Below are 128,263 nucleotides of genomic sequence, written 5' to 3'. Positions count from 1 at the left end.
GTGTGTCCGTGTGTGTGTGTGTGTGTGTGTGTGTGTGTGTGTGTGTGTGTGTGTGTGTGTGTGTGTGTGTCCAGCCTACCTGTGTCCCGAGCCTTTGTCCCGAGCCTCCGTCCCGTGCCTTGCCTCCTTGCCTCCGTCCCGTGCCGTGCCTTGCCTCCGTCCCGTGTCGTGCCTTGCCTCCGTCCCGTCCCGTCCCGTGCCGTGCCGTGCCGTGCCGTGCCTTGCCTCCGTCCCGTGCCCTCTTCGTCGGCGCCTCGGCGGCCATTGTAAAATTCAAAAGCCGCGCCTCCGCCTTCGCCTGTGATAGGCGGAACACTGAATTTCCCAGCAGCCTGTGTTCCGCCTATCACGGACATCGTCTCATCCTCGTCCGTAGTACGAGGATGAGACGATGTCCGTGATAGGCGGAACACAGGCTGCTGGGAAATTCAGTGTTCCGCCTATCACAGGCGAAGGCGGAGCCGGAGGCGCGGCTTTTGATTTATAGAATGGCCGCTGTCTGTCTGCTCGACACGCTGATCGAGCGGGCAGACAGCGATGACTCGAGTATAAGCCGAGGGGGGCACTTTCAGCCTCAAAAAAGAGGCTGAAAATCTCGGCTTATACTCGAGTATATACGGTATATGCATTTTGAGCATCACATTGATTTCAATGGGTAGGAGCGGTGAATAAACCACTCCATAGATGTGGCTAGCAGGACTTTTTTCACTGCCCTGCTAGCGCACCACTCCAGTGTGAAAGCCCTCCGGCTTTCACACTGGAGTGAAAGGGGCTGTTTTTTTCAGGCGCTACATAAGCGCTATTTTTAGCGATGTAGCGCCTGAAAACCACCCCAGTGTGAAGGGGGCCTTAGGCTCGATTCACATCTATGCATGTTGCTTTTGAGCGTTTTTGCAGTGCTTGTTGCGTTTTTGGACATGCGTTTTTGCCGCGTTTTTCTTTTTTTTTCTTCACTGTGGTTGCTTGACAACCAGCTATGTACAGTGAAAAAAAAAACAAAAAAAACAAAAAACTGCACATTGCAGTAAAAATGCAGTGCTTGCGTTTTTTGATGCAGCTCCATTGACTTCTATTACATGAATAAACACTGCATTTTGCATGAAAAAAATGCCCCGCCCTTTCCAAAAATGCAGAGGCACAAAAATGCATTGATGCGAACATGTTCCATAGGAACACATGTAAAAAAAAAATGTCCCTGCATTTCTGCAAAATGCATCAAAAAACGCGTTAGTGTGAATCCAGCCTTAAAATCCATTATATTTTATTTAGAAATTTCCTCTAAATGACTATAGATGCAGCCTTGACAGTGCCAGTGTAAATGAGGCCTAATAGTCAATAGTCTGGAGTAAAATGCATAAAAAAGCACACCTATGCTTTTTTTTTTTTTGTGCATTTTCAGTTTTGCATAAACACCCTACAGTCCATTTAACATGGTTTGCTATGGATGTAGTTCACATCTGTGCATTTTTTGGAAAGGGCCAGGGATTTTCGTTTTTTTTTGGTTACATTAGATGGTTTAAATGGTCTAAAGATGCGCATCGAAAAATATTAAATACACCTGCAATATGCAAACTGCAACCTGCACAAGTGTGAATCAGACCTTGGACAGATTTAGAAGCTGCAGTGTGCATGGGCACTTAGGCTGGATTCACGCCTGTGCATTTTGGAGATTTGTACTACAGAACGTGTTCCATATGAAAACATGTTAAAGCGGTTCTGCACACATAATAACAGAAAATTGTACCATACTTACCGTAATTTTCTTTTCCTGGTGCCTATCCATGGCAGCATACCTGTGACAAGCTCCGCCTTGGCTCCTCCCTCAGGACTAGTGAATATTATAAAAGAAAAGGTTAGTACAGCCCCCGCATTCTCCGTAATATAGAATACCGAGGGTGGGATTGTATGCTGCCATGGATAGGCACCAGGAAAAGAAAATTACGGTAAGTATGGTACAATTTTCTGTTTTCCTGGTGCCTCCATGGCAGCATACCTGTGACAAATAACTAGCTGAGATGGGTGGGATGCTTAGAAGTCTATTTTAAAGAAATTATTATTTAGAAGAAGCGAGGGCTGATGTGACTGCCTGTCTGCCAAACTCCACCGATGCAAGAGCTCCTGGGTCCACCCTGCAATGTTTCAGAAATGTATGTCGGGACGACCAAGTCGCTGCCCCACAAATAGTTTCAATTAACACATTCGCTCTTGCCGCCCAAAAGGCAGAAACTGCTCTGGTGGAGAGCGCCCTGACCGCCAAAGGGGGTTCCAGCCCCTTTGTCCTGTACACCTTGTGGATGAGTCTAACGATCCATGAGGCAATCGTTCTTGCTGACGCCTCCTTGCCTTGGTGTTTGCCCCAGGGAATTATAAACAGCCTGATCGAATCCCTGAATGATGCTGTGGCCTGCAGATAGCATTTCAAAGTGGAGGCAATGTCTAGCTCATGAAGAGAACCAGAGTCCTGTTCTGAAAATGTTGGGAGTGCCCAAGGCTCTGACATGTTTAAGGATGATGTGACTTTGGGAATAAATCCTCGCACTGTTCTGAGTTCTACTCTGTCCAGATAGAATATGATATGATTATGATCTGCTCCTAAAGCTTGGAGCTCTGAAACCCGTCTGCCAGAGGTTATAGCTATCAGGAAGGCTAGCTTCTAGGCTAGATTCCAAAGCGATGCTGACTCCGAAGGGGCAAAAAGGTGGACTGGCTAAGGACTCTAGGATAATAGCAAGGTCCCAAGTGGGAAAAGATTGTTTAGTTGGCGGTCGGATCTTTTTGACAGCTTTGAAGAACTGTATTATTAATGAGTCCTCGGCCCATCTTCTACTGGTTTGCCAATGAAATTGCTGATACCTGTACTTTTAGTGTACCTAGTGCAAGACCTAGGTCTAGGCCTGCCTGCAAAAACTCAAGAATTTGAGAGGATGATGGGGAATCTGGATCACAGCTTCTGCCAATCATGAAGGCCCTGAACTTTTGTTTGTGGATGGTTTTCTTGCCTTGAGCGGGGTTGCGATCACTTTGTTGGAACACCCTAGAGATTGGAACCTTTCCCTTTCAGCTGCCAGATGTGAAGATCCAGCCTGCGGGGATCTGGAAGGGTGTGACATCCTTGCGAGAGGCGAAGAGATATTATTGGAACCTTGACTGGAAGTCGGGTACTTAGATACATTGCTGTGGGGAACCAAGGATGTGTTGGCCAGTACGGTAGGACCGTTATCACTGTCGAGGTTTCTATCATAAGCCTTGACAGGAATCTTGGAATGAAAGGCCGTGGAGGGAAGGCATAGGCCCGATTGCATGCCCAGGGGGCTGAGAGGGCATCTAATGCCTCCGCTTGGGGTTGAGGAAGCCTTGAGATGCACCTTGGAAGCTTGGTATTGAATGCTGTTGCAAATAGGTCTAGCTCGAGGGGACCTTACTGGTTCACTATCCAGTCGAAAATCTCCGGGTGTAGAGACCATTCGTTGGCATCCGCAAACTTGCGGGAAAGGCGGTCGGCCCTCAAGTTGAGATGGCCGGGCAGATAAACTGCCCTCAGGTCCTTTAGATTCCTTTCTGCCCAGAGTATTATGGGTTCCACCTCCTTCAGGAGGGACCTGCTGCGTGTCCCCCCTTGCCGGTGTACATAGGATACCGCAGCCCTGTTGTCCATTCGGAGGAGAACAGGTTTCCCTGTAACCTCGAACCTTAGGGCTAGTAACGCAAGGTAGGCCGCTCTGACCTGCAGGACATTCGACACCAGGCCTGTTGTATGGAAGGACCATCTACGCTGCACTGAGATCCGGTTGCAGTGTGCTCCCCAACCTGCTGCACTGGCATTGGTAGTAATTGTGATCCAGTCGACATGCCCTAACAGCGTGATTTCAGAAGTGTCTGTTTCTTCGTCCACCAATGCAGACTCCTGAGCATCAAGGTCGTCAAGTGTATGGGTTGGGATAGATACCACCTGTTCCACAGTCTTTTGCCAGGAGTAGAAGGTCGTCCAAGTAGTGGCATACCCGAAGCCCCAATTCTCTCAGAGGGGCTATGATGGCAATCGGGGTCTTTGTGAAGACTCTTGGCGATGTGCAGAGGCCCAATGGAAGACTCTGGAATTAGAGATGTACCTGCCCCACCGCCAATCTCAGATACTTCTGGAAAGGAGGGAGTATGGGTATATGCAGGTAAGCGTCCTGCAAGTCTATTGACAACATCCAGCCCCCTGGTTGGTCTACACAAATAATCGTTCGTAGTGACTCCATTTTGAATCTTACTAGGAAGAAATAACGATTTAGACTTTTTAGGTCTATCACGGGTCTCCACCCTCCATTTCTCTTGGGGACTAGAAACAGGGTTGAGTAAAAACCCAAAAATCTCTCTGATGGAGGCACTGGAACTACCGCTTGCTGTTACTGCAAGGAGAGAAGAAATTGCTGTAGCACTTCCGTTTTTTAGGGGGGAACCTTGACACCCTTGTCAGGGAGAAGAAGACCTTGGGAGGTTTGTCTAGGAATGACCAAAAATGGCCGTATTTGACTGTGGAGACTACCCAAGAATCCCTGCACTTTTGTTCCCAGATCTTTGAGAAGTGTCTTAGCTTGGCCCACACAGGAATCGCTTGGGCTGGCCAGGCGTCAAAAGGATTTAGTAGAATCCTGTGGGGTAGGTATTGGTCTCTGTCTTCGGGTTTTGAGGAACGTGGACTGTGTGCTTTCCCAATTATGCCTGAAGCCTTTTCCCTGCCTGGACTATCGGTAATCCTTATTCTTGGAGTATTGGAATCTGGGTGTGATTGTCCTGGAGCGCCTAGATCACCTGTCTTGGGGTAGCAGGCCTGATTTTCCACCAGTGACTCGAGAGATGTCCTTGTCCAGTTTTTCCCTCAAACAAGGCTTCACCATCAAATGGTATCTTGCACCAGTTCTGTTTGGAGGCGATATCTGCTGCCCACGGTTTCAGCCACAAGGCCCATTTGGCCATAACTGTGTGGAGCATTGCCCTTGCGGAGCAAGGAATTGAATCGATGGCGGCTTCACCAATAAAGTCTGCTGAGAACTTCAGCTCATCCAAGGCCTTGATTATATCCTCCTCTGGGATGTCCTGTTGGATTGCCGACTCTATATTATCTGTCCAGACGCGTAGCGCATTGGACACTGATGTCAGGGCTATGACAGGTTTACAGGCGTTGTCTGCCATCTGGTACGCTTTCTTGAGATCGAGATCCATCCTTCTGTCCAGTGGAGCCTTAAAAGAAGTTGAGTCTTCCAGGGGCAATGTGACATTCTTTGCCAACCTTACCACTGCTGCATCGACCACTGGAGAACCCTCCAGCATTGCGGAATCAGCCTATGAGAGAGGGAATAACTTTCCCAACCGATTTAATAGAGAACATTTCCTCTGTCTTTTCCCACTCTTCCTCAATCACATCCCTGATCTCCTCCATGAGAGGAAAAACTGAGATCTGGCGTTTGAGAAAGGGGAAGTACGATTTAGACTTCTTAAACCTCGGTGTTGGTCTCTCCCAGCCGATCGCTTGTTTAGCTGCCTGTACATAAGGCTGGACCATGGCAAAAGCAAAGCCAGAGGCATCTAGGTCATCAGATGATTCCTCTGAGATGGCATTCTCTTCCTGATGTTTAGAGGAGGATGCCGACATCAGACGAAAAATTCCACTTGTGGACAGCCCCGGGATGGAAGCCTCAGCCGTTTGCTCCTGAGGAGGAGACGCTGGTTGTTGCGTCGTCATTGCGGCTACCAATTCCGCAAGGGAGTCCTTTACTGCTTTCTTAAGTAGGTCCGCCATTTGCAGACCTTCAGATTCTCTGTCCGCTGCATCGTCCCTGAGGCAATCTCAAACAGATCAGTTTGTCTGAAAGTGGGGCAACTCCACACGCCTGACATCTTGGAGATCTAGGTCTCGGGGAGCATGAGTGATGGCGCCTTTTTGGCCGATGCTTTCTGCCACTTCTATAATCCCCATGCCAGGACGACCTGTCTCTGCTGTGACTAGAGTCATCATCGTCTTCATGTCGCCTTGAGGTCCTCTTAGACATCTTCTGGCGTACAGGGCTGAAATACATAAAGTACCAGCCTGAGTGCACTCTTTTGTTTTTTTTAAAGTGTATCAACTTACCTGGACGTAGGTCCTTACCTCAGGTGTAGAGTAGGATCTTGTGCGGGTGGCGAATGGCTCATACTAGACGGATTAGCAGAAGCAGCAGCTAAGAAAAGAGTTTTAGAGGAGAAAAATCAACCAACCGTGTCCTTGACTGGAAAAAGGGACTTCGATAAATACATCTAAAATACGTCTAAATCTACATTTTGTCTTCTTGTCCCTTTTTTTTTTTGGGGGGGGGTTAAATTATATATATATTTTAATTTTTTATTTTTTGTAAATAAAATATAATTTATTTAATTATTTTTTATTAATTTTATTTGATAATTTAATATGTTTATGTCATTTTATACTATTTAATTAATTAATTAACCCATCTTCTCTTTTTTTTTTTTTTTTATTATATTAAAGCTCAGAGTAGCAGTTCTCCCTGCAGCCACAGGCGTCCCACTGAGGCCATCAGGGAGATAAACAGTAGAACAGGAGAGGCAGGGCACGCCTCTATCCTGTCTTTGACATTTTGAGGGCATAAACGTCACTGTGCCCTTATCAAAGATGGCCGCCGCGGCCTCCGAATCCACTGCGCATGCGCTGATCGGCGGAACAGTAAGCTAGAAGCCTCACACCGCCGGCGCATGCGCAGAGCACGGCGGGGAACGCCGAAAGTTAAATAAAACGCCGGCGCTGAGCGCGCACGGCTCCTATGGAGCCGGGAATGGCGGCAGGGGCTAAGAGGGAGGTTTTTTTCTCTGAGAGAAACAAACAAATGGGAGGTCAAAAGAAAAGAAAGAAAGAAAGAAAGAAATGGAAGGTTGGGGAGGGGAAGAGAGCAAAAGAGAGAGGGAAGAGAAAAGATAAAAGATATAAAACCTAAAAGGGAAAGGAAAGGAAGGAAGAAAAGAGAGAAGGAGGAAAAAAAAAAGAAATGTAGAAATAGCTGCTGCCTCCGTTACCATGAATGAGCTGGTGCCTGATCAACTTGCAGATAAAGCTCTTAGGCCGCGTACACACGGGCGGACTGTTCGCCCAACTTTGTCTGCTGAACAGTGTTTGGGCGGACAGTCCGCTCGTGTGTGGGCTTTCAGCGGACAGTTTCAGCGGACAGTTTGACGGACAAGGTTTTTCGGAAATTCCGTAAAACTGTCCGCTGAAACCTTGTTTCAGCGAACAGTCCGCTCGTGTGTAGGCTTGTTCGTCAAACAAAGTTGCGCGCATGCTCAGAAAGGATTTTCATGCCGAAAGTTATAATGCAGTGTATAGGACGTCGTATTTTTCGTCCCGTCGTACGTGCCGTTCACGTCATCGCGCACGGTTTCAGCAAACTGTTCGTCCGTCGTGTGTGGCCATGTCCGTCCATGCTAAGTTTGAGCGGACTGTTTGCCGAAACTGTTGGACTGACAAAGTTGGGCGAACAGTCCGCGCGTGTGTACGCGGCCTTACTTAAGAGACAAACTGCTTGTCCCAAAAGATCCTACAGAAGGGACTTCCAACCTTATAAGCGCGTTTAGCTGCCCAAGAGAAGGAACTGCGTCTGGGAGAGGCTTGAACCCGGACGGAAGCTGCCGACTGCAGAAGGTAAGGACGCCGACCAGGATTCACTGCCATGAGGTATGAGGAAAAAAAGGAGAATGCGGGGGCTGTACTAACCTTTTATTTTATAATATTCACTAGTCCTGAGGGAGGAGCCAAGGCGGAGCTTGTCACAGGTATGCTGCCATGGAGGCACCAGGAAAATAAATTTTCCCATTCTGTTGCCTCTAGACCGTACATTTGATAATGCCACATTTTTTTTTTTTTTTATTAATCTACCTTTTGTAATTTGTAGTATTTGATTTTCCTCCCCTGCGGCGATGGGCGGTCTCTTGCGGGGATCAGCATCACTTCCTGCTGAACCCCGCACTGTCTCCTGGGATCTCGTCCAAGTAATCCCAGGAGACATTGCGGCTAATGCAGCCGAAATCTCGCGAGATTTCGGCTAATACAGCTGTAATAGCCGAAACTTGTTACAATGTTGTATCCTCCTTTCAGGACAGGTTTTGGACTTTTAAACCCAGGTGACTCTGTGCTGTTTCTTACTTTCCATTTTGGATTTTATCTAGAGTGGATTGAATTTATCAGAGTCTGTGACCAGATCATCCAGTGCGTTGGAAGAAGTGAATATCAAGTCACATTCCGGTATGTACACCACTTTCATGTTGTGAAGTTTGTCAGTCACTAGAGAGGTGACGTGGGCTTATTTTTGAAGTGCAGTTTGCCGCTTTTGTAAACCTGCGTGATGCTGTCTATTGGTGAATGAGAGATTTATCTAGAAAGTTGGTTTGCAGGGTTTCTTCTTCCTTTTTTATTTTTAAATGTTATATACTTAGAATGCAAGGGTAGAGCATACTGCTGTCAGTGGCGGAATTATAGGGGTCGCCAAGATCGCCATGGCGACCGGGCCCCTTGCTGCAGGGGGCCCTCAGGCCCCCTGTAAACTTCCGTAGGAGGGGAGGCTGAGAGGAGCTCCTCTATCATCAGCCGAACTGAAATCGGCTCTGTGCGGGAGCTCCTCACATTAGGGTAAAGTGTGTGCTCTTTGTCTCCCCCTACAGTGCAGTACCCAGCAGGAAGAGCCAAGGTACTGTAAACGTCTGCCGTTTTTTTTATAAGACTAGCTACTGCATTTGTGTTTATATGCGTGTGTGTGAGCATGCTTGTATGTGTGAGAGCATGCTTGTATGTATGTGTGTGTGTGAGCATGCTTGTATGTGTGTGTGTGTGTGTGAGAGCATGCTTGTATGTGCGTGTGTGAGCATGCTTGTATGTGTGTGTGAGCATGCTTGTATGTATGTGTGTGTGTGTGTGTGTGTGTGTGTGAGCATGCTTGTATGTGCGTGTGTGTGTGTGAGCATGCTTGTATGTGTGTGTGAGCATGCTTGTATGTGTGTGTGAGCATGCTTGTATGTGCGTGTGTGTGTGTGTGAGCATGCTTGTATGTGCGTGTGTGTGACCATGCTTGTATGTATGTGCGTGTGAGCAAGCATGCTTGTATGTATGTGTGTGTGTGTGAGCATGCATGTATGTGTGTGTGTGTGAGCATGCTTGTATGTGTGTGTGAGCATGCGTGTGTGTGAGCATGCATGTATGTGTGTGAGCATGCGTGTGTGTGTGTGTGTGTGAGCATGTGTGTGTGTGTGTGTGTGAGCATGTGTGTGTGTGTAAGCATGTATATGTGTGTGTGTTCATATAAGTATGTGTATGTATGCATGTGTGTGTGCGCATGTATGTCCGTGTGCATGTATGCATATGTATGTATGTGAATGTGCATGTGTTTATCAGTGGCGGTGCATCCAAAAGGGTGCACAGGTGCCACCCCCCTCTCTCCAGCCACACACTCTATGACCAATGGATAGATTCATGCATAGCATAGCATGAATCTATCCATAGCCACCGCTGGCACCCTCATATTTAGGTGCCTGGTCCCTTTTGGGGTGTCGGGCGCCTGAATTACAGCGGCGGGGGTGTTTTTGCAGCACCTGATTAGAGCCATGGGCTCTAATAGGCTTCAAAATAGGTGAACTGTGAGCGCCATGCTTGACGCTCAGAGTCTACCCAGGTGTGTTAGAAAAGTGAATTAATATTCACTTTCCTAACACTGAACCGCCTCTCCACCAATCAGGTGTGCGAGTCTGTTACCCATCACCTGATTGGCTGAAACGATAGGCGCAGCTATTGGACGCCTATCAGGAGAGGACAGGAGATGAGGATGGCAGGAGATGCATGGAGGACCCCGCTCATGGCCGTTACCCGCTGCCCCACCCAGACAGACTAAGTGGCGGGCAGACAGCGAACGGGTGGTGGGGATTCACAGTGGCAGCATTTGATGGGCACACCAACAGCATTTGATGTGCACAGTGGCGGCATTTGATGGGCACAGTGTGTGAGAGCATGTTTGTTTGTGTGTGTGTGAGCATGCTTGTATGTGTGTGTGAGCATGCTTGTATGTGTGTGTGTGTGTGTGTGTGTGTGAGCATGCTTGTATGTATGTGTGTGTGAGCATGCTTGTATGTGCGTGTGTGAGCATGCTTGTATGTGCGTGTGTGAGCATGCTTGTATGTGCGTGTGTGAGCATGCTTGTATGTGCGTGTGTGAGCATGCTTGTATGTGCGTGTGTGAGCATGCATGTATGTGTGTGTGTGAGCATGCATGTATGTGTGTGTGTGTGTGAGCATGCTTGTATGTGTGCGTGTGTGTGTGTGTGAGCATGCTTGTATGTGTGTGTGTGTGTGTGTGTGTGTGAGCATGCTTGTATGTGCGTGTGTGTGTGTGTGTGTGTGACCATGAATGCTTGTATGTATGCATGTGTGTGAGCATGCTTGTATGTGTGTGTGTGTGAGCATGCTTGTATGTGCGTGTGTGAGCATGCATGTATGTGTGTGTGTGAGCATGCGTGTGTGTGAGCATGCGTGTATGTGTGTGTGTGTGTGTGTGTAAGCATGTATGTGTGTGTGTGTGTTCATATATGTATGTGTATGTATGCATGTGTGTGTGCGCATGTATGTGAGTGTGCATGTATGCATATGTATGTATGTGAATGTGCATGTGTTTATCAGTGGCGGTGCATCCAAAAGGGTGCACAGGTGCCACCCCCTCTCTCCAGCCACACCCTCTATGACCAATGGATAGATTCATGCATAGCATAGCATGAATCTATCCATAGCCACCGCTGGCACCCTCATATTTAGGTGCCTGGTCCCTTTTGGGGTGTCGGGCGCCTGAATTACAGCGGCGGGGGGTGTTTTTGCAGCACCTGATTAGAGCCATGGGCTCTAATAGGCTTCAAAATAGGTGAACTGCGAGTGCCATGCTTGACGCTCACAGTCTACCCAGGTGTGTTATAAAAGTGAATTAATATTCACTTTCCTAACACTGAACCGCCTCTCCACCAATCAGGTGTGCGGGTCTGTTACCCATCACCTGATTGGCTGAAACGATAGGCGCAGCTATTGGATGCCTATCAGGAGGAGAGGACAGGAGATGAGGATGGCAGGAGATGCATGGAGGACCCCGCTCATGGCCGTTACCCGCTGCCCCACCCAGACAGGGTAAGTGGCGGGCAGACAGCGAGCGGGTGGTGGGGATTCACAGTGGCAGCATTTGATGGGCACACCAACAGCATTTGATGTGCACAGTGGCGGCATTTGATGGGCACACCAACAGCATTTGATGGGCACAGTGGCAGCATTTGTTGGGTACACTGGCAGCATTTGATGGGCACAGCGGTGGCATTTGATGATGGGCACAGCGGCAGAGTTTGTTGGGCACAGCGGCAGAGTTTGATGGGCACAGTGGTGACATTTGATGGTACAGTGGTGGCGCTTGATGGTACAGTGGTAGCGTTTGATGGGCACAGTGGCTTTAATTGATGTTTTTTAAATCGGTTCCCACTTGGGACTGGGCCCTGGTGTTCCACCATCGGGCTCGGAGAAAAGAGCCCTGTCCGGAGGTCGGGGGGGGGGGGGGGGGGTGGCCCTCCACCAAGGTTTCCTGCATCGGGGCCCTGAAGTTTCTAGTTACGCCACTGACTGCTGTATACTCTATATTGTGCAGTATGTGATATTTAATGCAAACATCTTGCATTCTGTAGTTTTTCTGTATTGTAAGCACATTTAAGCTTGCCATACACTGTACAATGTGATTTTACAACCTTCTTTAGAACTACCAGAAACTATACGGTGCAAGTGACTGTCCATTTGTGTTCTTTCGCATAGTTTTATTCAAGCCATACACATGGTGTTTTTTTTATTTTACTTTAACATGCAGGTTGAAGGAGGGAAAAGTGGACCCCCCCCCCACTCACACATTTCTCTTTGGATGGGGTAATCTTTCGCACTGTGGCATTGCAGTATGACAGTGGGCTGTTTTCAAATTACTAGTGTTGTCAGCTATAGCCACACTGATCATTGGGGAAAATTGTCTGGTTGTACACAAGTCATCCAATAGATCAACTTCTGTACAACCAGCCAGCCTATACATGGATCAAAATTCAGCCATTCCTGCTAAACAAGCAGAATTTTTTGACTCCATGTACAGCCAGGCTAACTCTAAAGCACAACCTCTGTACAATCAGATTGTCTTTTGTATGGCCAGCTGAAAATGCAAAAGATTTTAGTGTCTCTTGTCAATAACATTCCAGGTGATAGAGGGGCTTATTTTGAAGTGCAGATACTCAAGTGTATCTTTCAGTTTACTGTAAGTTGGCGATTATGTTCTATTTGTGAATGAAGCATGAGGGAAATTGATTTGCTGTGTTCCTTATGTTTACTGTATTAAGACACTACAGATTAGGGAATATGCCAGGGACTTGTATCCTATTTGAGATCTTGACTTCAACCATAACAAAAACGCATTGCATAGACCTAGTTTTTCTGTCTTGTTATGCACATTTAGGGTGGTCATACACTATACAATCTCCTTAAGACCCCTTTCACACTGAGGCGGTTTTCAGACATTTTAGCACTAAAAATGGCCTCTAAAAAGTGCCTGGAAACTGCCTCCCATTCTGTGCATTGTGTGCTTTCACACTGGGGCAGTGCACTTGCGGGATGTTAGAAAAATTCCTCCAAGCAGCATTTTTGAGCGGCTTGGAAGCACTGTATTTAGCGCTTTCAAAATGCCCCTGCCCATTGAGTAGGTGGGGCTTTTTACTTTTTCTACCTTTCAATTTTTAAATGCAACGCATAAACAGAGTGATCCTCACTGAGCTAGCAGTCTATCAAAATAGACATGCCATGTGTGAAAGGCACCTAACATTAATAAGGTACAATCAGCCTTAAACAAAACTTCATTAAATAGGTATGATGGTTTTAAAAAAGTGAGCCACCATTACCATGTGCAATGCTGCTGGAAATGACAAAGGGCCATGTAACTTTGTTTAAAAAATAAAAATAGCCCACATTCACATTGAGTCGATTTGACTATTGCCGGCAATGGTGCCGTCCAAATTGGTGCAATGCCGACTTTGTGGCAATGCACTGATTACCAAAAGTAATGCCTATACTACTTTTGGCGACTTCAAGGGTGATTTGAAGGGATTTATTTGTATGAACCCTCATAAATGTCTGTAAAATTACCCCAAAGTCTGACTGCATGCAGTTCCGTGCGCTTTTTTATGCATTATATGCATACACAGTGTTTTCCATGTATTCCAATGGCTCTAGTTCACACCAGTGCAGTCAGTTCCAGTCAGTTTACCATGCAGAAACTGACGAACTGACTGCATTGGTGTGAACTAGAGCCATTGGAATACATGGAAAATGTATTCGATAAATATGCTTTTTTAGCGCAGAGAAAATCACACGGAACGGCATCTGGTGTGAACTGGCCCTAAGCCTAGGTTCACACTGCTGCAATGTAGGAACAAGTGCAATTCCAGCATTTGTTCCCACATCGCTCCTCTCCCACAGGCAGTTCACACTGGCTTCTGCAAACCATGGCAGATGCATTACATTGTTATTAACACCACCAGATTGGTTCATAGATCGCAGTGTAAACTGTGAACTTGCATAGGTAAGAACACCTATGCCATCCGATTTTCAGTGTGGGAGGGGGGTCCCATTACTTTTGTTTTTCCCTGTGAATTTAACCACTTGCTTACTGGGCACTTAAACACCCTTCCTGCCCAGACCAATTTTCAGCTTTCGGTGCTCTCACAATTTGAATGACAATTACTCAGTCATGCAACACTGTACCCAAATGAATTTTTTGTCCTTTTTTTCCCCACAAATAGAGCTTTCTTTTGGTGGTATTTGATCACCTCTGGGGTTTTTATTTTTTGCGCTATAAATGAAAAAAGTCCAAAAAATTTTAAAAACGCATATTTCTTTGTTTCTGTGACAGAATTATGCAAATTATAAATTTTTCTTCATAAATTTTGGCCACAATTTATACTGCTACATATCTTTGGTAAAAATAACCCAAATTAGTGGATATTATTTGGTCATTGTGAAAGTTAGAGAGTCTACAAGGTGTGGTGCGAATCGCACAAAATTGATCACATCTGATGTACTGGTGGCCTATCTCGCTTCTTGTGACCCGAACAAGCCAGGAAAGTACAAATACCCCCCAAATGACCCCTTTTTGGAAAGTAGACATTCCAAGGTATTTAGTAAGAGGCATAGTGAGCTTTTTGATGTTGTCATTTTTTTCCCACAATTCTTTGCAAAATTAAGATTTTTCTTCTTTTTTTTTTTTTCTCCACAAAATTGTCGTTGTAATAGGTTATTTCTCTCACGTGGCATATGTATACCACAAATGACACCCCCCCCCCAAAAAATTCTGCTACTCCTCCTGAGTATTACAATACCACATGTGTGGGACTTTTTCACAGCCTGGCCACATAGAGAGGCCCAACATGCAGGTAGTGCCATCATGTGTTCTAGGAACATAAATTACACATCTAACTTGTTGACTATTTATTACACTTTTGAAGCACCAGGACAATGACACGTGACACTGATGACAGATGGCACTGATACGTGGCAATGATGACAGGTGGCACTGATGACAGATGGCACTAATATGTGGCACTGATGACAGATGGCACTAATATGTGGCACTGATGACACGTGGCACTTATACGTGGCACTGATGACACGTGGCACTAATATGTGGCACTGAAGACATGTGGCACTAATACGTGGCACTGATGACAGATGGCACTAATACATGGCACCGATGACGCGTGACACTGATGACAGATGGCACTGATAAGTGGCATTGATGACACGTGACACTGACAGGTGGCACTAATGACAGATGGCACTGATACGTGGCACTGATGACAGATGGCACTATGGCACTGATGACAGATGGCACTTATACGTGGCACTGATGACAGATGGCACTGACGACAGGTGGCACTGACAACAGGTGGCACTGGGGGCAGGTAGCACTGGGGGCAGGTAGCACTGGGGTGGATGGCACTGGGGGCAGGTAGCACTGGGGCAGGTGGCACTGGGGCAGATGGCACTGCTGGGGGAGGATGGCACTGCTGGGGGAGGATGGCACTGCTGGGGGAGGATGGCACTTTTTATTTTATTTTTTTACTTTTTTTTTTTCACTAGAGGCAGAACGGCTGCCGCTGCAGCCGTTCATCTCTCCCCTCTCACACTGTCTGTGCGAGGAGGGAGAGCGGCGCTGAGAGATGATCTCATATGTTTACATATGAGATCATCTCCCATTGGACACACCGATCACGCTGTAAACGGCCGCTGTGATTGGCCGTTTACAGCGATCTGTGTTTGCCTGTCCCCGGGGGACACGGCGAACACCGAACTTCCGCGATGCGTGCCCGCGGCAGCGCGCATTGCGTAAGTAAACATCAGGACGCCAAGGGACGACCACCCGGATGAACGCGCCTGCTCTCCGGCCGTCATTCGGCTATAGGGCGGGCGCGAGATGGTTAATGTGAGTTCAGACATACAACTGTGTGCCTGTACTGGCATTACATAGAAATCGCATGTGATCGACACCTGCGGTGCGGGTGCGAATCACATGCTATGTCTGAGATCGCAGCAGTGTGAAACTGGGCTAAAACTTAAAATTACAGGTACTAAGGCAGAAAACTAAAACGACATCTATTAAAATGAGTTCTATGATTTGCATATTTGGGGAGAATTGTTTTTGCGCGTAAAGAGATTAGACTTTTATAACGTGACAATTATGAAGCAATTTGAGACTCAGATGTCTGTTTCAGTAGAACGTATACATCAACATTGAAGAGCAATACTGAACAGGTGTGATTTTTTTTTTTTAATGCTAATGAGGCATGATGTCCCAGACTTGTCACAGACAAAGGTGGAGATGAGAAATCAAAAAAAGATAGACTCAGACCTTAAAGTGGAGGGCCACTCTGAAAAAAAAAAAATATTAAAAATTACAAAAAAATCAAAAAAAAAAAAAATGAAGAAAATTTTTTCTTCTTACTTACCAGAAATGCCTGTTGCTAGGCACATAATCCTAATCTTCTTCCTCCTCCGCGGAGATCTTCTTTCTTCTCCCTCGTCGCGTTGTCTTTTGGGTAATGGGTCGCGCTGTGTTCTGGGGACTGTGTGTCCCAGAACACAGCGCGTCCCATTCACAAAGCGCTGCGCGACTCGCGCATGTGCAGTAGGAAACGGGCAGTGAAGCCTCAAGGCTCCACTGCCTGTTTCCCTTAGAAGGAACGGCGGCGCCGGGACCCAAGAGCCGAGGGACGGGTCGGCCTCGGGCGGCCGACATCGCGGGCGCCCTGGACAGGTAAGTTGGCTTATTAAGTCAGCAGCTGCAGTGTTTTCAGCTGCTGACTTTTAATTTTTTTTTTTTTTAAACGGCCCTCCTCTTTAAGGCTCCTAATTTTCAGATATCAGTGTAAAAAGGGCTTAGCCAATCATTGGTAGTATATAAAAAAAAGAAAAAGTCCTATTGGTTGTCCGCAATTCCAAACCTCTATAAATTCTACAAACACAGCCATTTCAAGCAGAACTCCTGATCCTGAGATCGCTTGCGATATTGGATTGCCATTTTGAAGATTGCCTCCCTTTTTATAGATATTGTGTAGATTATTATTATTGTTTATTATTGCCAGTTACTGTGCACTGCATTAATACTGGTTAATATTTTTTATTTCCATTTGAACTTCTGTTTGTACTATAACCTGTTTTTGTATTTTAGGATTTCTAAAAAATCTACCATGGCATCAGAGGGGTAAGTGCATTTGATTTTATACTGTTCTTTGAATCTTCATTTAAGCGATTTATCTTCTATGCTAGCCATCATTGTTTTGTCCATGACATTTGATTGAGGAACATTCTCTGCACTATTGAGCTGCAGCCACACATACATGGACATGATTTGCAGGTCCCATAATTAAATTTTTTTATATATATTTTGTTTCATGTGTATTTTATATTGGGTTAGATACACTTATGCGCTGGTGGGTATTTGTATTTTATATTTGGTATATTTTTAATTGGGCCATATTTACATATTGAGCAACTTGTGGATTATGTGTTTTTTTTTCCCCTTTCCTTGTTCCCCCATAGACATATCTGTATTGATGGGGAATTCCATCCACAGCGCTATTGCGGTCTGCCGGCTGGAAAGGATCCCTGCCAACAGAGCACAATTGGGTTGATTTATTAAAACTGGAGAGTGCAAAATACAGTAGACAATCTGCTTTATAACTTTCGCTTGTTCAATCAAACTGACAAACCTAGAAGCAGATTGGTTTCTGTACAGAGCTCCACCAGATAGTTAAAATCTTTAATATCTGCAAACAAATTTAAAGGTGTTGTAAACACCTTTAAATGACCGGCTGATCTGATCAGTCCCGATCGCGGCCAGCAATACAGCTGACCACCTGCCCCCTGCCAGTGCCCACCTGCCCACCGCAGTGCCATCCTGAATAAAAGTAAGTGCCACCCAGCAGTGCCCACAGTGCCACCCACAGTGCCATCCAGCAGTGCCACCAACAGTGCCACCCACAGTGCCCACAATGTGCCTCAAAGGTGCTGCACCCCAGTGCCGCCCATCAGTGCCCAGCAGTGCCGCCCATCAGTGCCCAGCAGTGCCGCCCATCAGTGCCCAGCAGTGCCACCTATCAGTGCCACCTATCAGTGCCCATCAGTCCCATCTATCAGTGGTACCTATCAGTGCCCATCCGTGCCACCTATCCGTGCCACTTATCCGTGCCACCCATCCATGCCATCTTATCTGTGCCCATCTTTGCCCATCAGTGCCGCCTTATCTGTGCCCATCGGTGCCGCCTTATCTGTGCCTATTAGTGCCGCCTTAACTATGCCTATCAGTGCCCACCAATGCAGCCCATCAGTGCCCACCAATGCAGCCCATCAGTGCCCACCAATGCAGCCCATCAGTGCCCACCAATGCAGCCATCAGTGCCGCCTAATCAGCGCACTTCAATGAAGGAGAAAAATGACCCGTTTGCAAAATTTTATAACAAACTATTAAAACATGATTTTTTTTTTTTTTTGCATCTTTTTTTGTTTGTTTAGCAAAAAATAAAACTCTGAGCTGTAACTAAATACCACCAAAAGAAAGCTCTATTTGTGGGAAAAAAATGATAAAAATTTCATTTGGGTACAGTGTTGTATGCCCGCGCAATTGTCATTCAAAGTGCATCAGCGCTGAAAGCTGAAAATTGGTCTGGGACTGAGGGGGGTTTAAGTGCCCAGTAAGCAAGTGGTTAAAGGAATTACTATAAAAAAAAGCACAAAGTTACCCTCCTAACACAGGATAATGACAGGTTACAGGTCCACAGGTGCCTAACAACATCCACTACAGTGTGAGGAGCCGCTTCTTCAGAGCGCTTTGCAAGTGCTATTTTTAGCGCCTCAGTGAGAAAGTAGCCTAAAACGCATGGATTTTTCTTGCATGCTGATGCTTCAAAGTTGGGTAAATGCAAAAGGGTCTTAAAATTCTTAAATATATACTGTAATGTGCCAAATTCTTCCATCTGCCCTGGGAACCCCTCATAATGGCACAACAGGTGTACAGACCTGGAAACTCAGCACAGGGATGGTGGGAAGCCTACATAATGGGCATAGCAGTTGTAAGTTGTATAGACGTGGGAACACATCACCAGGATGTTGGGAACCCCTCATAATCACATCAGGTGTAAAGACCTGGGAAATCATCACAGGGTTAGTGCCAGCAGGTTTACAGAACTGGGAGCACAGCACAGGGATGGTGAGAACCCCTCATGGGTCTGTACACCTGTGCCCAAGCGCTCAGCACAGGGATGGTGGGAACCACTCACAACTGGCACAGCAGCCAGCAGGTGTACAAACATGGGAGCCCCTCATAATGGGGAAAAAGTTATACAGACCTGGGAACACAGCACAGGGATGGTGAGAACCATTCAGAATGGGCACAGCAGGTGTACATAACTGGGAACTCAGCACAGACTGTGCCCACTCTTAATGGGCACAGCAGCCAGCAGATGTACAGACCCAGGAGCTCAGCACAGCAACGGTAAGAACTCCTCAATGTGCACATGTCTACAGATGCGGGAACTCTGCACAGGGATGGTGAGAACCCTCTCATAATGGGGCCAGCGGGTGTACAGACGAGGGAACAACCAGTGTACAGAGCCAGGAACAAAACACAGATCCCATGCCATTCTATATATCGCTGGGGATGCCCTTCAAAGCTAACTATTTCAAGAGATGATCACACTGAAGTAGTGACTACGTTAGAAGAAGGGCTGGCTCTATTAAGGACGTGACATCATTCCAGAATCTTCAACAGTTACCCCAGCTTCCACTGCTACACCGATAACTCCTGGCCAAACAGTTTCTCGCAAGCACAAAGCTAAGAAATGAAAATACACTGGTTGAACACCCTACGCTACCACTTTAACGCAACGTTTTAGTTCTCATGGCCACTTAGATGGCTAAGACATTATACTTCACCCCAAATATTGTTGGGCAGTCCTACTGCCTCAGAATTCAATTCGTAATCCCTCTTTTTACTCCTACTGTTTGGGATACAGACCTTTACCTGTTTCTACTATGTTTATTTTTGCTAGTTTTGGTTTGCTTTTTTGTTTTTACTCCTCTACTCTCTCCAGGATGGACCTCAGTACCAAGCATGTTTACTTCTTGTCACTCTGTGGAACTGAACCCTCGAATATGGACTCGTGGATCTTTTATAGACGTAATCACGTCCAATACGAACGCAACTACCTATCATCCGATAGTAAGGTAAAATGTTGAACATAATCTCTTTTAACACTTACGGCTTAAATCACCCTGTGGAAAGAACTGCTCTATGGAAGGAAGCTCTGAAACTGCAGGCTGATATTTTATGCATCCAGGAGTCCCATCTGCTACCATCTGATCAGTTTCGATTAAAACATCCCAGATATCCCCAAATCTTTTTTGCTTCTGCTGCACAAAAAACCAGAGGAGTTGCCATCGCCATTAGAGATACTGTTTCTTTTAAAGAACTGGAGACAATCCCGGATAAGGAAGGGAGGTATTTGATCTTAATAGGAGATATAAATAACAAAACCTACACGATCGTTTGTCTCTATGCTCCAAACTCCCACCAGATGAGTTTCCTAAAATGGCTATTAAAGAGCATATCCACTGTTAAGAAAGGGGCCTTGGTGGTTTTTGGAGATTTCAATCTTACCGCAGACTATGCAATCGACACTACCACTAAGTCCAGACGCCCTTTGTCTTCCCTACAAACGCTCTTTCATTCGGAAGAGCTCTACGACGCCTGGAGGTGTCAGCACCCAGGAGAAAGGGACTTTTCATTCCACATAATGCCAGACATAATTCCTACTCTCGTATTGACATGATTTTAGTAGATAGAGTTGTGTTGCAACAGCTGTCCTCCTCCGCCATCCACGACATCTCATGGTCTGACCATGCTACAGTGTCAGTCGCGGTGGCGGAGGGGAACGCTTATTTGGGAGATTTTGTGTGGAGGGACAATTCTAATCTGCTCAGTGTACCCGAACATGCGACCTTCATATCAAACAAATTAAAGGAATATTTTGAAATTAATTCATCCTCAGTCTCTGACCCGTCAGTTCTGTGGTGTGCCCATAAGGCATACATAAGGGGCATAATGATACAACTAAATTCGAGAATTAATAAACAAAAAAATAAACAACTAGATCTCCTATTACAAGAGATTAAATCACTTGAAATCCAGAATAAGGTCGCACCCATGGTTTCTCTGGCAGATAAATTGACCAAACTCCGTTGTGATCTTAGACGTATGCTTTTAGAACGCTATGATAAATATATCGCAGCTATTAAGGTTTAATCATTATGCTCTGGGCAATAGAGCAAGTAAATTACTGGCCTATATTTTAAAAGAACACAGAGCCCGTACCAGAATCCCTTATATTAAATGCTCTGTGGGCAACGGCAGGATCATTGATCCTAAGGGTATTGCTGATGCCTTCGCTAATTATTATTCTACCCTGTACAACCTCCAGCAGGATGGAAACACCTATCAACCCTCAGAATCAGACATATAAGGTTTTTTGGAGGAGATAGCTCTCCCGGCCCTTTCCCGGGAACAACTACAATCTTTAAATGCACCAATCTCACCACTAGAAATACAGAAAGCAATCCACTCTCAACCGATTGGCAAATCCCCAGGCCCAGATGGGCTACCCAATGATTATTACAAAACATTTGCCTCCACTCTAGTGTCTCCTCTAAAAGATACATTTACTCATGCAATACAGACATTTTCGTTCCCCCCCTGAAATGCTTAAAGCATACATTGTCACTATACCCAAACCGGGGAAAAGCCCTGATGAACCCACCAATTTCCGTCCGATTTCTCTTTTAAATACAGATGTTAAATTATACGCTAAAATAATTGCCCAGAGACTAGCCCAGCTTATTCCTCTTTTGATTAATCCTGACCAATCGGGTTTCACACCTGGTAGGCAGCCATCGGACGCAACTCGCAGGGTGGTGGATATCCTCCACTGTAAAAATTCCTGTCGGACGCCTTCTCTGCTCCTATCTTTGGATGTGGAGAAGGCGTTTGACAGGATACACTGGGAATACATGGTCCATACCCTTAAAAAGTTTGGCCTTGGGGGACCTATATTGTCAGCCATATTAGCCTTATACTCCTCACCTTCCGCACAAGTATACACATCCAATACACTATCGCGATCCTTTACAATCTCCAACGGGACTAGACAGGGGTGCCCCCTCTCCCCTTTTATTTCCAACCTTCTTATGGAGCCCCTAGCGGAAAAAATTAGATCCCACCCAAATATCACAGGTTTCTCTTTCCCCAATCATACTCATAAAATAAACGTATTTGCCGACGATGTTATTTTATTCCTAACCTCCCCGTCACATTCCTTAATCAATGCCCACATAGTCCTTAACGAATTTCGTAAAATCTCCTATTATAAAGTTAATTTCACCAAATCACTAACTCTCCCTATACATGTCCCACCTGCTCTTCAAAATCGACTACAACTCCAATTCCCCTACTCATGGACTGCAGAACAAATAACTTATCTTGGCCTCCAAATTACCAAAGACCCCTCTAAATTAGCAGATACTAACTATCATGCCCTTATAAAGAAATTAACCTTACAAACCGCTCGACTTGCCAAATCCGAATTAACATGGTCTGGACGCCTAGCGTCTTTTAATATGTTACTTCTTCCCCAAATCTTATACATCTTCCGCACCCTCCCAATACCCCTCAAGACCACCCATTTAAAAGCACTAGATTCCATACTGACAAAATATATCTAACTAAAAAAAAAACTGAGATGTACCACAGTCATATTAGCTAAACAAAGAGGGGCAGGGGGTATGGGGTTCCCAGTCCTGCTGGACTACTACCGTGCATCTCTGCTCACTCAACTTAGAACATGGTTCCTATGTGGAGCGGACATTCCGTGGTGCAAACTAGAACAGACCCTAAGCCCCACCAGAGATCTTTCTCACCTTCTTTTACTTGATAGTTGGAGCCATGTTCCTTTACAAAACTTACCCATGACCCTCCGGGCCTCATGAAAAGCTTGGAGGGATCTATGTGGTGCCTTAACCCCGTCGGATAAACAAATAGAAATACCAATACCCCTGGTTACAATTGAAGGTGCTATTCCAAACAGACTTATTAATTGGACGTCCAGGGGGATTACCCAGTTAAGTGATATGTTCCATAACGACTTCCTAAAAACATTCCCACAGCGGCAAGAACAATACGGTCTTCCAAGTAATGAAACGTTACACATATGATCAGATCTCCCATCTCTTAAAACCGTTAGGGGTTCATCATTTATATATTCAAGAAGCTGCTTGGAAATTTTTCACAGTCTCTGCTGCTACCCCAAAAGGGATCTCCATTTTTTTACACGCTTTTTCAACGCAAAACCACCTTTATTAAATCAGTACCATTTCAGAAATGGGAGACAGAAATGCAGACCACATTCACATCTCAACAATGGCAAAAAGCCCTAAACACTGTGTATAAATCATCAAAGTGTGTGAATCACTGGGAATTGACTCACAAAATCACGTTGAGATGGTACTTGACTCCATACCGTCTTCATACGTTTTTTCCAGGTCATTCCTCTTTATGCTGGAGGGGATGTGGAGAGGTGAGTAACGTTATGCACATCATGTGGACCTGTAAACATATATCTAGTTTTTGGAATGCTGTGTTTCGATTAATTTCCTCTATTACCGGGTTGATTACATATCCAAAGAACAGCTTGGCTCTATTTAATCTGGGAATTGAGGTATTTCCGCCAGATTTTCGCACGGTGGTTACACATATACTGATTGCGGCTAGATTACTTATTACTAGGAAGTGGAAAAGTGATGTTCCCAAAAACATTTCGGACATATATCCTATCATACAAACACACTACAAATGGGGAAGCCTTATGGGCTGTAAAATCAGGTTCCAAGAGACAGATTGATGGTAGGTGGAAATGCTGGCTGGAAAAATTTCCACAGTAGTCGTGAGATTATACTAGTAAATACTGAAGTTTGCCCAAAAGGGTGAGTCCATTACTTTCAAGAGATAAGGCAGGAAGTTATTTATGCTGTACCATAGCGGATATATACCTATAGGTCCATACTGGAGGTCCAAATTGGTAATATAATACTCTTCAGATTATATTTTGTTAGAGGATTTATTGCCAGACCACTTAAATCCCGGTCTTGGTTTTTCTCAGTTCTCTTTTTCTTTTTCTATGGTCTTCTTTTTCTTTCACCTTTTCTATATATCTGCTTTCCTAACTTAGAGGCGTATATATCCTTTTACGTGTAAAGGAAAGTCTGCAACTGTTAAGTACTACATTAATCACCTGTAAAAAATTTTAATCAATGCTGTTGACTATTGATCCAAATGTTCCATGTGTGATATATGTATACTGGCTCAAGATTTACTGCTGATTATTGATACTATCATGACATTATGGAATTTTATACACCTATAACGACCTCTTGTAACAAATATGTATGGAAATTTATACTTCTGTTATGTTCTGAAAATATTTCTAATAAAAACTAAACTGAAAAAAAAAAAAGAGGGTTGAAGGTGCCCAAAGAGATTGCCTATGGCCACATCACCCTGAAAGCGCACCATGTCATCTGATCTCGGAGACTAAGCAGTGGCGGTCCTGGTTAGTACTTGGATGGGAGACCGCCTGGGAATACCAGGTGCTCTAGGAATTTTTTTTTTTTTGCCGTTGACTTGTTTTTACTTTGTTTTCCATGGTGGCAGTCTTGGCGTTTGTCAAGAGGGTTGAGGGTGCCCAAAGAGATTGTCTATGGACTCATCACCCTGAAAGCGTCTGATCTCAGAGGCTAAGCAGATTCAGGACTTGTTAGTACCTGGATGGCAGACCGCCTGGGAATACCAGGTGCCATAGGCTTCTTTTTTTTTTTGGCATTAGTTTGTTTTTTTCCCTTGTTTACCAAGGTGACCATCTTGACGTTTTTCAAGAGAGTTCAGGGTGCCCAAAGCTATTGCCTAAGGCCACATCTCCCTTAAAGCAACCGATCTTGTCTGATCTCGGAGGCTTAGCAGGGTCAGGCCTGGTTAGAACCTGGGTGGGAGACCCCCAGGAATACCATGTGCAGTAGGTTTCTTTTTTTTTTTTGGCGTTGACTTGTTTTTTTCCTTTGTTTCCCAAGGTGACCATCTTGGCGTTTGTCAAGAGGGTTGAGGGTGCAGAAAGAGATTTCTTACAGCCACATCACCCTGAAAGTGCTCGATCTTGTCTGATCTCTGAGGCTGAGCAGCGTCTGAAATGGTTAGTAACAAACGGGAGACCTCCTGGGAATACCCAGTGCCACGGGCTTCTTTTTGTTTTTTGTTTTTTTTTTGGCGTTGACTTGGCGTTGAGGTGACCATCTTGGCGCTTGTCAAGAGGGTTGAGGGTGCCCAAAGAGATTGCCTATGGCCACGACACCCTGAAATCAACCGATCTTGTTTGATCTCAGAGGCTAAGCAGGGTCGGGCCTGGTTAGATCTGGATAGGAGACCCCCAGGAATACCATGTGCCGTAGGTTTGGCATCAACTTGTTTTTTTCCCTGGTTTCCCAAGGTGACCACTGTAGCGTTTGTCAAGAGGGCTGAGGCTGCCCAAAAAGATTGCCTATGGGCACATGACCCTGAAAGCACCTGATCTCAAAGGCTAAGCAGGGTTGGGCCTGGTTAGTAGCTGGATGGGAGACTGCCTGGGAATACCCATTGCCACATGCTTCTTTTTTTTTTTCTTTTTTTTGGCGTTGACTTGTTATTTCCCTTGTTTCCCAAGGTGACCATCTTGGCATTTTGTCAAGAGGGTTGAGCATGCGCAAAGTGGTTGCCTAAGACCACATCACCCTGAAAGCGACAAATCTCGTCTTATCTCAGAGGCTAAGCAGCATCGGGCCTGATTTATACCTAGTTGGGAGACCGCCTGGGAATACCAGGTGCCGTAAATATTATTATTATTTTTTTTTGGTGTTGACTTGTTTTTTTCTCTTGTTTCCCAAGGTGACAATCTTGGTGTTTGTCAAGAGGGTTGAGGGTGCCCAAAGCAATTGCCTATGGGCACATCACCCTGAAAACACCCCATCTCATCCGATCTCGGAGGTTATGCAGGGTCGAGCCTGGTTAGTACCTGGATGGGAGACCGCCTGGGAATACCAGGTGCCGTAGGTTTATTTTTTTATTTTTTTGGTGTTGACTTGTTTTTTTCCCTTGTTTCCCAAGGTGACAATCTTGGCATTTGTCAAGAGGGTTGAGGGTGCCCAAAGAGATTGTCTACGGGCACATCACCCTAAAAGCGCCCCATCTCACCGCATATCTGAGGAGACGTAGGGGCGGGCCGGGTTAGTACGCAGATGGGAGAGCGCCTGGGAATACTAGGTGATGTAGGTTTCTTTTCTTTTTTTCTCTTTTTACCCATGGATACCATCTTGGCATTTGTCAAGAGGGTTGAAGTTGCACAAAGATTGCCTACGGCCACATCACCCTGAAAGCGCACCATCTCATCTGATCTCGGAGACTAAGCAGTGGTGGGCCTGGTTAGTACTTGGATGGGAGACCGCCTGGGAATATCAGGTGCTATAGGCTTCTTTTTTTTTTCTTTTTGGCATTGACTTGTTTTTTTCCCTTGTTTCTCAAGGTGACCAGCTTGGCGTTTGTCAAAAAGGGTTGAGGATACCCAAAGAGATTGCATACAGCCATATCACTGTGAAAGCGCCCAATCTCATCTGATCTCGGAGGCTAAGCATGGTCGAGCCTAGTGACCATCTTTGTGTTTGTCAAGAGGGATGAGGTTGCCTATAGAGATTGCCCATGGGTAGGGTCGGGCCTGGTAAGTACCTGGATGGGAGATCACCTAGGAATACAAGGTGCTGTAGGCTTCCTTTTTTTTTCATTTGGGCGTTGACTTGTTTTTTCCCTTGTTTCCCCAAAGTGCATTTTGGCATTTGTCAAGGGGGTTGACGGTGCCCAAAAAGATTGGCTACGGCCACATCACCTTGAAAGCGCCCCATCTTGTCTCACCTCAGAGGCTAAGCAGGGGCTGAGCCTGGTTAATACCTGGATGGCAGACCGCCTGGGAATACCAGGTGCCGTAGGCTTATTTTTTTTTGCGTTTACTTGTTTTTTTCCCTTGTTTCCCAAGGTGACTATATTGGCGTTTGTCAAGATGGTTGAGGGTGTCTGAAGAAATTGACTATGGCCACATCACCCTCAAAGTGACTAATCTCGGAGGCTAAGCATGGTCAGGCCTGGTTAGTACCCGGATGAGAGACTGCCTGGGAATACCAGGTGCCATAGGCTTCTCTTTTTTTTCTTTTTTTGGCTTTTTTTTCAAGAGGGTTCAGGGTGCCCAAAGCGATTGCCCATGGCCACATCTCCCTGAAAGCAACTAATCTCATCTGATCTCGGATGCTTAGCAGGGTTGGGCCTGGTTAGAACCTGGATGGGAGACCCCCTAGGAATACCAAGTGCTGTAGGTTTCTTTTTTTTTGTTGTTGACTTGTTTTTTTCCCTAGTTTCCTAAGGTGACCATCTTGGCGTTTGTCAAGAGGGTTGAGGGTGCCGAAAGACATTGCCTATGGGAACATGACCCTGAAAGCGCCTGATCTCGGAGGCTTAGCAGGGTCGGGCTTGGCTAGAACCTGGATGGGGAGACCCCCTGGGATTATCAAGTGCCGTAGGTTTCTTTTTTTTTTTCTTTGGCGACGATTCGTTTTTTTCACTTGTTTCCCAAGGTGACCATCTTGGAGTTTCTCAAGAGGGTTGAGGGTGCCGAAAGAGATTTAATACGGCCACATCACCCTGAAAGTGCCTGATCTTGTCTGATCTCGGAGGCTGAGCAGCGTCTGCCCTGGTTAGTAGACATGGACGCCGTCGATAAATTCATTTCGTTCTGTTCCGTTTTGATTCGTAATAAAATTAATTCGTACTTCGTATTTCGTGCCCGAAATTCCGTTCTGTTTCGTACGAAATACGAATTGTCGTTAACGTGTACGAACGTTCTTTACGATAAATTTAAAGGCAAAAACATTGCTCATTATGCTTATTATGACTTGCAGAAGACTTCTGTGATAGAAGTCAATGTAAGTTGCCTGAAGACATCAGTGAAGGACGTTCATCCTCTCTGGGCAGGCTGCCAAGAAAAGAACAAAATGATACAATGTTTCTTCTTCAATGGGCTGAACTCCATGTGTAGAAGTTCTCAGTTTAACCATTTAAAGACTAAATCTTTTCTGACACTTGTTGCTTACAAGTAAAAATCCAGTAGGTCTTTCAAACGCAAGTTAGCCCTTTTTTTTTCAGTCGACCTCTAGGGAGCAGTGACATTAGTAGCGTGACATACAGCAATGACACCTGCACCGTGATAGAGTGATCTGACAACAGCACCGTGATAGAGAGCACTGACATCAGCAGCGTGACATACAGAAATGACACCTGCACCGTGATAGAGAGCACTGACAGCAGTGTGACATACAGCAATGACACCTGCACCATGATAAAGGGCTAATTTGCATTTGAAAGACCTCTGCGCAAATACCACGTCACAAAATATTGCAACAACCGCTATTTTATTACCTAGGGTCTCTGCTAAAAAAAAATATATAATTTTTGGGGCTTCTGAGTGATTTTCTAGCAGAAAATACTGGATTTTTACTTGTAAGCAACAAGTGTCAGAAAAGATTTAGTCTTTAAATGGTTAAACTGAAAACTTCTACACACGGAGTTCAGCCCATTGAAGAAGAAACATTGTATCATTTTGTTCTTTTCTTGGCAGCCTGCCCAGAGAGGTTGAAAGTCCTTCACTGATGTCTTCAGGCAATTTACATTGACTTCTATCACAGAAGTCTTCTGCAAGTCATAATAAGCATAATGATTGAGATCCGGAATTCGTAAACAAAAGTTCGTATTCCGTACAGAATTCGGACGCACGGCAATTTGTATTTCGGATCCTCCCGAACGTACAAATTTTGAGAAATTCGTACGAATTTGCGATTCGTACGAAACGAAGCGCACATGTCTACTAGTTAGTAACAAATGTGAGACATCCTGGCAATAACCAGTCCCATTTGCTTCTTTTTTTTTTTTGGGCGTTGACTTGTTTTTTCCCCTACTTTCCCTAGGTGACCATCTTGGTGCTTGTCAAGAGGGTTGAGAGTGCCCAAAGGTATTGCTTATGGCCACGACACCCTGAAAGCAACCAATCTCGTTTAATCTCAGAGGCTAAGCAGGGTCGGGCCTGGTTAGTACCTGAGTGGGAGACCGCCTGGGAATACAAGGTGCCGTAATTTTTTATTTTTTTGCCGTTGACTTGTTTTTTTCCCTTGTTTCTCAAGGTGACCATCTTGGCGCTTGTCAAAGAGGGTTGGGGATACCCAAAGAGATTGCCTACGGCCATATCACCGTGAAAGCGCCCGATCTCGTCTGATCTCGAAGGCTAAGCAGGGTCGGGCCTAGTGACCATCTTTGCATTTGTCAAGAGGGATGAGGGTGCCCAAAGAGATTGCCTATGGGCTGGGTAGGGCCTGGTTAGTACCTGGATGGGAGACCGTCTGGGAATACCAGGTGCTGTAGGCTTTTTTTTTTTTTGGAGTTGACCTGTTTTTTATTTCTGGTTTCCCAAGATGACCTTCTTGGCATTTCTCAAGAGGGTTTTGGGTGCCAGAAGAGATTGCCTCTGGCCATTCCACTCTGAAAGCACCCAAGCTCATCTGGCCTTGAAGGCTAAGCAGAGATGGGCCTGTTTAGTACCTAGATGGGAGACCGCCTTTTTTTGTGGTTCCCCAAGGTGACCATCTTGGCATTTCTCAAGAGGGTATTCCCAGGCGGTCTCCCATCTAGGTACTAATCAGGCCCGTCCCTGCTTAGTATCAGATGCTTTCAGGGTGATGTTGCCATAGGCACTCACTTTTGGCACCCTCAACCCTCTTAACACCAAGATGGTCACCTTGGGAAACAAGGGAAAAAAAGAAGTCAACTATGCCATATTAGCACCTAAAGAAATGAGATAGGCAGTCATAAACTAAAAGATGCGTAAATTCCAGAAAATGTACCATCGTTTTCAGATGCTATAACATTTGCGCAAACCAATAAATATACGCTTATTAACATTACCAAAGACATGTGGCTGAATAAATTTTGACCTTAAAGTATGAATAAAATTGAGTTTATTGGATTTTTCTTTTAACAAAAAGCAGAAAATATAAATTTCTTTCAATATTTTAGATTTTTCCGTTTATATCGCAAAAAAAATAAAAAATTGCAGAGGCAATCAAATACCTTCAAAATAAAGCTCTATTTGTGGGAAAAAAGGATGACCTACGTGACCCACACTGACCTACCCGACACACGCTGACCTACCCGACACACGCTGACCTACCTGACATACATACACTGACCTACCTGACATACATACACTGACCTACGTGACCCACACTGACCTACCCGACATACATACACTGACCTACCTGACCCACACTGACGTACACGACACACTCTGACCTACCTGACATACATATACTGACCTACATGACACACACTGACATACACTGACCTACCTGACACACACTGACCTGGTACCTGACATACAAACTTGATTGACCTACCTGACCAGGAGGAGATAGACTTCATTTGTTCAGGTACTACAGCAGCAGCTCATCCGTGGTGCTGGTGTGCAAGGCAGCCAGAGGAGAGCCGCCCACCCAAGTGGGTATTGATGTGGTGCGGCTGCCGCATTGTCATTTCTGCCGCCTTCTTCCTGCTCCAGGACAGCGAGCTGGGAGAGGACTAAGATTGGAGGAGTGTAGGCTAAGGGAGCCGCTGCGAATGCTGCTCAGGGTGGCGACGTCATCCCTTTCTCTCCCTCCTGGGCTCTACACTCCACGCTACCATAACAGCTGCGGGACAATCCAGACCAGAAGTCGTAGGCCAGGCCCCATGAGCACTAGCGCGGAGGAGGAGGAAGTGCAATCCTCCTCTGCTTTGAATGTTGGGCAGTGTGGGCACAGTGGGCAGTGATGTTAATGGTTGCTAGCCGCCAGGCGGCTATAGCAATCAGTGACCAAGAGTAAAGTCGGGTGGAAGCGGGGCAGAGCTAAAGCTGGAGCCAACCATGGCTCAGTCTGCCCCTGTTCCCTGCATTCTGGACCGAGACTCAAGACTCTGGGCTATTGGTCCCAGACTATGGCCACCCCCTAAAGACGCCTCTGTTTGTCCCCAAAGTAGGGACGTACATCAGAATGCAATGGTCGGCAAGTGGTTAAAGCGAAGCAGTGCCGAATTGCAAAAAGTGCTCTGGTCTTTGGCCAGCCAAATGGTCCGGCGCTGAAGTGATTAAATGCCCAAAATGGTCCTTGGTGACTAAAAAAGGCACACTCCTGACCTTTGAATGCCAAAAAGGTCCTCGGTGACCAGGGGCGGACTGACAACTAATGGGGCCCCCAGGCAATAGAAGCTCATGGGGCCCCCTTGGGCGCCACACCTGCACAGGGAGACACGGGGGGAGCACACAGGGGGAAACTGGAGGAAGAATGCACACGCTCACACAGGGACACACACACACAGGGGGACACACTCGCACACACACACAGGGGGAACCACTTACACACACACGGGGACACACACAGGGGAAGACACACACACACACACACACACACACAGGGGGAGACACTCACACACAGGGGGAGAGACACAGGGCAAGAAACACACACACACACACAGGGGGAGACACACACACACACACACAGGGGGACACACACACACACACAGGGGGACACACACACACACCACACACTCACACGGGGGGCACGCACACTCACACGGGGGGGACACACAATCACATGGTGGGACACACACACACTCACACAGACACACACATTTATACAGGGGGAAACACACACACAGGGGGGAAGACTCTCTCACACACACACACACAGGGGGAGACACACAAGGGGAGGCACACACACACACACAGGGGGACACATTCTCTCAAACAGGGGGACACACACACGGGGACACACACACACACCACACACAGGGACACACACACACACACACAGAGGGGGGATACACTCACACACACACAGGGGAATACACTCTCACACACACACACACACAGGGGGACACGCACACTCACACAGGGGGAGACACACACAGGTGGACAGGGACACACACACGGGGACACAAACACAGGGGGACACACACACACACGGGGGACACTGTGGGTTGGGGGGGATCCGGGGCCCCATGCATTCTGTACCGCCGCCTCCCATCACTTGTGGCAGGCCCAGGCTTCACTTACCGAATGCCGATAATAACGGCGCAGCTCCCCGCCGGCCCCTCCACTCTTCTGCTGTGCCCGTATCACATGCCGCGATCATACCAATTACAATACTGCTAACGGCGCACTGCTCCCCGCTGGCCCCTCCTCCCCTCCCGTCCGTCCCAGGTGCTTGTACGGTATGCGTTGTGACATCACCTGGGAGGGAAGGAGGGGGGCGGCGGGGAGCAGCGCACCGTTAGAAGTACCGTTAGCAGTACTGTAATCGGCATGATCACGGCATGTGATACGGCACAGCCACTTCAAGTGGCCTCTCATGTGGCCGAGACCGGGCCGGGCCCCTAATGACCTCGGGCGGCACCCGAGTGACCGACTGGTCCGTCCGCCCCTGTCGGTGACCAAAAACAGCTGGGTGTGCTGTTTTTTTTCACTGGGGCCCATTTTTGGCCTCCAAGGATAATATTTAGCCTAGAAGGGCCAGGCTTTTTTTGGTCACTGAGGACCATTTTTGGTATTCAATGTTTGGTTGTTTGTATTGCACAGTGACCTTTCTGTAACCTCTAGCCTCCCTCTGCTGTGATTTATTACAATGCACAGTAGGTAAAAGTACCTTTGCCGGGTTAGCCCCCCCCATATCAATATTTAAAAAAAATCGTATTCAGTTTGTTAGATCTTTTTTAGATCAGGTTAGATCAACTGTTTGCGTTAGTTCTCACACAGAAGAAGCAATATTAACAGTTATTTGCAGGGGGGCTAACCCGTCATCAGCCCGCCTTATCAAATTTTCTGGCCAAAAATCATTCAGGCTGATAAATATTTGTTAGATCCGCTAAGATCAAGTGGTTTTAATGTTAGATCTCACATAATTAGAGACTTATTAAGAGATTAATGAGAGGGGCTGCCCCCTCCCCTTATCTCCTTTCCCATCAAAATAGAGATATTATGGACGGGTTAGCCCCCCACATGCAATTTTGGCCAGAAAAAAAATATTTGTTAGATCCGGTAAGATCAAGTGGTTTTGACGTTGGATCTCACATAATTAGAAACTTATTAAGTGAATAATGAGGGGGTTGCCCCCCTCATTTAATTTTCTGGCCAAAAACCATTCTGGCTAATATTATTTGAAGAAAAGGGGAAATTTAAAAAAAGGGGGACTGGAGGGTAACCAACCCCCGGGACTTTTACAACGGCACCAAATATATTCAATCCATAAATAAAATCATTGAAGTTTTTATTTTAGTGTACAAAAAGCATTTATCAAACAATTACATCCATTTCCATATAAAATAAAAGATGCGGGTATACAAAAGTTGGTATATAAGCCTACAAGGCTCCATAAGTTACCACATTTATATACGATTTAAACTGCATTGTCTCTTTCCTACATGTTTCGCTCTTCGGAGCTTCCTCAGGACAATTGCAGAATACGGCAATCAGTAGAAAACTGAAATTATACAAACAGATCATTTGTTTAGAGATACAAATACATAGATAGTTCTGTACACACACAACCCCGAGGGGTACAAGAGGTGTTTTGCCCACATAGGCTGACACATCTACATTGAGTAGATCTGGTGGTAGGATTCATTCATGTCCAGCATATTGGTTGGAGAGGAATGAAGCCCCCACCCTTAGAGTATTAAAACACAGAGCATAGTTTGCATATCAATATTCAGTAACCTATTAGTTCTCCAAAAGGGAACAACCAGACCATACCATATGGATGGTGTCCCAAGATTGAATACATAAGGTATAAAATATAGTTCTCCTCTATGGAGATTGCAGATAGGGTCAAAATAAAGATAAGAATGAAAATAAAATAAAATGTGTGAAGAATACAAATACAATGAAAAAGGTGAAAAATAAAAGTAAAAAATATTGTAATGAAAATAAAAAAATATATAACAAATGAGAACAAGAAAAGCATCTTACCCAATATGTCTGGTAAATTAATACAAATTGTCTATCGTAGTTTTCAAATGTTCTATGCATCTATTAGTACTTAAGTGAGGACAAACTTTTTTGTCATCAAGCATGCGGACCGTGGCGAGGGCACCCACCGAGGACCCACCAATTGCTCCCCCCCAGGGATCTGCAGAAGCACGAGAAACGTATATATAATATAATATATGTAGACCACTTCAATGAAGTGTCAAAAATGGCACAATAAACACTATAGAACATACCTGGTGGAGCCAAGGAGATGGCTGAACTAGAACCAGTTAGGCATACCCAGTACCTACGAACCCTATGTGTTGTCAGATAGAGATTAAACAAGGTATAAATTCTGAACACAAGAGATCTCTCTGTGCTGTTTTCTGAAAGAAAAGAAGAAAAGCCATGTCCCCATCAGTGTTGTATAAACATCTCAAGAATATAGAATGCGTGACTCTAGACTTGGACTTCCGGATCATCCGTCTAGTCCCATCAGAGCCATTCCATTCCTACCTGTTGAATATAGTGGTATGATACAGTCAAAAAGGTTTAAGTGCTTTTTCATACGTGCAGCAGCTCCACATGTCGGCTTCCATCGCTTGCTTGGATGACACTGACCGGGACCCGCATTATAACTCGTGCTTCCAGCCCGGCGGCATCTGACGTCACCGCCGGGCTGCGGGCACACCTACTGGGAGGATCTCCTCCGTGCGCGTCTAGATGGCGAGTGCGCATGCGCAAAGGACGTAATTTACGTCCATATAGCGCGTCGGCCATGTTGGATTCTGGCTAAAAGTCAGGAGATTTACCAGCGATCTCCTTCGTGCGCGTCTAGATGGCAGATGCGCATGCGCGAAGGACGTGATTTACGTCCGTATAGCGCGTCGGCCATGTTGGATTCTGGCCAGAGTCAGGAAATTTGCCAGTGATGATCCATCTGTGCCAGTACTCTGATAGAGACCTGACATTCGGTCAGAGACAGGCAGCCATGATGGCTAAGGGCAATATGCCCTGATCTTACTCTCGGATAAATCAAAGTGCAAATACACAGAGATGAAAATGGGCCGACATAAATGTCAATCACCATACATCCCTGATTTCAAAGATGGAAAAAAGAATTGTTTGCAATAGACAAGCAAAAAAAGAGAGAAGGGGACCTCACATTTAGAAACGGGGCGGGCCGATCGAACCCCCAACTGGTTGGAAAAGGTTGTAGGTCAGACCCGCCCCGGGGTGCCCGTACAGACCCAGGAAGGGCAAGGAGCACTCGGAGGGTCCCCCTCAGGTATGGAGCCCCCTCCCAATCCGCGAGCCATCAGACATCCACGCCAATATATTGCCTATTTGACAAAATACAATCATTTATTATTACAATATACCAGGGGGTAAAAAAAAAAAAAAAAAAAAAAGTCATTTAAAGAAAAGGTTCGAAACTGATTGCATCATTAAGTCCCGGGGATCGGGTAGCCTCCAAATTAAATATCCATCGAGTCTCTCGTTGTAAAAGAGTATGATTATAATCCCCCCCTCTATCTCCCGGGGGAACATATTCCAAAGGAAAGAAGTGCATGAGACCATCGTTGAACTGATGATATAAACCAAAATGTCGGCTGATTGGAGTTTCCATCTTCTTCCCCCGCACCAGGGACACATGGTCCCTGATGCGGTGGAAGAAGGGACGCTTTGTCTTCCCAACATAGAAAGCATTGCATTGACAAACCATAATGTACACCACCCCCACTGATTGACAGGTCACAGCAAATTTGGGTTCAAATAAACGACCATTTGGCAGACATATGGATCTCGATGCATGTAAATATCTGCAAAAACCACATTTGTGGCACGGGGTACATCCTGTTTGTTTAGGACCCACCTTTACGGGAGGGGAGAAATGACTTTGTACTAGAGAATCCTTCAAAGATCGTGATCTCCTATACGTGATACCCGGATATTCCGGGAGATGTTTTGCTAAGAGGAGATCCCCCTTCAAGAGATACCAGTATCTCTGAAGGATTCCTTTAATTTGCAAATGTTGTTCGTTGAATGTGGTGATGAATCTAACCTCTTCATTCCTCCCCCCTTTACTATAGAAGTATGGGGAATAATAATGGATGCTGCCCTCCGAGTTGCAGAGGGTCTCATTATTCTTGCTGGGGATATGAATGTGGTGCTCTCACCTGATGCTGACAGATTTGGAATGGCGCCTAAGCATGGCTCCCCGCTGGCTCAGTGTATTGGGTCATATAACCTGGTGGAGGCCTGGAGGTGGAAAAACCCACATGTTAGAGCTTACTCCTGTCACTCCACCATGTTTAATACTCTTTCTAGGATTGATTTATGTTTTGTGTCCAATGAATTATTGCCGAGAGTGCTGGAGGCCCAATATCTGCCTCGTGCTGTCTCGGATCACTCCCCACTTCTGGTCACCTTTGACATGGAGAGACCGAGAGGGTACGTGGTGTGGAGGTTGAGCCCATTGTGGCTCAAGGAGGAAAGTTTTGAGAGGTCTACGCAGTCGTCTATTGGTGACTTCTGGGTGGACAACCGGGCAGGGGCCCCTGTCGGAGTCACCTGGGATGCGTTTAAGGCCACACTTAGGGGCTCAGTAGCCCGTTGTTATTAAACAACTTAGATCGGATAGGCAGTAGAAACTCCTGGAGGCAGAAAGGAAAGTGACAGATGCAGAGGTGGAATACATAGCAAACCCCAATTCAGATACATATAGAGGTTGGAGGGAAGGGGTGCGCCACTTAGATCTTGTATTAGTAGAAAAGACCCGGAAACATTTTTTATACCAGGCGCAGCGCATATTTGAATTTGGTAATAAGAATAGTAGGCTGTTGGCATACCTGGCCCACTCACAGCAAACCCCAGCTTTCCGTGGCAGGCAATCTCATTGGAGAAAACAGCTTTGCTGATGCGACCCAGATTTGGGAAAAAACACAACGATGTTTACTCCAATGGTTGCACCCTTTAAAACAGAGCACGTGTTCTGCTATGCGATTCTTTGAAGCAACGTACCAACGCTATTTAAAAAAATCTGACCTTTGAATGAACATCTACATTTACAAGGAATTCTAAATACATAAATAAAACAGGGCATACCCTGTATGAGGTGGCTGTGCAGTGCAAGGGTGCTTTCCGTGGCAGGCCATCTCATTGGAGAAAACAGTTTTGCCATTGCGACCCAGATTTGGGAGATACCGCAACGATGTTTACGCCAATGGTCACACCCTTTAAAACAGAGCACATATTCTGCTATGCAATTGTTTGAAGCAATGTATCGACGCTTTTTCAAAAATCAGGCCTTTGAAGTCACATCTACATATATTTACAAGTACTTGCAAATAAATAAACCATAACTGTGCAGTGCAAGGGTGATGGCCATGTCCGGCAATCTCATTGGCGAAAATGGTTTTGCCATCATGACCCTGATTTTGTAAATGATGTAAACGTTTACTCCAAGGAATGCACCTTTAAAACAGAGCAAGTATTCTGCTATGTCACCATTTGAAGGAACACATTGATGCTATTTAACCACTTGCTTACTGGGCACTTAAAGAGGAAGAAAACCCTGATGAGTTTACTTCCACTTTCATTCCCTGTAAAGGCAAAGCATAATGGACTACTATGCATCACATAGTAGTCCATTATGTGTCACTTACCTGACACAGGAGCCAGCAAAGTCACCGCTGTCCCCTGTAGTTCCAAGCGTCCATCTTCTTGGTGGGTCTCGCTGCTCCGGCACTGTGATTCGCTGGAGCAGCGATGTCGTCACTGCTGCACATGTGCACGGGAGCTGAGACTCTCGGCATTGCCATCATCGACGATACCCCGCTCAGTGCACCGCTGTCTACGGCGCATGCGCCGTAGATAGCGGTGCCCGTCTTCGGGCAAATATCTCCTAAACCGTATAGGTTTGGGAGATATTTCTTGGACCTACAGGTAAGCCTTAATCTAGGCTTACCTGTAGGTCAAAGTGGTTTGTAAGGGTTTACAACCACTTTAAAAACACTTCCTGCCCAGACCAATTTTCAGCTTTCGGTGCTCTCACACTTTGAATGACAATTACTCAGTCATGCAACACTGTACCCAAATTAATTTTTTGTCCTTTTTTTTTCCCACGAATAGAGCTTTCTTTTGGTGGTATTTGATCACCTCTGGGGTTTTTATTTTTTGCGCTATAAATGAAAAAAAGACCGAAAATTTTGAAAAAAACGCATATTTCTTTGTTTCTGTGACAGAATTATACAAACTATTAATTTTTCTTCATAAATTTTGGCCACAATTTATACTGCTATATATCTTTGGTAAAAATAACCCAAATTAGTGGATATTATTTGGTCTTTGTGAAAGTTAGAGAGTCTACAAGCTGTGGTGCGAATCACACAAAATTGATCACATCTGATGTACTGGTGGCCTATCTCGCTTCTTGTGACCCGAACAGGTCAGGAAAGTACAAATACCCCCCAAATGACCCCTTTTTGGAAAGTAGACATTCCAAGGTATTTAGTAAGAGGCATGGGGAGCTTTTTGATGTCATTTTTTTCCCACTATTCTTTGCAAAATTACTCCACAAAATTGTCATTGTAATAGGTTATTTCTCCAACATGGCATGTGTATACTACAAATGACACACCCAAAAAAATTCTGCTACTCCTGAGTATTACAATACCACATGTGTGGGACTTTTTCACACATAGAGAGGCCCAACATGCAGGGAGCGCCATCACGTGTTCTAGGAGCATAAATTACACATCTAACTTGTTGACTACTTATTACACTTTTGAATGCCCTGGAGCACCAGGACAATGACACGTGGCACTGATGACAGATGGCACTAATATGTGCCACCGATGACAGATGGCACAAATGTGGCACCGATGACAGATGGCACTAATATGTGGCACCGATGACAGATGGCACAAATGTGGCACCGATGACAGATGGCACAAATGTGGCACCGATGACAGATGGCACAAATGTGGCACCGATGACGCATGGCACTGATAAGTGGCGTTGATGACACGTGACACTGACAGGTGGCACTGACAGATGGCATTAATACGTGGCACTGATGAGATTGCACTGATGACAGATGGAACTGGGGACAAATGGCACTGACAACATGTGGCACTGGGGACAGATAGCACTAACAGGTGGCACTGGGGCAGGATGGCACTTTAAATTTTTTTTTTTTTTAACAATGACGGCCGCTGCAGCCATTCATCTCTCCCTTCTCACACTCTGTCTGTGTGAGGAGGGAGAGCGGCGCTGAGAGATCTCATATGTTTACATATGAGATCATCTCCCATTGGACACGCCGATCGCGATGTAAACGGCCGCTGTGATTGGCAGTTTACAGCGATCTGTGTTTGCCTGTCCCCGGGTGACACGGCAAACACAGAACTTCCGATGCGCGCCCGCGGCGGCGCGCATTGCCGAAGTAAACAGGACGTCCAGGGATGGCCACCCGGAATGAAAGCGCCTGCTCTACGGCCGTCATTCGGCTATAGGGCGGGCGCGAAGAGGTTAAAAAAATCTGGGATGCGATGCACATATATATTTTTACAAGTACTTATAAATAAAAATAAAACATGGGATCCCATGGATGAGGTTGCGGCTTTAAACGTCAGGCAATCTCATTAAAAAAAAAAAAAGTTTATTTTTCTTCAAATACCGCAACAATGTTTACTCCAATGGTCACTACATTTAAAACAGAGCACGTGTTCGCTATGCGATCGTTTGAAGGAACGCATCAACGCTATTGCAAAAAAAAACATGGGTTTTGCTCAACCTCTATCTATAGCTAGAGATACGAGTAATTAGAAAAAAATAAATCATGGGATCACGTGTATGAGCTAGCTTTACAATGCAAGTGTGCTTTACAGGTCAGGCAATCTCATTGGAGAAACCGGTTCATGCCAAGATACACATTGATGGAGGATCAAAGATGTGTGATTTGATGGAAAATAAATGTCATACACATACAGTAGGATGAGTGTTTGTTGGGTGAAGGGGGCCAGAGCATAAAGAGGCTGTGAGGAAAAGGAGGGCCAGGAGTGTTGGGGCTATGATGTGAAGGAAGGTTCAAGGACAGCGATGTTGCAGGGGAAAGTGTGAAATTAAGGGGGGATCGTGACATCCAGGGTCTGGTACTTACCTGCGATCCCATACCTCAGTTGTGGCACAGAGAGTGTTCTGCGTGTCCAGCATGGCAATTACCAAAGAGCTTTAGGAACTTATGAGTAAACCGTACATTGGAAATACAATTCAATACAGGAGACATGAGGGTAGCCTGCTCATTAGAGCTTACAATCTCTAAAACAGATAAAATAAAAACAATTGATTTTTTTTTATAACTTAATTAAGATTTATTTATTTTTGTTGTTTTTCAGATCAGTGCTTAAGGAAGCTCACCACATGAATTTTAGAATCAAAATTACACAGAGGGAAGTAAATATTACAAGTAACACTACAAGCTCAGAATACATCAAGATGGAAGAAACGTCATGTTATAGATGGTGCAAAAAGTCATCTTTCTCCCCCTGCCCACCATGTCTCTCTTCTCTCCTCTCCCTCCCCACATAACTAGAGTATGTAAATACAATTAAACTCTGTATTAACAGGTGTGCTCTCTTCTTGCCTTTCAGTGTCCTTTATTAAAAAAAAAAAAAAATGCAGGTTTATTTCCTTTTTAGTTTTTTTTTTTTGGATGGAGGCATGGGTCCCGTGACATTCAGCTTGGTATTCTTCAACCACGCTCATAGGATGCTCTTGCGGTTTGTTCTATTTCTCATTTTCTCACATGCAGATCCCTCTGTTGTTTGTGTAATTACATCCCATCAAGTTGATTCCTTACAAAAGAAATAGAGAGTAAACAGGTGAATGCAAGTTCAAAGATGCCTTACCGATTTGTGAACATTAATTATTGGGAGTAACATCCCCTAGAGCAGGCATGGCTAAATGATGGACCCAGTCACTGTCCTATTTGCATACTCACAGGGTGATCGTGCGGATGGGAATATGGTTGAAACAGTACCACATCACAAAATGAATTACAACATTGATTTGCTTTTTTGGAACCCTATGGACTTTATAGGCACGAAAATACAGTGATATATCTTTAAGAAAAGATATGATTTTTATACTTACCATAAAATCCTTTTCTCTGCAGTTCACCACCTGACACAGCTGCTCTTAGACCACTGGGACATCCCCAAGCAGTGCCAAAATGAGGGGTGGCAAAACAGCATAAAAACTACACCCACTAGTATAAAACTTTAACCACAAAAAACGACATTGTGAGTGTGACCAAAACTTTTTTTACCCACCAAAAAGGCAGGATGCTCCTCAACTAAGGCACTACCACCAAACTGCACCAGAACTGCGGTAACAAATGCAACAGTGCATTACTTAAAAAGGTACTGCGTTTTTACCAAAAAACAAGGAAAAAAAAACGTAAGTGCAATTGTACAGCCGCCTGCAAAACTTTGCGGCCAAAATGGGCATCGGCCCCATGCACCGACGTCGACCTTGTAGAATTTTGAAACTGTCGCTCAGGGGGTGACTTGGTCGCCTGTTCACAGACGCTTGATGTCGGAAGGCCAAAGTCGTTCCGATTGCCTTGTGGAGTGAGCCGTGACCAGAAAGGGGGGCACCTGCCTCTTCAAAGCATAGGCCTGTACTACAATCTGTCTGATCCCCCCCTGGAAATGGTGGCCGACGAGGCCGCCGTGCTTTTTTTTTTTTTCAAACAGCCACCGAAAAACAAACAAGGAGTCTGACTTCTGAAAGGGAGGTGTAGCAGACAAATACACCCTCAGAGCCTTAACCACGTCCAGGGCATGAAGAGCCACCTCCTTAGAATGTGTCGACTTAGCACACAGAGATGGTAAGACAATGTCTTCGTTGATGCTTTTCTGCCGAAACCACCTTCGGCAGAAAAGACTGTTGGACACAACATCACCTTATCCTTGTGGATCACCAGATAGGGCGACTTGCAAGACCAGGCCGCCGGGTACAAAACCCTCCTGGCCGAAAGTAATGGCCGCTAGAAAGACCACTTTCTGGGAAAGAGTCAACAGAGGGATCTCTGATATTTTCAAATGGCGGTTTTTTCAAGCACCGATAACGCCAGGTTCAGATCCCACGGGGGTAACGGCCCACGCACGGAGGAACTACATTTTGGACAGCTTGAACAAAAAGTGCTCGCTGGAAAAAAAAAAAAAAGACAGCGAACGCTGATATTTGTCCTTTAAATATGGTGCTTAAAGCCAATTTCTGAACTACTCATTGCTGTAGAAACAGGATCAATCCTGGATATAGGGGAAAAAAAAAAAAAAAAGGGAGCGCGGACGCCATCCCTTCTCACACATGGAGATGTAGGCCTTCCAGGTACGATGACCTACCGAGAAAAAGCTTTCCGTGCTCTCGGCATAGTTGGAATCGCCGAGTCCCAAAGAGTTCCTCAACACCCAACTCTCAATAGCCATGCCGTTAAAACCAGCGATGGTAAAGCAGAACGGAGAATCGGAAATCGAGACAGAAGGTCCTCTCGTAACGGCAGTCGACACGGGGCGTCCGCCACCAGGTCTGAGTACCAGGGTCGCTGGGACCGATCTGGGGCAATCGGTATTACTGGGATCCCCTCTGTTACCACGTCTGCTCCGCTGAGTGGAGGCCGTTTCAACGGAGGAAAGGCATAGATCAGCTGGTGCATAGATCAGCTGGTGCATAGATCAGCTGGTGCATAGATCAGCTGGTACTGATCCCCCATGGCACCACCAGCGTGTCTGCCCAAGGATCTGTTGCCCTGGACACGAACCTCGGCACCTTCCCGTTGAGACGGGCGGCCAGAAGAGCCGCGTCTGGTGTGCCCCGTCGCGGGCACAGTAGCCAGAACGCCTCCGGATGCAATGGGAATGCCCATTCTCCTGGGTCCAGCATCTGGCGACTTAGGTAGTCTGCCTGCCAGTTCTCCGCTCCCGGGATGTAAACGGCAGACGGGGGCAGGTACATGTCGCTCTGCCCACTGAAGGATGTGAGTGCAAGCGTCCTCCCGTGCAGCGGCCAAGCTTCTTGTTCCTCCTTGGCGACAGAATGTCACGGCAGTGGCAGGCATACGTCAGAGTGGAACCTGATCAAACGCCCCTCAAAGTCTTATCGACCACGTGGAGAGGCATAGCCTGATCGCTCTCGGCTCAAGCAGATTGATCGGCAACTTGGATCGCACCACCCACCGACCAGAGGCCCTGAGTCGACTGAACTCCCATTACCCTACCCCAGCCGGTTGGGCTGGGGGCCGTGGTGATCACTGTCCATTTCAGAGGTAGGAACGACTTCACGGACCAAAGTGCCGGGGACCTCAGCAGGGAATCCCTGACCAGCTGGCTCACCTGAATCTGCCCATCCAGGGATAAAGGAGATTTGTCCCATTTTGTTAAAATCTCCTTCAGCAGGACTCTGGTGTGAAACTGGGCATAGGGTAATGCCTCAAGGAGGCCACCATGAGTCCCAGAACTCGCATGCAAAGCGTAGCGACGACCCCCTGTGCGGTTCCTCAACAGTTTTACCGCAGCTCTGAGAGTCTGCAGCAGCTTGTCTGAAGGGAGAAACGCTCTTGCTTCCATGGAGTCCAGCAGTAAGCCTAGCTACTCCAAACGCTGAGTCGGTACAATCACCAACTTCTTTAGGTTCAACAGCCAACAAAAAATTGCTGCAGGGTCTGCATGGTGATCGCCACATCCTCCTCCTAACTCTGAAGCAGAAGATGCTCTCGGAAGGAGATCGCCTAGGTATCCCCCGATCGCGATCCCACAGCGTTGCAAAACAAGAGACAATACCTTGGGGGAGGGCAGAGGCAAAACCAAAAAGGCAGAGCCACAAACTGGTAGTGGGCTTCCTAGACTGCAAATCGCAGAAATCTCTGATGCCGAAGGCATATGGGTATGTGCAGGTATGCATTCTGGATGTCCAAGGCCACCAGGGAGTACCCTTGATGGAGTGCAGCGATTTCTCAGCGATTCCGTTCTGAACCTCTGTACTTTTGCAAAGTAATTGAGGGCTTTCAGGTCCAAAATTGGACGTTCCCCTTCCATTTTGCAGGTTCGAGTAGAACCCTTGGAAACATGCCAATTCCTGGAACGGGTAATATCACCCCACGACTAAGCAGGTCCCTTACCGCCCCCTTCAGGGCCTCCTGGCGAGCTGGGAGTACGGGTATGCTTCAGGGGAAGAATCTCTTTTGCGGCCAAGAGAGGAACTCTATCTTGTAGCCTGAGGAAATCAGATCGCAGACCCATTGGTCGGACAGCCGAGAGGCCAACCGGGCTGCAAACTCCCGAAGGCACCCCCCCCCCCGTCTTGCGGACGGGAGAAAACCTTCATGAGGTAGCACTTTTGCTCGCAGGCTCGTGGTTCCACACACGCTTTGGTCCTTTAAAGGTCGTCCTGTCGGGGGACGCTTGGTCAAAGCCCTGGGTGGACGAAAAAGCCGTTTGTGAGTGGAGAATGAGGGCCCTTGCCAACGGCGTGGCTCCTTAGCCTTCCTAGCCTTCCTGGCCTGTGGGACTAGTGTACTCTTACCACCTCTGGCATTTTTAATAATGTCATGCAATGAGGCTTCAAAGAGACGGTTGCCAAGGAAGGGAAGATCCGTCAGGGCTTTTTTGGATGCCTGGTGAGCAGGCCAGCATTTTAGGCAAATCGGGCGCCTCAGCACCACTGCTGATACTGAAGGCCTGGATAACAGAGGAAGGGTATCCAGGGCTGCATCACAAAATTGTACTTCGGGCCTCGCACTAGTTGGTCTGCTAGTTAGACAGGAGAAGCCTGTTGCTCTCCCAATTCGCGGCGCAAAAGTTTTGCCCACTCGGTTAGTGTCTGAGACACGAGTGTGGATGCCAGTACCGGTCGCCTAGTTGACCCCACATCCGTAAACAAGGAACGAGCCTCTGCCTCGGCCTTCCTGCCCATGGGGTCCTTAAAGGCAGGAGTCCCCTCTACTGGGATGGTGGTTACTTTGTACCGGGGGGGGTCCACGACCAGAGGAGCCGACAGCTTTTTGAGAAAGGGGATAACGCACCATCATGTATTTGGGGTCCGAAAAGCTCAAATTGCGGTCGACACCGTTCCTTGTAAATGAACTTAAGTCACATACGGGAACAGCTTAAGTCAACGGGCTGGCTTACGGGACCCAAAAGGCAAAAGGGACCCCGCTACATCAGCAAAGGGATCTTCTGGCTCCCTCCCGATTCTTCACGCACAGCTGTGATAAGTGCTCGAAACAAGCGATTCTCGCGCACGGACCCGGACGGGGACTCATCTTCGCTGTCAGTTCGGTCCTGGTCAGCGTCATCTGAAATGACAGAGCAGGGGGGGGGGGTCACCGGCCTCAGCAGGGCCCGAGTCTGCATCAGCGCTCCCCTCCAGAGGACGGGGGCCGGTTTTTACAACCTTTACGCCCACGCACCGCCTCCATCTTGGCAACAAATAGAGGACCGCCGACAAAGCATCCAGAGGCACTGCCTGCAGGTGAACCGGTTGCAATTGCCTGGATTTCGGGGGAAGAAACACCAGTTTCTGAAGCCATGCTGACCCAACCCCAGCGATGGCAAAACTTGGCACCCCAGATGTTTTGGAAATACATTTCCCACCATGCTCAGGCACTCTGCAGTGTAGGGGTGCATCATGGGAAATGTAGTTCCAAAACATCTGGGGTGCCAAGGTTCGCCATCACTGCCCTACCCTGTCTGCCACCTGTTGGGGACTTAGGAAAGCGATGGTCCCACCCTCCTAACTGCTGCTGGCTGATGGGCTCTTCCGCACAGAACTCCCCACCCTGACTGGTTCTGCGCTGGCTGTCCAGCTAGTAGAGCCTGTGTCCTGTGCCAACTCCCAGATGCATAGGAGACCGCACAGCGCTGTGCAGAGCCGTTTTGAATGGCGCTGAAACTGACCAAAATCAAATGGCCGCCGAGCGTCCAGTATAAAAAGGACATAATCACAGGGAAAACGGCCGCCAAAACACATGAAAATGGTCAGAGAGCCTGCTGCTCCTTGCCTCACCAAAGATGGCCGCCGAGCACTGTATACCACGAGGGACAGCGAACTAAACAGGCAGATAAATGGTGGTGAAACAGCACTACAGCGATCAGACACAGCCTCCAGACACCTCAAGGAGAGATCCACACACAGCCAGGGCACAGCCAGCAAGCGCAATCCCTCCCCCAGGTGAGAGCCCCCCAGAGAGCCCCTGTATATGGCGCGCGCACACACACACAGAGATCCACCTCCCAGGGATTGCCCAACTGCTCAGCCCCACTGAGGCAGGGAGAGCTGTACTTACCCGGTTCTGAAGAGCTGGGAGACATTCCATCACAGACCCGCTCTCCAATCAGTGTGGGATGGCTGCTGGCCCGTCCCACTGAGACGCAGAAAGGAGTAGCCTGGTCATATGTGTGCCCCGGAGCATTTGCGCTCACCAGCCACCTCTGGAGCTGAGGCATGTCGTGGCTCTGGTCTGCACACGCTCGCTGGCCAGGCTGGAGAGACAAGGATAAGAGTATCCAGCCTGTCACCCAGCCGATAGCAGATCACAGGATCTTTAATGTTAAGCAAAAAGCAAAGCTTCTGCAAAGAAAAAATCCATGGGCCCATGGCCCTGCGGGGTTACTAGGTCCTTCTCCTTCACTAGGCAGAAAAAACCCCCAAAAAACTGAAGCTGCAAGGCAGGCTGTGGGGTCGTCCCCCTTGGGCAGAACTAGAAAGTTGTTGTTTTTATATGACATGTTATGCCTAGTCCTCTCCTGAAGGTGGCATAACGAGCTGTGTCAGACAGTGAACGTAAGAGAAATACAGTCTATATTTTAGTACTAATTAAGTAAAACATAATAGTGCTACTTAAAAGTCTCCGGATAGCCTAATGACCAAACTAAAGCATAAAGATCACCAAAACCACACACGGACAGCCATCGTAAAACATAATTGACGTGCCAGTGAATTGCTAAAGGGCCTACCCGCATCCTAGCAAAAAAAAATAAAATGAAAGATTTATTTTTTTTTAAAAGCGGTTGCGACGCTTAACCGGCAAGGGAACGCCTTGGCCCGTGCCGGGTCAAAAAGAAGACGCCGTCAATTCAGATAACTGGTTGAGGTCAGAGCGGAGCACTTGAGGTCAAACTCCCTTGCTAAAGCCATGAAAAAAACACATGGCGATTGCCACATTGTCCGGGTGTGCAGAATAAGACTATGCTTACAGGAAGAAGTTGGCCAGATAGCCTATCGCAGAAATCCCCTGCCGTCTCAGCCATGCCAAGATCAGAGCCGGCTACTTGGTGAGCAAACGGGGAGAGCGCAAGCCAAGTCAAAACGGGAGCACGACTAGGTAAAGATGCACGCTTCCAAATGCAAGAGCAACGATATGAATAGGTGAGTGAGCTCAGGTCAAAAGGCCAGATTCACAGATCAGAGTAGAAATGGGTGCGAGACCACCTTGTCCTGGGGGGGGGGGGGGGTTGGGCTTTCACAAACCATCAAAGTGTGCCAGGCCTGACACCAGCTTAAAACAAACGGAATGAGCAGCCTCAATCACCTAGGACAGTGATGAAGGACCTTGGCACCCCAAATGTTTTGGAAATATATTTCCAATGGGGCTCACGCACTCTTCTGTGTATCATCAATGAAAATGTAGTTCCAAAACATCTAGGGTGCCAAGTTTCAACATCGCTGACCTAAGATCTCCAAAAGGTAGCAACCTGGATCATTGACTGAGGTAAACAGAGGGGCTGCAACTACAGACCTACAGAGGCAGGTTGCTCTCCCACCCAAAGACCTGTTGGGGAAAAAACTGGGGCAGAGGTTCCCCTTCCAGGACAATGACCCTAAACATACAGTCAGAGCTACAATTGAATGTTTTAGATCAAAGCATATTTATATGATATAATGTCCCAGTCAAAGCCCTAGACCTAAATCCAATTGCAAATCTGTGGCAAGACTAATAACTGCTGTTCAGATGCTCTCCATCGAATGTGACAGAGATTGGACTATTTTGCAGTTAAGAAATGGGCAAAAATTTCACTCTAGTTGTGCAAAGCTGGTAGAGACATACCCAAAAAAGACTTTCAGCTGTAATTGCAGTGAAAAGGCAGTTCTACAAAGTATTCTCAGGGAGGCCTAATACAAATGCACACCACATTTTTTCACATTTGCCAAGGTCAATAATTGACTTACTCATTATATGAAAATATGTAAATCCAACAGCATATGTCAAACTAGAGGACATGTTACGATTTTCTGCTGTAGATCTGAAATTATTTTGTATACAATAGGGTTTTTTTCCCTCAATTTTAATGTGTTTGTACCAATAAAATTCTTCGGTACATTTACTATAATTCAAAGTGTTTTGTCTACAAGTACCAAGTCATGTTTTGCTTTGGGATCAAATACTTATTTTACGCACTGAACTGCAGCTTAATTTATAGCATTTGTTTTATGAGTTTTCTGGATTTTTGGTTGATATTCTGTCTCTAACACTTAAAATACACCCATGATAAAAATTATAGACCATTAATTTCTAAGTTGGCAAACTTACAAAATCTGCAGGGGATCCAATTGTTCTCTTTTCCCACTGTACATACACACTCACCGGCCACTATTAGGTACACCTTGCTAGTACCGGGTTGGACCCCCTTTTGCCTTCAGAACTGCCTTAATTCTTCATGGCATAAATTCAAGGTGTTGGAAACATTCCTCAGAGAATGTGGTCCATATTGACATATCATGCAGTTGCTGCAGACTTGTCAGCTGCAGATCCATGATGCGAATCCTCCATGCCACCACATCCCAAAGGTGCACTTTTGGATTGAGATCTGGTGACTGGAGGCCATTGGAATACAGTAAACTCAATGTCATGTTCAAGAAACCAGTTTGAGAGGATTTGAGCTGTGACATGGTGCATTATACTGCTGGAAGTAGCCGTCAGAAGATGGGTACACTGTAGTTGAAGGGGTGGACATGGTCCGCAACAATACTCAGGTAGGCCGTGGCATTTGACTGCTTGTCGACCAGCGCACGATCCAAGTCGGCACAATGGCACGGCTGGTCAAATGGGCGTACCTGTACGTCCCTTTTAAGACATGGCTTAGTGGGCGCCGGGTACTCTGAGGGTTCCCTGCATACTCTGTCCTCCGGTGGCCTGCAATCGTGACAGAGCGGCAGAACTGGGAGATGCCTAATGTAAACAAGACAAGACATTACCCTGTTCTGCCCAGCAATATGACAGGGAGCTACTGCTCCATCATGTTTAGTGAGCCCACCCCCCACAGTTAGAATCACTCCCTAGGACACACTTAACCCCTTGATCACCCCCTAGTGTTCAACCCCTTCCCTGCCAGTGTAATTTACACAGTAATCAGTGCATTTTTATATCACGGATGCTGTATAAATTTCACTGGTCCCAAAATAGTGTCAAAAGTGTCTGATGCGTCCGCCACAATGTCGCAGTCGCAATTAAAAAAAAAAAAAAAAAGAAAAAAAGTCATAAATCTATTTTGTAAAAAACGCTATAACTTGAGCAAACCAATCAATATACGCTTATTGCAATATTTTTTACCAAAAATATGTACAATACATATCTGCCTAAACTGAGAAAGAAATTTGTTTTTATATTTTTTGGGGACATTATAGCAAAATAAAAAATATTTGCTTAGCTTTATTTTTCCTTTAAAACAGTCGCTTTTTTGTTTATAGCGTAAAAAAAAAAAAAAAAAAAAAAATTGCAGAGGTGATCAAATACCAAAAGAAAGCGATTTGTGAGGAAAACATTGTTTGGGTGCAACGTCGCACAACCACGCAATTCGCAATTAAAGCGACGTAGTGCCGTATCGCAAAAAGTTCTCTGGTCAGGAAGGGGATAAATTCTTCAGAGGCTGAAGTGGTTAAACAATGCTCAATTGATACCAAGTGTACAAAGAAAATACCCCCCACACCATTACACTACCAGCCTGAACCACTGATACAAGGCTTGCATTGTATGTAAAGAGGTAAATGGCACAGCCAGAACAGCTAACAGTAAAAAGGACTGTGCACGGTCAGATCATAAACCCGATGAAGTGCTAAAGTGCATAATCCTTCATAAATGTGCAAACTGACAAAGTGGTGCAGGTGCTAATATATAACGTAAAACCCATATTAACTTGATGTAGAGCAATATCCGAATATTGCCATTAGAATTTGTTGAAACTGATAAGTGCAAAATGCTAACCGAAAGTCCAGATATACACCACAATAATTAGATGTTGCACTAATTAAAAATGTGAAGTATGGCAGGATAAAAAATATCAAAAATCAAATATATTGCCCTTTGGCATTCCAATGTAACTGGTGCAAATGTCCATAAATGATTTTCCAATGTGACTTGTGGATAGAATAGAATAGATCACATCTTATATCAAAAATAGTGAACACTCATGCTCCCCTTTTGGTTCCACACTCAAATAGCTACACCCCTGCAGGGGAAAAAGCGCATGTATTTAGATCTGTCTTTGATCCTGATGTCCAATGGAATAGCCTCCTTCACGACGTATTAAATAGTGGGAGATCCACATATGAACGAATAGGAAAAGCAAACACTCAGTGTAAATCCAAAAAGGGAATTTTTTGTAATCAAATCTAAAATTGGGCACTTAGGACCTGCCAGGAGCAAATCAAAACAAAGTAGTCCATAGGTCTGGGACAGCGTGCGTTCCACAGACCGGGTATAAATAAACCGGAAGTGACATGATTGCGCATCAATCTCCACCTTGCTTGTTTCATCAGACGTCGTTTTATATGATTATGCCAAATCTTGACCCTACTATCTGAATGTCGCAGCTGAAATAAAGACTCAGACCAGGCAACATTTTTCCAATCTATTGTGCAACTTTTGTGAGGCTGTGTGAATTGTAGCCTATATTTCCTGCTCTTAGCTGACAGGAGTGGCACTCTGTGTGGTCTACTGCTGCTGTAGCACATCTGCTTCAAGGTTTAATGTGGTAAGTGGAGATGGCATTCTGCATACCTTGGTTGTAAAGAATGTTAATTTGCGTTACTGTTGCCTTTATCATCTCAAACCTGCCCATTCTTCTGACAAAACTACTTTCCATCCACACAACTGCCGCTCACTGGATATTCTCTTTCTGACCATTCCCTAACCAATAGCGATCCGCGCTATAGCCGAATGACGGCTACAGCGCGGACCTGCTTTGCCGGGACGATGTCTATTGACGTCGTCCCGTGCACGAGCAGCCTGCACGCCCCCTGAGGGGCACACGCGGCGCGCTCTGATCAGCGAGTCAATAAGACTCGCCTGATCACGGATCGGAGCAAGGGGTCGATCCCGACCCCTTACCACGTGATCAGCTGTCAGCCAATGACAGCTGATCATGTGACACAAAGCCGGTAAATCGGCTATTTTTAGTCCTCACGCTGACAGCACGAGGAAAAAAAAAAAGCCGATCACCGGCGGCCGTGAGAGGGACTTCAGTCACGGCCAGCTCATCAGTGCCCACCTGCCCCCTGCCTATGCCACCCATCAGTGCCCACAGTGCCACCCATCAGTGCCCACAATCTGCCTCAACAGTGCTGCACCTCAGTGCCACATATCCGTGCCACCCATCCGTGCCATCTTATCTGTGCCCACCACTGCCGCCTCATCAGGGCATTTCAATGAAGGAGAAAAATGGCCTGTTTGCAAAATTTTATAACTATTAAACAGGATTTTTTTTTTGCATCTTTTTTTGTTTGTTTAGCAAAAAATAAACTCCCAGCTGTAATTAAATACCACCAAAAGAAAGCTCTATTTGTGGGGAAAAAAAATGATAAAAATTTCATTTGGGTACAGTGTTATATGGCCGCGCAATTGTCATTCAAAGTGCATCAGCGCTGAAAACTGAAAATTGGTCTGGAGGGGGGTTTAAGTGCCCAGTAAGCAAGTGGTTAAAGATGGTTGTGCTTGAAGATCCCAGTTTTTGAAATACTCAGACCAGCTCATCTGGCACCAACAACCATGCCATGTTCAAAGTCACTTTCTTCCCCATTCCGCTGCTCTGTTTGAGCTTCAGAAAGTAATTTTCCCTACATCTAGATGCTTAAATGAAGTTGCTGCCATGTGATTGGCCGATTAGCAATTTGTGTTGCTAAGCAATTGAACAGGTGTACTTAATAAAGTGGCCAGTGAGTATGTAATTTTTTATATTACTTTCAGTGTTCCAAAGTATACATTAACCCCTTATAGTAGCGATTATCAGCTGTTTTTGTATTATAAAAAGGCTATTCTTTTAAATCTCTAACTGCTTGCTACCCAACCACTGTCAAATGACAGCGGTGCAGCTCTTGTTCTATACAGCATCATAGGACGGCGGCCCAGAACAGCCACTCTCGCACAGCCACGTTATGTTGCTAGGTCACGGCGCAACTCCGATCTGTGTAAAGAGCTGTGGCTCTTTAACCATGTGATTGGCTGCGTCCAATCACAGCCTTAATCTAAGCCATGTAAACACGAACACAGAGTAAAAAAACCTTTCCAAAATTTTTGGGGTTTTTATTGTACATAATAAACCCGGTTGTGAAGACCACCAAAAGAAAGTTCTATTTGTGTGAAGAAAAGTTTGTTTGGGTACAGTGTAGCATGGCCGCGCAATTGTCAAAGTGCGACAGCACTGAAAGCTGAAAAAAAAAATTGGCTTTCTGTACTCACAGTAAAATGCTTTTCTCTGAAGTTCATTGACAACTTTAATTCTTGACCTTTGGGTTATCAAACCACTTCAGGAGAGGACTTAGAACATGTAACATGTGTAAAAACAGCAAGACTGCTCAGCACCGCCCAGGGGGCGGTCCCTGTGGCTACAACTGCCTCACCCTGCTTCCTGCGGCTCAGTACGTCAAAAAGCAGTACAAATAGGAGGGGTCGGTGCTGTGTCTGTCTGAACTTCAGAGAAAAAGGTTTTTACGGTGAGTACAAAAATCCCATTTTCTCTTTCGTTGATTGACGGACACAGCTCCTTTAATTCTTGACCTTAGGGATGTCCCCAAGCAAAAAACAAGGGGTGGAAACAGCAAAACATAACTTCACCCACAACAAAGGGAACACCTCAACAGAGGAGTCACCATCTTAAACAGCTACCATCAAAACCAGTAGCAAACTTATGCATCAAAAGATGCATAACAAACTAGTAACTTAAAGTGTAATTGCAACCTTACACAGCCGCCTGCAAAACCTTGGACAAAGCAAGCTTTTGAGATCCACGTCTACTTTGTAGAATTTAGTGAAAGTGTGAACGGACGCCTTACACACCTGGGAGACAGACGCTTGATGATGTCAGAAAGCCCAGGAGGTCCCAATTGCTCTGGTGGAATGAGCCGTGACAGGAAAAGGGGGACCTGCCCCTTTAAGGCATAGGCATGAACCCCAATCCGTTTGATCCACCGAGAAATGGTTGACGAGACCGCCAGAGCTTTTTTTTGGACCAGCCCCTGAGACAACCAGTCTGACTTCTGGAAGGGAGCTAAAGCAGACAGATACGCTCGTAGAGCCCAGACCACATCCAGGGAATGTAAGGCAACCTGTTTTGGGTGTGTCAGCTTAGGACTTAAGGAAGGCAACGCAAGGACCTCATTTAGATGGAATGCCGAAACCACCTTTGGAAGGAAAGAGGGCTGCGGACGACCAGGTAGGGAGACTTGCATGACAATGCCACCAATTCAGAAACCCTCCTGGCAGAGCTAATAGCTACTAGAAAAACTTCTGAGTGTTAACAAGGGAATCTCCCCAATGTTCTCAAATGCCGGTTTCTGATAGCACCAGATTCAGATCCCACGGAGGTAGCAGTGGTCAAACCGCAGGGACTATGTGTTGAACCCCTTGCACAAAGATACTCACCAATGAGTGAGTCACCAAGGGATGTTGGAAAAGGGCAGCCAAGGCAGATATCTGTCCCTCGATGTTGCTTAAGGCAAGTTTCTGATCCACTCCTTGCTGCAAGGATACTGGAAACTGAATAAGTGCGGACGTCACACCATCTCTTCACACGTGGAACCTTCCATGTACGATGGTAAATCTTCAGGGAAGACGACTTCTGTGGAAATGACTGAGTCTGACAGACCTCGGTCCTTTAGCACCTGGCTTTCAACAGCCATGCCGTTAAAACCAGCGATGGTAAAGCAGGATGAAGGATCGGACCTTGCGCTAGAAGGTCCTCTCACAGCGGTAGCCACCAAGGAACATACGCCACCAGTTGTACTAGGTCGGCGTACCAAGGACGCAGAGGCCAATCTGGGACAATCAGAATTGCTGGAATCCCCTCGGCCTCCACTCTGCGCAGCAGACGTGGAAGAAGCTTGAGTGCTTGACGCGTCCACCCAGGGGTCTCTTGTGCTGGACACAAACCTCTGCACCTTCTGATTGAGCCGAGAAGTCCACATCTGGTCCCCCCCCCCCCCCCTTAGGCAATGGAGCCTGAATACCTCCAAATGCAACGACCATTCACCTGGGTCCAGCATCTGATGACTTAGGTAGTCCGCCTGCCAGTTTTCTACACCCGGGATATATATGGCCGGCACATGTCACTCTGCCCACTGGAGGATGTGAGAAACCTCACATGCTGCAGCTGAGCTCCTTGTTCCTCCTTGGTTGACGTACGCCACTGCGTGCATTGTTTGACTGGATCCTGCCCTTGTAGCCTCATTGACCATATGGAGAGGCAAAGTCTGATTGCCCGAAGCTCTAGCACATTGATTGGCAGATGGAATTCTTCCCGCGACCAAAGGACCTGGGCCGACTGTACACCCAGCACTCCCCCCCCCCCCCAACCGGTCAGGCTGGCATCCGTTGTGATCACTGTCCAATTGAGAGGAAGGAACAATCTGGCCAGAGATCTCAGCCACCAGAGAAGGGAATCCCTGACTAACTGGTTCACCCCAATTTGACAATCCAGGGATCATTTGTTCCATTTTGACAAAATCTCCTTCTGCAAGACTCGTGTGAAATTGAGCATACGGTCCCACCTCGAATGTGGCTACCTTGAGGTCCAGAAAGCGCATGCAGAAGCGCAGCAACGACCATATGCAGTTTATCAACTTCACTGCAGTTTGAACAGTCTGCAGCTTGTCTGAAGGGATAAAAACCGCTTGCTTCTGGAGGACTCCAACAGCAAGCCCAGGCACTCCAGGTGTTGAGTCAGCACCAACGCCAACATCTTTAGGTTCAGCACCCAACTAAACTCCCGGAGAGTCTGCATGGTGATCACTACACCCTCCCTTAAGTCTGAGGCGGAAGCTGCTCTCAGGAGGTTGTCTAGGTAACCCACGATTGTGACTCCACGTTGCCTTAACAGCAGCAGAATTGGGCCTAACACTTTGAAAGAACTTTGGGTGCTGACGCAAGGCCAAAAAAGGAGAGCCACAAACTGATAGTGCTCTTCCAAATGCAAATCGCAGAAATCTGATGCCTGAAGCATATGAGTACAGGTAAGCACGTATCCTGGATATCCAGGGATGCCAGGAAGTCCCCCTGATGGAGTGCTTATACCATCCTGAACCTTTGCAATTTCACAAAGCTGTTGAGGGCCTTGAGGTCCAGGATTGGACATACCCCTTTCTTTTTGAGGACTACAAACAGATTTGAGTAGAATTCCTGAAACCTTTCCAGAGTCGGTACAGGTACTATCACACCGCGCAGTAGCAGGTCCTGTACGGCCCCCGAACAGGGCTTCCGGTGAGCTGGAAGTAGAGGTACATTGGAGGGCAAAAATCTGTTTGGTGGACAAGAAAGAAACGCCATCTTGTATCCCGATGAAACCAGCTCACAAACCCACTGGTCGGACAGTAGAGAGGTCCATTGGGCTGCAAATTCCTGAAGGCGATTCCCCACCCGAGAGTTGGGCAGGAGCAAACCTTCATGCGGTAACATGTTTGTTCACAGACTTGTTTGGCTTGCAAAACCAGGAATACTTTGTCATTCAGCAGGCCCCTTGTCTGAGTGGGAGCACTTACCTGCCGACCTAGGCGGGCGAAAAAGCAGTTCGAGCGGAAAGAGAGGGCCCTTGCCTATGGCATGGCTCCTTATCCTTCCTGGACTGTGGGAGCAACGTGCTCTTCCCACCGGTAACATTTTTAATAGGTCATCCAGCGAAGCTCCAAAAAGCCTCTCACCTTGGAAGGGCAAATCCGCCAGAGCTTTTTTAGATGCCTGGTCCACAGACCAGCATTTCAGCTAAAACAGGCGCCATAGCACCACTGTCGATACCGATTCTCTAGAGAGCAGGGGGACCGTATCCAGGGCCACATCACAGGCATACTTAAAGCGGGGTTACACCCTACAGTGGAACTTCTGCTCATTGGAACCCCCTGGACAAAGGTACTCATTAAGGAGTGCTATGACAGGGGTTGTTGGGGAAAAAAAAAGACAGCCAATGCTGAAATTTGTCCTTTGATGGTGCTTAATGCCAATCTCTGGTCAACTCCTTGCTGGAGAAATACAGTGCCTTGCGAAAGTATTCGGTCCCCTTGAACTTTTCAACCTTTTGGCACATTTCAGGTTTCAAACATAAAGATATAACATTTAAATTTTTTGCGAAGAATCACCAACAAGTGGGACACAATTGTGAAGTGGAACGAAATCTATTGGATATTTTAAACTTTAACTAATAAAAAACTGAAAAGTGGGGCGTGCAAAATTATTCGGCCCCCTTGCGTTAACACTTTGTAGAGCCACCTTTTGCTGCGATTACAGCTGCAAGTCGCTTGGGGTATGTCTATCAGTTTTGCACATCGAGAGACTGAAATTCTTGCCCATTCTTCCTTGCAAAACAGCTCAAGTTCAGTGAGGTTGGATGGAGAGCGTTTGTGAACAGCAGTTTTCAGCTCTTTCCACAGATTCTCGATTGGATTCAGGTCTGGACTTTGACTTGGCCATTCTAACACCTGGATACATTTGTGAACCATTCCTTTGTAGATTTTGCTGTATGTTTGGGATCATTGTCTTGTTGAAAGATAAATCTCCGTCCCAGTTTCAGGTCTTTTGCACACTCCAACAGGTTTTCATCCAGAATGGGTGTGGACCACCGCAGGCACAGTAGCGTGAACACCTACGGATGCCACGCCCATTCTCCTGGGTCCAGCATCTGGCGACTTAGTCCACCTGCCAGTTCCACTCCCGGGATGTAAATGGCCGATAAATGTCGCTCTGCCCACCGAAGTATGGGAGCGACCTTCCGTGCAGCGGCCGAGCTTCTTGTTCCTCCTGGGTGATTGACGTGTGCCACAGCCGTGGTGTTGTCTAACTGGATCCTGATCAGACGCCCTTGCAGTCTTATCGACCATGTGGAGAGGTATAGCTTGATCGCTCTCCGTTCGAGCAGATTGCCCAGCAACTTGGATTCCTCCACCAACCAGAGACAATGGGTCAACTGAACTCCCATTACTCCACCCCAGCCTGATAGGCTGGCGTCCGTTGTGATCAGTGTCCATTTCAGAGGTAGGAGCAACTTCGATGGAAGTGCCAGGGACCTCAGCCACCAGAGCAGGGAATCCTTGACTAATTGGCTCAACTGAATCTGCCGATCCAGGGACAACGGAAATATGTCCCATTTTGACAAAATCTCCTTCTGCAGGACTCTGGTGTGAAACTGGGCATACGGTACTGCCTCAAAAAGGAGGCCACCATGAGCCCCAGGACTTGCATGCAGAAACATAGCGACGACTACCTGCGGTTCATTAGCAGTTTTACTAACATGAGTCTGCAGCTTGTCTGAAGGGAGAAACACTCGCTTCCGTGGAGTCCAGCAGTAAACATAGGTACTCCAAACGCTGAGTTGGTACAATCACAGACGTTTTTTTACTTTCAACAGCCACCAAAATTCCTGCAGGGTCTGCATGGTGATCGCCACATCCTAACTCTGAAGCGGAAGATGCTCTCAGGAGGAGATCGTCTAGGTATCCCACGATCGCGATCCCACGGCAACACCAAAACAGGAGACAATTCCTTGGCAAAGACTCGGGGGCTGATGCCAAACCAAAGGGGAGCACCACAAACTGGTAGTGGGCTTCCTTGACTGCAAGTCGCAGAAACTTCTGATGCCGGAGGCATATGGGTATGTGCAGGTACTTCCTTCTTGGGGACTTCAAACAGGTTTGAGTAGAACCCCTGGAAACATTCCAATTACGGAACAGGTACTATCACCCCACGACTCAGCAGGTCCCTTGCGGCCAAGAGAGGAACTATCTTGTAGCAGGAGGAAATCAGATCGAAGACCCATTGGTCAGACAGCCAAGAGGTCCACCGGGCTGCAAACTCCCAAAGGCGAACCCCCACCGTGTCACGGGTGGTGGCAAACCTTCATGCGGTAGCACTTTTGCTCACAGGCTTTCGGTTTCAGGGACTCTTGGGTCCTTCAGAAGTCGTCCTGTCGTGCTGGGGACACTTGGACGAAGCCCCAGGCAGACGAAAAAGCAGTTTGTGAGCGGATAAAGAGGGCCCTTGTCTACAGCATGGCTACTTAGCCTTCCTGGCCTGTGGGAGTAGACTACTCTTACCACCTGTGGTATTTTTAATAATGTCATCCAAAGAGCTGATCGCCAAGGAAGGGAAGATCCGTCAGGGCTTTTTTGGATGCCTGGTCTGTAGACCAGCATCTTAACCAAATCAGGGACCTCAGCACCACTGCTGACACTGAAGCCCTGGATAACAGAGGCAGGGTATCCAGGGCTGCGTCACAAACGTACTTAAGGTCTTGCACTAGTTGTCTTCTAGTTCCACGCAGACAGGAGAAGCCCGTTCTCCCAATTCGCAGTGCAACAGTTTTGCCCAATCAGTTAGTGTCTGAGACAAGTGCAGATGGCAGTTCTGGTTGCATGGTTGACCCCACAACCGTAAAGAAACAAGCCATTGCCTCTGCCTTCCTGTCTGTGGGGTCCTTAAATGCAGGAGTCCCCTCTCCCGGGATCGTGGTGAATTTGTTTAACCTGGATACTGGGGGGTCCACGACCGGAGGTAACGCACTGCAATGTATTTGGGGACCGAAAAGGTCTGTTGTGGTCGACCCCATTCCTTGTAAATGAACTTGTCAAAATAAGTCAGATACGGGAACACCTTAGGTTAACAGGCTGGCTTACGGGACCCAAAAGGGACCGCTACATCAGCAGAGGGATCTGCTGGCTCCTGAATCTTCAGGGTATCACGCACAGCTGTGATAAGTGCTTCAACAAGCTCTTTGTCGCGCATGGACCGGACTCAGTGTCATCTGAAAACGACAGAACAGGGGTCACCAGCCTCAGCAGGGCCCGAGTCTTTGTCAGAGCTCTCCCCGGAGGAAGGTGGGGGGCAGGAAACCGACAAAGCATCCATCTGCAGGCGAACCGGTTGCAATTGCCTGGATTTTGGGGGAAGAAACACCAGTTTCTGAAGCAATGCTGACCCTACCCCTGTCTGCCACCCAATGGGGACTTAGGACAGTGATGGTCCCACCCTCCTAACTGCTGCTGGCTGAGAGGCTCTTTCCCGCAGGACTCACCACCCTGACTGGCTCTGCGCTGTCCAGCTAGTAGTGCCCGTGTCCCTTGTCAGCCCCCAGGTGCATAGGAGATCACACTGCGCTGTCTAGAGTTGCTGCCTATGGAGCTGAACTGATCCACAACGTGTTCTGGCGCCAAGAAAAATGGCCACCGAGCATACAAAGTATAAACCACACAAAACAGGGAAAATGGCCGCCAAGCTCCAGGAAAGCATGCTGCTCCTTGCCCTCACCCAAGATAGCCGAACACTGTATACAGTGGACAGTGGAAGAGAAATGGTGGCGAACAGCACTGCAGCGATCGACAGGCACAGCCACCAGACACCCCCCCAGGGAGAGAATCACATCAGGGCACAGCCAGCACAGACCCCCCCCCCCCCCAGAAAGCCTCTGCATCTGACACACGGCTCAGCAGACTCACGTAGCATCCCCACGGGGAGGGGGGGGGGGAGATGGGGACAGGGAGAGAAGAGGTGGTGAGGGACCCCCAAATAGACCTCCCAGGGAATTCCCAGCTGCTGAGCCCCACCGAGGCAGGTAGAGCTGTACTTACCAGTCCTGCAGAGCTGGGAGACATTCCATCACAAACCCACTCGCCGATCAGTACAGGGTGGCTGTTGGCCCGGCCCACTGACGCAGATATCAGTACCCCGGTCATGTGTGTGCTCCAGAGCATTAACCACCTGGAGCTGAGGTACGTCGTGGCTGGCCCAGTGCGTAGCTCTGGTCTGCACGCGCTTGCTGACCAGGCTGGACTACAAGGATAAGGGTATCCAGCCTGTCACCCAGCCGGCTGTTGATAGCAGATGCTGTGATCTGCTGTCTTGCGCAAAAAGCAAAGCTTCTGCAGAAAAATAAAAAATGGACCGATGGGCCTGCAGGGTTCCTAGGTCCTTCTCCACTAGGCAAAATAAAACTGAAGCTGCATGGCAGGCTGAGGGGTTGTTACCTAAGGGACCGCCCCTTGGGTGGAACTAGAAGTTCTGAGTTCTCATTACATGTTATGCCTAGTCCTCTCCTAAAGGTGGCCTAACAACCCAATGGCTAAAGAGAGGAGCTGTGTCAGAAGGTGAATAAAATATAAGGCCTACCCTCCAAATAAGCCCTACCCTGAAAATAAGACCTACAAGGAATTTAACTAGGGCTTATTTGGGGGGTAGGGCTTATATTGCAGCCATCACAGACAATCACACTAGGTTTTATTTTCAGGGAAACAGGGCAATATAGAAATACACACACACACAAAAGTGAGTACACCCCTCATTTTTTTTAAATCCAAGTGAAAATGTTCAAATTGGACCAATTGTTTCCATCACTGTCTTAACCCTCTTGGGCATGGAGTTCACCAGAGCTTCACAGGTTGCCACTTAAGTCCTCTTTCCTCAGCTTTTTTAGTAAGGCAGTGGTCATCTTGGAGGTGCGTTTGGGGTTGTTATGTTAGAATTCTGCCCTGCAGCCCAGTCTTCAAAAGGAGCGGATCATACTCTGCTTCGGTATGCCACAGTACATGTTGGCATTCATGGTTCCCTCAATTAACTGCAGCGCCCCCGTGCCGGCAGCACTCATGCAGCCACAGACCACGACACTCCCACCACCATGCTTGACTGTAGGCAAGACACTGGTCTGTACTCATCACCTGGTTGCTGCCACACGCTTGACAGCATCTGAACCAAATAAGTTTATATTTGTCTAAGACCACAGGACATGGTCAGACCATGTCCTTATTCCGCTTGTCTACAAACTGTTTGCGGGCTTTGCGCTTCTTTTAAATGGGCTTCCTTCTGGGATGACAGCCATGCAGACCAATTTGAGGTGTGGCTTATGGTGTGAGCACTGAATGGCTGACCCCCACCCATTCAACAAAGCTGGCAGCACTCATACATTTCCCATAGACAACCTCTGGATATGGCGCTGAGCACACTCAACTTGTTTGGTCGACCATGGTGAGGCCCATTTTAAGCGGAACCTGTCTTGTTAAAATGCAGTTAGTCTTGGCCACCATGCTGCAGCTCAGTTTCAGGGTCTCTGCATTCTATCCTAGGCTATCCTTATGTAGAGCAACAATTCTTTTTTTCAGGTCCTCAGTTCTTTGCCATGAGGTGCCTTGCTGAATTTCCAGTGACTAGTATGAAAGTGAGCGATAACCCCAAATTTAACACAACTGCTTCTCATTCACACCTGAGACCTTGCAGCACTAATGAGTCACATGACAGCAGAGGGGGAAAGTGACTAATTGGGCCCAAATCGGACACAGTTTCACTTAGGGGTTTTACTCACTTTTGTTGTCAATTTCAACATGAATGGCTGTTGCGTTATTTTGAGGGGGACAGCGAATTTGCACTGTTATACACTCACTACTATACATTGTAGCAAAGTGTAATTTCTTCAGTGTTGTCACATAAAAGCTAACAAAACATTTAAAAAACTGAGGGGTATACTCACTTTTGTGAGATCCATCTCAGGGATGTTGGCACACTAGCCGCTACTTTATTTCTAAGTGCCATCATTTAAAATTCTTCCGATTAACCCCAATAAAGTTCAGTTCTATAAAGTCTTTCCTGACATTTTCTTAGTCGCATACTTCAGCAAAAGCATGATCCACAGAGAGTTTCCAAAGCATCAGAGGGATCCCATTGTTAAAGAGGTATCCGTCAGAAGGGTACAAAAGAATTTAAGGCATTATATATACCATGGAACACAGTGAATAGAGTCATCAAGTGGAGAAAATATGGCACCACAGTGACATTACCAATAACTGGATGTCCCTCCAATAATTTATGAAAAGACGAAAAGACTGGAGAGACTGCCAAGAAGCCTACAGCAACATTAAAAAGGTAGGAATATCTGGAATGTACTGGCTGTGTGGTACATGTGACAACATTCTCCCGTATTCTTCATTTGTCTGGGCTATGGGGTAGAGTGGCAAGACGGAAGCTTTTTTTTTTTTTTGAGAAAAACATCCAAGCCTGGCTAAATTTTCCAAAAACAGGCTTGGCACAAAAACACCACATCATCAAAAGAACACCATATCCACAGTGAAGCATGGTGGTGGCAGCATCATGCTTTGGGGCAGTTTTTCTTCAGATGTAACAGGTTTGTTATTCACCTGTAAATGCATACATTTACTACTTTAACTACTAGTGGAAATTGGCGCTGTACATCTCATACCACTATATGTACCAACCCCCTTTTTTCTTTTGCCCCCTCCCCACCTTTTTTTCCCCCCTTTAGGAATCCTCTAATTGGCAGTTGAAAGAATGGACTTTGTAGGAGTGTTAAATGCTTCTATCCAATTTAAGATCGCATTGTGACTCGACACGTACGAGTCCAAATCCTAATGCATCTACAACTTCACGCACTAATACACATCTAGGATTTGGAGCGGCACAAGCACTAAACCTACTACAGAACCCATCTGGGTCAGGTTCCACTTCCTTTTCTTCTGCCAGTCACAACAGATTTAGCTTTCACATGTTCTTTAGCTAGCACCACACTTGATGCCCAATGCTCCTACACCTTCCCTGACTTCTACGTCATAAAGTACACTTGATCCACATTTGACAGTATTAAGGACACAACCCTAACATTTTCTCCTGCCCTTCACATAGGACTTGATGTCGTCAACTTTACCCCCTTATGTTAAACCTAAGTAGGCATTTGGATTTATGCCACAGATTTGACTAGGGCTGCAACCAACAATTTTCATAATCGATTAGTTGGCCGATTATTGTTTAGATTAATCGGTTAATAGCCTTTTAAACAAAAAAAAAAGTGGGTCAAATTGATGGTCATTTTCAATCACAGTGACGGGAAAATTTGGAAATTGAAAATTCCTTTGACTAAGAAGTTTTCTGACAGTATGTAGTTTTCATTCAGAAATAGTTCATTTTAAAAACAGAATGTTAAAAACAAGTGAAAATTTCAAACAAAATTCTTTCAGCGAATGTACAAAGATTTTTCGTCTGAATATTCTCATCTGAAAATTGATCCGTGTGGCCAGCATAAGGCTCGGTACACCTATACAGTTTGCTTTTGATCTGCTTCTGCAGTGCGTTTTGATTTTTGCGCACGTGAATTTACTGCAATATGCATTTTTTTGGCCAAATTAAAAAACACAAATTGCTGAAAAAATGCATTACATGCTTTTCTGCAGCTTCTCTATTGAAGTGTAGTGAACAAATAAAGCACCATTTTGCGTTTAAAAGTCCCTGACCCTTTCAGATGTGAACGTGTCCTATAGGAAACCATGTAAATGAACTGTAGTGCATTTCTGCAAAAAGCACCATAAAACGCATAGATATGAACCAGGTCTAAGACATTTAGTAACATAATGGGGTTAACAAAATTAAAATGAGCCCTTTATAGTAGAAAAAAAAAAGCAGATAATCACTACTGTAAGGGGTTCATTTTTTTACTGTAGAACTGTGAAAGTAATATTTACAGTAGCTCTGTACGATAAAGGGCTCATTCTAGGTTTTTTTAACCCCATTATGTTACTGGCCGATCAATTATGAAAATAGTAATCGATTTCATAATCGATTAGTTGACGATTGAGCGATTAGTTGTTTCAGCCCTAGATTTGACACTACGGGGGTCTCGTTCATTGTCCTGGCAGTTATCTCACAGGATCGGGGTGGGGGGACTGGAGGATACTTTAGCATGAGACTAAATGGATTGAACGCCTGAGTTTGTATAAGATTTATTACTGTTGTCTTGATTTTATTTTGGTCTAGTTTAATGTTCCTAGATTTTCCTTCTTAAGTGTACTACCTCATGGGCAACTATATAAAAAAATGTGTGTCCATCCTGATTCTTGAATGTACATCTCTTGCTGTTGCTATGCCTCCTGTCACTCTCTCCCACCCCCCTTTTTTTAACCCTGTCCCCCCCTCCTTTTTCTCTCTTCCTTTTGTTATAGGTGTACCCCACCTTTGATTATACAAATTTTTGGTGATATAAGCGTCATCCAATCCCTTACCGCGGTCATATGTGCCTGGTTTAGATTTATATTGAGTTTGTTACTGTACCCTGCAATTTGATTGCAGTTTGTAATTTACTTGCTGGTTTATTATAGGGCTGAAACGCTTAATCGATATTATCGATAATCAATAATGAAAATCGTTGTCAACGATTTTCATTATCGATTAGTTGGTCCGCACCATGCGATCCGCTGGAGCTGGCGGCCATCTTGGTACACCCAGCAGCGGTGAGCTGCGCGCTGACGTCACCCCAGCACGGCGTTCAGCCTGTGTCAGCCCAAGTGAAGGAATTCTGGAGGAGTCACGCTGGATGCCTTGCCTGCCCTCATTCAAAACTTTTTATGCAGGTACCACTACATTACCTAATCTAACCTAATTACTATCTATTAGATAGCAGTTAATTATCTAATCCTATTTATGCCTTTCCACTTGCTTGGCACAGCCACATTGTTGATTTAAATAAAAAAGGTACAACACTATCTCCCCCCCACCCCCTCCCCCCCAATAAAACGCAGCTTATGACAAGCATAAAAACAGTCAGCATATCACTGACGATTTGCGCCAATAGGCATCCCGGGACTCATCACTGCGGTCTGTTTGGAGGAACTTTGATCAGTGGTGAGCTTGGCGCAAATCAGTGATATGCTGACTGTTTATGCTTGTAAAAAGCTGCATTTTATTGGGGGGGGGGGGGGAGATAGTGTTATACCTTTTATTTAAACAATGTGGCTGTGGGGGGCGGGGATAGTGTTATTTTTTTTTAATGATCCGAAAATTGATCCGATCCGTGACTCTGATGCGAGGAACAATCCGATCGTGAGTTTTTGATCCGTTGCACCCCTAGTCTGCACCTTCCCCCCCCCCCCTGCCGGTCCATTAGAATCATGTGCATCTTCCCGTGTCCTACGCATGCACCACGTCCATGACTACGCAGCTACGCCTGCTTGCATTCTCCACCCAGCTGACGTCCCGCCAGCAACGCGCCTGCGCTGCTTTCGGGTCCCCCTCTCCCCTCTACCCAGCAGCCTTCCAGCGCTGCCATGATTGGAGGTTGTGCTCTGCACATGCGTGCATCCATCTCCCAGCTTCGGGGTGCCCTTCGCTCTATTTGGAGGAGTTGGCCGAGTCACGTGTGGCGGCTCCGGACTGAGACTCCGCCCCACACCACCCCGGCACACCGAGGAGGAGCCGCTGTCACAATGAAGGGGTGAGAAAACCCGAGACACCGGGGGGGGACACGTACGTGTGTGTGTATACACATATATATACACATATACATACACTTTCAGTTTTTTTTATCTGATTAATCGAATAATCGGACGATTAATCTATTATGAAAATAATCGTTAGTTGCAGCTCTAGTTTATTATACATTATATTATATATTTTGGAGATTACAGGCACAGCTTTTTCATCGGAGATACAAGATGGCACCCCAATGTGAATTGGACCCTGCTGACCTGGGAGACGCACGTTACAGCCACTGATATTGGGAGTCTGAAATCCGGAGACAGTGCGGCGATTTACGTGAATCTACCACCGACATACAACACCTGATTGACATCACCTGAGATAACGAGCGCAGTTGACCCACTGTCAAACGACAGATGTGTCGATTTTCTCTGGTAAGAGTATTTCTCTCTGAAATCACTCCAGATAAGTCGCTGTTCCCAGTCCAACTGAATTGTGTGGCTGTCTGATCTTTTTACTGGGAATACCAACACTGACACTTTTCCATTATCCATGTGGACTGTTTTGTTGGGACTTATATTACAGCCACTGATATCCACCAAGATTTGTGTGTGTATATGTATGTGTGTGTGTGTATATATATATATATATAGCTATATAGCAAGAGATGTACATTCAAGAATCAGGATGGACACACATTTTTTATATAGTTGCCCATGAGGTAGTACACTTAAGAAGGAAAATCTAGGAACATTAAACTAGACCAAAATAAAATCAAGACAACAGTAATAAATCTTATACAAACTCAGGCGTTCAATCCATTTAGTCTCATGCTAAAGTATCCTCCAGTCCCCCCACCCCGATCCTGTGAGATAACTGCCAGGACAATGAACGAGACCCCCGTAGTGTCAAATCTAGGGCTGAAACAACTAATCGCTTAATCGTCAACTAATCGATTATGAAATCGATTACTATTTTCATAATTGATCGGCCAGTAACATAATGGGGTTAAAAAAAAACTAAAATGAGCCCTTTATCGTACAGAGCTACTGTAAATATTACTTTCACAGTTCTACAGTAAAAAAATGAACCCCTTACAGTAGTGATTATCTGTATATATATATATATATATATATATATACACATATATATACACACACACACACATACACACACACATACACACACACATACACACACACATACACACACACATACACACACACACACACACACACACATATACATTATATATACACACGCATACATATACACACACGCATACATATACACACACGCATACACATATTAGCGAATATTTGCATTGTGTTTTTACGCATTTTTGCACATTTTGTCACATGCATGTGTTATAGTATTAGTTTTATTATCATCACTTCTCAACATACAATTTTTGGAGTTATTTTTCAATTCACTCACTAGCGCTACACCACCTTTTCCCCATTTTCACTGAACTTTGTTTGTTTGGGTGTTAGCTGTTGATCCCCACTTTGGCTACAGCGCAGTATCTTCCCCTAATTTCTAGTTTATTATACGTTTTATACATTAGAATATACTACATCTAACTTATTTTATGTCTTTTTGTTCCAGAAGCCTGGCAGTGGATTTCCTCTTGGTATTGTGCTTCGGATCCCTGTGACATACTGGTATGATGGTTGTGTGTGCGGCCAGAAAGCCGCAATACAGTATTTATATAATCTGATTGTGGGGTGCATTGTGGTCGGAGCCTTTGTGGTTCCCTTCTTTCCTCCCCCTAATTGTTCTAGTCATCTTACAGGCCAACCATCCTCTGCCCCACTATCTCCCCTTTTACCATCCCCGTGTTTGATGGGTCACATCTGCTCTAAGTGGCATTTTTCCATCAGTGGTAGTTCTGGCTGTTGGCCACTAGGGGGTGTGGGTGTGCACCTTGGTGATGGCCAAGTCAGCCACACACCTGTCTGGGGTGTGTATATAGAGCAGCCCTGTCTAGCTCTACAAGAGGGAATCCTTCACAGGCAGTCAGTTGTCTTGGTGCTCTCTGTTGCTTTCAGCTGCTTACAAATTTTCTGCAGATCAAGGTGTGTATTCCCTTCATCTACTATGAGGACTATCTTAGCTACTTTGTTGATTCTTGGACTTGTTCTTACCAATTCCTAGATTGCTACAATATCAGTTTACCTTTCAGATCCAGTCATTGGATACATGTTTTAGGCCCCTTTCACACATGCGGACAGTATGTCCATATTTCATCCATCCGTTTGCGGATAAAATACGGACATACATGCATTCCTATGGGATAGCGGGTGTCTGTAGTTGAACATCCGCAGACACCCGATATCGTCCGCCTCAGCCATTGTCCGATTCTGCAGACGGAAGAAAATACTATTTTTCTATCCGTCTGCAGAGCGGATCGGATGAACATGGACAGATGGTCCGTGTTCATCCGATCCCCCATAGAGGAGAACTGTGAGCCGACAGGGCGGTACCTGCACAGTGTGCGAGGAGCGCCCTGTTATCTGCCAGCTCAGCGGGGACAAACGGAGCAATCCCCGCTGAGCAAGCCGATCATCAAGCGGTGGATCATTACTGATCTGTCCCATGTGAAAGGGGCCTTATTGTTTTTAGATAGAAAACTGTTAGGGCCAACTACCAGGAGCCCAGCACACAGTCTGTCTCCTTGCTTTAACTAAGATACCAGATGGCTTTGATTTGTTCACCTTAGTTTATTTAACAGGTGAGAGTAGCTAAGTGTCAAACGCCTCAATGTTCTTTGTATTATGAATACTAGGTACTATATATAGATATTAAACCCTTGTTATCATATGTTTGTGTTTGAGGTCACTGTGGTCTGTTTATGTTGGTTACTATTACATTAATACCATCTACTATCTGGCTACCTATGAGATCGCTCCTGTATGGTCTATGTGCAGAGGTAGGGCTTTTGGCCAATACTATTTGCCATCTTCCCTCGTCTGCTTTTATGCAGGAATTGGGTTTTTTCAAATCTGCTATCTTTTCTCAAATAATGGACACTTTGATGATATGGGGATATTCACCCTTGCTTTTTTTTTTATTTTTTTTATTTTTTTTACAAATATTACTTTTTCCTGTTTAACGGGCACCCCCCCACATTGAACCTTAAATCGCCAGTTGCATGTCACTTATGGGTATCTGCTGCAGATTTACCCTTTGGGATGAATTCTGCAAAAAAATGTGGAACACTACCAATGTACTTTGTTAAATTACGCATTTTTTTGTATATGCTTATATGTCACTCCCGTCTTTTGTAGAACAGCTATTAAGCTCCCGATGAAGCATTCATATGCAAAAGATGTAGAGCAAGCGTGTTACTACATACCATACACTGTTGCAGGACTATGATGTTTGGCATTTTTTTTGCTGTTTTAGAGAGTAAAAGCAACAGTTTTGCATGTATTGACTCTGCAAAATAAAGTTTTAATGAAAATTCCCTTTTGTATCTTGTGTTTAATAAACTGTTATTTTTATAATCGGTGCCTATAAAGTCCATTTTTTTCTCCTTGTGCTTTTTGATCTAAAAATGTTATTCAACTGAGTTGTACAATTTACAGGTCACAAAGAAATAAAAAAAAAAAAAAAAAAAAAAAAGCTAAGAACAACTAATGGCGCAACACCATGACAGGCACAAATTTGGATAATTTTCTCAGGTTCCAGATGACTGAAAACATTTCTCCCATAAACACCTAGTTCAGATGTAGAAAACAGGAGCTTTGCCCCCGATCCCCTGCTCAGACACACAACACCCCGCTACCCCACCACCACATGTAGCCCTATACTCCCTATATACTTCATTCTTTACTCATCCAACATGCCCTTACATCTTTCCCCTTCTCCCAATTCATGTGCTAGGACCAGCGGCGGACTGACAACTCATGGGGCCCCCAGGCAATCAAATTATGGGGCCACACAGTATACACAAACACACCCACACACAGTATACACAGACATGTTTCTATTGGCTGAGAAGGTACTGGAGAGGTGGGGCAGCCCTGATGGGGCACCCTGGTGGCATGGGGCCCTCGGGCAGTGCCCGAGTGGCCCAATGGTCAGTCCGCCCCTGGCCCCTGTCTAATAGTTTTAGACCCAAAAAAGGAGATATACTCCTGTGCTTCCTCAGATCTACTCCAATACCACAGTGATCAGAAACCTCTAAGAATGTACACATTACTGTAACTTCACTTTTTATTTAATGGAGACTCACCAATACACAATATTTTAGAACATATCTATATAACAACAAAAAAAAAAACACATACCTGCAGCAAGTGGTAAGGCAAGGTTACTTCAAGCTCAGCCAATCTGTGTGCAGGGTCCTCTTCATCTTCTGGTATATCCAAATCCTCTTCAGGAATGGTGTCCCATTTACCTTGATGAGCTACCAGCTGATGAACTAGTTCATATTGCTCAGGCAGTGCCAAACTTACCAAAGTCTGTTTGCCATGTCTAAAACTAATGCGCCTTCGCTTACAGGTGTCTGGGTCACAACATGTTCCAACTGGCAGAAGAGGATCACCCAAAAGAGCATTAACCACCCTGCCTCGGGCACTGCAGTTATGTCCCAGAACAAAGATACAGGGCCTGCAGCGTACAGTCAGTTTCAAGTAATCTTCCTCTTGTCTCTGAAAAGTGATGCTATGCAGCTGGCCTGAAAAGAAAAAAAAAAAAACAGCAAGGATGTAATACACAAGTCCAACCAAGTAGTACTAAACATTTTTTAAGTGTTGCTGAAGTAGCTTTAGGAAAAGGCATTCTCCTAAAACCCAATAAGATCAAAAAATGGTACTAAAATGAAAAGAAATTGGACATTTATAGAAATGAAGCTTTTTTAAATCAGGAGTAATTTAGATCAAGGTGGTAAACTGGTGTAACTTTAGCCATACACAAAATATATATACGGTAAACATGTTAAAGAGACTTATTCTTTAACCACTTGCTTACTGGGCACTTAAACACCCTTCCTGCCCAGACCAATTTTCAGCTTTCGGTGCTCTCACACTTTGAATGACAATTACTCAGTCATGCAACACTGTACCCAAATGAATTTTGTGTCCTTTTTTTCCCACAAATAGAGCTTTCTTTTGGTGGTATTTGATCACCTCTGGGGTTTTTATTTTTTGCGCTATAAATGAAAAAAGACCGAAAATTTTGAAAAAAAACGCATATTTCTTTGTTTCTGTGACAGAATTATGCAAATTATTAATTTTTCTTCATAAATTTTGGCCACAATTTATACTGCTACATGTCTTTGGTAAAAATAACCCAAATTAGTGGATATTATTTGGTCTTTGTGAAAGTTAGAGAGTCTACAAGCTGTGGTGCGAATCGCACAAAATTGATCACATCTGATGTACTGGTGACCTATCTCGCTTCTTGTGACCCGAACAAGTCAGGAAAGTACAAATACCCCCCAAATGACCCCTTTTTGGAAAGTAGACATTCCAAGGTATTTAGTAAGAGGCATGGTGAGCTTTTTGATGTTGTCATTTTTTTCCCACAATTCTTTGCAAAATGAAGATTTTTCATTTTCTTTATTTTTCTCCACAAAATTGTCATTGTAATAGGTTATTTCTCTCACGTGGCATGTGTATACCACAAATGACACCCCCCAAAAAATTCTGCTACTCCTCCTGAGTATTACAATACCACATGTGTGGGACTTTTTCACAGCCTGGCCACATAGAGAGGCCCAACATGCAGGGAGCGCCATCACGTGTTCTAGAAGCATAAATTACACATCTAACTTGTTGACTACTTATTACACTTTTGAAATACCAGGACAATGACACGTGACACTGATGACAGATGGCACTGATACGTGGCAATGATGACACTTATACGTGGCACTGATGACACGTGGCACTGATGACAGATGACACTAATATGTGGCACTGATGACACGTGGCACTAATACGTGGCACTGATGACACGTGGCACTAATACGCGGCACTGATGACACGTGGCACTAATATGTGGCACTGATGACACGTGGCACTAATACGTGGCACTGATGACACGTGGCACTAATACGTGCCACCGGTGACAGATGGCACTAATACGTGGCACCAATGACGCGTGACACTGATGACAGATGGCACTGATAAGTGGCATTGATGACACGTGACACTGACAACAGATGGCACGTGACACTGACAGGTGGCACTGATGACAAATGCCACTGATACGTGGCACTGATGACAGATGGCACTAATACGTGGCACTGATGACAGATGGCACTATGTGGCACTAATAACACGTGGCACTGATGACAGATGCCACTTATACGTGGCACTGATGACAGATGGCACTGGGGACAAATGGCACTGACAACAGGTGGCACTGGGGACAGATAGCACTGCGGGCAGGTGGCACTGGGGTGGGGTGGATTGCACTGGGGTGGATGGCACTGGGGCGGATGGCACTGGGGCGGATGGCACTGGGGCAGGATGGCACTGGGGTGGATGGCACTGGGGCGGATGGCACTGGGGCAGGATGGCACTGGGGCAGGATGGCACTGGGGCAGGATGGCACTGGGGGGGGCATGGCACTGGGGGAGGATGGCTCTGGGGGAGGATGGCTCTGGGGGAGGATGGCTCTGGGGGAGGATGGCACTTTTTTTTTGACTTTTTTTTTTTTTTTTTCTTTTTTACACTGACGGCTGCTGCAGCCGTTCTTCTCTCCCCTCTCACACGCTGTCTGTGTGAGGAGGGAGAGCGGCGCTGAGAGATGATCTCATATGTTTACATATGAGATCATCTCCCATTGGACACGCCGATCACGCTGTAAACGGCCGCTGTGATTGGCCGTTTACAGCGATCTGTGTTTGCCTGTCCCCGGGGGACACGGCAAACACAGAACTTCCGCGATGCGCGCCCGCGGCGGCGCGCATTGCGGAAGTAAACACCAGGCCGTCCAGGGACGGCCAGGCGAGGGAAGCCGCCCGCCCTAAAGCCGTCATTCGGCTATAGGGCGGGCAGGAAGCGGTTAAAGAATTAAAAGGGGTTGTAAAGCTTTGTTTATTTTCTAAATAGGTTCCTTTAACCACTTCAGCCTCGGACCAATAGTCAGCCTAAACACCAGAGGTCTTTTTAAAATTTCGCACTGCACTGCTTTAACTGGTAATTACGCGGTCATGCAATGTTGTACCCAAACTAAATTTGCGTCCTTTTCTTCCCACAAATAGAGCTTTCTTTTGATGGCATTTGATTGTCTCTGCGATTTTTATTTTTTGCGATATAAATGGAAAAAGACCGAAAATTGAGAAAAAAAAATATATTTTCTACTTTTTGTTATAAGAAAAATCGAACTAAATGTTAGTCATACATTTAGGGCAAAATTTATTCAGCCACATGTCTTTAGTAAAAAAAAAATGTCAATAAGCGTAGATTTATTGGTTTGCACAAAAGTTATAGCGTCTACAAACTAGAGTACATTTTCTGGAATTTACACAACTTTTAATTTACGACTGCCCATCTCACTTCTTGAGGTGCATAAATGGCAGTACAACCCCCCCCCCCCCCCCCCCCCCCACTCCTCACTACCTATCACAGTTTCGAAGGCCATAAAATGCCAATAGCACAAACCCCCCCAAATGACCCCATTTTGGAAAGTAGATACCCCAAGCTATTTACTGAGAGGCATGCTGAGTCCATGAAATATTTTATATTTTGCCACAAGTTGCAGGAATATTAAAAAAAAACTTTTTTTTTTTGCACAAAGTTGTCACTAAATGATATATTGTTCACACATGCTATGGGCATAAGTGAAATTACACAAAATTAATTCTGATGCTTCTCCCGAGTACGGGGATACCACATGTGGGGGACTTTTTGGGAGCCTAGCCACGTACGGGACCCCGAAAACCAAGCACTGCCCTCCGGATTTAAATGTAAAACTGTTAGCGATCGCAGGGATCAGGCCTGACTCTGCAATCGCTGCAGTTATGTGTTTAGTGTTTTGTAAGTGACAGTGATCGATCGATACTGCACTTGGGTGGGCTGGGCGGAGGGGCAAAACGCAGGTGCTAGCAGGTATCTGGGCTGATCCTGCTAATGCGTTTTTTTGGAATCCTAAACTGCTGGGGACGCCAATATAGATCTGATTAGATCAGATATTGATCTGTTCAGATTCTATACCACTACGGGAGGTGTATGCTTTGCACGTGGGTGTTAGCGGTACTGTCACTAACCTAGCGCTGCCTGGGGCGACGCAGACCCTGACCCTAAAACCTAATTGATATCACCCGCCGGGTGATCAGGGGGTTAAACCTTTATTGGGTAATAAATGGTGGGTGCCCTGATGCTATAAAAAGCAAACTAACCAGAGTCACCCGTAACACTTACACGGTGATCACTGGTGAAAGGGTTAACTAGGGGCAATCAGGGGGTTCAAATTTTTATTAGGTAGTATATGGGGGTCCCTGGCGCTATATAAAAACCTGACGGGGAACCTAAATAACTGGCTAACTAGCATCACCAGTGACACTTATACGGTGATTGCTGGTGAAAGGGTTAACTAGGGGCAATCAGGGGGTTAAAACCATTATTGGGTAGTATATCTGGGTACCTAGCGCTATAAAAACCTGGCGGTGAACCTAAAAAAATAACTAGTGAATTAGCGACACCAGTGCCACTAATGCAGCGATCAGAAAAATGATTGCTTAGTGACACTGGCAAAAGGGGGTGAAAGGGTTAACTCTAGGGGCAATCGGGGGGTTAAACCTTTATTGGGGGGGTAGGGGGCTACTCTGGACCTAACACTAACTGCCCTGACACTTTTTACTGTCACAACTGACACTGAATGCAGTGATCAGTAAATAAATGATCACTGCAATCAGCGACACCGACTGGGAGGGGGGGCGGATTTTTGTGCCTATATATGTTAGTGTAGTGTTTGGTGCATTTACTTTCAGTGTTCTCCTCGTAGTCGGTTGAAAAAGACCGCCCCAAGGAGAATGACATCACTTCCTCCCTGCCTGTGTTTACTATACACAGCGGGAGGAAGCTTCTCATTCAGCGAAACGGACCGCCGCATCCAGCGGGAGGGGGTCCAATCGGACCCCCCACCCGCTGGAAGGCAAGCACGTACATGTACGTGCTTGTGCCTGTACATGCCATTCTGATGACGTACATTCCCATGCGGCGGTCCTTAGGTGGTTAAGCTAGTCCATTGTTGGTTCATTTACCTTTTTCCTTAGATTTCCCTTTTAAATGTTTCTTTGTCTGAATTTCTCACTTCGTTTCTCCTCAGTAAACTTCACACCATCATCCAAGTGGCGTTTAGTCAGCCAGAACAGCTTACTGAGGAGGAATAGGAAGTGAGAAATTCAAAGAAAAAACCATTTAGAAGGGAAATCGAAGGAAAAAAAAAAAAAAAAAGTCTAAGTGAACCAACAATGCACTAGCTTAAAGGAACCTACTTAGGAAAAAAAAAAAAGAAAAAAAAAAAACCTTTACAACCTCTTTAAATACCTTTACAACATGTCAAAATGGCCTTGCTCCTTGCAATGTTTTGCAAAGAGCAGCCCTTAACCTCCTCCGAGGTCTCCTACCAGCATTCCTTGCTCTTGCCTTGATAGCAAGATATATTTTTGCTATAGGGGCACTTCTGCAGGCTTGATCCTGAGGAGAAAGGATCCTTTCTCCTCAGTGTCCCATGAGACATCAATCTGCTGTCGACTGTGTCCCATGAGGAAAAAGAAAACCTGAGGCACATTGATAAACTTGCCTGTGGGGGACAGCACACCACCACAACATTCACTGGCAGGATCAAAAACATAAAATAATAAAGAGAAGGACATGACTGATTGTAAATAGCTCTCTACAGTGATTTGATCTAGTACATGAGCAATTTTGCCTGTACAGTACTTGCACACTTTCAAAGTAGTATTGCCATAGTTTTCCAATTCTAGAATCCCACAGAGGACCAACTGCATAGAGTACCTTAGCCACTTCAATACCGGGCACTTAAACACCTTCCTGCCCAGACCAATTTTGAGCTTTCAGCGCTGTCGCACTTTGAATGACAATTGCGCGGTCATGCTACACTGTACCCAAATTAAATTTTTATCATTTTTTTCCCACAAATAGAGCTTTCTTTTGGTGGTATTTGATCACCTCTGCGGTTTTTATTTTTGCTAAACAAATAAAATACCGAAAATTTTGAAAAAAAAAATTTTTGTTTGTTTCAAAACTTTGCAAATAAGTAAGTTTTCTCCTTCACTGATGGGGTTGCAATGATAAGGCGGCACTGATGGGCACCGATATGTGGCACTGATGAGGTGGCATTGATGGACACCGATATGTGGCACTGATAGGTGGTACTAATGGGTGACATGGATGGGCACTGATAGGTGGCACAAATTGGCATGGGTAGGCGGCACAGGTGGGCATGGGTAGGCGGCACAGGTGGGCATGGGTAGGCGGCACAGGTGGGCATGGATGGGCACTGATAGGCGGCACAGACGCGAGTGAGGAAAAGCCGATCACTGGCTTTTCCCATTTACACTGTGATCAGCCGTGATTGGACACGGCTGATCACATGGTAAAGAGTCTCCGTCGGAGACTCTTTACCGAGAACGTAGTTGCCGGGTGTCAGACTGACACCCCGCAACAACGATCGCCGCGATGCGCGCCCCTGGGGGCGCGCAGCGGCTCATAATCCTGATCACATCATATGACGTCCAGTCAGGATTATGCAACCACTTTGCCACCGTCTATTTGTTATAGGGCGGGCGGCAAGTGGTTAATCCGATTCATGCTATGGTTGCCCAGTAATGTGGTGGTAAACACCTGCCCTCCACTCTGGCAAGGCTGATGAGGGTCCTACAACAGTAGATTAAGGCTGAACTTTCAGACACACAGCTTCAGGCTGGACCTATTTAGACTTTGCTCTCATTTACGGCGGAAGCTGCATGATGTCTGGACACCAGGTAGGTATAAAGCTAAATTTCTTCTTTAGGTCTCGGTGCAGATGCAGTGGCCACATCCATGGCTTGTCTTCACTCAATGCCATCAATGATGGTGGCGGCCCTTTTCCATGCAGAGAACTAGCTGGTTGTTTGCTGGCATAATTGCATTTAGGGCTGCAACTAACGGCCATTTTCATAATTCATTAGTTAGCCGATTGTTTTGATTAAATCAGATCAAATAAAAATTAAAAATATAAAAAATAAAAACACGACGACCTGCAATACTATTCTGCAGATTTTCAGACAGGACTACTAATATAATGCATGACAGAGTCCCTTGTCATATACAGGTATCCTGCCGTGTCTATTTCACCTGGGGCCACCAATGACGGGGCACACTATCCCCCCCCAAACACCAATGGAGCACTATTTGCCCCCCCCCACTCCCCAGAACACCAATGATGGGGCATTCCACCGTGCAGTTCATTTTGCACAGGGTGGTCCTGGTCCTCCAATTCTGGGGACCCTCAGGGGCGCTGGTGGCTCATCCCCACATAAAGAATCAACGTTGGATAAGTGCTCTTGGTGGACACCCATGTGGGCACACTCCTGATTCCCGCATCTGTGCCCATTCACACAGAATGTAGGACTTAAGCCCGTCGCTGGATTTTATTGACGGGGGGGGGGGGGGGGGGGGCATGTGAACTGCAGCACCACAGAATATGAAAATACTTTGTTTACCTCTTGCCAAAACAAGCGAGACAAGCCATTTCAAAAACCCCATGTGATCAACACTCATTGCCTTCTAGGCAAGAACATCTTTACACTATTACAAAAAAGCAACAGAGGCCAGCCAAAAGTTGAATAAAAAGCTTTCAGAGAGGAAGAGAAGAAAAAAAAAAAAGGTTAGAGTATTTAACATATCAAGCAGGCTTTAGCTTACAAGAAGACACTATATATATACCTACATATATATATATATATATATATATATATATATATATATATACACACACATACACATATACATACACACATACATATATATATATACATACATACATACATACACACACACACATACATATATACACACACACACACATAAATATATATACACACACACACACATAACCTTGCAAAAGTATTCGGCCCCCTTGAACTTTTCAACCTTTTGCCACATTTCAGGCTTCAAACAGATATAAAATTTAAATTTTTGTGAAAAAATCACCAACAAGTGGGACACAAATTGTGAAGTGGAACGAAATCTATTGGATAATTTAAACTTTTTTTAGCAAAATCTACAAAGGAATGGTTCACAAATAAACGTATCCAGGTGTTAGAATGGCCAAGTCAAAGTCCAGACCTGAAACCAATCGAGAATCTGTGGAAAGAGCTGAAAACTGCTGTTCACAAACGCTCTCCATCCAACCTCACTGAGCTCGAGCTGTTTTGCAAGTTAGAATGGGCAAGAATTTCAGTCTCTCGATGTGCAAAACTGATAGAGACATACCCCAAGCGACTTGCAGCTAATCGCTGCAAAAGGTGGCTCTACAAAGTATTAACGCAAGGGGGCCGAATAATTTTGCACGCCCCACTTTTCATTTTTTTATTGGTTGAAAAAGTTTCAAAAATTCAATATAGATTTCGTTCCACTTCACAATTGTGTCCCACATATTGGTGATTCTTCACAAAAAATAAAAATGTTATATCTTTATGTTTGGAGCCTGAAATGTGGCAAAAGGTTGAAAAGTTCAAGGGGACCGAAAACTTTCGCAAAGCACTGTACATACATACACACCCCTTTTAGAAAAGGAAGTTCAAACTCCAAAACTACTTGCACATGGGCATCTCGAGTCAGCCGCATAGCATCCCACCCCTTTCAGGCACCTCCAGCCCTGGTGCTAGCCAACTGAAATCTATGACCGGCTGAACTACAGAGCAGCTGGATACTGTACGAAGGGGTACTTGCACTTAGTGCACCACGGGTTCAGGACAAATTCCCCAAAATAATTCCTGACTAAAATTTGTAGATATCAGTACACATAAGCCAATATACACAAGTGAGAGTGCATACACGAGTAAAGCCACCTACACCCCATTCAAACTGAAAATTTTCACTTGAAACTGCTGTTACTAGGCAGTCTTTCTAATCTGCCTCTTCATATTCCGCAGTGCTTCCTCCTCTTCGGTGAGTGGCCTCGTTGCCTTCTGGGACATGCGTCACAGAAAACGGGGCCATTCCCAAAGCGCCGCGCGACTCGCGCATGCGCAGTAGGAAACTGGCAGTGAAGCTGCAAGAATCCACTGCCTGTTTCCCTTTAAGATGGAGGAGCCGGCAGCTAATTCAATGGACAGATCGGCCTCGGGGTGGCCGACATCGCGGGATCGCTGGACAGGCAACTGTCCTTAATAAAAGTCAGCAGCTACAGTGTCTGTAGCTGATGACTTTTTTTTTAAATATTGGCCGGAATACCCCTTTAACTTCCTATCCTAAGGGTCCTTTCACACAGGGCGGATCAGTTCTGATCCGCCCCGTGGATATCCGTTTGCTCAGCGGGGATCACTCCGTCGATCCCCGCTGAGCAGGGAGATGACAGGTCCGTCTCTGCACACTGCGCAGGGACAGACCTGTCACAGCGCCGCTCTCCCCTATGGGAGATCGGATGACGAAGGGCCGCAGTGCCCGTCGTCACCCGATCCGATGACGGATGGAAAAATAGCTTTTTCCTCTGTTACACTTTCGGATCGGAGCGGGTCGGATGTCAGCGGACGTGTCACCGCTGACATCCGACGTTCTATGGAGCACCCGTTCAGGTCCGCCAGAAAAACGGACAGGCGGGCCTGAACGGGACGTCAGTGTGAAAGGGGCCTTAAGGTGACAACACTGACCAAGTGCATTTCTGCATAAGCAGCTTTGTCATCCTAGTGAAATGCAGAGACTGTTGCCAAATACATTATACCAAACAAGATTCAGCTTACAAGCAAACAACCTTGTGAAACAGACACTGACCAATTTATACAAAAAAAAAAAAAAAAAAACACATCAAGCCCTTTAAGAAAAGGACTTTAAAAATCCAAAGCTACATATGGACTTATCAGATTGATTTAACAGCAGAGCAAACCAGATAGTATGACTATAGACCAGTGATGGCGAACCTTGGCACCCCAGATGTTTTGGAACTACATTTCCCATGATGCTCAGCTACACTGCAGAGTGCATGAGCATCATGGGAAATTTCGTTCCAAAACATCTGGGGTGCCAAGGTTTGCCATCACTGCTATAGACCGATCAAAAATTCAGGTAACTGCAGGAACCTTCTGAATTACAATTTATGGTCGTTCACTTACAGCCAACCTAGGGATCGACTTTAGCTGAACAGGATTATTGAAAACACTACTCAATCAGCGGGCTGCAGTGCTGACTAGTGTATTTTGATAGTGCAGTCCTCCTACTGGCAGAATACAATAGCCCAGAAGGGAGGATTCCTCTATACACACCACTTGTGTGGATAAAAAAATCCATTACTTCATAAAAACAACCGATCTATGCCCAGCCTAAGTCAGTTTGAGAAAATAAATGCCAAGGCTTATATCCATGCATTATACTGTGTGAACAATAAAGCAACTTCAATTAGTATGAATAATTTACCATAATAAAAGTGACTGCACATGTATACAAGACCAAAACAAGAGCACTCAAAAGACCATGCAAATTTAGAAAAAGGCTCAGATAGTGCAATGCATTATATAAGGGCTTGAATATAAAAACAGAACAAAAAACAAGACCACTCAAAAGGCAAGCCAAATATACCTACATGTACGCACATTGCATCACCCCCAACACATTGAATCACATCAGCACATCGAATCGCTTTGCCCCACCACACCGCATCGAAACGCATCACCCAAGCACATCGTGATACAATCGCCGGTGGCCGTGATTGGGACATCAGTCCCGATCACGGCCAGCTTACCAGTACCCACCTGCCCCCTGCCAGTGCCACCTCTGTAATAAAAAAAGGGGCCCTCCATCAGTGCCACCCAGCAGTGCCCACAGTGCCACCCAGCAGTGCCCACAGTGCCACACATCAGTGCCCACTGTGCCACACATCAGTGCCCACAGTGCCACCCATCAGTGCCCACAATCTGCCTCAACAACGGTGCTGCACCCCAGTGCCACATATCACATATCCGTGCCCATCAGTGTCATCTACCAGTGCCCATCAGTGCCGCACATCAGTGCCCAGCAATGCCACCTATCAGAGCCACCTATCAGTGCCACCTATCAGTGCCCGTCAGACCCATCTATCAGTGGTACCTATTAGTGCCACCCATCCGTGCCATCTTATCTGTGCCCATCTTTGCCCATCAGTGCCGCCTTATCTGTGCCCATCAGTACTGCCTTATCTGTGCCTATCGGTGCCACTTTATCTGTGCCTATCGGTGCCACTTTATCTGTGCCTATCGGTGCCACTTTATCTGTGCCTATTAGTGTCGCCTTAACTATGCCTATCAGTGCCCACCAGTGCCGCCTCATCAGTGCACTTCAATGAAGGAGAAAAATGACCTGTTTGCAAAATTTTATAACAAACTATTAAACATGATTTTTTTATTTTTTTGCATCTTTTTTTGTTTGTTTAGCAAAAAATAAAACTCCCAGCTGTAATTAAATACCACCAAAAGAAAGCTCTATTTGTGGGAAAAAAATGATAAAAATTCCATTTGGGTACAGTGTTGTATGACCGCGCAATTGTCATTCAAAGTGCATCAGCGCTGAAAGCTGAAAATTGGTCTGGGCAGGAGGGGGGTTTAAGTGCCCAGTAAGCAAGTGGTTAAAGTGGTGCTCAGGCCAAAATTACACTTTTTAAATAAAAATACCCCTATAATACACAAGCTTAATGTATTCAGTAAAGTTGGTCTGTAAACTAAGGTCCGTTTTGTTAGTTTATTACAGCATTTTGAAAGTTTATAAACTAGCAGCAGGCTGTGGCCATCTTAAGTGTGGGCATCTGAAGCCAGACCGTATTTCTTCCTGGATTTCAGCCTTGCAGATCTCGCACATGCTCAATGCTGCACAAGCAGTGTAATAAGTTTCAGGTCAGGTTTCCATGGCAACGGCAGTGTTAGAGGAAGTTGCCACCCATATCTATGCAAACCCCTCCTCCCTCCAGGAACTAGTAAATATACTGCATGTACAAGAAGTATTATTCAAGAAACACACACACACACTATATATATATATATATATATATATCGTGTTCTGTACATATACACACACACACACATATCTACACTCAGCTGATACTTTTTTCTGTACAGCTTTTCATTTAAAAAGAAAAAAAAAATAATTAAAAAAATAATAATGTCAGCAACACAATTCATTTATGAATCTAGACGTATTGAAGACGACTTTATGAAGTTCAAACTGTGCATATTAATTTTGAAAAATTGTGCTTGTGTTTTGGTGTTAGGCCCCTTTCACACGGGATGGATCAGTAATGATCCGCTTGCTCAGCGGGGATCGCTCTGTTGTCCCCGCTGAGCCGGAGGATAACAGGGCGGTCCCAGTACACTGTGCATGGACCGGCCTGTCAGCTCTCCGCTCTCCTCTATGGGGGATCGTCTGTCCGTGTTCATCCGATCCGCTCTGCAGACGGATAGAAAAATAGGATTTTCCTCCGTCTGCAGAATCGGACAATTGCGGAGGCGGACGATATCGGGTGTTTGCGGATGTTCATCCGCCGACTCCCGCTATCCCATAGGAATGCATGTATGTCCGTACTTCATCCGCAAACGGATGGATGAAATACGCACATAATGTCCGCATGTGTGAATGGGGCCTTAGATGGGATGGTGGGAGTATTTAAAAAAACTGCTTATTTACAACTATTTGCACAAACAACTTTCTCTATGTTACATAGATAATCGGGTTAAAAATAAGAAAATATTCCCCCAGCACATCGCATCACCCCCCTCCCCGTAAAATCGCATCGCCCCAGCACATTGCATCACAACGCCCCCAGCACATTGAATCGAATCTCCCCCAACACTTCTCATCGCATCCCCCAAAGCACATTGCATCACCCCGACACATTAAATCGCATCAGAACATCGAATCGCGTCGCCTCCAACAGATCGCATCAAATCGCATCACCCAAGCACATCGCATTGAATCGCCCCAGCACATTGAATCGCATCTCTCACAGAAGATCAAATCGCAACACCCAAGCACATCGCATTGCATCTCCCCCAGAACATCGCATCGCATCACCCCCAGCACATTGCATCACCCCCAACACGTCGAATTGAATCCATCGCCCCAGCAAATCGAATCGCATCTCCCCCATCACATTGCATCTCCCCCAGCACATTGCATCACCCCCAGCGCATCGAAATGCCCAAAGCACATCGAATCGCATCTCCCCAGAACATCGAATCGCATCTCCCCCAGCACATTGAATCGCCCCCAGCAAATTGCATCGCCCAAAGCACATTGCATCACCCCAACACATCAAATCGCATCAGAACATCGAATCGAATCACATCACCCAAGTACATCGCATTGAATCGCCCCAGCACATCGAATCGCATCTCCCCCAGAACATCGAATCACATCACCCCAGCACATTGCATCACCCCCAACACTTCGAATTGCATCATCACATCGAATCGCATCGCCCCAGCACATCGCATCGCCCCAGCAAATCGAATCGCATCTCCCAGCACATCGAATCGCATCAGCACATCAAATCGCTTTGCCCCACCACATAGCATCAAAACGCATTGCCCAAGCACATCACATCGCCCCAGCACATCAAATCGCATCACCCATCGCATCGAATCGCATCACCCAAGCACATCGCATTGAATCGCCCCAGCACATCGAATTGCATCTCACCCAGAACATTGAATCGCATCACCCCAGCACATTGTATCACCCCCAACACTTCAAATTGCATCAGCACATCGAATCGCATAGCTCCAGCACATCACATCTCCTCAGCAAATCGATTTGCATCTCCCCAGCACATTGTATCTCCCCCAGCGCATCAAATCGCCCAAAGCACATTGCATCACCCCCAACACATCGAATCACATCAGCACATCAAATCGCTTTGCCCCACCACATCGCATCGAAACACATCACCCAAGCACATCGCATCGCCCCAGCACATCGAATCGCATCTCCCCAGAACATCGAATCGCATAACCCCCAGCACATTGCATCACCCCAGCACATCGATTCGCCCCCAGCACATCACATTGGCCCCAGCACATCGAATCGCATCTCCCCAGCACATCGCATCGCCCAAAGCACATTGCATCACCCCCAAAACATCGAATCGCATCAGCACATCGAATCGATTCGCCCCAACACATTGCATCTCCCCAGAACATCGACTCTCCCCAAAGCACATTGCATCACCCGCAACACATCGAATCGCATCACCCACAGCACATCACATCAAATCACATCGCCCCAGCACATCGCATCGCCCCCAGCATATTACATCACATTGCCCCCAGCACATAGAATCGCATCTCCCCCAGCACATAGAATCGCATCTCCCCCAGCACATCGAATCGCAACTCCCCCAGCACAACGCATCGCCCAAAGCACATTGCATCACCCCCAACACATCGAATCGCATCAGCACATCGAATCGCTTCACCCCAACACCTCGAATCCCATTGCCCAATCGCATCACATCTCCCCAGAACATCGAATCGCCCCCAGCACATCACATCGCATCGCCCCCCCAGCACTTGGCATCACATCGAATTGCATCTCCCCAGCACATCGAATCGCATCTCCCCCAGCATCTCCCCCAGCACATCGAATCACATCTCCCCAGCACATCGAATCACCCCCAGCATATCGCATCTCCCAAAGTACATTACATCACCCGCAACACATCGAATCGCATCGCCCCCAGCACATCACATCAAATTGCAACCCCCCAGCACATCGCATCGCCCCCAGCACATCGCACCACATTGCTCCCAGCACATAGGATCGCATCTCCCACAGCACATCGAATCGCATCACCCTCAGCACATCGAATTGCATCTCCCCCAACACATCGAATCACATCTCCCACGAACATCGAATCACCCCCAGCGCATCGCCCAAAGCACATTGCATCACCCCCAACACATCGAATTGCATCAGCACATCGAATGGCTTCACCCCAACACCTAGAATCCCATCGCCCAATCGCATCACATATCCCCAGAACTTCAAATCGCCCCCAGCACATCACATCGCATCGCCCCCCAGCACTTGGCATCACATCGAATTGCATCTCCCCCAGCACATCGAATCGCATCTCCCCCAGCATCTCCCCCAGCACATCGAATCACATCTCCCCAGCACATCGAATCACCCCCAGCATATCGCATCTCCCAAAGTACATTACATCACCCGCAACACATCGAATCGCATCGCCCCCAGCACATCACATCAAATTGCAACCCCCCAGCACATCGCATCGCCCCCAGCACATCGCACCACATTGCTCCCAGCACATAGGATCGCATCTCCCACAGCACATCGAATCGCATCACCCTCAGCACATCAAATTGCATCTCCCCCAACACATCGAATCACATCTCCCACGAACATCGAATCACCCCCAGCACATCGCAACGCCCAAAGCACATTGCATCACCCCCAACACATCGAATTGCATCAGCACATCGAATCGCTTCACCCCAACACCTAGAATCCCATCGCCCAATCGCATCACATATCCCCAGAACTTCAAATCGCCCCCAGCACATCACATCGCATCGCCCCAGCACATCACAGCACATCGCATCACATCGAATCACATCAGCACATCGAATCGCTTCGCCCCAACACATCGAATCCCATCGCCCAAACGCATCTCCCCAGAACATCGAATCTCCCCAAAGCCCATTGCATCACCCACAACACCTTACATCAGAGTCCCACTTTATAGCAGAGTATCGCCCCCTTGCATCAGAGTGTGGCAGAGTGCCCCCTTACACATACACTATATTGTCAAAAGTATTGGGACACCTGCCTTTACACACAAACTTTAATGGAATATCAGTCTTCGTCCATAGGGTTCAATATTTAGTTGGCACACTCTTTGCAGTTCTAACAGCTTCAACTATTCTGGGAAGGCTGTCTACAAGGTTTAGGATAGTGTCTATGGGAATATTTGACCATTCTTCCAATAGTACATTTGTGAGGTCAGGCACTGATGTTGGACGAGAAAGGCCCATCTCGCAGCCTTCACTCTATTTCACCCCAAAGGTATTCTATTGGGTTGAGGTCAGGACTCTGCATTCCAGTCACGTTCCTCCACCCCAAACACGCTCATCCATGTCTTTATGGATCTTGCTTTGTGCACTGGTCCAAATCACTTGGTGGAGGGGGGATTATGGTGTGGTGTTGTTTTTCAGGGGTTGGGCTTGGCCCCTAAATTCCAGTGAAGGCAACACTTAAGGTGTCAGCATACCAAGAAATGTTGGACAATTTCATGCTCTCAACTTTGTGGGAAGTTTGAGGAAGGCCCCTTTCTGTTCCAACATGACTGTGCACCAGTGTACAAAGCATAATCCATAAAAGACATGGATGAGCGAGTTTGGGGTGGAGGAGCTTTACTGGGCTGGACAGATTCTTGACCTCAACCCAATAGAACACCTTTGGGATGAATTAGAGCAGAGAATCCCGAGCCAAGCCTACTCGTCCACATCAGTGCCTGACTTCACAAATGCTCTTCCTGGAAGAATGGTCAAACATTCCCAAAGACACACACCTAAACCTTGTGGTCAGCCTGCCCAGAAGAATTGAAGCTGTTGTAGCTGCAAAAGGGTGGGCCAACTCAATAGTGAATCCTCATTGACCACCAAGCGGAGACGTGCTGCCCATCACTGAGCACCAAGGGGAGACGTGCTGCCCATCATTGGTGTTCTGGGGAGTGGGGGGGGGGGGCAAATAGTGCTCCATTGGTGTTCGGGGGGGTGGGAGCAAATGGTGCCCCATTGGTGGTCCCGGGTGGAATAGGGTGCCCCGTCATTGGTGGCCCCAGGTGAAATAGACACGGCAGGATACCTGTATATGACAATGGACTCTGTCATGCATTATATTAGTAGTCCTGTCTGAAAATCTGCAGAATAGTATTGCAGGTCGTCGTGTGTTTTATTTTTTATATTTTTAATTTTTATTTTATCTGATTTAATCAAAACAATCGGCTAACTAATGAATTATGAAAATGTCCGTTAGTTGCAGCCCTAAATGCAATTATGCCAGCAAACAACCAGCTAGTTCTCTGCATGGAAAAGAGCCACCACCATCATTGATGGCATTGAGTGAAGACAAGCCATGGATGTGGCCACTGCATCTGCACTGAGCCCTTAAGAAGAAAATTAGCTTTATACCTACCTGGTGTCCAGACATCAAGCAGCTTCCGCCGTAAATGAGAGCAAAGTCTAAATAGGTCCAGCCCGAAGCTCTGTGTCTGAAAGTTCAGCCTTAATCTACTGTTGCAGGACCCTCATCAGCCTTGCCAGAGTGGAGGGCAGGTGTTTACCACCACCATACCGGGCAACCATAGCATGAATCGGATGAAGGTACTCTATGCAACTGCATAGAGTACCTTAAATATGATGCCTAAGTCCCTCTCCCATTTGTGGATAAATGGTGGGGGTCGACTCCTCCTCCTGACTACTCAATAGGTTGTACAGGAGGGAGAGGGTGTGTCGCACAGGTTCCCTTTTGTGACAGATGGTCCTCTGTGGGATTCTATAATTGGAAAACTATGGCAATACTACTTTGAAAGTGTGCAAGTACTGTAGAGGCAAAATTGCTCATGTACTAGATCAAATCACTGTAGAGAGTTATTTACAATCAGTCATGTCCTTCTCTTTATTATTTTATGTTTTTGATTTTAGTGAAATTAGCAGAAGGGGCCCAAAGGGTGGCGCTTGAGAAATTAACTTCCTCTTTATGCATCCATAGTACGTCACTACATTCGTGTTTGTCAAACGACAATTTGCAGGTAATATGCTAGACAAAATCCTGCACAAAAATCAGATGCTCGGTCGTACAACAATCGAACCGTGTGTATGAGGCACCAAACTGTGGAATGGTTGGGAGAAGTTGCTATCGGAGGATGTTTTTGTACCATTCCTGTGTTCCTAGGCAAAATTGTGAGTGAGCCCATTCCCTTGGCTAAGAAGCAACCCCACACATGAATGGTCTCAGGATGCTTTACTGTTGGCATGACACAGGACTGATGGTAGCGCTTAACTTTTCTTCTCTAGACAAGGTTTTTTTCTGGATGCCCCAAACAATTGGAAAGGGGATTCATCAGAGAAAATTACTTTACCACAGTCCTCAGCACTCCAATCCCTGTACCTTTTGCAGAATATCAGTCTGTCTCTGATGTTTTTCCTCCACCTTCTTTGATGCCCTTCTCGATACCAGGCCATCTTCCAAAAGTCTTCGCCTCACTGTGCATGCAGATGCCTGCTCTTTCCCGAGCAAGCTCTGCACTGGTGGTGCCCTGATCCTACAGCTGAATCAACTATATAAGACGGCCCTGACATTTGCTGGACTTTCTTGGGTGTCCTGAAGCCTTCTTCACAAATGCAGTGGAAATGTTTTTTGGGGATTAAATTAATTTTCACGGCAAAGAGGGACTTCGCAATTAATTGCAATTCATCTGATCACTCTTCATAACATTCTGAAGTATATGCAAATTGCCACGATAAAAACTAAGGCATCAGACTTTGTGAAAATTAATATTTGTGTCATTCTCAAACCTTTTGGCCATGGCTCTATTCACAGCATTTGCAATGACACTCAACATTTAGCTCAGGTGCATCCTGTGTCCACTGAACATCCTTGAGATGTTTCTACAACTTGACTGGAGTCCACCTGTGGTAAATTCAGTTGATTGGACATGATTTGGAAAGGCACACACCTGTCTATATAAGGTCCCACAAACAGAGCATGTCAGAGCACAATCCAAGCCATGAAGTCCAAGAGATTGTCTGTAGACCTCTGAGACAGGATTGTATCGATGCACAAATCTGAGGAAAGGGTACTGAAAAATTTCTGCAGCATTGAAGGTTGGGACCTTCAATGAACTTTTGATGGAGCACAGTGGCCTCTATCAGCTGTAAATGGAAGAACACCAGGACTCTTTCTAGAACAGGCTGCCTGGCCAAACTGAACAATTGGGGAAGAAGGGCTTTATTTTCTCTGTGGAGGGAGGAGAACCTTCAAGATGAACAACCATCTCTGCAGCACTCCACCAATCAGGCCTGTATCGTAGAATGGCCAGATGGAAACCACTCTAAAAGACACGACAGCCCACCTGGAGTTTGCCAAAAGGCACCTGAAGGACTCTCAGACCATGAAAAACAAAATTCTCTGGCTTGAAAAAAAGATTGTACTCTTTGGCCTGAATGGCAAGCGTCTTGTCTGGAGGAAACCAGGCACCACTCATCAGCCAGCCAATACCATCCCTACAGTGAAGCATGGTGGTGGCAGCATCATGCTGTGGGGGTGTATTTCAGTGGCAGGAACTGGGAGATTAGTCAGGATCAAGGATTATTGCAGCAATGTACAGAGACATCCTTGATGAAAACCTGCTCCAGAGTGCTCTGGATCTCAGCATGTGGTGTGTTTCTGTAAGCAGAAAGGAAGGAGTCCAGCTGCTGGGGTGACAGGGACTGTTGTTTACTTGTAGCCACTGTAGCTTTGAAATAGCATTTAAAAGTCTGCACAAACCGCTCTGCTTGACCATTTGTAGCTGGGTGGTAAGGTGCGGTCAACTTGTGCTTGATGTTGTGGGCAGTCAAGAAACGCTGAAACTCCTGACTGGTGAATTGTGCACCGTTGTCTGTGACGATTTCTCTGGGGTATCCAAATGTAGCAGCGAGATGTAACAGTATGGAAACTGTTGCCTTAGTTGTTGGCTGAGTAACAGGAATTACCTCAGGCCACTTTGAATGGGCGTCCACTATGATCAAGAAGGTGTGTCCTCTGATCGGACCTGCAAAGTCCAAGTGTAGTCGAAACCAAGGAACCGTGGGCCAAGTCCAGGGCTGGACGCACCCTCGAGGAGGGTCTCTTGCAGTTTGTGCACATCCAGCACAAGCATTCACATATGTTGTGATATCCGAGTCTAAGTTTGGCCACCACACATAGCCTCGGGCCTTTTGTTTCATACGTGTGCCCCCGGGATGACCAGTATGTAGCAAGTCCAGAATGTGTCTCCGGAGGGTCTGTGGAATGATCACTCGGTCTCCCCATAAAACACAGTTACCAGCCACAGTTAATTCCATACGCCTACGGAAATAAGGTTCATAATCCTGTGTGACGGTTGCAGGCCAACCGGACCGTATCCAGGAGAGTATTGTTTTCAGAAAGGTATCCTTGGCTGTATGGGCTGCTATCTCCCCAGAAGACAAGAAGGACAGGCTGGTGTAACGACAACTCTTGACCGGTGGAGAGGAGTCCATTGACCTCCCTGTCAGTCGGGACATTGCGTCCGCATTAGCATCATGACCGCGATACTGGATTTTATAACTGTACGCTCCCAAGAACAGGGCATAGCGTTGGAGTCGGGCCGCAGTAGTCTGAGAGATGCCTTTGTCAGGGCTAAAGATCTGAAGGAGTGGTTTATGGTCTGTCAGTATGGTGAATTCCCTACCATACAGGTAAAGATGAAACTTCTTAATTGCCCATATCAGCGCAAGAGCCTCTTTGTCAATGTGAGAGTAATTGCTTTCTGCTTTTGTCAAAGACCTGGAGGCAAATGCCACTGGTTTTTCTGACCCATCAGGTAAAATGTGAGACAGTACAGCCCCCAGACCATAGGGTGAGGCATCACAAGCCAAGGTCAGAGGCTTCTGGAGGTCATAGTGAACAAGCATGCGTGACGCCAACAGCTTCCGCTTAGAGACTTCAAAAGCGCGTTGGCATGCAGCCGACCAGTCCCATCTGGAGTGTTTCTCCAAAAGCTTGTTCAACGGAAACAAGGTGTGTGCCAGATCTGGCAGAAATTTGTGGTAATAGTTCAGCAAGCCAAGGTATGATCGCAGCTGCTGGACATTGGTTGGGGCAGGAGCTTTGACTAAGGCATCAACCTTGGCTTCTGTGGTGTGTATACCGTCTGCATCCACAAGGTGGCCACAAAACTCCAATTTCGGCACCATGAATTGGCATTTTGCTAAGTTCACTTTCAGACCCTGCTCTTGGAGTCTTTCCAACACAAGCTCCACGTTTTGCTTGTGTTCCTGGTCCGTCCGTCCCGTGATGAGCATGTCATCTAACAGGCACTGAGTGAAAGGAATGTCCGCCAAAATCTCATCCATCTTCCGTTGCCAAATGGCTGGGGCAGAGGCTACACCAAACACCATCCGATTGTACTCATACAGTCCCTTGTGGGTTTTGATGGTCAGAAACTTGCGGGAAGAAGGATGGACCTCAAACTGTAAATATGCTTGTTTGAGATCAAGCTTGGTGAACTTTTGACCCCCTGCAAGAGAGGCAAAAATGTCATCTACTCTGGGTAGAGGGTACTGGTCTATTTCCAGTTGGGAGTCCAGTGCCATGCGGAAATCGCCACAAATGCGCAAGTCCCCATTCGCTTTCTTCACTGGTACAACAGGTGATGCCCACTCGCTGTGCTCTACCTTTGAGATGACACCTTGTTCCTCCAGCCGACTTAGTTCTGCTTCCACTCCTGCTCGGAGTGCGAAAGGTACTGTGCGAGCTTTGAAGAACTTAGGCTGGGCGTTGGGTTTCAGCTTGAGTCTCACACAGTCATGCTTTATTTTCCCCAACTGGTCATCAAAGATCTTTGGGAACCGCTGCTTCAGGGACACCACCCATCCCTCATTATCTCCTAATGGAATTGTCACAGTGTTACAGGGATTTATGGTGATGTCTGGCATACCAAAGTGAGCAATCCAGTCTCTCCCAAAGAGAGGGGGTCCCCCATTTTCTAGTATATATAATGGCAGTCTCTTTGTCTGACCCTTGTACAATACCTGCACTTTTGCATAACCCAGTGGGTGGAGTATCTGCTTCGAGTATGTCTGCAGTTTGATTGGCGTTGGGCGGACAGTTGTTCGGGTCTGAAGGTGCGGCCTTCCACCCATGGTATTCCGCTACTAAATCAGCATGCACTCACCCGGAGGATGCAGGACAAGGGCTGCTGCTAAAGGAGACCGTACCGGGACTCCTGCCGGAGCGATTACGACGCTATTTTAACCCCAAGCAAAGGCGGTCCACAGGTGCGGACTTGGCGCACCACAAGGCACACCATGCGGAGCACCACAAGCGCGGCCTGAAAGTCGGGACACACCAGCGGATCGGCACCAAGCCGCGGACACTCTGCCGTCAACACCAGCACCCATGGATGTACTGGGGGCTCCCGGGGTCTGAAGTTGTCTCCATTGTTTCTGAGTGATAACTGAAACTGCTGCTCCTGTGTCTACATCCATCTTTAGTTTCTTTCCCTCAATGGTTACCTCTACAGTCATTGCAGAGGGTGCTGAATGCATATTATGTATGTCTAAACTGTGGAGCACTTCCTCATCCTCTGACTCAAATGATGATGTATATCTTCCCACCATATAGGTCTTTGTCTTGGGGTTCAGAGGTTGTTTATCTCGCACCTTCTTGCTCCGGCAAACTCGTTTCAGATGTCCTGTTTTACCACAATTATGACAGGTCTGATCCTTAAACCTGCAGACTTTGTGATCATGGTCTGTATTCCCACAACGGTAGCAAGCTGACCCCCGGCTTGGTGGAGGTCTGTATTTCCAGTTTGCAACTGTGGGCTTGACTGCTGTTCTGAAAACTTCTTGTTTCACCTCTACTCTTCTGCCCTGGGGGTTCAATTCCTCTGTATCTTTCACATCCATTTCCATCATTGAAGCTATATCAATTGCCTTTGCAAGGGTAAGGTCTTTCTCTGTTAACAGTCTCTTTTGGCTAGAGTCACAATTCAGTCCCATGACAAACTTATCTCTCAGTGCAGTAGGTAGGTACTCCCCAAAAGAACAGGTAGAGGCTAGTCTGCGAAGGGCGAGCACATAAGCTTTAATTTCTTCACCCGGCTGCTGCTGCCTCTGATAAAAACGAAATCTTTCTGCAATCTCTAGTGGTTTAGGCTGGAAGTGACCCTCTAACAGTGTCAGGAGCTCTGCCAATGTCTTAGTTGCTGGTTTTACAGGAAAAAGGAGATCCCTGAGAGTGTCATATGTCTGAGCACCGACCACTGTCAGAAATACTGCTACTTGCCTTTCACCTGGGATGCCATTTGCACTGAAATACTGTTCCAGTCTCTCCACCCAGGAACTCCAGGATGTCTGTTCTCCATCAAATTCACTTAATGTCCCAATCAATGACATTTTCCTGCTGGGATCTGTGATTGCTTTTATCCAGGTAACAATCCACAATGTCTTTGTCTCTCTCTCAGACTGATAGACACTTTGTAAATCCCATCCTCGTCGACACTGTTATATCCTCTGTGTTGTGAGAGACACAAGACTCTGGTCTGGAACAATGGAAGTTTATTTCCAGTACTCAGTGTACACTGCAACATGCATCTCAGGACAGTACATCTTATTAGGCTGCTTACATGTGTCCAAGATGGCTACTATACCCCTTGACCCTTGGCATCACTCCTGGGTGGAGCCAGCCTTAAAGTGGCAGTACATGTGGAACCCTTCAGGTATAACAAGGTTCATCTTCCAACAGGACAACGACCCTAAGCACACAACCAAGATAACAAAGGAGTGTCTATGGGACAACTATGTGAATGTTCTTGAGTGGCCTAGCCAGAGCCCAGACTTGAACCCGACTGAACATCTCTGGAGAGATCTGATTGTGCACGACGATCCCCATCATAGTTTCATAGTTAGTAAGGTTGAATAAATACCCCAGGGGCGTGGCCTGGACATGGCGGAGTGAAGTCGCATTTTTTGTAAGCTCCCGGCCCCCGGCCTTCCACCCATGGTATTCCGCTACTAAATCAGCATGCACTCACCCGGAGGATGCAGGACAAGGGCTGCTGCTAAAGGAGACCGTACCGGGACTCCTGCCGGAGCGATTACGACGCTATTTTAACCCCAAGCAAAGGCGGTCCACAGGTGCGGACTTGGCGCACCACAAGGCACACCATGCGGAGCACCACAAGCGCGGCCTGAAAGTCGGGACACACCAGCGGATCGGCACCAAGCCGCGGACACTCTGCCGTCAACACCAGCACCCATGGATGTACTGGGGGCTCCCGGGGGTCGGACCGGGTTGAGCAGGACCTCCGGTCCTTGATACAGGCCCTCCCCACCAGGACTGACATTGAGGCGCTTATCCTGCATCTCGAGGAGACGCACCGCAGCGATATCCAGGAGGTGAGGGAAGATGTGTCCGCCTTGACGGAAAGAGTGTCTGCGGGGGAGGCCTCCTTTTCCACATTGGAGCACCGAGTAGCGGACTTAGAAAGATCCAGAGACCAACACCGCGACACCGCTATTGCCCTCCAGCTCCATCTGGAGGACGTCAAAGACCGGAGCCGCAGGAACAACCTGCGACTCCGGGGTGTGCCCGAATCTCTCGAGGGGGAAACTATGGAGGCCGCTGTGCAGGAAGTTTTTCGTACCCTCCTGGAGGACCCTGCGGGTGTTGTGGAGGTGGAGCGTCTCCACCGAACTCTGGGACCTAGAAATGCTGACCCGGAACGTCAGCAGGATGTTCTCTGCAAACTGCCTTGCTAACCACAGAAAGACGAAATACTGAGAAGAGCATGGGAGCAGGGAGAAGTTGATCTAAATGGAGCAGCCATTACCATACTCCCGGATCTTTCCAGGGCAACGCTGAAACGTAGGGCCCTACTACGCCCCATCCTGGAGTTGGCGAAGGCGAAGGGATGCACCTATCGCTGGGGATACCCGCTTGCTGTCACCTTCCGGAGGGAAGGGAACATGTACACCCCAGCTGACCTGCCCGGCCTGTTCAGGTTCCTTGAAGCGGAACAGATCCCTGTACCTGACTGGTTACACCTGCTCCCTCGCCCGACAGGTAGATCCGGACCTTCTGCATACAGAGGCTCGTTACAGCCCAGATTGCAACGCAGCAGACGGAGACCTAGGATGGCCCAGCGGGAGGACCCTCCATACCGTGAGTAGCTCCCTTGTTCTGCTGCCTGAGCCCTGACTTATCTTGGGCCTCCCCAACTGTCCTCTATATGTTTACCCAGCGGTTTTGTGACTTCCTTGCCCTCCATGGCCCGGCTTTTTCTTTACCCCCATCTGTACCGGCGGACTTTCCCCCCCCCCGCTCTGTTATATTGTTATATCCTCTCCTGACCCCCGCAGTGACTCTTTTTCTACGGAGGAACGAGGTACTTTGACATGCTGTGGGGGGACTTTTTCTTTCATAATCCCTACATGGCAACGGGACGGTGGATGCCCTGGAGATGGCTGGACATGGCAGCTGACTTTGTTGAGAGTGGGGGGAGGAGGGTTGCAGGCCACAGGTATCGCACCAGGTTCTATGACTGTACGTTGCCATCTGCTGAACGGCCTGCACTCCCCCCTGAATGCTGGGATCCCGGGCGGAGACGCATTTACCGCGTGGGGATTACCTCCCCGGAATGCTCGTGGGTGCAGGCTCTGCTCTGTGCCCCACATTGGATATTCTATACACTGCCTTAGGTGCTGGATTATCTTAGACAGAGGGATGTGGTTATTTTCTCCTCTTTGGGGGGGGGATGTTTTGCTGGGTGGGGGCTGTTATACCCTACGGTCTGGGGGGCTCTGGGTACCCCCACTGTGCTGGGGGGCGGGAGTGCCCCTACAGGCGGTGGAGAGGTTTGGTATTGTGTTGAGGGCATTGGGGGGACACGAAGTTGTGTTTTATGCCAGGGAGTAGAGTAGAGGGTAGGCTGTTAGACAAATGAATACCTAGCACTGCTTCTTTTTCCCAGGTTATTTTCTCTTCTATAGTTGAGCTAGGATTTGATGAACCAATGTTTCCACTCCCCGTGATTAACCATCACATTGTTATATGCTTTATACTGCTCCCAATATGTGATTTGATGTTCTTGCCGATGTATGTTTTTGTTATATGCTGGATTGCCGGAGGTGGTGGGTGGGACCGGGGGACACGCTTCTCGGCCCTGTTCAACCACTACCCCACTTAGGACCGTGCTCAATTCCCGATGTCTCACTGGGGAGCGCTTTAGCTGTATTCAGCACCATTAGCTGTCCCTTTGCGCAGTTCTCTCTTGTGACTGCGCCCTAATTCTTTTTCATATCTCTCTTTTTTGGGCCTGTCAAAAGGCCTACCTGTTACCTCTCCCTTTCCTACATCCACTTTCTTTCCCCTAGGCTTCGGCCTACTATAACCCCTCCCCTAGAACTCACAAGCATGGCTGACCTTACAGTGGTCTCCCTAAATTCAAAGGGATTGAACATCCCAGAGAAGAGACGGATGCTCCTCCATGATATGAGACGTATGAAAGCGGACATTGTATTGTTACAGGAGACCCATTTCAGAGCTAACTCTCTACCACTCCTCAAAAATTGGTTCTTCCCCACGGTTTACCACTCCATGTACACGGAGGCTAAGTCGAGAGGAGTATCTATTCTAATCTCGGCCAAAGTGCCATGGACGTTTATAGACGTACAATCTGACAAGGAAGGGCGGTACTTGTTTTTGAAAGGGAAGGTGGGAGGGATGGTCGTGACCCTGGCGAATATTTACTCCCCCAATGACCGACGGGACGCCTTTCTCAAAAATAGACCTCATCTCACCTTGCTCGATATACAGAGGGCCAGCTTATAGTAGGAGGTGATCTTAATATACCTCTTACTCTCACGGAAGATACCTCTACGGGTCTCTCTTCCACCTCCCGAGAGATGCGCAAAAGCGTTTCTGCATCTTTACATTCCGCACAACTTGTTGATACGTGGAGACTTTTTCATCCCGGGGTAAGGGACTACACTTTTTACTCCAGACCACACCAAACATATTCGCGTATAGACTACTTCCTAATCCCCCATAGACACTTACATGCTGTTAAGGATGTCACGATAGGAACAATAACTTGGTCGGATCATGCCCCGATAACACTGCGATACGCCATTACGGATATTCATAAATCACAGAGGCCACCCTGGCGCTAAATGACAGCCTTCTTCAGGACCCGGAGATCCTCGCGGATGTAATTAGGGAAATAGACTATTACTTCCAGACTAATTTGAATTCCGAGAGTAACCCTGGAGTGATATGGGAAGCACACAAAGCAGTGATCCGTGGGGTACTTATTAAACATGGTTCTAGGCTCCACAAGCAGAGGACGGCACAATTGACAACGTTGCTGCTCAAGGTGCAGAACCTGGAAATGTGTCATAAACACACTCCTACAGCGCAATTAGGTAGGGAACTGGATGTGGCTCACAGGCAGATTACCGACCTGCTCCATTATAAGGCCAAGGCAATGCTCCAAATATGCCGGAAAAAAATATATGAATCCTGCGATAAGTGTGGGAGGACCCTAGCTCGTAATCTAAAAGAACAAACACTCGCCTCCTATATACCATATGTAATCTCTGCAGGGGGTCAGAAGATCTCCCGGCCACAACAAATTTCGCAAGAGTTTAGAACATTCTATGACTCCCTCTATAATCTACACATGCCCCCGCCACCCCCAAATGCTACTTCTCGATATATTGCCACCTCCCTCATGCCCACCTTACCGGCCAACGTTATAGAGAACTTAGAAGAACCAATTACGTTACTGGAACTTCAGTTGGCGCTAGGCGCCACCAAGTCGGGAAAGGCGCCAGATCCTGTAGGGATCGGGGTTGCGAATACACAATACAAAGTCTCGGCTTACGCAGATGACTTAATGTTTACATTGGCTGATCCATCCCTATTGCTTCCTACCTTACTACCTGAATTTGAAACTTATGGCAAACTCTCCAACTTCTGTATAAATCTCAGTAAATCGGAAGCCATGGGCATAGGCATACCCGCCCCCCAACTGACTAACCTACAAACATGTTTCAACCTGAAATGGACAGAGGTGGCCCTGAAGTACTTGGGCACACATATACCCCCGAAAATATCCCAACTTTTTCAACTCAATTTCCCGCCCCTACTTCATAGAGTCCGAGCCCTGTTACACAAATGGAACAGCGGCCTCCATTCTTGGTTCGGTCGCTGTAACATCCTGAAAATGATGGTTCTTCCTAAATTTCTCTACCTCCTTCAAGCTCTCCCAATACACATTCCGCTATCCTACTTCGCACAAATACGGTCAGCATTTTTAACTTTTCTTTGGGCGGGGAAAAAGTCCAGGCTTCATGGGAAGATTCTGTCACTACCAAAACGATATGGGGGTCTGGCGGTGCCGGATATGCACACATACTACAAAGCGGCACAGCTGGGTAGACTCATTGACTGGTGTCGTCCTGAGAAGGTGAAGCTGTGGACGCAAGTGGAGCAAGCCCAGAGCGAGATCCTCCTGAATGTTGTACCATGGTGCTACAATGATGTGCCGCCGGCCCTCAAGCGCCACCCGCTCATAGGCAACACTGTGGGGGTGTGCGCGCGTCTGGCTTCCCAGGCCCCCCTGTTTTCCGATAATTCGCCCCTCTGCCCAATTCTGGACAACCCACGTTTCCCCCCGAGCGCATCTGATGCAATATACCGAGCCCTGAGGGAATCGGGGTTTTATCTGGCCTCGCACTTTAGTGTTGCGGGACGCTGGAGAACGACCGCAGAACTGACAGACCCAATTGGCCCATACCGACTGGATTTTTTGAGAGCGGCACAACTGCGCCACTTCCTAGACACTCTGACGCCACCTAGGGCCGCGTCCCCATCTCCCACACCCATGGACGACCTATGCTCGGGGACGGGGATGGTGGCTCATACTTTATCCTTGACCTACACGTTATTGAATGTACCGCCGGAAGGCTATCAGCTTCAGAGTCTCATTAAATGGGAAAGGGAACTGAGTTGCACGTTCACAGATCTTCAGAAGCAGAAAATCGTGCTGTTTATGCACAAATTGTCAATCTGCACTAAAGTGCAGGAAACGAACTATAAACTCCTCACGAAATGGTATAGAACTCCGGTGGTGTTGCGTAAATTTTTCCCGGCGGTGACAGATGCTGGCGCTGCCGGGAGGGAAAAGGGACTTTGCTACACATTTTTTGGTCCTGCCCCAGACTTAGAGGTTTTTGGGAGGGGGTTCGTCGAATCCTACAGAGATTCACTGACTATGTGATCCCTGATGAACCGGCGTTCTTCCTACTCCATGCAAGCGACATACCCACACGCTCTTATAAGAAATCCTTGATAAGACATTTGGTAGACGCAGCGAAGGCATGCATCCCACTTGCTTGGAAGTCTCTGCTCCCGCCTACTCTGAATACCTGGGTCAGGAAAGTCGAGGACGTTAATAGGATGGAGGACCTTGTCCTGACGAGCCAACATAGACAGGAGTTATACTCCAAGACATGGCAGCTTTGGAATGTATTCAAATACTCACAAGAGGGGCGGCCCTTAGGGAGCCCCTAGATCACCCACCGTGAAATGGATAATATCTTGAACTGCTGACTGAATGATTTACATTACCTGTGTATATTGGACACCCATGCTCATAGGTCCCCCCTCCCCCGCCCCCCCAACCTCCTTCCTTCGGGCCACTCCTGGACCTTCCCTCCCCTCTCCCCTCCTATTCTCTCCTCTATTCACTTTCTTTCTCTCTAGTTTTGCCTTCCTTGGCACTTCAGGGCTCTACTGGAGTTCCTGCGCTTTTTTACATTCTTTCACAAAAAAAAGAAAAGGAGGGAGAGGCCTGGCCGGGCCTAGACAGCTCGTTGTTGAGTGTAGATACCAAGGAATACCTGTGCTACAGTTGTATTATGTCTTGTACCCCGGATTGTTGTTACCTGTACCTGCACTGTGATTGTTTTGATTTTGTACCTGTTGTGGCCGGTTTGGTCCTTTCTTCCAATTACAAATAAAAAAAAAAGTAGACCCCAGTTCATCCAGTTCAACCTGAGTGTCTACAATTGTCCCTATCCCTGTACATTACACACTCACATCAGTCCCTACCCTCAAGGAGCCCACAATCCAAGGTCCCCATTCATTTATTAGGGCCAATTTTGCACAGAAGCCAATTAACCTACCTGCATGTCTTTGGTTTGTGGGAGGAAACCGGAGTACCCAGAGGAAACCCACACAGGCACAGGGAGAACATGCAAACTCCACGCAGGTAGTGTCGTGGTTGGGATTCGAACCAGCGACCCTTCTTACTGCTAGGCGAGAGTGCTAACCACTACACCACTGTGCCGCCGATCGATCAAGCCTGATGGAGCTTGAGAGGTCCTGCAGAGATAAATGGGAGAAACTGCCCAAAAATAGATGTGCCCAGCTTGTAGCCTCCTACTTAAAAGGACTTGAGGCTGTAATTGGTGCCAAAGGTGCTTCAACAAATTATTGAGTAAAGGCTGTGAATACTTATGTACATGTGATTTTTATTTTGTTTTTATTTTTAGAGTAGTATTCAGTATATTTATTTTTAAATTTGCAAAAATTTCAAACAAACTTCTTTCACGTCGTCATTATGGGGTATTGTTTGTAGAATTTTGAGGAAAAAATTAATTTGATCCATTTTGGAATAACAAAATGTGGAAAAAGTGAAGTGCTGTGAATACTTTCCGGATGCACTGTACCCACAGTTTATCCATGGATCATAATTTATATTCAATTCCCCTGGATAAAACTGTGGGTTCAGTGAATCCGGAAAAAGTATTCACATCGCTTCACTTTTTGCTCCAGAGGGGGAAAAAATGATTCCTGAACCCCCAGGAGGCAATCCAATATTCTGTGTTATTACTGGTGATTACCGTGTTATTACCTATAAATGTTAGTATCCAGTGATTTTTTGTGAATTTAGGAATGTATCCATCTCTTTTTTAAAGTAATCCACTGAGCTGGCCAGGACTAGTTCTTGAGGGAGTATATTCCACATTTTCACAGCTCTTACTGTGATGAAGCCTTTGCATATGTGAAGGGTAATTTTTTTTTTCTTCCAGACGTAAAGAGTGTCCTCTTCAATGACCTAAAAGTGAATAACAACACCAAATTCACTATATGGACTACTTATGTATTTCTACATGGTGATCATTCGCCACAACCTCCAACATCCCCCTCCTGCGAAAATCGTCTCTTCTCAAGAAAGAATACATTCTGTTTAGCAAATTTTTCCTTATAGCTGAGCTTTGCCTTTTATCAGTTTGGTTGACCTTCTCAGGACTTTCTACGGTTCACCAATATCCTTTTTGTAAACTGGTGCCCAAAACTCAACTGCATATTTTAGATGGGGTCTTTCTAGTGATTTGTAAAGGGGCAAAATTATGTCTGTCTTTCTCCCTGGAGATATCTTTACTACAAGAAAACAGAAAATTGTATACTCATCTTTCTGTAATTTTCTTTCCTGATGCATCTCCATGGCAGCACACACTGGGTTGTGACTCCCCCACAATCTGACAGGATTGGTTAGCTATAAATTTGAAGGAAAGGCATTCCCCTTCATTCTCTGTAACTATCACCCCAAAGAAGGGGTGGGATGCTGTGTGCTGCCATGGAGATGCATCAGAAAGGAAAATTGCAGAAAGGCGAGTATACAATTTTCCGTTTTCCTGACGCATCATGGCAGCACACACTGGGAAATAACTCTCCAGTCGGGTGGGTGCAAGTTAAAGTAGTAGAATTGGCTCAAACAATGGCTCTTCCAAAACCTACCATTGATAACTGAGCTGAGTCCACTCTATAGTAGGACATGAAAGTATGCTTGGAGGACCAGGTTGCCGCCCTGTCTCAGGAGACACTCTGCAATACGCTGCCCAGGAAGCTGCCATTGCCCTTGTTGAATGAGCCCTAATGCCTCCAGGTACCAGCAGAGTCTGAATGTCATAATCTTTCCTGATTGTCTTGACCAGCCAAGATGCAATGATGTGGGATGATGCCATATGGCCTCTTTTCCCTCCATGGGGAATCACTAATAGATTTTCGGTCTTCCTGAATGAGACTGTGGCTGATAGATAATTTCTAATAATAGTCTTAACATCCAAGCGTGTGGTTGACCTTGATCATCTGTAAACGATGGATGGATCGATTTCTTGATTGTAATGGAAGGATGATGACACCTTCGGAGTGAATTGGTCTGAGGGTTTCAGAACCACCCTGTCTGGGTAAAAGACCATGTAAGGCTCTGAAATCATTAATGCCTGTATTTCCAAAACTCTTTTAGCAGAAGTGATAGCTATAAGGAATGTTAATTTTAAAGTTAAGTTCCATAGTGTAATTGAATAAGCTGGGTGGAAAGGAGAATCTGATTCTGGTTTTCAGGACTATTGATAATTCCCAAGCTGGAAAAAATCGGTCTTCTTGGAGGCCTGATCTTGATACACGCTCTTATAAATTGTATAAGAGGAGGGTAATTGGCCCACTTGACACCAGTCTTAGCTGAAAGAGCTGAAACCTGTACTTTGAGTGTATTTGAATTGAGTCCTTTGGATAATCTTGCTTGAAGGAATTCCAAAACTCGTGGAGCTTCTGGAGATAAAGGGTCCCAACCATTTTGCTGCACCATAGACGTGAATTTGTCCCATATTCTGTCATAAGTGACATTAGCTGTGTATTTCCTAGCCTGAAGTAATGTTGAAACAACCTTGCTCTAGGAACCTAATCCTCTCAACATCCAGGTTATCAGCTGGAGTTTCTCCGGGGCTGGATGAAGGAACTGACCTTGGTGAAGATGATCTTGAGATAATGGGTCCCCCAGACTGAGCTGTAGCAGAGTCATAAATCAAGGCCTCCTGGCACAAAAAGGAATGATCGCTGTCACTGATGCTGAAGATCTCCTGAGCTTCGATAGGAACCTCGCAATCAAAGGCATTGGTGGAAATATGTACCCCAACTGGAAGTTCCACTGATGAACAAGGCAGTCCACTCCCTCCGCAGATGGGTATGCCGCTGTCGATAGGAACCTCTAACACTTGGTGTTTGAGGGTGTTGCTGCCTGATTGATTTCCGGAATTCCCCAAGTTTGGGTCAGGAGATTGAAGACTTGAAAGTTTAGGGACCATTCGTTGTTTGATAAAAAACTCTCTGCTCAAACAGTCGGCTAGCAAGTTCTGAGCTGCCGGGACATATACTGCACCAGATCTAATAGAAATATCTGAGCCCATTCTAGGATGTGACGGTCTTCCTCCAACAATGTACTGCTTCTGGTACCTGGTTGTCTCTGTATATATGTTACTGCCACCTTATTGTCCATCCAGACTAGAACACTCTTCCCCTTCAAGGACAGGCCAAAGGCTAGGAGGGCCTGGAAGGCTGCTCTGAGCTCTAGGACATTTGACACAAGATCCCTCGCTTGGAATTGGAACTGTCCTTGAGCCACTTGGTTCCGATAATGAGCTCCCCAACCTGACTGGCTGGCATCCAAGGTGATCACCTTGGGTTCTGGGTGGACTATCGGTCTGTGTCTCCTTAGACTGTCTGTATGCATCCACTACCAAATTTACTGCTTCACGGTTTGATGAATGGTGATCAACTGGAGCATTGATGTTCCCCTCCACTGGGTAAGGAATGAGTACTGCAATGTCCTCATGTGCCATTGTGCCCACTGGATCATTGGTAGAGTGGCCAACATTGACCCTAGACCCTGTTTCCTGACTGTCCGCTAAGAGCAGGATACTGTATAAATAATGATGGAACCACAGGCCTTTCTCAGTTAGGAACGTGATCACAGGAAGGAGAGTCTTGGTAAATGTCCTGGGAGCGGAGGAGATACCGAACGAAAGACACAAACTGGAAATGTTAATGGTTGAATCACAGATACTTTTGAAAGGCAGGGTGTATGGGCACGTGTAGATGGGCATCCAATGAATCTACGGAAAGCATCCAATCTCCTAAGTTTACAGCTAACAGAATTGATTGGAGACTCTCCATTTTGAAGGCTTCTACTTGAATGCTTCTGTTGAGTCCCTTTAGGTCCATAACAGGCCGTAGGTTGCCTGTTTTTTTCCTTACTAGGAACAGAGGGGAGAGTAATACCTCCTTCCTCGGGAAATTGGAACTTCCAATATTGCCCCCTTCATTACTAGCTCCGCCACATACTTGAGCAGTAATCTCCTCTTGACTGGAGAGGATGGCAGTCTGGTTGTTTGAAAATGGTTCTTTAATGTTTCTTCTATAAACTTTCATCTGTGACCATACTTTACAGTGGACAATGTCCATGCATCCTTTATGTGTTCCATGCATACCGGCTCAGATTTTTTTGAGTTTGGCTCCCACTCTCCCAGGTAGGACGGGCGCACTTCTGTTTTTTCCCCTGACGAGGTGGTCTTAGACTTCTGACGTCTCAAAAAGGATGATTGTGCATTCTTCCAATTCCTTTTGAATTCTCTACCTGGTCTGTATGTCTTCGCCTCCATGTATCTCTCTGGGAGATTGCGTTTGAAGGCAGGCCCCTTCTGTGGCTTGGAACGCCGGTCAGAAGGCAGGCCCGACTTTCCACCTGTTACTTTGGAGATCGCCGAATCCAACTCCGATCCAAAGAGGTTAACCCCATGGGGCGTGGTTTGCCTTGAGGGAAGATGGCCACTTAAGGCATGGGCTCCGTCACAGATCTAAGCTTTCACCGGGGATTACCGCTGCAATTCTGCAACCCATAATGGGAACCTCGTCCAACATCCAGATCCCGACCCCCGAGAGACATAAATGGCAGCCCAAGCCAAACAATCCCGGAGCTATTCTGTACTCAGGGATCTAGCATGGCAGCCTTGTCTCCTGCCCAGAACCACATCGGGATCACACTGCACCTACGGAGCATAACCCGACACCTCACCGGCAACCGAGTCTGTAGCTGTAGCTGCTGACATCAAGGATACCTTATCTGCGGCCATCACAGACGACCTACACCATGAAATCCAGGCCATAACGGGAAGAGTGCAGAATGTGGAGAACATGGCAACACAACAACAGACAGCCATAAAGAAAATTCACCACAAAGTAGACTCCCACACCCTGCATCTCCGTGATCTCCAGCGCCATGTTGAAGATCCCGACAACAGGGGCAGACGACACAATCTGAGGGTGCAAGGTCTCCCTGCATCCATTGAGCATTATCAGATTCTTCCTGCAGTCACTACCTTATTCAATCACCTCCTGGACCAGCCTCGCCACACATCGATTGAGATGGAGTGCATAAATAGGGCACTCCGACCACGTGGCAGGGACACCGACCCTCCGAGAGACATTATCTGTCACATAAATGATTTTGCTACCAAGGAGGAGATCCTTTAGAAGGCAATAAGGCACAATTGGAGTTTGAGGGTCACCCTGTCTACATATACCAAGACCTCTCAGCAATCACACTCAGGCATCGCAAAGACCTACGTCCTCTGCTGGAAGTCCTGCGAAATAAAGGGATTAGTTATTGCTGGAAATTCCCCTTCGATCTTCAAGCCACCCACCAGGGCCGCTCAGCCCTATTGAGAGTCCCTGAAGAACTAGACGCTTTCTGCCACACTTTGGATATTATGCACATAGAAGTCCCAAACTGTTATCCAGAATTTGGAACCTACGCCTCTATCCACCTCTCGCCCAACGAAGAACCGATGGACACACAAGGCGCAAGATTCCAGAGGAGACGATCACCTTCGGCTACCAGAAAAGGATCTACAACACAGCACTGACATTCACCTCTGAGCCCCACGACTGCACCCCTGCCTTGTAGGGCACACCGAGATCGCTTAACCGAGCTCCACCAATTAAACCCACGACACCCGGATTAGATGAGTACACCTATCCCCTCTTTCCTCATGTACCTTCTCCGCCTATAGATGCCTGGATTAGGCCCGTAAACTATATTCCCTTAAGCTGTTCCCCGAGAAGATCACATGAACCATCTACAACATGCACCTTCAAGAACTTTACCCTCATGCTTTGGATCATCTCCACCAAACATAGCCATCACAGAAAAACTCAACGCCACGGGATGTCGCCCTCACCAGCCCACCACACTACACGAAACAGACTCCCTCTGCTTTAATGATGTCTGGCCACGCTCTCAGGAAACATCGCTGATGGACAGCCTGCGGACAGCACCTCTCCCTTCACAGCGATACTTGAATAGTTTCCTACACAGGACGCCAGAAATTTACATAAAGGAACCTTCTTCCTCTCCTGCTCAGCCTTCACCCCCCCGAACAATACCCAAAATCTTTTAGCTCTGAGAACTCACATTTACTGCCCCCTATGATGAGACCTAGAGGGATTACCTAGGGACATCTGGCTGACTCCTTCTGCAGACCTCATGGACTTAGCTGAAGGAAGGATCTTTACGTACATTGCTTGGTACCTAAATGACATTGTTGATCAAACCCCTTTCAGCTGAAAACATTCCTATGGACACACTGGTATATGATTTTATTTTTTATTTTCTTCTACCATGTCCTTCGTACTTGGATAAGCTTATTACTGTATGCCACATACTGAAAACAGATACTATGGCTATGCTTTCCCAACACGTGTAATACCACTACTCTTATCGTTTTTTCACTTACCCGGTGAGGCGAGCCCCGAGGGGCTCTTGCTTCTGGCTCCAAGCGCTCGGCACACGTCGGGCGTGACCTGCTCCGAGGACAGTGGCAGGTGGGCAGTTTGACTGGGGCGGTACACCTGTCAAACGGTAATGCAGGTGTTCTAAGGCGAGCTCAGGGAGGACAGAAACCTCCCGTGTGTTTGGCTTCCTGTTACCCGCCGTGTGCTCTTCTGTCATTCCGTTACCGACTTTGGCGTGTCTTTGACTATTCTGTCTGCTTGTGGCCCCGACCTTGGCTTTGTCCCTCACCATCCCTATCCTCCTGTTGCCTACTGTGGGTGTGAGCTGGAGGACTCTGGGGGTCGCGACCTGGAGCCAGTTGCAGCCAAGTCCATCCTCACCACTCGAGGCGCTGGTGAAAACCTGCTGGTTCTCAGACTCTGTGCCCCAGGGAATCTTACGCTCTAACCCCAGTGGGATCTGTCCCCCGTCTGCAGCAGTCAGCCATAGGGTCCACAACCTTGCGGTGCACTCCTGATCCCTACGGGATCACCTCGCCTCCAGGTGACCTGACACCCTCCTTCTCTAACAACTTGAAAGACACACAGTCAAACTTTAACCACTTAACAACCGGCCCATAGCCGAATGACGGCTACAGGGCGGTTGTTTAACTCTGGGAGGCCGTCATATGACGTCCTCCCAGAATTCCGCTCTCGCGCGTCCCCTGGGGCGCGCACTCGAGAGCATCCAGGACCCGGATCATCACGGATCATTTCATCGCGGTCGTTTACCATGTGATCGCTCTGTCAAATGACAGAGTGATCACTTGTAAACAAACCGGCGTCATGTTATGACGCCGGTTCCTCCCTCCCCCTCTCTGTACCGATCGGAGCAGCGGAGGGGGAAGAGATCGGTGTCAGCAGCGATGTGGGCTGCATCTGCAGTGCCCACATCGCTGCTCACCGAAATTTAACCTCTCAATTCCCTGCCAACACTCTGCAACACTCTGCAACACTCTGCAATACCCTGCAATACCCTGCAACACCCGCCAATACCCTGCAATACCCTGCAACACTCTGCAACACTCTGCAACACCTGCCAACACCCGCCAATACCCGCCAATACCCGCCAATACCCTGCAACACTCTGCAACACCCGCCAATACCCTGCAACACTCTGCAACACCCACCAATACCCTACAACACTCTGCAACACCCGCCAATACCCTGCAACACTCTGCAACACCCGCCAATACCCTGCAACACTCTGCAACACCCGCCAATACCCTGCAACACTCTGCAACACCCGCCAATACCCTGCAACACTCTGCAACACCCGCCAATACCCTGCAACACCCGCCAATACCCTGCAACACTCTGCAACACCCGCCAATACCCTGCAACACTCTGCAACACCCACCAATACCCTGCAACACTCTGCAATGCTCTGCAACATCCGCCAATATCCTGCAATGCTCTGCAACGCCATACTCTGAGATACCCAGCCATAGTCGGTTATACCCTGCAATACCCAGCCATAGACATTCCCCCCCTCCCGCCGCCCTCCAGTGCTTCTACCGACTCGCCAATACGATCAAAGCCAGAATCTTATTTTTTTTTATTTTCAGGCTTCCCAGCTTAGAGGGGAGATGCGGGGTCTTATTGACCCCATATCTCACTGTAAAGAGGACCTGTCATGCCATATTCCTATTACAAGGGATGTTTACATTCCTTGTAATAGGAATAAAAGTGATTGACATTTTTTTCCCCCAAAATTTTTTTTTAAACTAAAATAAAGTAAAATGAACAATTAAAAATTTTTTTTTTTTTAAAGCGCCCCTGTCCCCACGTGCTCGCATGCAGAAGCGAACACATACGTAAGTCCCGCCCACATATGGAAATGGTGTTCAAACCACACATGTGAGGTATTGCTGCGAACGTTAGAGTGAGAGCAATAATTCTAGCCCTAGACCTCCTCTGTAACTCAAAACATATAACCAGTAAAAAAAATTTAATCGTCGCCTATGGGGATTTTTAAGTAGCGACGTTTGGCGCCATTCCACGAGCGTGTACAATTTTGAAGAGTGACATGTTAGCTATCTATTTACTCAGCATAACTTAATCTTTCACATTATGCAAAAATTGGGCTAACTTTACTGTGTTTTTTTTTTTTTAAGCACAAAACAGTTTTTTTTCCAAAAAAAAGCATTCGAAAAATTGCTGCGCAAGATAAAAAGTTGCAACGACCACCATTGTATTCTCCATGGTGTTTGCTAAAAAAACATATATAATGTTTTGGGATTCTATGTAATTTTCTAGCAAATAAATGATGATTTTTACATGTAGGAGAGAAATGTCAGAATTGTCCTGAGTGCTCCAGAACGCCTGATGGCGCTCCCTGCATGTTGGGCCTCTGTATGTGGCCACACTGTGTAAAAGTCTCACACATGTGGTATCGCCGTACTCGGGAGTAATAGCAGAATGTGTTTTGGGGTGTAATTTGTGGTATGCATATGCTGTGTGTGAGAAATAAACTGGTAATATGACAATTTTGTGAAAAAAAAAAAGTAAAAAAAAATCTTGATTTTGCAAAGAATTGTGGGAAAAAATGACAACTTCAAAAAAACTCATCATGCCTCTTACTAAATACCTTGGAATGTCTTCTTTCCAAAAAGGGGTAATTTGGGGGGTATTTGTACTTTTCTGGCATGTTAGGGTCTCAAGAATTGTCTCAAGGGTTAGGGTCTCAAGAAGTCAGTACTTCAGGTGTGATCAATTTTCAGATATTGGCACTATAGCTTGTGGACTCTAACTTTCACAAAGACCAAATAATATCCACCAATGTGTACTTATTTTTACCAAATATATGTAGTAGTATAAATTTTGGCCAAAATTTATGAAGAAAAAATTACTAATCTGCTAAATTTTATAACAGAAAAAGAAAAATTCATTTTTTTTTTTTTTTACAGAATTTTCTGTATTTTTTCTTTTATAGCACAAAAAATAAAAAACAGAGCAGTGATTAAATACCACCAAAAGAAAGCTCCATTTGTGTGGAAAAAAAGGACAACAATTTCATATAGGTCCAGTGTTGCATGACTGAGTAATTGTCATTCAAAATGTGAGAGCACCGAAAGCTGAAAATTGGTCTGGTTATTAAGGGTGTTTAAGTGCCCAGTGGTCAAGTGGTTAATGATGGTCTCCCCACCACCCCCTGCAACCGTACCCTCTGTGAAAATAATTTTGCTTAATGCCAGGGGTCTTACACCAGAAAGACGCTCCCAACTCCTTTTAGCCATGCAACACAATAAAGCGGAAATCGTATTTCCTGCAGGAAATACAATTCCGCACAGATTCGACAAAACTGCACAACCACCACTTCCCAACAGTGTTCCACGCTACTAACCCCGAGGTCAAATCAAAGGGATTTTCAATACTAGTAGCAAAAAGCTGCCCCTTTCAACTTAATTTGCTTAAAGATGAAGAGGGCAGATATCTCCTTCTGAAAGGCTCCTATTTAGGTAGGAAAATTACCTTAGCAAACATACGCCCCGAACATCTGCCAAGTACCGTTCTTCCGTGCCATCACTGACAAACTAATCACCTTTCAGGAAGGTGACTTTAACGCCCCGCTCAATCCGATCCAAGACACATCTACCAGTACTTCCACCCTCCCATATACAGCTCTATGAAACATTAAATCCCACTTTAGAAACCTATTACTGCATGACACCTGGCACACCCTAAATCCCAACAGAAAATACTCTTTTTTTCGGCACCACACAACCGATACTCAAGAATAGACTACCTATTCTTAACCCAAGGATTTGTATATGCTCCACCATGCATCCATTGACCCCATGTTCCTCTAGGATCATCACCCCATGACCCTAAAATTTCCAGAATCACTCCCATAAACATGGAAATAGGACCCCTCTTTACTTACTGATCCCTATATCGCTGCAGTGGTTAAAACCCATCTCCAACACTTCTTTCTTGAAAACAAGCCACCTGATACATCTCCACTCCACTCACTAATGCGTTGTTCGGGGCATCCTCATTGCAGCGGCCGCCAAACGAGAACGACAAAGACATTACACAGAACTCACCGAATGGATCCAAAGACTTGAAAACGCACTCAGGCTCTAGCCACTCTGAATACCCTTATACAAGCCAGAACTGAACTACTAGATCTCCTAGAAGAACAGATTAGACACAAATATATCCTATCTAAGAAAACATTCTACGAATATGGAAATAAAGCTAGAAAATTTTTAGCAAGAGCCTTACAAACCAAAAAAGCTACCACAACGATACATTCCATTACCGATGCATTGGGATGCAAATTGCACACAACCCCGGACATAGCCAAACAATTTGTCAGATATTGCACTAAACTATATAACCTTCCCCCAACAAACCCTTCCATAGACTAAACCACAAGAAAACAAATGATCACTGAGTTTTAAGCATTGACGTGCACGGGTATGCGCAACGGCTTCTGTGTGCGCCATTTCACGCATGCGCACTTCTATGCACCAAAGCTTGATTCCTATGAGCAATGGGAATGCATGCTTTTCTGCACCTCAGAGTTCTTCTAGGGCAGGGATATGCAATTAGCGGACCTCTAGCTGTTGCAGAACAATTCCCATGAGGCATCGCAAGACTCTTAGAGCCACAAGCATGACAGCCAGAGGCAGGGGCATGATGGGACTTGTAGTTTAGCAACAGCTGGAGGTCCGCTAATTGCATATTCCTGTTCTAGGGAGATGAATCTGTCTGCTGGTAGGTGCATCCTGACATTGCCCCTCTCCAATGGGCAGCCTCCGGATGCCTAACTGAGCTAGTTTTTCTGGATGGCTTTGACAGAAGGCTTAGACAAGTCTCTTGGGTGTTTTATGTGGCACTAACTAAAATGTTACTAAATGTGTACTCTCCAAAACAATATAAATATATTAATAAAAATTATATAAATATAAATTCATACAGTGCATAAAAATGTGCAAAAAAGTAGTGAAACTAGTGCAAAGCAGTAAAGTGCATAAAAGTATCAATATAACATAATACCAATAGTAAAGTGCATCAAAATATCAATATGACAAAATGCATCAATCAATAAATCCATGCAATAGTGCAAATGGTGCAAATCGCATAACGTATTTATGCCAGAAACAGCTTAAAAACTCCAGTAGGTCAAAAATAAATGTCCAGTGCAAAATGCAAACAGTCCACTCAGAAAAATGTGCAATTCGTCCAACAGATGATGGTAATCATGCAATGTGAGCAATAAGTGCAGTATACACCGTTCCTCCAACCTTCAGTGCTTTAAGTGCACCCCTTGTTTCCCCCAGCCTCTCACCTCTAATCAAGGTCCCTAAGGATCACGCTTGAGGGGTGGTTGGTAAGCAATCTTCCACCTCTTATAAATACAACCTCCGGGACACCAGCTATTTCCTCCAATATCCACAATCCGGTTTATATATAAGAGAATAAGGGGGCCGCCAATGTGTAGTTCTTCTTACATCTGTGAATTTCTACATTGTAATGTAAGTGTGGATATTTTTTATTAATAAAGTGGATTAACTTTACTACACATTGGCGGCCTCCATATTCTCTTACATATAAACCGGATTGTGGATATTAGAGGAAATAGCCTTTACTTCATACTCTTCTTCACCATTTACCATTACAGGTTCAGGGGGACCACTATTCCATTCAGGAAATGGGTCCGGATACGCAGGTTTCAGAAGAGCTATATGGAAGACTGGGTGAATTCTAAAATAATCTGGAAGTGTCAACTCATATGTCACGTTGTTGATCCTCTTCTTCACCCTGAACTGTCCCACAAATTTAGGACCCAATTTTTTAGACAGGCAGGCTAACTTTACATTAGTTTTAGCTAACCATACTTGATCACCAGGTTCTAGGATCAGATTCCCCTGTTTCTTTTTGTCAAAAGACTTCTTATAGTCTTCCTGGGCATTGGCCATGGTCATTTGCAACAGCTGATTGTTGGAATTAAAGAAATTGATTGTGTCTTGAACTGCTGGGATAGGGCATTCTGGGGCTGTGAGGGTCAGGAATGAAGGGTGGAACCCGTAGTTGACAAAGAACAGGGATTGCCTGATAGCAGAATGTTCTGGGTTATTGCATGCAAACTCCGCTAATGGTAGTAGCTCCACCCAATCATCCTGCGAGAAGGAAGAAAAACAGCGTAAATACTGTTCCAGCATTTGATTGATCCTTTCAGTTTGACCATTGATCTGTGGATGGTACTCTGAGGAAAAAGACAGCTCAATCTTCAGGGTTTCACACAAGGCTCTCCAAAATCTAGACGTGAACTGAACCCCACGGTCTTACACGACGAGGAAGTCCATGTAATCTCACAATTTCTTTCATAAAGATCTGTGCTGTCTCTGAAGCTGATGGTGTACCCCTCATGGGTAGTGAAGTAACTGATCAATTCACTCTATTCTTATTATTATCAGTTATGTATTCCTTTGTCTAGTCCCTATAGTTCAGCTAATCTATCAATTACGCCAAGCACATGTTATTGTTAATACCACAATGCTATCACCCTTGGCTATGAAATCAATACACGTTTAAGGTCAATTAAATCTCATTTATTTCCCAAGGAAATAATACAGCGTGCATAAGGTATTAATAGGAGTTGCAATAATACATAGCATACAATCAAAGTATAATATACGCCATACTTATCTGACCTTCGCAGCCACACCTCATGATGGAATAAAGAGGGACAGAGCAAGACCTCATGGTCGCAAACCTTTTTGTCAAACATACCTCAGCCATACCACACCCTACTGCCAGTCCCATTTGGTTTGGACCAATCAGTGTTCACATGACAGCCCTCCTAATATTGCCATACTTGGCTTTGTGGCCAGTCCCATCTGATGTGCCCTGGGCCGTCTTTGTCATCAATCTCTTTGAAGCTTGTGTGCACCAGTTGGGCTGAAGGTAACTCCTTTGATATGCAGATTCTGCCACATTCCTCTACACATTCTAAACATGTGTCATGCAAACATCAACATGGCTGAGTTCGGCTGTATCAACAAATGTGTAGAACCTTAGATATATAACGTTACTTCTTATTCACTTCCAACATATGCCGCTTTGCGCCTAAAAGGCGCATACCACCCTTCTTTAGACACGGCTCCTTCTGAACAATCCATAACTGTCTCAACGTGTGTGGTTCCCCAACATGTGCTTCCGAACCAGTACCTGTAGCACAGTCCTTAGATCGTGTAACGCATGGAACAGTACACAATTGTCTTACCACGCTGTGTTTTCAACGTGTCCCGAAGCAGGTCCTATGGAGCAGTCCATAATTGTTTTACCATGTGATGTTTCCCAACACGTGCCGCTTTGCCACTGAGTGACACACCTCCACCACTCTTCAGCGACAGCTTCCATGTCACCATTCTGCATCTTGGGTATCTTCAGGACGGCAGTACAGGCAAGGGGTGTCCATTCATTCACCATTCACCAGCACCCATTCAGAGCAACATATCACCCAGCTTTCAGACCCAGAGTCTTGAGGAGGGCCTTTCTTGCCCATATTACTAGCCTACAATACCCATAGGTCACATTATACCACGCACATCAATCCTTATTACCGTAATATATACATATATATGCATTATGCACCCCGCTCCCAACCTCCTATAACCTTTTACTGTAACTACGGGTCGGGATTAGGCAGGCTTGCTCGCAGCGGCGTTGCAGGGCTCTGACTTGGCAGCAATGTCTCCAATTTGTACACAGAGAGCTCACCGTCAAATCGTCCCTCAACTTGCATAGACAAATGGGAGACCCTTCTAGATAAATATCGCTTAACTACACGTATAAGTCTACAACAATTACCAAACCCACACAATTCTACCCCTGTGCCTGGATTTCAGAGATCATGCCCATTGTGTACCATGCACCTCTACCTACGGTTAGGTTCAAGGAACCCTCTAGTCCCATGACTAACACTACACCGGTATTCTTTAGGACAAAGAAACAAAAACTCGCCTATGTCCTAAATAATATCTGGGTGCCTTCTTCCCAGCAATGATCTCTCCATCCAGAATACAGAGAGAAATACCTTCCCAACATTATTCGTTCCTCCCCATGTATTGACCTGGCCTACAAAGGACATCATGGTCATGCTTCCGACAAAGGGAAATATCAACCTGCCTCCAGCGTTCATCTTCTCTGATCACATGTGTGATATAGCCTCAAATGCAACAAGATAGAGTCCCCAGTCAGTAAGCCCATTGATGCCACCAAATATACAGACCAAGTCTGCACTTCTGTATATGAGAACATACAGCATAACACCTTTCACAATCCAACCTAGTACCACCCATACAGGCATTCGACCACTATTTTGGATTAGTGTAAGCAACGTGTTTTGGCAAAATCTTACTGAGCGGTGACGCTAACTCATCAGGCCACTGCCCCTTCATAAAGCGACAGTACAATCAGCTTGATGTTGGCTGATATTTCCACCTGCCACAGAGTGCGCGCCAGAGCCAATGACAGGTTTCTGTCTTCCCTACCAACCTCTCAACATGGTTAACAAAGTCCGGAGCCACTCTAACCTGAGTGTTTCTGTGACTTCATCGAATGTTATCAAGGATACCACCAATCTCCCGGGGTAACAAAGTCACGCTCCTTCTCTGAAGCTATGGCTGTGAGTTTGTTCCTCAGGAGGCTGATGTCCCCTCCATTAACAACACCCATCCCAGCTATTGTTCCCCCCCAATATAGTGCTGAATACATCCCTCCTCTTTCGGGTTACTCCTCAGAAATAAGCATCCTGCATGGACTTCATTCTCATCTCTGGGAGTAAGTCACTGGTACAATAACCGCACCTGATTCAGTGTATACTCAGCACATATAGGGTGATAGGTTTTTGTCAACCACCATGAGATGTTGCAGCACCATGTGGTGAAGTCCTACTGTACCCTGGTAGCCAGCGTTTGTTCCCTTTATTTTAACGGAGCATGCTCCTGTGTGTACTTACTGGCATTATCTGTGCAGGGTTTCAACCTCTCAGGTGAGACACCAACCGGGCGTATCTTCCTCATGTCTAGTTCTGGTGTCCCGCATGTCCTGTAACCGAAAGCTTCTCTCTAGGACCGCTAGGATTGAGACACCACCCCTACGAGGAAGTTTTCCCCCATTGATGTGTCACCTGGCACCCTTTAGTCTGATCCACAGCTACCTTATTATGCATAAGCGCCAGTATGCCTCCTGGGTACCTGCACCATATTAACTCCGTTACACCAATACATGTAATACATTAAAACCTTTCTTCTTTCAATTCCTCCTTCCAACAAAAAAACACATATTTTACATTTTCATGTTTTGACAGATTGGATGTGTCATAACTCTTCCCCAACCTCCAACCCATTGCACATGTATAAATAACATGTTTGCATTCATCAGGAGAGACTTCAGCAAAAATATTTCACAAGTTCTCTTGCTAGGCACAGTCTTTCAGATTCAGCATTAGCACCAAATTGTCCATACGAAAAAAAACAGGTATTAATCTGAATCTTTCAGTTTTCCTTCTCTCCTGATGTTTATTGGAACTAATTTGTGGTATGGTGTGGCACAGACAAACTGCCAACCAGATGATCATCTGTCATCCATGTTCCAGAAGCCTCTCCAATTCTCGCTCCACTTGGATTCTGGAAGTGAAAAACAAGAGCAGTATCAAATTCTTATCCACAATATCTGCTCGCTTACCATGTTTACTTATAGTTCCCTCCTTGGAGCCCAGGACCTCAGTATTCCTGGCTTCTGCAACTCTGACCAAACTATCCAAACAACCATGACCTCTTTAGGCTACACCCACTGTAAAATGGATCCCCATGGTATGATCAAAACTTTTAAAACTGAACGTCAGTGTTGCTTCTCAAAAACTTCAAATTTTACAAACTAAAAAAAACAATGTATCTATCTGTATCTTTACGATGTATGCACTACCCCTTTTCAGGTGACTGGTTCTAACTGAGGGCATTGTCAATTCCCCCCCTTTCAGGTGGATTAGACCTACTACTTTTCCACCTGAATACAAATATAACTAACATAGAGGACTAAACCAATATCAACAAAAAAAAAAAATTTTTAGAATAAAAAAAAATAAAAAAAATAAAATAAACTAAAAAAAAAATAAAAATGAAAATAAAAATATATATTTTTTTTTTTTTAAATTAAAAATCTGGCCATGATCACACAAACAACATGACAAGACAACCATCATAAAACAATGACAAACACTCAACTTTTAGTTAACAACATCCATGGACTTTTCTCCTGCAAAGAGTGCTTATTCCAATCTGAAATACAATTAGTTAATGGGGAAAACAAAAACAAAACAAAGCATATGTATCATCACAACATTTTAGCTTCATTTGTAACTCTTTTTAGTACTATTATTTTTCATTGTTTGCAAACAATTACTAACTAATGAGCTCATGGTACCATGTGATAATCGATTATGCATTTACAATAACCTAACCCCTGTTCTGTTATATTTTACCACTGTTGTTACTTTGAGAGACCTGCAAACAAATGCAAATGTCCGTATACGAATCAGTTTAACTTCTTCCTGGTCTCTGGAAAAAGGAACACACAAGTGATTACACACAATTCTTATGTTAATCAGCAGTATTGGATACTCAGGAAAAGTTTACAAAGACTGACAATAAGAGAAGAGTAAAGAAACACAAGATTAAAAACTCATAACAGAAACATCTTTTAACCACACAAAAGAAAAACCACAATACCAATTCAGGGGTTTATCCCTAAAAGTACAAAACAAAAAAATGTATATCTATATCCAGGTCCTCTATCATATTCTGAACTTGAAACTTACATCAAACCTTTTTCATAGCCGGGAAACATTGACCAGAATATTCTTACCATGCTTGCAGCTCACTAAGTTCTGCTAACATTGTTTTCCCCAGTGCTATATTTGAGTAACCATGCGTCTATCTCCATTTTGACTCTACACAACTGTCCTACATATTGCTTTTTAGTTTCTAGACCCCGCATTTGCGTTTTACACGGGAAATGGGTTTGATTACTATTGGTTCCGTGCTGTGGATGGCTACCCCACCTGGCTGAATAACACACATGATGCCTTGGGGTCGTTTTCGGGTATAATTTCCTTTCGATATCATTATTCGCCGCCCGACAATATTTTGAAGTGTGACCCCCCCTTTTACACAAAAAACATTTTAGTTCTGGTTTCCCTGCATAGGCCATTTTTTTAGCATATGGCGCTGGAAATCCACATTGCTGGATAATATTACTGCGATTGGAATGCACAGACTTTACACTTTCGTTGTCTGAGGAGTCATCCGAAGTGTCAACTCCTGAGTCAATTTCAAGTGCAGTTATCCCACCTTTATTTGCTTCTTCCACATCGATTCCCATCACATTACTATCATTTGCAGTGATAATAGCATACGGGTTTTCTTCATATTTCACTTCTGGCTTTTCTATACACTGAGCATGTGTGGAGGGTACCTCCACTATTGCACACTTGGAGGATAATTCCATTATGGCTGCTTGTGCCTTAAGCCTTGTGATAACCTGCAAATTCTCAGCCTCCCTTTGATTCAAAGAGGCAATGTAACTTTCTCTCAATTTACACGTTTGTTCTAATTCATCTAATCTCTGTTGCAATACACATTTCTCAGCCACTAATTGTTTAATCCGACTACAAGCATCCGCATCAGCCTTTTCAATCCTGATTGATATATCCCTTACCTGTTCCATCACTTTTTCTCTATCAGCAAACCATTCTAATTCTTTTTGTTCCGCAATTTCTTTCATTCTCATTAACATGCATAAGGCATTGGCCATTCTCTGTTTCCTGCCTTTTTTTGATTTATTAAATATGCGACTGTTATGTGTATCACATTGCTTTAAAAGTTCATTAAACTGATATGTTAATTTACCTTTGTGAGTAATTTGAAATCTAATCCCACCATGCTTGCTAACGAAACCTTCAATGGCTTCCATTGATATGCTAATTAGCCTATCCACACCAACTGGTTGAGCAATCTTGCTTAGACAAAAGAAATCAGATAACACATGGACAAAAAAAAAAAAAAAAATACGAACCGTTTAAATTTCCAGTGACTTGTGGTTCTACAGCATACAAGACACAAGGCACACTCTTAATCAATGCCTTTGTCTTCTATTGGACCAGAGCTATTTCACTCTCACGTGTGTAGAAATAAAAACCTATACTTCCCCCACTTTTTTCTCAAAGATGTATGGTAATTCCTGCCACTCTCTAACCAACACTGTGCATTAGCAATACCCTAAACAATCAGATACCAAGCACACAAAGACATAGAGGAAGCTGTTTAGAAGCTAGCTTTGACCTGTAGTCCCCCTCCAAATACAAAAAACAACAACAACAAACAACAAATACAAATCCGTTTACCCACGAATTTCTGTAGGAGAACACACTCTTATTCAATGTCCTTCTACCCGATAGCAGGTCATAGGGAATTTCTATTGGGACATTGGGATATTTCCACTTTTCCCTCAAAATTGTATGATTTATCCTGTCAATCTGCGGTTATATCACATAACCAGGGATGATCAGTCCCTTATCTCGCCAGTGCGCCAATTTGCCCTCTGGTTACAGTTTCTGCAGCAAACACAACAATAATGTACATATATATATATATATCAGTCACAATTCTCACCAGGTTTTACGCGTGCGTTTATACCAGTGAAATATCTCACAGAATTTTCCTGCTCATCCAAGCGTGGTTTCAGAATTCGCGAGCCAGCGCTAATCTTGTCCACAGTAAAGATGACTTCCAGTTCTGGGTGGCTTTGAGCATCTGTGCTTACAGGGACTCAAACAAAAATACCTTAGATTTTTGTGGATTCTGTGTAAAAATATGTTTTACACGCCTTCTGGGGTGCCAAATGAAGTAACTGATCAATTCAGTCTAGTCTTATTATCATCAGTTATGTATTCCTTTGTCTAGTCCCTATAGTTCAGCTAATCTATCAGTCTATTACGCCAAGCACATGTTATTGTTAATACCACAATGCTATCACCCTTGGCTATGAAATCAATACACGTTTAAGGTCAATTAAATCTCATTTATTTCCCAAGGAAATAATACAGCGTGCATAAGGTATTAATAGGAGTTACAATAATACATAGCATACAATCAAAGTATAATATACGCCATACTTATCTGACCTTCGCAGCCACACCTCATGATGGAATAAAGAGGGACAGAGCAAGACCTCATGGTCGCAAACCTTTTTGTCAAACATACCTCAGCCATACCACACCCTACTGCCAGTCCCATTTGGTTTGGACCAATCAGTGTTCACATGACAGCCCTCCTAATATTGCCATACTTGGCTTTGTGGCCAGTCCCATCTGATGTGCCCTGGGCCGTCTTTGTCATCAATCTCTTTGAAGCTTGTGTGCACCAGTTGGGCTGAAGGTAACTCCTTTGATATGCAGATTCTGCCACATTCCTCTACACATTCTAAACATGTGTCATGCAAACATCAATATGGCTGAGTTCGGCTGTATCAACAAATGTGAAGAACCTTAGATATATAACGTTACTTCTTATTCACTTCCAACAGGTAGGAAGTGTTCAATTTTTCACAAACGGTCTACGACCACAAAGAAGTGTCTCAGCAGACATCAGGACTTAGTTCTGCTAGTCTTGTTTCTGACACAGGTAGGGCAAGTTTCTATGTACCTTTTACACTCTTCTCCTAAGCAGGGCCACCAAAAGGTACACTGTAAAAGTTCAGCCGTTTTATGGAATCCAAAGTGTCCTGCAAGGGCATGAGACATGGCAGAGACCCAAAGCGGTAACTCGCAAATTTTCGGGTACAAAGATCTTATCATAATAGTCCATCCTTTGCTTGTAGTATTATCCCAGAAGAAGACTAGATACCAATAGAGGCTTGCTTAATCTGAGACAAGAAATCTCCTTGTAACAAGAGGAAGTTCTCAGGGGAAAGATTTGGTATCTGGAGGAGCAGGTTCTTCTGACAAACCAAACATGCGAGACAGAGCATCCAGCTTCATATTTTTTGACCCTGGCCTGAAGGTGATGTGGAAAACAAATCTCATGAAGAATAGTGCCCACCTGGCCTGCTGTGGTTTCACACATCTTGCTGCTCGCAAATACTGCAAGTTACGGTGGTCAGTATATATCAAGATTGGATGGGCTGCTCCTTCCAGCAAATATCTCCACTCTTCGGGAGCAGCCTTAATCGCCAGAAGCTTGCGGTCTCCCACGTCATAATTTTTCTCTGCTGGTGACAACTTGAAGGAAAAGAAGGCCACAGGATATAGTCAGGCCTTGGCACCTTGACGTTGAGACAGAACTGCCTCCACTGCCATCTCTGAGGCGTCTATCTCTAAGACAAATGGTAGAGCAGGGTCTGGATGCCGGAGTACAGGCGGAGCTGTAAAAAGTCCTTTCAGAGTCTCAAATGCAGATTGTGCTTCGGAAGACCACTGGGATCGTTGGGATTGTCTTGTCAATTGGACAATAAGGGAATTTATTGCGGAGAATGCCTTAAAACTTTCTATAGAAATTTGCAAATCCTATAAACTTTTGCACTCCTTTTATGTCTGTGGGAGCTGGCCAATCCCACAATGGCAGAGACTTTCTGGGGGTCCATCTTGATGCCGTCTGTAGATAGGATAAGATCCAGGAATTGAATACTTGAGCATTCAAACTTACACTTTTCAGGTTTTGCATATAAGCCGTGCTGTCTGAGTTGGGCCAAGACATTTCTGACGTGTCCTCGATGAGCCTCTAAGGAAGTAGAAAAAATTAAAATATCTAAATACACAATAACAAATAAATCTAAATAGTCCCGGAAGACATCATTAATAAAGTGCTGGAATGTGGCTGGGGTGTTACAAAGTCCGAAGGGCATTACTAAATATTCAAAATGTCCAAATCGGGTACGAAAAGGCATTTTCCATTCTCCACCTTCACGAGTACGTACCAAGTTGTATGCCTCACGCAAGTTTAATTTCCTGAAGATGATGGCAGAACGGAGTCTCTGAAACAGCTCTGGCACCAAAGGTAAGGGATAACGATTCTTGATCGTTATTTTATTGAGGTCCCGGTAATCTACACACGGGCAAAGGGAATGATCCTTTTTTTTTCGGCAAAGAAAATTCCAGCTCCGGCTGGGGACGTGTGGGGATGGATAAATCCTTTTCTCAGAATGTCATCAATGTACTCTTTCAAGGTGGTAAGCTCAGGTTCCGTCAAAGGAAAGATTTGCCCGAATGGTATTTTGGCCCCAGGAAGGAGCTTGATGGGGCAATCGTATGGCCTATGTGGAGGGAGAGTTTCTGCTCCTTTCTTACTAAATAGGTCAGAAAAGTCTCGGTAAGGTGAAGGAATAGAAGAACAAATTTCAGCATCGGAGTCCATACACAGTAGAGGGGACGGATGAGTGGATGGCTTGAAGAAGCAACATTGCTGACAGTAGAAAGAGGAACTCGATCCTTCCCGAGTCCCAATGAATGCAGGGGTTGTGCGCCTGGAGCCATGGCATAGCCAAAATGATAGGGGATAAGGGTAAAGCTATGGCATCCAGACGTAACAGTTCTCTGTGAGTCCCCGGAAATGGTAGCAGGTAACGGAACAGTCTCTTGGGTAACAGGACCAGATTTAATACGTGACCCTTCTGCCAGATGAATTGAACGTCCATGAGATTTAGGTTGCAGAGGGACCTTATTTTGTAGAGAAAAGGTCAAGTCGATAAAATAGCTTAAAGCCCCTGAATCCACAATAGCGGGTACTAGGATGACTTTCTCCAAAAGTTGCAGTGAAATCTGGATGGCCAGGTGAGAAGACTTGTGAGGCAGCAAGGACTTGCTGGTAGAAGAGTAGGTCAGGCATCTGCGAATCTTGGCTGTACAGGACCTTACATAATGGTCACCTTTTCCGCAGTACAGACACAGGTGATTTCAGATGGCAGTACTGGTGTTCCTCTGGAGAAAGATGGGCGAGGCGTGCCAAGCTGTGCTGCACTTAGTAGACTTGGTACTTGTGGCAACATCCCTGAAGGCTGGAGCCGTCTGGCTGATCTTTCAGCCCTGCGTTCTCTTAAATGTCTGTCATTCTGGATTGTCAGGTTAATCAATGGTTTTTAAGGAGTCAGGTACCCCTACACGGGCTAACTAATCTTTTAGAGGTTCAGATAAACCTAGCCGTAACTGGTAACAAAGGGCAGCATTATTCCATTCGACATCTGCGCTCCAGCGTCTAAAGTCTGTCATATAGTCCTCTGTGGCTCTATGGCCTTGCTGGAGCACATGTAGGGCTGACTCAGCAGTGGCAGTTTACAGAGGGTCCTCAAAGTCGAGCCATGGTCGAAAAGAATGAAGTCAGACTTGACAAAGAGGGGTACCATGTTCCAGCAAATGGTGAGCCCAGGACTGAGGCTCACCTTGCAGGAGGGAGATTACATACCCCACTTTAGTAGCCTCGAGAGAAAAGGTCTTGGGTTGTAATGAAAAGTATAGTACACAGGCGTTATGAAAAGTCCTGAACTTGCTGCAATCGTCTGAGAATTTTTCTGGAGTTGGTACCCTGGGTTCAGATGGCTACATTGCTACAGTAGATGCGTGAGGAAGTTCCACTGATACGGATGAGCCGGGAGCTGACACGGGAGAAGAGAGTCCATAGATCCATTCCTCAAGCTGACTATAACTTTCCTGGAGGTTCTTGACCGTTTGAGCGAGTGCTGTGAGGTGATGGCACGGCTGATCCACTGGGGAGGTTGCTCGTCCAGCCTCGGACATGACTGCTCTGTACTATCACGTACCTGGTAGAAGAGCCTGATTGGTTGAGCAAGGCCTCCCTTACACCTCTGACTCGGGTCCTCTGATAGTGTGAACAGAAGGTGCCAGAGTGCAGAGTCACACGAGTGCCAAGAAGTCTTTGCCGGCAACAGGCCGGATGTCCTGGTAGGGCTGGTGAAGTCATTGAAAGGCTTCAGCAGGAAGACCAACAGGGAGGCAGCTGGTGCAGATAGCAGCAGAGTGGCAAGGTCAGGCAGGCTGGGTCATACACGGGTAGGAGAATCGGATGCAGGGTACAGGTAGGATCGTAGTCAGGAGGCAAGACAGGTAAAACACCCGGATCAGTTGAACAGGAGTCAAGGTGAAGACAGGAGATTGGTAACAGGACAAGCCGAGGTCGGTGCAGGTGCAGTTCAATGGATGGTCAAGACAAGCCGGGTGGTTAATAGGAATCAAGATACAGGTTCTCAGGGAACAGAATGCAAAGAGCTGAAGATGAAGCAGCACTGGAGCCAGGCCCTGGCTGAGCCTAAATAGGCTCACTTGGCACCAGCATCAATCACGAGTGCGAGCAAGCGTCGACGCACAGGGGTAAGCGCCACGGCTTCTGTTTATGCGCCAGTTCACTCATGCGCACTTCCATGCACCAAAGCCTGATTCCTATGAGCAACCAGAATGCATGCTTTTCTGCGCCTCAGAGTTCTTCTAGGGAGATGAATCTGTCTGCTGGTAAGTGCATCCTGACATGGTCTCTCTGGAGCAGCCTGCTTTCATCTACAGATGAGCCAATGTAATTTTATATTGTTACCCTTGCCATGTCTAATACAGTGCCTTGCGAAAGTATTGGGCCCCCTTGAACTTTTCAACCTTTTGCCACATTTCAGGCTTCAAACATAAAGATATAACATTTTTATTTTTTGTGAAGAATCACCAACAAGTGGGACACAATTGTGAAGTGGAACGAAATCTATTGGATTTTTGAAACTTTTTTAACTAATAAAAAAATGAAAAGTGGGGCGTGCAAAATTATTCGGCCCCCTTGCGTTAATACTTTGTAGAGCCACCTTTTGCTGCGATTACAGCTGCAAGTCGCTTGGGGTATGTCTCTATCAGTTTTGCACATTGAGAGACTGAAATTCTTGCCCATTCTTCCTTGCAAAACAGCTTGAGCTCAGTGAGGTTGGATGGAGAGCGTTTGTGAACAGCAGTTTTCAGCTCTTTCCACAGATTCTCGATTGGATTCAGGTCTGGACTTTGACTTGGCCATTCTAACACCTGGATACGTTTATTTGTGAACCATTCCTTTGTAGATTTTGCTGTATGTTTGGGATCATTGTCTTGTTGGAAGATAAATCTCCGTCCCAGTTTCAGGTCTTTTGCAGACTCCAACAGGTTTTCATCCAGAATGGTCCTGTATTTGGCTGCATCCATCTTCCCCTCAATTTTAACCATCTTCCCTGTCCCTGCTGAAGAAAAGCAGGCCCAAACCATGATGCTGCCACCACCATGTTTGACAGTGGGGATGGTGTGTTGAGGGTGATGAGCTGTGTTGCTTTTACGCCAAACATATCGTTTTGCATTGTGGGCAAAAGACCAAGTTAGACTTACCGGTAACTTGTTTTCCAGAAGTCTTTCAGGACAGCACCTGAGAGATAGCGACTCCACCCTCCTCGTTAGGAAACACCTTCTTCCTCCAGACTTTAAAGGGAGGCGCCTCCCTACCACACATCAGTTGTAGAAGAGAACCTCCGGCCCCGGCTGGAACACATAAACACATACGTTAGTCACAGCGTAGCATAATATAATACCATAGGGCGGGATGCTTGCTGTCCTGAAAGACTTCTGGAAAACAAGTTACCGGTAAGTCTAACTTGGTCTTTCCCAAGGCGTCTTTCAGGACAGCACCTGAGAGGATAACAGAGACTTACCCCTTAGGGCGGGACAACAGCTTGCAGGACCTTTCTGCCAAACGCCTGATCGCTGGCAGAAGTGAGATCCAGTCTATAATGTTTCACAAATGTGTGAAAACTCGACCACGTCGCCGCCTTGCAGATCTGCTCAGGGGTGGCACCAGCTCTCTCTGCCCACGTAGACGCCAGAGCTCTGGTTGAGTGTGCACAAATTCCTGCTGGAGGAGATAACCCTGCCTGGGAATATGCCTCTGAGATAGCTAATTTCAGCCATCTAGCTAAAGTAACTTTAGAAGCCTGAAAACCCTTTTTTCTTCCTGAGAAAAGTACAAACAGTGAATCTGAACGCCTGAAGGACTCCGTCCTTTCTAAATAACTCAGCAGAGTCCTTCTGACGTCCAAAGTATGGAAAGAAGTCTCCTTATTTCCTTTGGGGTTAACACAAAACGTTGGCAGTACTATGTCCTGTATACGGTTCTGAACTGAAGCTACCTTCGGTAAGAATTTTGCATCTGTTCTAAGAATAACTCTGTCAGGAAAAATGGAAAGATATGGTTCTTTAATTGACAGAGCATTTAGCTCACTGATCCTGCGTGCAGAGACAATTGCAATCAGAAACACGGTTTTTAATGTGAGAAACCTAAGGGAAGCCTCCACAAGAGGCTCAAAAGGCCCTTTTGTTAGAGACTGTAGGACTACCGACAAATCCCATCTAGGAAAAACCTTAACAGGAGCTGGCCTAGATCTTTTAAGAGCTCTAAAGAACCTGATCACCAGCGGATCTGAGGCCACAGATTTTTCTAAGAACACCGTCAGGGCTGCTACTTGCACCTTCAGGGTACTAACTGCCAGTCCCTTGTCTGCACCATCTTGTAAAAACTCCAAGATGGAGACAAGGCTCCCTGGCACCTGGGCGGCTGACAAACACCAAGTTTTATAACGCTTCCAGACCTTAGAATAAATGGCCCTCGTAACCCTTTTCCTACTTGCTAAAAGGGTCGAGATCAAACGGTTGGAAAACCCCTTGCTCCTAAGGAGCTGCCTTTCAGAAACCAGGCCGTGAGAGCCAGGCTGGCCACTCCTGGATGGTTCACTGGGCCCTGCAACAACAGATCGTGTCTGAGGGGCAGACGTCAACAAGGCTTGATTGCCAGGCCTAGAACTGTCGAAAACCAAGCCCTTTTTGGCCAAAAGGGTGTGATTAGAATAACTGGTACCTTCTCCCTCTGAATTTTTCTTAAAATTAACGGGATTAACTGAAATGGGGGGAAAGCATAGCAAAGACGAAATTCCCATGGATAAGCTAGCGCATCTGTGCCCAGCGAGCCATCGCGACTGTCCAGGGAAAAGAACTGGGGAACCTGGGCGTTGACCCTTGAGGCGAACAGGTCTACTTCTGGTAAACCCCATTTTCCGGCAATCATTGTGAATACCTCCGGGTTTAGAGACCATTCTGCTTCCCGAATAGCGTTTCTGCTTAGGAAGTCCGCTACCCTGTTTAGATCCCCTTTTAGGTGGACTGCTGATAGGGATAACAAATGTTTTTCCGCCCACCGAAGAATCTCCATGGCCAGTACCTGAAGCGACCTGCTTCTTGTACCCCCCTGTCTGTTTAAATAAGCCACTGCCGTGGCATTGTCTGTTAGGACCTGGACATGATGGGACTGCAGTTCCTGAACAAACAACTCCAGAGCTAAGGCAATCACCTTGAGTTCCCTCCAGTTTGAGGACCTTATTGTCTCCTCTTTGGCCCAGGACCCCTGAGTGAAACGTGTTCCTAGATGGGCTCCCCACCCCCAGGAACTGGCGTCGGTTGTTAGTCTTTTCCCGACTGGAAAAGCCCAGACTAACCCTTCCGATAAGACCTCCTGTCTTTTCCACCACCATAGGGACCTTTTTACCTGGGTTGACATTCTCACCTCTGCCTCTAGGGATGCCACTGTGTGATCCCAAGATTTTAGAAGGAAAGCCTGCAGACACCTGAAATGCATTCTTGCCCACTGGACTGCTGGCATTGCTGAAGTCAGAACTCCCAAAGCTGACATAACCTGTCTTACTGTCAGATTTTGGCTGGTCTGTAATAAAGACACTGCACCGGAAATCCTGTCCTTTTTGTCTAAAGGAAGGAAGATTTTTTGCTCCACCGAATTTATTAGAAACCCTAAAAACCGAATCTCCTGAGATGGGTTTAGGGACGACTTTTGGAGGTTCAAAATCCAACCCAACGCCTCCAGATGGCTGCGAGCTTTGCCTAGATTGGTCTGCAATTCCTCGCTGGATGGGGCGAAAAACAGCAGATCGTCTAAATAAGGAATAACTGCGATTCCCTGAAGACGCAGTGGCGCTAAAGCTTCTGCCATTATTTTGGTAAAAATTCGGGGAGATGATGACAGGCCGAAGGGTAGGGCCCTGAACTGGAGATGATGAACCATACCCCCCAACCTCACCGCCAGCCTGAGAAACTTCTGAGACTGGGGAGAGATCGGAACATGTAGGTATGCGTCTTTTAAATCTACTGACGCCATAAAACATCCTGGCGTCAACAGGTTTCTGACCGAAAAAATTGAGTCCATTTTGAACTTCCTGTACCTTATGGACTCGTTTAAAGGTTTTAGGTTGAGAATCAACCGAAACTTCCCTGTCGGTTTCTTTACTAGGAAAACATGGGAATAAAACCCCTCCTGCTGTTCTTGCAGGGGTACCTGTACTACTACGCCCTGTTGCATCAGTTCCTCTAGAGAGGACTTCATGGCCAGGGCCCTTACTGGATCCCGCGGGGTGTTGGTAATCAGGAACCTTTTTGGGGGGTCGTTGACAAACTCGAGTGAGTAACCCTGCGCGAGAGTGGTCAGGATAAACTGATTTGAAGTTATCCCTGACCACTGCGGAAGAAATTCTTGTAGTCTTCCGCCCACCCGCAGAGACGAGTCATTGCGATTTTTCGGCCTGTGTAGGAGGACGGAAGAGAATTCCGCCTCTACCCTTCGGCTTCGGGGCGGACCAACTTTTCCTTCTCCCTTGCAACTTGCTGTCCTGATCCTGAGTTTTTTGAGGTCGAAAAAGACGCTTTGGTACCTGCTTTTTCTTTTTGACCGGAAAGGATCTCTTTTTATCGGCTGTCCTGTCAAGAATATTATCGAGGTCAGAGCCGAAGAGCAAGTCTCCTGAAAAGGGTAACCCACACAGCTTATTCTTTGAAGCCGAGTCACCCGGCCAGGTTTTAAGCCATAAGGCTCTTCTTGCAGCATTAGTTAGAGCTGCTGACCTGGCCGATATCTTAATTGCCTCAGCTGAGGCATCTGCAACATAGGCCACTGCCGTAATCAGGGTAGGAAAAGAATCTAAGATTTCCTGTT

The 128,263-nt window shown here is 46.1% G+C and overlaps 2 long non-coding RNA genes and 4 pseudogenes across 2 annotated transcripts; 5 read left to right on the top strand and 1 right to left on the bottom strand.

Moving 5' to 3' along the window:
* Window positions 1–8,123: 8,123 nt before the first annotated feature.
* LOC143958942 (uncharacterized) lies at window positions 8,124–19,841 on the top strand. Its single transcript, XR_013270150.1, has 3 exons — window positions 8,124–8,272; window positions 16,790–16,822; window positions 19,710–19,841. It is a non-coding gene; the product is annotated as an uncharacterized LOC143958942 (long non-coding RNA).
* A 5,844-nt stretch (window positions 19,842–25,685) lies between these two features.
* LOC143959103 (5S ribosomal RNA) lies at window positions 25,686–25,804 on the top strand (annotated as a pseudogene).
* Window positions 25,805–26,099: 295 nt separating this feature from the next.
* LOC143959105 (5S ribosomal RNA) lies at window positions 26,100–26,218 on the top strand (annotated as a pseudogene).
* Window positions 26,219–26,992: 774 nt separating this feature from the next.
* Window positions 26,993–27,111, top strand: LOC143959053 (5S ribosomal RNA; annotated as a pseudogene).
* Window positions 27,112–29,015: 1,904 nt separating this feature from the next.
* On the top strand, window positions 29,016–29,206 carry LOC143959019 (5S ribosomal RNA; annotated as a pseudogene).
* A 10,985-nt stretch (window positions 29,207–40,191) lies between these two features.
* LOC143958941 (uncharacterized) lies at window positions 40,192–70,513 on the bottom strand. The gene is made up of 2 exons (XR_013270149.1): window positions 69,855–70,513; window positions 40,192–40,699 (listed from the first exon to the last, which is right to left on the bottom strand). It is a non-coding gene; the product is annotated as an uncharacterized LOC143958941 (long non-coding RNA).
* Between the last annotated feature and the right edge of the window lie 57,750 nt (window positions 70,514–128,263).

This window comes from Lithobates pipiens, unplaced genomic scaffold (genome assembly GCF_037356315.1).
Source record: "Lithobates pipiens isolate NorthernLeopardFrog02 unplaced genomic scaffold, aLitPip1_a1.2 Scaffold_66, whole genome shotgun sequence".
NCBI classification, from domain to species: domain Eukaryota; kingdom Metazoa; phylum Chordata; class Amphibia; order Anura; family Ranidae; genus Lithobates; species Lithobates pipiens.
The sequence above is the reverse complement of the archived record's forward strand: the minus strand, read 5'-3'. Positions and strand labels throughout refer to the sequence as shown.